The sequence below is a fragment of the Lepisma saccharinum genome, chromosome 11, assembly GCF_977018435.1.
Source record: "Lepisma saccharinum chromosome 11, izLepSacc3.1, whole genome shotgun sequence".
NCBI lineage: Eukaryota > Metazoa > Arthropoda > Insecta > Zygentoma > Lepismatidae > Lepisma > Lepisma saccharinum.
In genome coordinates, this window is record NC_139239.1 from 51,057,513 (window position 1) to 51,201,691 (window position 144,179).

General features: G+C 37.7%; 1 protein-coding gene across 1 annotated transcript; it reads left to right on the forward strand.

Moving 5' to 3' along the window:
- Positions 1 to 67,725: 67,725 nt before the first annotated feature.
- On the forward strand, positions 67,726 to 119,928 carry LOC145995027 (uncharacterized). Its single transcript, XM_083131560.1, has 11 exons — positions 67,726 to 67,847; positions 90,338 to 90,487; positions 95,795 to 96,036; positions 104,709 to 104,884; positions 110,435 to 110,567; positions 111,515 to 111,741; positions 113,848 to 114,008; positions 114,816 to 115,054; positions 115,733 to 115,908; positions 116,929 to 117,016; positions 118,950 to 119,928. Exons 2-11 carry the CDS (start codon positions 90,372 to 90,374, stop codon positions 119,180 to 119,182), a joined length of 1,791 nt encoding a protein of 596 aa, XP_082987686.1. The 5' UTR covers positions 67,726 to 67,847; positions 90,338 to 90,371; the 3' UTR covers positions 119,183 to 119,928.
- Positions 119,929 to 144,179: the final 24,251 nt, after the last annotated feature.

Consider the following 144,179-nt stretch of genomic DNA (forward strand, 5'->3'; position numbering starts at 1 on the left):
ACAGTTTTGATATTTTTACCTAATTCACTAATAGCATCAATAGTAGGCTGTTCTGTTTGTTTGTGTTGTTCATAAATTCCTCGGTTCTCTGATTTCCATCCCTTAAATCTTTTTACAAGATAATCTCTTAATTTAAGATCATCAATAATTGGCCTTTTCATGGTTATTTATATATGTTTCAATGTCTAGAAAATTGTTAATTTTATTTCTGTATTTGCCACTATTAGGTTTTCTTGTCATATCAATTGTGACAAACCCATAACTGTCCTGGTTCCAGCACCTACTGCAAAACTTGGAAAAATCATTGTAGCTCAAGTCCCCACCTACATATTCATCATGTATGTGTTTGAGGTTGGTATGATCTTGATGAAACACACATATAAAATTGCTGTTGTCTCGGATCAGCTGCTTCGGTATTTTAGAAAAAGTCTGTGCCAGGTAGAAGCAATCAATGTTTTTGTGTCGGCCCTGTGTAAAGAAATTCCTAACCTTGTTTTGATTATCCAGTATAACGTCATCAAACACAACTACAGAATTATCGAGACATTCGTGAAGTGGCTTAACATCTGATTCAAAAGTGGCTATATCCAATTCATCATATAGCTTCATCAGCTGCTGATATTTTAATTGTTCCAAGCTCTTAGAGAAGATATACAAGTGCCTGTTTTTCCATTCTAACCAGTTGGGTGCCAATAAAAAATTATCAACCATTAGTGTAGTTTTACCACAAGCAGATGGCCCAACAATAAGACACCTAATATTTTCAGGCAGCAATTTTCCATTTCTCTTATTCTGTTGTTCAGGTTCTGGCAGCCTCTTTATAACATCCCAGGTGCTCATATTATTATTTTGTTTGCATCGATCCAGCTGTGTTCTGGGAGTCCTAGCCATTTGACAAGTAACTTGTTGCCTTTTCTGCGGATGATTTTTTCTATGAGATATGTGTCAGGCTGTTTAGTTTTGCTGAGCTCTTGTTCATAGAATCTGCCTTTGAGAATTTCTCCTCGGTGATCTTTTATTATATATGTGTTAAGGGTCCCGGGTTTAACTTGAACCACTGTAAATAATTCAGTGCTCCAGTTTCTTGTAAAGCCTCTTTTGAATAAGTGCTTATATTTGCTGATTCTTACTTGATCACCCACCCTGTATTTGGCCTTTCTTGTTGTTGGCTGGTATCTAGGATAATAAACAGTCCTGATCAATTTTTGCTCATCAGATGAAGTTACTTCAGAGGGTTTCATGTTGATTGTGGAATGGACCGAGTTGTTATATTTATGTAGAAGTTCTGGAAGAATATTAATCCATTTATAATTACCTTGGAGGGTAAATTGTTTATACATAAGATTTTTTAGGGTTCTGTTGAATCTCTCTACAATTGAGGCTTTGAGATCACTGTAACTCGAATAATGTTTTATTGACTGGCTTTTAATAAATTGTTGGAACACAGAATTATAAAATTCTTTGCCATTATCTGTTTGCAAATAGCGCGGTGATCTTCCACTCTGATTGATGATTGTCCTGAAGGCTTCTGTAACACATTTTCCAGTCTTGGATTTGAGTGGAACAGCCCAGGCAAATTTTGAAAATGTATCTATTACAGTGAGTAGATACTTGTAGCCCTTGTTGATTTTGTCTAAGTTTTTCAACTGTCCACTTGACAACTCAATCAAGTCGCTCTGCCATAAATCATCTATGCCCTTTGTGACTACTGGGAGTCTCTTAAAATGATGTCTGGCTTGTCTGTGTAATTCATCAACAATAATTTGTCTAGACATAATATGAGAACAAGAATATTGCAACTATGGGGTGTTCAGCAGCTGAGACTGCAGGATTTTCTAAATATAATTTGTCCCCTATTTGTATTTTAAATTCCAAAGTGCCATCATCTTCAGTATAGGCTGTTTCTAATGTATTGGGGTCTGTAAAATCCTCTAACTCTACACTGGTGATTTTTGGTTTGTTGTCAGCATTTGTTATTGATAAGGTAGGGTAGTGGTGTGCCTGTGGCTGATGCCAATATTTGATCTTGATTGGTCTCAGTGTGCCCCCAACAAAAAACTGGTAATAAAATTGTGCAGGGGACAGCATATATATTTTGCCACCTGGTGTAAATGGTGAATCATATTCTTTGTTGGGGATGCTGTACAATTCAAGAATTACTGTATGTTTTGGATTCTCAATTATGCCGGTTATTTCTTTTTCTGCTGTAAGCAATCTGCTTGTTACAGATTCAAGGTGCTCATTGATGGTCCTAACAACATCATCATGGCCTGGCTTGATTTTTATGTCCACAACAAGTTTCTTGTATTGTTGCACAATCTCTTGAAGCTGGGTGGCAAAAACAGACAAAGCATTTGCTTGATTGGATTCCATGGTCCCTAGCTGTTGCTTGATATTAGCTACAATTTGTTTCAAATTTTCAATAACTGCCAATTTTGAATTTTGAGCAGTAAGATCATGGACCTGTCTTCTGATATCCTCAAACAGGGCATGCAGTTCATTAATATGTTGATTAGTTGGTAGAGTGGCCACTGTCTGAGTGAGTTGTTTGATCTCTGTCTGGATATTCTTGATATCTTCTGATTTCAATATCCTATTCACTGCCCTCTTAATATTTTTAAGTTCCTGTGATGTAGGCAGATTTGATACTGTATTTTGCAAAGATTCAAGTGCCAATTTTACATTGTTTAATTCAGAAGCATCAGCCACATTTTGCATAGCATTTTGGAGCAGGGCTATGTCTGCCTGAGTAGGTGTTGATTGTTGTAAAATTTCAAGTTTTGTTTGGATATCATCAATCAAATGATGAAAATGAGATAGCTCAGATTCAGTGTTGAGGTTTTCAAGCTTTGTGATCTGTTGCTGGACACTAACAAGAGTATCTACAATACCAGGCAGGCGGGATTCTTGTACATTTGCCAAATCACTTTGCACTGCTGCTATTGTACCTTCAAGATGGGTTATGGTACTTTGAATTTTTCCAAAATCTTCATATGTTTCAAGTTGCAGCTTAATGTTGGCAACACTCCGAGTTATTGCATTCAAAGCATCAGAAGATGGCAAATTGTTCATAAAATTTTCAAGTGTCTCAATTTTTTCTTTAACCTCGGCTATGGCATTGTGCAGAGGATCCAGATTAGGTATCTGGAGTGATTGAATCTGTTCTCTTAGAGTGGAAATCACTAGATCAAAATCTTCTTGTGATTTTATGCTTTTGACAATTGTTTGGAGCTGTGCCTGGACATTATTTATCTGCTCTTCCAATTGCTGTTTCAATTGCTCAGAATTGGTGGCCTGGGTCTTAAATTTGGCTTGAAGAGCTGCTACAGCTTCTTCCAAACTTTGAAAATTATCTAATGTGGCCAGATCAGTATATTTCTGAAGCAGAACTTTGAGTTCAGAATCAATTTTAAGAAGAGGGTCCATGCATTGTGATTGTAAATTTGTAATTTCTAATTGAAGACTGGCATTGAGTGTGGTTTGTAAAGCTTGTAAATCACTTCTTAATTTCTTGACTCTGACATCAAGCATAAGAATCTCATCACTGTGATCTTCATGCCTTGTATGGCCAAATATATCATTAGGCATTTTTGTTTTAATGGTTATTTATTATAGAGTATCTGATTCTTAATTCTATAAAAAGGGGTATAAGCTTGTCATAAGATCCAGGGACCTCAATATATAAGCAGTCACCAGCAGAAACAGTATATACAGTGCCAGAAATCATGTTTGAGTGCTTAATTCTATAAATATTTCTCCCTATTGAAATCTTGACATCACCCTCAGGGGTTGTAATAAATTGCAATTGCCCACCTACAGGTAATTGGTAATGATTTAAATTATTGTTAAATATGTACAATGTTTTGCCTGTTTCATCATCATTATCTGTAAGTATGCTGTTCAGATGAATAATTAACAAGCCACTCAGTTTAGACAGCATATCAGAAGAGGGTTGTGGTGTTGGCAGCTCCATAATAGCCTGTTTTTTGAACCCAAATAAGTTCATAGGCATGTTTATTTATTTCAAATCATGCTCTGTAATTGGGCATTGATTCCCATTTTTCAAATCACAATGCCCCCAAGGTAAAGTATGTATGTCACATGATAAAATGTATCTCTTATCATCATGTGGGTCCAGGGCCACTTTTGTTACAATATTTGAAGTCAAGAAGTGATCCTCACTCTGAATTCTATTTTCTGATGTTCTGATTGAACTCTGGGATTTGATGCAATTTTCATAATCTTCAAATTGGAGATCTTTGTCAACAGTCACTTTGCCAATGCCCTTGGCTTTTTTGGCAACAGCGCCACTACATGTTTCAAAAGTGTACATCTTGGCACTTAACCCAGCAAATTTCACAATAACATCACCAAGTGTCTCATCTTTTAACTTGCCAGGCACCTTTTTGTTGTGGTGGTGTTGAATTATTGTATGTTCACTGGTATCAAAGTATTGAAACAATTCAGGCTGTGATATATCTTGATAAACATCTTCTGTTTGAATATCAAGAATAAAACTATCCGTGTCCATGTACAATAATTTTACACGATCACCATAAAAAGGTTTCAGCACATCATAATACAATATTAACATATGTAATTTGGACAATTCCAATATCACAGCCCCTACATAAATAGGTTTATCAAATTTGATCTTTGTTTTTTTCATGTTGAAAAGTGCCATGTGCTCATCATAAATTCTTCTGTAATTGAAGTTGGGCTTTGCAATCAATTTTTTGCTCCGGCTGGGGTCAGTAATTATTTTAACATCGGTATGTTTTCTGACATTTTCAATAGTTTTGCCATACACTGAATTCACCATCAATTTAAACAAGCCCTTATCAAATTGGCTCTTTGCAGATGTTCGAAGCTCTGTGTTTGTATCAATATATGGCTTCAACCATTCTGAGTGCCTGAACCTCAAGACTTTTCTAACTTTGGTCACTTGAACACCATGTTTCATCAGGAACTGGAGGTTTTTGTAATATGTGACATATCCCTGTTTCGGCTCCAGAGTCATCATGAGCTTCTTCTGTTTAGAGCCAGGTGAGCACTGAACCTCGGGAATTGGGGGCAGATCAGAAAATTTTTTGTGCAAATGATCTGGAATTGTCAGATCAACCTCTAAGAAGATGCCATAGTCACTGTCATCAAAATCCTTAAGATCTTTAATATTGAAATCTTCAACCCACTCAAGCCCTGCATATGGCAGTTTTTGCATCATGGCATGACCATAGAGGCTGTTTGCATCTACATACACTATATAATTTGATGGCAGTGCTGGATCATAATCAGGCATATATTTGTTATTTGCTCTGGCATATCTCTGAGAACATTGCACCATCCCTCCTCTTATACATTGCTCCATAAACAGATACATATCTTGATCGTGGATCAGATCCAATAGCTTTTTGGTGTTGAAAAACATTGCGGCCCATGCTAGACCCGGGGCACTGTAAAAATACACTGGGTCCAGTTTATAATTTTGCATAGAAGATTTTCTGAATGCCTGCAATATATCAGCTAAGAGGGTGACATCAAGTTTCAAATATGCCATGTGATAATCACCAAATGTCTTGCATTTTAAATTGTTCCACATCAACTGAGCATGGTGATAATCTTCATCAGTGATTCCAGATCCTCTGATTTTGCTGTAAAAATCTTCTTGTGGTGGCAGGGAACACTCATCAAATTTAGAAAAATCTGTAACATAGTCATATGGATATACACCCTTCCGCCTAATTAATTTCAGGTCCTGATTTGGAAACGAGGCACGTGTGATTTTGAATTGATCATCAGATAATTGAGTGGCCAGTGTAGCCAGGCTAGCAGATAAAAATCTGTAAGAATCAAGAAATCTTATGTGAATAGGAACACCATCAACTTTAATTATTTTGCTAATAGATATATATTTCTCATCATTTTCAGCTAAAATATTTAAATTCTGCTTGTCAAACCCCTCGTACCTGATCAGATGATGGAAATCATAATTGGATGCTCCATGGCAAAATATGGGGATAAATCTTGGTCTCTTGATCTTAATATTGCAGCTATTACACAGGGCCATTAAGAATTTACCATCTGTATGAGAATGGTGATGAACCTTGATATTTGTATCTGAAAATTCAGAATCACATACCGGGCATTTTTCTGCATTGTTGAAATCTTCAATCTGTTTCTCTGTTAAAGGCAACATAGGCTTTGATTTTAATAACATATTAGATGCTATGTCACGGCACTCATTTTCTATTCTATGTGCAAATATTTTGATGGCATCTGGTCCCATGTATGAATCTTTTTTAGTAACAACACCATCCCGTATAACTACATAACAAAAGCTGGAAGGTTCATGTACCTGGTATGGTGTATTTGAAGATTCATCAGGATCTGGATTGCAGAATGCAAGAGGTTTGACGTTCGATTCAAAATCACAGACAATATATGCTGGGTGTTCCAACAAGGCTTCAAACTTTTTGAATTTGCAATTTTCACTTGGATTGGGCATCACCATATGAACAGGTTTATGGTTCCCACAGTATTTCAGATGCTCAATTAACTTGTTTTTGGCAATTTCTGTATTACATTCAGGAACCCTATTTACCATTTTTTGACCATCAAATACAGTTAAACATCTTCTGCACAACTTAAATATTCTATTAGATTTGTCTAGTTGTGTTCTGACTATAGCTTCAAGATTATGTATCAGAGTGTAATGATATGTGCTATCCCCTTCAATTAAGAGCAGATCAATCGGAACAGCAGATTCATCATCAAGTGTACTGATTCTGAGAGGTGCTATCGGGCAATTGCCAGTGGAACAAGTAAATACATTAATAGATAATTGTTTGCCATTGATGTGCCTGGCCTTTTTTTCAAATTTATCAATATTCTGAACAAGCATTGGATATTCTAAACTCTCCATTGCATCGTCAAAATCATGTTCATGCTGTTTGTAATAACTTATTCTCTGAGGATTCCTTGAAACTGGATACAAAGCAGCTAATATACACCACAAAAAGCATTTCGCGTCATTATTTTTTATATTGACCACGGCTCTTTTGTTTTTGATATTAGCAGGTAATGGCACATATGTAGATCCTTGTAATGGTCTGAATTCAGAAATATTAACATATAACTTGTGTGATGAGCCGCATAGGGTCCATCCAGACTCTTTTGCAGCAAATTCAGAGTGTTTAATATTCAATTGATTTATCAACCTGCTTATTATTTTGTCTGAATTTGAATTTGAATATACAGGTATAGTTTCTGTTATGTGGGGCTGTGTAAATTTTATGCCATTTGGTTTCTTATATTGTACAAACAATTTGAGGGAGAGCTTATAAGAGCCATTTTGTGCATTTAGAATTGCCTGCAGATCAGAATTTATACTGTTCAAGAAATTCTCAATGCCACATCTTGGCTCTGATACAAACCGGTAATCCCTTAATTGGCCGTTAAAACTGCTAAGGATAGGTAGTGCATAGCGTGGCTGCTTTGCTGCTCTGGCATTAAGAGGTGGTTCGTGCCTTCTTTTCAGACCAGATGTAGATGGTTGAGGGGGCAATGTTGATGACTGTGCAGAGCAAGTATCTTTATGTGTATATGTGAAGTATTGCATGCTGTATTTTCTATTGCATTTGGGGCAAATTTTTGTGGGAGTTCTGTATTTGTCTGGGTTACAAATTTTTTGGTGTCTGGCCCAATTGGGGCTGGATATATTTTTATTGCATTGATTACAATATTTTTGATTCGGCATTTTTGTTGTTGTTTATTATATACAATTTCCTGGGTTTCAATTCAAAACTTTATACTGAATAAAAAATATCAGTTGGGTTCAGCACTGTGCTTTGTATGTGTGTGTATGTATGTATGTGTGTATACACTTAATATTTTTGGCTTTGGTATTTATATACAATTTCTTGGGATTCAAATCAAAACTCTATGCTGGATCAGTTGAGTTCAGTGCAGACAAAAAAAACTGCATAGCTCTATGTCAATTAGTTCTTGAGATTTTGTATTTAGGAACCACTTTGGCCCCCCTGCCAAAAATTGGCTTTTATTGCATCAGTGTATATTGTCTCTATGACCTTACTTGGGTTATTCCGCCAAATTATATGCTTCAAGTCTCCTATACTTTGGTGGAGCCTGTTCAGGTTCTGCCCCCCACTTGTGGGTTCCACTGCCGATCCAGCAATGGTGAAGAATCTGCACTGTGCCCTGGCTTTTATAGTTTTACAGAGCCAATAGAAACACTGCTTATTTAAACCAATCAGAAAACACCACATTAGCACATTATGTCATAACTATTTAATCAATTAATGCAATAGAAGTGGACCGGGAAGTAAATATGTATGGATGTGGGTAGGTGTGTATGGGGGTGGGTTGGAGGTGTATTCAGAAACATGAGCTATTCTTTAACATTTTTGCCGAAGTACTTTCTTCTGAGTGTATCCCGTTTTTCTGCTGAGCGTACATGCAATCCATACCGCAGCGCCATGCCTCACCGCGGCGGTGGAATTGTCTGGAACTAATCGATGTCAATAGGGAGAACCGCGCTGCGGCGATCAGTTGATAGGGAGAAATTACAGGCAATAGGACTCCCGTGCCAAGTATCGATCCCACCGCTTTGGGGCCGTCATGCGCACATATTGTTCAAGTATTGATCTTATACCCTCTCGGTGCTTGATTTTATATATGAATAGATTACAACAAATAAACTGAATGTAACAAATGCAAAATATCCCAGTTTCAATTCAATCCATTTATCTGAATCGAAGAAACCAACAATTCACATATCCCCATATCATTGTATGCTTGCCCTATTGGTACCTCTTTTGCTGTTGTGCAATTTTCTTGAAGAGGCAATTTTATTGAAAAAACCTAATAGAACAAGATACAGCGGTATGAGAAATATGTGAATTAAAGATATTTTAGTAATATACGACGTCTTAAGAAAGGCATATTCAGCTCCAAAGTACTTTGTCTAATGCTTGCTACCATTTCCCTATTACTGGCAAAAAGAGTTAAAAATATTGACATAATGAAAAAAATTGACTTGTTCCCAAGTGTTCACCGAGTTCAGACATTTGCACATAGATGGCCCTGTTGTTGTTGCTTATTTTTTTGGAATATCTCTAAAACAGGCAAATTTTGTTTACTGTTTTCTACAATTGGCAGTACTAACATGTATTATACACCATATGCAGTGTTATTCTCATAGGTGAAAAATCATATGTTTATGATGTAAGAAATGAGAGAGTCACGGAGCAATTCTAGAAGAATTACATTGTTTTAATATTAGATATGCAAATTGAGGCTGGTGTCCAATTGAACTTAAACCAGAAGTAAATATGTATGTGTGTGTGTGTGTGTGTATGTGTGTGTGTATATAGGTAGCTCTTATGAGCATTTTTGGCCTAGTTTTAAGTGTGGCCAAAAAAAATATCAAGAGGGGCATATTTTTGACAGGTTTATGGACATCAATCTCACAGAAGTGCCTTTTGTAAGTATAGACAAATCAATCTGAGGGGGTTCATACTTTCCGAGAAATTCCCGAGGGCATTTTCACAAAAATCTTGGATTATACGGGGTTCCACACTTGAGCAAAAAGCTCATGTGGGCATGTTGAGCTTGTTTTAAGTATAAGCAAATCTGCTTGAGGGGGGTTCATACTTTCCGGCACTGTCCCTATCATAAATACCACTACTTTCGTCATAACGTTTATTTATATACGTCGTTTCTCACAACGTTGCAACGTTTAGAAAGTCGTTGATTTTGTTTCTGTATTTTCCGTCGTTGGGTTTCCTCGTCATGTCGATCGTCGCGAATCCGAAATCGTCACCGTTCCAGCAAGTAGAGCAGCAGCCTTCCGAAAATTGATTGTAGTTCATGTCTCCGCCTACGTAGTCATCGTACGCGTGCTTGAGGTTGGTGTGATCTTGACGAAACAAACATATAAAATTAGCGTTGTCGCGTACTAACTGTTTTGGAATTTTGGAAAACGTTTGAGCTAGGTAAAAGCAATCCATTCCTTTGTGACGACCTTGCGTGAAAAAGTTGCGAATTTCATTTTGATTTTCCAGGATGGCGTCGTCGAACACGACGACTGAATTTTCACGACAATCGTCGAGTGGTTTTATTTCCGAGGCGAACGTTGCAATGTCCAGACCATCGTACAGTTTCATCAGTTGCTGGTATTTGGATTGCTCCAAACTTTTCGAGAACACGTACAGGTGCCTGTTCTTCCAATCTAACCAATTCGGTGCGAGGAGAAAATTGTCCACGAGCAGTGTCGTTTTCCCACACCCCGAAGGACCTACGATCAGACAGCGGATGCTGTCGGGAAGCAACTCACCGTTCTTTTTCTTCGTTTGACTTTCCGGATCCGGTAGACGCTTCACCACGTTCCACGTACTCACAAGATCACTTCGTTCGCGTCGATCCAACTCTTTTCCGGAAGTCCCAGCCATTTGACAAACAGTTTGTCACCTTTCCTACGCAATACTTTCTCGATGAGGTACGTGTCGGGGTGTTTCGTTTTAGAGAGTTCCTCTTCGTAAAATCTTCCTTTCAAAATCTCGCCGCTACTATCTTTTATTATATACGTGTGTCGGTTTCCGGGGAAAACTCGAACCACCGTAAAGAGTTCCGTGCTCCAGTTTCGTGTGAAACCCCTGTCGAACGTTCGCTTCAATTTACTGACCCTCACCTGGTCTCCAATTTTGTATTTAGCTTTCTTTGTCGTGGGTGTGTACTTTGGACAGTAAACGGTAGAAATTAAACGCTGCTCGTCAGATTTCGTAACGTCGGCTGGCTTCATGCCTATCGTTCTGTGTACCGTATCATTATAGGTGTCGACGAGTTCCGGCAGGATGTCGACCCATTTGTAATTTCCCCGAAGCGTGAATCGCTTCCACATGTGTGTTTTCAAGGTTCGATTGAATCTTTCCACGATGCTGGCTTTGATGTGACTGAAGGTCGAATAATGTCGAATGCCATGTTTTTGAATAAACTTTTGGAATACGGAGTTGTAAAATTCTTTACCGTTGTCCGTTTGCAGAAACCGAGGTCGTCTGCCGCCGCTTTCGCGAAAAATTAATTTGAATGCTTCCGTGACGCACGTTCCCGTTTTCGCCTTCAAAGGTAGAGCCCATGCGAATTTCGAAAACGTGTCTATGACGGTGAGAAGGTACTTGTTGCCCTTGTTCAATTTATGTACGTTTTTCAAATTACCGCTGCTCATCTCCACGAGGTCACTTTGCCAGAGGTCGTCGATGCCCTTGGTTACCACAGCCAAACGTTCGTAGTTACGGCGTGCAGGTTTATGCAATTCTTCGACGATGGCTTGCCTAGACATTTTTTAGAGATTACGTTTCAAGAGAAGCACAAGCGTGATGGGATTCAAAGAGGGTGGCACTTTGCTCGTGTTTTGAATGATCAGCTTATCGCCGGCACTCACGTCGAAAACGGTGAGATCTTCGTCTTCGTGTATTTCATATATGTTGCGCGTTTCGTTCCAACGTGCCAGAGGAATGTTTCCTGCTTTCTGGACACCACGATTCGATATCAAAGTCATGGTGGGAACGCTAGCTTTTCTACCGTGAGACCAGTACGAAAATTCGTTTATCTGAATCGTGCCATCGAGGAGAAACTTGTAGTACGGATGATAAGGATGTAACATGTACAGTTTGTTACCTTCGACGAACGTGGAGATTCTCTGTTGATTGGGTACGCTGTTGATTTCGATGGCTTGCAAGGTGAACAATTTAGCGAATTTAGTGTCGACGCTAACGAGGTTGCTGTGAAGCTGTCCCAGTGTATTTTGTACGGGCAACAAATATTCGACTATGGTATCCGTTACTGTAGAAAATGACGGTTTGATTTTCACTTCCACGTTCAACTGCTTGTAGTTTTCGTTGAGTTCTTGCAGCTTGGCACCGAAAGAGGCCAGCGTCGATTCCTGCGTGGATTCCAGCACTCCAACTTGATTTTTGATGTTGACGACAATACTCTGAAGGTTCTCGACTTGATTCAATTTCGAACTTTTCTCGGTAAGATCGTTCACGATGCTTCGCATCTCGGTAAACTGCATGTGAAGATCGGCGACGCTCTGCGAAGTGGGCAGCGTCGACACCAGCGAAGCAAGTTCGTCTCGAATCTGTTCCACGTTCGCCGTTTCCGTTTCCAATCGTTTCAGCATACGTGATATGTTCCTTTTCAAAGCATGTAATTCTTTGGAGGTGGGGAGATTGGCCACCCTACTCTCGAGATCGCTCAACGAACTTTTGATGTCGCTCGATTCGGATAGTGCCGTCACGGCCGTTTTCAATTTTTCCAAATCTTCGCTCGAAGGTACGCTCGTCCGTAACGATTCCAAATCACCCTGTATGTTGTCGAGTACGTGATGAAAATGAGCAAGATTGGATTCAACGTTCAAATTTTCTAAATATTCGATCTTCTGCTGAACCGTGATTAACGTGTCCTGAATGCTCGTCAACGCGCTCGCTTCAGCGTGAATATTTTTAATTTCTTCGTTGATCAACTCCAGAGACGCCTGAAGCGTAGCGATGGTGGTTTGAATGTGTTCGAAATCTTGATAAGCCTCCAATTGAATTTTTATGTTCGCAACGCTCTTGCCGATGACCTGCAGTTCGTCTGACGATGGTAGGTTCGTCATGGTATCTTCCAAAGTCTGTAACTTGGATTTAATTTCTTCCAACGTGCTGGCGAATTCTTCTTGTAATTTGGAAACGACGACGTGCAAGCGTTCTACATCAATATCCTTCACGAGGGTTTGAAGTTCAGAGAAATTTTTTTCGATTGCGGAAGTTCGTTCTTCGATTTCGAGTTTCAATTTTTCCAAATCTTCATTTTTCGATTGAAATTGCTGTAATTTGGCCAAATCATTTTGAAGCGAATCCACGCTCAACTGTATATTTTGAACGCTGTCGTAAGAAGGTACGTCGACATAATTTTTTATGAGCGTTTTCAGTTCGGAATCGATTTTCAGAATGGGGTCGAGACATTGCGTTTGGAGCGTAGCGATTTCCGACTCTAAACTTTTGTTTAAGGTCTCCTGCAAAGCGATTAAATCGCTCCTCAACTTTTTAATTCGGACGTCCAACATGAGAATCTCTTCTGCGTGGTCTACACGCTTGGTGTTGCCGGAAATGTCGTTAGGCATTTTTGGTTAACGGTTATTTATAATAGGATAGACGATACGTAATTCTACGAAGAGAGGAATGAGTTTATCGTAATCTCCGAGGAGTTCCATGTAAAGGTAATCTCCTGCAGAAACATCGTATGCCATGTTAGAAAGCATTTTGTCGTGCTTGATTCGAAAAATGTTCTTGCCGCTAGATATTTTGATTTCGCCTACGTTCTCCGGATTCACGGTGATTTGAAGTTTCCCACCGATCGGAATTTCGTAGAAATGTAAATTGTTATTAAAAACATAAAATATCTTGCCCACGTCCTCATCCAATTTCGTCCAAATGCTGTTGAGGTGAATGATCAACAGACCGTTGAGTTTAGTTAATACGGAAGGTAGAAATTCATGATCTGTCGTCGTGCGGTGTACAGTCTCCATTGTTTGCTTTCGGAAACCAAAGAGATTCATGTTGGTTATTTAAGAAAAAATTGAGAACGTATCTAATATAAATAACACCACAAAAAATGTGCAATTTTTAGTAACCATCTTTTTTTTTCTTAGCAAAAAATGGAGAAGAAGGAAGCGAAACGTGCATGCGACCAATGTGGGATATATATATCTATTTCTAACTTGAGTAGACATCGGAAGAATGTGCATGGCGAAGGATCAAGTAAGAGAGAGCTCGATGTTGACGATCAAGCGCCACGAAAAAAGCAGAAAAGTGCCGGCGAAAATATTAGAAATATTTTAACCAAGGAGACTTTCCAATCTGAAGAAACATCTGATCTAAACAACTTTTTTCATTCGGTCAAAACCAAGTTAATTTCGTCTATCACCGAAGCTTTGTTGCAATGCTCGTTGAAAATCCACCTCATCGTTTCCGTCATTTACGAAAACGTAAAAAAAGAACGAGAAACTTTCCATCATTACACTGGTGTAAAGAGTCTCCACGCCGCCAACGTCGATGAGGTGGATGCCATTTGCAACCAGATGTTTGACGCTTTGTTGAACAAGCACGAGACTTTCCAAGAACGCGGATCGGGTTGGACACTTTGCGGTTCGTCTCACACTTTAACTTTGAAGGTGGCACGATACAACCCGATGGGAGCATCCAGCTACATCAATTTGCCCCCGGAAATAGCCAGTAAGAAAGCCATCATCAACATTCAAAATGAAGATAACAGATGCTTTTTGTGGTGCATCATTGCCGATCATCACCCAGCCGATAATAAGAAACATCGTTTATACCACTACAACAAGCCAGAATATCTCTCAGAATTTGAAAAACCTATGGCTGGCATTAATTACCCTGTAAATCTACGAGACATTAGTAAATTTGAGGCACAGTACAAGACAGATAAAAACGAAAATATAGCAGTACACATCTTCGGATTAGACAAAAACAACACCATCTACGTTCTCAGACACAGCAACATTAAAAGTAATCGCGTCATCAGATTACTCCTGATCGAAGATGATGATAATTATCATTACTGTCTAATCCAGAATCTTCCAAAATTAACAAGAAGTCAAATTACCACAGATCACCATAAAATTGGAGTATGCGACAGATGCCTGAGTATATTCTACGGTCAAGGAAAAAAAAATGCTGATGAAGAACTCCGAGATCATCATGAAATGTGCAGTAAACATTCGGCTACGACTATCAAAATGCCCTCTCGAGACATGACATTTTCCAACTACAAGGCGTTACTCTGGCATCCCGTGGTGATATGCGCCGACTTTGAAAGTTTCCAACTTCCACTCGCCACATGCGAACCGAATCCCAGCGTATCGAGCACCACCGAAATTCTACATCACGAAGCCTGCGCTTTTGGATTGATGGTCAACAACACAGGCAATGTTATTTTATATCACGGCAATGATGCTCCACAAAAATTTGTTCAAACCTTGAAACGGATGGCCATACAATTCGCTCCTCTACTAAGAGAAAACAAAGCAATGGAGCCTCTTACCCAGGAAGAGAAGGAAGCATACGACCTTGCCTCTCAGTGTGATGTGTGCGAAAGTAACTTCACCCTCGAAAATGTCAAAGTTCGCCACCACAATCATCACACGGGAAAATATGTGGCCGCCCTGTGTAACAACTGTAATCTTCAAGTCAAGAAAGCGAATTTTATTCCAGTATTCATTCACAATTTGGAGGGCTACGACGCCAAAATCTTCATAAAGGAGATGGGATGCGACGCTCAACCCATTAGCGTCATAGCTCGCACCAACGAGAAATTCATTTCATTCAGCAAGAAGGTGGACGTTGGAAATAGCAATCACATAGAAATTCGCTTCTTGGACTCCTACAATTTTCTGTCTTCGAGTTTGGCGACACTGGCATCTCAACTCACCGACGATGATTTGGTCGCCACCAGGAAATGTTTTGGCGACCAACATTTAGCACTGTTGAGACGCAAGGGTGTTTACCCCTACGAATATATGACGGATGCTTCCAAATTCTCAGAAACATCGTTACCACCGAGAGAAGCATTCTACAGTCGTCTTAGCGACACCTGTTGCAGCGAAGAGGACTACCATCATGCTCAGCTCGTGTGGTCTACATTATCTTGTCAAACCATGGCCGACTATCACGATCTGTATCTGAAACTGGATGTTACGCTATTGAGCGACCGTTTTCATCTCCATCGCTCGAGAGGAATGGCAGCATATGGTTTGGACCCCGCTTTCAGCTACACCACACCGGGTTATTCTTGGCAGGCGATGTTAAAATCCACGAAGGTGAAGATAGAGCTCATCAAAAACATCAATCAATTTTTGTTCGTCGAAGAGGCAAAACGCGGTGGAATCGTCCAGTGTCCCCTTCGATACGTCAAGGCCAACAATCTATATGTTGGCGATTTCGATGCAGGGAAACCGACAAACTTCTTGGCATACTGGGACATGAACAACCTGTATGGTTATGCCATGTCCGAGCCTCTGCCCATCGGAGAATACGAATGGATGAGCGAGCAGGAACTTCAAGATTGTTTGGAATGGAGCGAAGATCATGAAAATGGATGTTTCCTGAAAGTAGATTTGGAATATCCTGCATCGCTTCATCGAGAACACCATGGATTTGCGATGGCACCTGTAATGGAAACGGCTCCGGAGAAAAAGCTGATGCTCACCTTCAAGAGCAAAAAGAATTACGTGGTGCATTATCGTCTCCTACAATTCTACCTCCAGCATGGATTGGTTTTGAAGCGCGTGCACTCGGGATTGAAGTTTAGACAGACCAGGTGGCTAGCACCCTATATCGACGGCAACACTCAACGTCGAGCATCAGCTTCTTCTTCCGCAGACAAAGACCTATACAAATTAATGAACAACAGCATCTACGGCAAGAGCATGGAAGATTCGAGGAAAAGAAGAAATATCAACTTGGTCTCCGACCCGAAGAAAATAAACAAGCTCGTCGCTCAGCCCACGTACAAGAACTTCACGATACTGAGCGACACGTTGGTATTGATCGAACGTGCTCTCCGCCACATAACATTCGACAAACCAATCGCCGTGGGAGTCGCGATCCTCGAGTTGTCGAAGCTGGCCATGTACAAGTTTCACTACGACATCATGAAACCACGCTATGGAGAGGCGATCGAGGTGGCGTACACCGACACGGACAGCTTCGTGTACAACATCCACACCGATGATCTATACGAAGATCTAAAAAGCATGAGCCACCATTTCGACTTCTCTAATTATCCAAAAGATCACGCTCTCTTCGACAACAGCCAGAAAATGACGATCGGGAAGATGAAGGATGAAGTCAACGGCCGCATCATCACAGAGTTTGCGGGTCTTCGAGCGAAAATGTATGCCGTGAAAATCCAGGACGAGACCGAAATAAAAAAAGCAAAAGGGGTGGGGCGTTCGAGCACAAACAAACTGACCGTAGAAGATTACAAGTCGTGCTTGTTCGACAAAAAAATCAAACGCATGACCGAACATCGGATCACGAGCACCATCGACCAGTTGCGTACATCCACGATCAACAAAGTGGCGCTTGATCCCCACGACACCAAATTGAGGCTACTCGACTGCAACATCCACACCCGAGAATGGGGATGCCATGACGAGGAAGAAACCTGCTCGCACCATTAGACTTCTCAATCAAAAAAGTATGTATTATTTCTTGCACCACTTTTTTTTTAAAAAAAAAACAATCATTCACACTAATTTTTGCATTCACACTTTTTTTTTATATTTTTCTATCATTTTTTTTAAAGAAAAACAATCATTCACACTTTTTTTTTATATTTTTCTATCGTTTTTTTTTTAAAAAAAACAATCATTCACACTAATTTTTGCATTCACATTTTTTTTATATTTTTCTATCATATTATGTACACTATTTTGAGGATATTTTTTTTCTTTCAGATGCAGCACCCTACGGAAACTTTTTTACTTCTTACACTTTCTATTCTTAACCAAAATTTTTTCTTCTCTTCATTCATAAAACACACACATTACACACGGAGGTCCTCTGTAGGGAGTTATGGGGGGGTTAAAAAAAAACACGTGAAACTCTACAGAGGCATGACTTTGTTAGCCGTGGCCATTAGAACTGTGTTGGGCACCACGCACCCTCGCGAGGTTATAGGGGCCAGGTATCCTAAAAAAACAACAATTATTATTTGTTTGTTTGCGTCACAATACAGGCGCGCGCGCGTGTGTGTGTGGCACATCGTTCCCCCGAGAGAGGTTTACAAAGGTCACGATATACGGAGTTGGAAAATTACGATATGGCGCATTCGCTCACCACTGTTGCCAGCCACGGGTCTCTCTCTCTCTCTCTTCATCTTACACCAACGTTGGCATCTCTATTTTTTTTAGTTGTAAGTGGGTTTCCAACACACTCTAGTTAATAATGCTACATATTATACACACACACGCACACACATACTGCGTTGCCATCCACCCATCTCTCTCTCTTTTACAGCAGTGCCGGCTCTCCTTGCCCAGTGTGTGCAGGTTGGCAAAAATTGCTTTATGCGCTGTAAGGCAAGCCTCAAGCAAAGTTGCCACCTCCTTGCTTTAGGTTAGGTTAGACCAAAAAAAAACCTTGGTGATTTTTTTTCGAGTGAGGAGTTGGCAACGCTGATCTCCACTTGAGGGCGGTCAACCGGGTTGATTGCACAAGCAAAATTGCCAGCTCCTTGCTTTAGGTTAGGTTAGACCAAAAAAAAATCTTGGTGATTTTTTTTTCGAGTGAGGAGTTGGCAACGCTGATCTCCACTTGAGGGCGGTCAACCGGGTTGATTGCACAAGCAAAGTTGCCAGCTCCTTGCTTTAGGTTAGGTTAGAGCAAAAAAGGCTGTGGGTAAGCTGTCGGTTGTTTAACTCTTCCCTTTCTCTTTTTTTTTCTTGTAAAAGGCTATGGCAAAAGTACCAGTGGGTTGGCAACCTTGCTTTATGCACTGTAAGGCAAGCCTCAAGCAAGGTTGTCAGCTCCTTGCTTTAGGCTAGGTTAGACCCAAAAAAAAAACCTTGGTGATTTTTTCGAGTGAGGAGTTGGCAACACTGCGAGAAAATACCTCAAGCAAGGTTGCCACCTCCTTGCTTTAGGTTAGGTTAGACCCAAAAACAAAAACCTTGGTGATTTTTTCGAGTGAGGAGCTGGCAACACTGCGCGCGAAAAGTAGGTCAAAGGACGTCGCCAGAACGTACCCTTCCACCTACTACGCCTTACAGAAAAATATCGTAAGGGGAGACAGCCTTATAGTAAAATGTCGTAAGGCAAAAAAAAAGTAGGTCAAAGGACGTGTCCAGAACGTTGGGTTCCACCTACTAATTCCATGCTGCTCTGACTTTGTACTGGCTTTCAGTTCAACTGAAGGTAGGTTACGTTGCGTACATTTGAATCTGATTATATTTATGGTTGGAAAGAGCCTGAGAATTTTAACCACTGACATTTATTAATTAACTGAAACTAAATGTATTAAAATATAACTGCGTCAATGGAATTAGAATTGATAACAATATATTCGTTCTATGCTCCATTATTCTTGTTTCTTTACCAATTTTGGTAAAACTTCGATAGCGTCCCAACGGATTTCTTCATTTTTACACAAGAAACTACTTACCGAAATGAGTTTCTGTAGCATTTAGAAGATCTTGTTGGTATTTTCTTTCATCGAGAAAAACCGATGTGGTCCGTATATGCTAAATTGAACGAAATGAGTGCTAATGGAACCTAACCTAATCTCGTAGGCATACCTCGTCCCCGTGATGGTTCGTGGGGCTATCGTGAATTTTTGGGGCTAACGTCACTGGTTTGTGGGGCTACCCGTGGATGGTTTTTAGGGCTAACGTCAATGGTTTGTGGGGCTAACGTCAATGTTTTTTTTGGGCTAACGTCAATGGTTTAATAATTACTCTTTATGTCAAAAATTGAACTTTTTTCGTGAAAAAAGCAAAATAGCACCTTGAAGAATATTTCGCAATGTAGAATAGGTAAGTACGAATGTTAAAAATGACGAAATAAACGAGTGAGAGGTGTTGGGATGCTATCGAAGTTTTACCGCATTTTTATCTGCCAGTTTATCATAATATAATCCTGAATTTAATAGTACATATCCATCTCTATCAAGATAACTTACTACATAATCTTATTATGTAATGTACCACTGCGAATGCTTTATATAACTTTTTGTATGAAGATTGTACACTGTAGGAAAAACTCCGGAGAGAACATACTTTGAGAAAGGTCTAAAAATGAAAAAAGATATACTTGAAATGTGATGAAAATATAAAAGATACACTAACTCTCATATAGCCTAAGGAAATCTGTATAGTTGGTCTCGCAATGATTTTAGCGCAGGGTTGGCATATTTACTCGTTACGTTTTTTACGTTTATGCCTAATTATGATTACATTTTAATTTTCTTACATATATCAGCACAAAGTCATTATTTTCTGAAGAATTTTTATGCAGCCACCTCACGCCCTCACTTCACTAACAGATTTTTAAAAATTGAGAAACCTGTCTTGCACTAGTAGTACTGTACTTGTGTTTATAGCATAACATAACGATTAAAGAAAATTTATTTGATTGGATTTCAAAGTTTTAGTGACATCTTCAAATTCCTTTATCATGCGTATTATACACTTGCACAGGTCACTTATGATCTGAATGTGAATATGACATTTTGTAAAATTCCAATATAAGAGCACATACAAATTCGGAAGGAAAGTTTTTCAAAGCCTTTTTTTTTTCTTTTTTGTAATCTACCACTACCAACTGCCATACATAACAATAACCATCGAAAAAACCATGCTTGCTTTTAATATTTATAGGTACTTAATTCTAGTGTTTACGTACTTTCCGTTATATACGTATTTCACGCATAATTTACGTGTCACGTAGAAAACCTTTTTTACGCGTAATTACACAACCCTGACCACATGCATAAATGCGGGTCTAAGAATTGGACTGGGACTGGACCTACAAATTTAAGTACAATTGGAACCATCGTGTCTGTTCAGTGTCAATTTCAAGAAGAAACGAGCACAGAATTACGAGGGACAATGTTAGTTAGCCACTATACTGTTGAGGAAGGTCCGTGTAGTTTCTGATTTCCTTTCTGTATTTAATAACTTTCACATTTCTTCCAGGTTTTCAATCCTTCCGGGAAGAAGCAGATGGAGGCTGGTTTATAAGCAAACTCTGCGATGAGCTGAAGAATATTAATAAAACCAGAATCGACCTCCTGAGTTTGTTGACACGAGTAGCCAGAAGAGTCGCTCTTGACTGCAAGGCCGAGGATGAAGAGAAGAAACGTCAAAATGCTAAGAGTAGCCATGTTCAAGAAACTCTCATAAAGCAGGTCCCTTCGACAGTCAGCATGTTGACCAAGGATGTGTACTTCCATACAAATTAAGGGTGCCCGCAGGTGGGGGGCAGAGGGGGAACTTGCCCCCCGAGATATTTGGAAAGTGTAATTCGAGTGGAGAAATTGTAGCGATATTTTATAACAAAAAAAAATGTTTCCTGCGACAGGCTGTAAGTTACAGCAACTATTATTAATAATAATATTCATTGACGGCGATTAGAAGGGGCGTGGGGGATTCACCCCCACTCTTTGCCATTTTTTCCCCGCACTATCCTAAACCTTATATTCCAATGGAAAGTAAATTGTCTTTGTCCCCTTTCACTTTTGGAACCCAATCGCCGCCACTGTTATTATTATTTGAAATTTGGTTTCATTTAAACTTAGTTTAGTCTATTGATTATCTAATTATAAAAAAACAGCTTTTTCTCCTACATGAATTAATATGTTAAATATACAGTTATGCAAATTGTATATAGACAGACATACAGAATATGGAAATTACAAATGTGTGTAATTTAAAAAAAAACATAAGATGTAGTAGTAGTAATAAAAATGAAATAACAAAACAGCAATAATAATAGCACTACTACTACTACTAGTACTACTACTACTACTACTACTACTAATAATAATAATAATAATAAAAGTTTATATGACTCTCCCCCCACCCCATTGAGAAAAAAATCCTGCGGGCGCCCTTGATCCCAAGGTTGCCTCTTCGTCAACAGATGCACTCATTAATGACAAAAAAGGTTGTTAGTTTATTCTACTCCTTGCACACACACACACATTCTACAGGATAAGAATTCCAGTAATGCTTTCCTGGAGTTACAAATAATTATACACCCCCCCTCCACACACGTATATCTTTTCCTTTAATCTTGCTTTAACCTTACAATTAGGTACTAGCCCATCATATTTTACAGCTGGTAGCAGCGTTATTTTCTAGCATTCATAATGACGCTCCATCCGAGGGCCACGATGGATGATAGCAGTAATCCCTCTGATCCTCCAAGTTCTTCGGAAATATCAAATTTCTATTCCAGCCTCCATTCGAAGGTTACCATTCTGAACATGAAAAGATTCTCTCGGAATGTCGACCAGGTGAGTTGTGGATAGGATTCCACCACTCCACGTATGCTTTCCACAACTCATCTTTACCTCATTCGTCGCCAGGAAAGTTTCAAGATTTACTTCATTCTGAACATCTTTGGCCTGTTTCTCACATCAAGAAAAGCAGGGAGTAGAAATCGACCTCCTCATATTCTACAGACGAAGGTTCTTACAACATAGTTTTTCCCAAAACTTCGAAAGGTAGCGAAATTAATTTAGTTCGATACCATTTCTTACCGTAACTTGAGCAGCGATATTTCCAGTAATTTCTGCAGATAATCTAAACTCAAACTTCTTAATTTTCCATTTGTTACGTTGTTTAATTGGACTAATACTTCCTCCTCTTTCGGGAATCTAACCTTCATGTCTTCATTCTCTGAATAATATCTGCGTATCTAGTTCTAGTATTAACCAAGTTCAGTTCTCTTCTAGGTTTCAAACTCATAGGTAGGAGTTTTCAAAAAACAGCAAACAAACATTGACTACCAAGCAGAGAACATCAAAAGAGTCGATTCCTTTTACATGTTTTGAATATGGAGCAAACGTTTGTAATAGTTGTAACTTACAATTAATCAGTGACGTGCGGTGACGTCGACACTTGGGGTAGCAATCAGTGGTGTGCTCAAGGGGGGTGGGTTGGTGTAGCTCATACCCCTCCCCCCTTTAGGGCCCAGTATTCCTAAAAATAGTACGTCAATAACAGGAAAAGATTGCAAAATGATGAATGAGTACTAAAAAAAAGTACACGTAACCCCCACCCCCATTTGAAAATAAAAAAAAGATTTGATTTGTCTACTAAGCCAGAGATCCTGGGTTCGAATCTCGGCTTGGCCATGGGTATTATTTGAGTGTGTCCCTTCATCAAATATATTGTATCATCTTCGCGATTAGCTAAAAGTGTCGGAAAAGCGAAGTAAAATAAACCAAATCAAGCAACCAATCAATGATTTGACTTGATTTTTGTTACTTAGCGTCGCTTGTTTCTCACATTTGGTTAATTGCGAAGATGATACGATAAATTAATGAAGGGACAAACACAAAGAACACCCATGCCCAGGTCGGAGTTCGAACCCGGAACTCCTGGTGTCCTAGCGCGCTGTGATAACCACTCCCCCACGGTTGGTTGATTTGGTGATTTAAGTCCACTTTATGCACAGAAACAAAAGAGGTCACAGAAACAAAAGAAGTAACAAAACACACTTTTTTGTAGTTTCTTCAATAATATTCATTTGGCTTCTTGAGTTTATTTTCATTTCAAATTATATCATTATTCACTGCAGAGTACAACACAGGAACAAGAATGCACGCTCATCACGGGTTCGAATCCTGGCCTGGATTGTTCGAGGTCCCTTCATTAATTTCATCACATCATCACATCATCCTCATTTTCACGATAACCAAATGTGGCAGAAAAGCGACGTAAAATAAACCAAACCAACAACAATATGAATGTGCGATCTCTTGCCCAAATAAATACATCCGTTGGAGGCCAAGAGATTAGTATATTAAAAAAAACACTACTAAAACGAGAGCGAGAGAGAGCCTGAGCAAATATTTGTAATTTAATCATTATATATTCCATATTTGAAAAACAAGAAAATAAAGAAACCATAACATTATTGTCTGCACATATCACGTTCCCATTTCATAAATAATAAAACTACATCCCATATTATACATACATATTGTACAACGTGTAAAAGGTTGTGTAAATACAGAGAACATAAGTACTGCAGAAAATTTTCCCTTGAGTTCTTAGAGGATTTACAAAGGAATCGAATGGAAACCAATCGCCTATCTGTCCTATAGGAGATAGACTGAGGGACCTGAAAGCACGGGCTTTCAACCATTGCAGCGGGGCGAGGGTGTAAGGGAGGTAGATGCAGAAATCTTCCCTTTCCCTTCGCAAACCCGTTTCTACCTGGAACTGCTAAGGCGGAAGAAGAGCGAGCTAGGCCAGTTTTGTCTGCGGATCACACCGAGGGACGAGAAGCGCGTGAAAAAGAAAGTGTTGCATGAACTGTGGCTTTAACAAGACAATAAATATTGTGATTTGAAAATAATTAGAGATGTGAGATTGATTGATCCATCTCTGCTAGACTAGCTACTCCTCAGTGCACGTCACTGCAATTGATCCGACCAAATGTGACCTCAACTGACGTTATAACCGCATCAATATCACCGCTTATTAAGGAACTAACTTTAGTACAAGATAATCATCTTTGGAGGGGCATAATTATTTTGTTTTGTATCTCGATATTATAGTCATTCATATGAGCTGATTATCCATAATTAGTGTTAAATGTAACACAATCGTTGCTCTCAATGCTAGAATAATCATTTATTCTATCATTTGAACGCCTATATGATAAAACATACTTATAAAATGATTTAATTTATGGCAAACTCTACATCCTTTTTTTATGGATCGGACGTCAACGATCAGCAAGTTTAGAACCACAATTGCTACATACATTACTTTTTTCTACACTCGATTGTGTAAGAGAAATTTTCTGATTTAGGTGAACTTCTCTGGCTTCATACTGAATTATATATTGAAATTGAAAATATTATTATTCTTTCTACTAGGGACAGAATTCGAGGTTAACGTGCCTGATTATTGCTACCACAATTATTCGTATATAATATCCGAGCTTTGTTCTATGTCTGTCAGCTGTTTCTAACGCATTCTTAAAAGTTATATTTGCATCAGCTAAGAAATGAATTTTATTCTAGTGAAATTCAAACCCATAACAAATATATTTCGACACAGACCTATGAGTTTCCAACATCGATACAAACTCACATTTTAGGAAAGCTCTATTGTTTCTATCTCAAACTGTATTCATTCGTGATGAAAATGTAGTGCTTAGTTTATCATACTACTATTTTCCTCTATGTTGTATTTCCGTTTCTAGTTTCGTTTGTTAGTTTTCTACTCCGTCAGGACATTGAGGATCAACACAGAGATATAGCCTGACGTGGTTCACAGGAACAGTGAACTCTAAATTGTAAATGCGGAAAACAAAATTACAAAACATATTTGCACATAATCACATGAACACATATTCAGTAATCCTTCTGAGATATTAAAGGGAAAATGCATACATACTGCTACTGCATATATCATTCTTATAGGAACCATAAGACGTTTAAGTTAGTATAGATATACCCATATTGCACTATTCCAGTAGTCCATTAAGAATGACCATTGGAACTTATTAAGTACTTTTTCTGATTAAATATAATATACAGGGTGTTTCTAAAGGTCGTTTACAACGCTTGGGAGGTGATTCCTCACACGAAAACAAGCAAAAACTCTAAGTTCCATTTTTACGACTGAGGCTTCGTTTCCGAGATAGGAGCCTCGCAAAAGGTGACAAAGTGAACGTCACACCTAACTGGGACGAATACTATCACAGATAGAGAGGCGGTTCCAAGGGAATCATAAAGGAATCGTATGTGCTCAGTCCGGAAGTCACTATGAAAAGTTCACTGCACGCATGCGCAATGGAGTCCTCAAAGGAATTGGGGATTTCCAGCAACAACAATGCATGGAAAAGGTATGTAACGCAGCAAGAAGGACCGTGACAATGAGAAATGCGTTCAAGACAACACATCCCGACCTCAAACATCAAAACATGACCACCGAACACAAAATCCGAAAAGTTGAGCACGGTTGCATACCCCAGTTACACGCGAGGAATGAACGAATCATGTCATGTGGCATACGAGAGACAGGAGGAGGGAAAGAAAAACACAATATCAGATGATTGCGACAACGTGTATTTTTACACGCGACAACTACGTAATATCCCCCCCCCCCACACACACACAACAAACAACAAATGCTACAATATCTTACGCACAGACAGTCCGTGTCACTGTACACCAACTGAAGATGTCACTTTCACCACACAAAGGGGGTGCGGAGCAATACCAAAAGTGTTCGCACGCGATAATTGTGACGTAAAAGAGACCAGTTTTGGAAGCGCTGCACAGGCAAGTCTGGCTCTCGTAGTCTACGTTTGACCTTCATGACTGCTGTTCCCGCGAGAGGAGCTCGAAGGGTTGGTTCTCTCCGGCAGTCGTCCCAATCGTGTTGCAGGTGCTGGGATATGATCAGCAGTTCGCTCTAGGTTGTCATACGCATTGAAGAGTACTAGTATGTTGCATTGAAAGAAGTTGACGTGGTGGAGTGGGCAAGTCAAGTATCGCAACAATTGGTCTGTGGTGTTCGTACGGTGATACGGCCAATTTGTGCAGTGTGCCAGTGTTAAACAAAAACAATACTTTGCAGTTCCAGCTCCCTATTACACAGATGGCTGCGTATACGACCCAGCAGCTAGCAGACATGCATCTCATGTATGGGGAGGCACGTGGTAATAGCCGTGAGGCAAGGCGTCTTTATGGAGAACGCTTTCCACATAGACGTTTACCGTCTCACACCTTCTTTCAGGTAGTGGACAGTCGACTGCGTGAAACAGGGTCAGTGTTACCACCGCGACAAGAAGTTGGAAGACCCCGAAGTGTACGCACACATCAGTTTGCAGAAGATGTGTTAACAGCGGTCGCAGAACATCCTGGCACCAGTACGCGAGTGCTCGCTCGGGCACGAAACACGTCTCATGTGAATGTTTGGCGAGTGTTGTCAGATGAAGGAATGCACCCTTTAAAACTGCAGAAAGTACAAGAACTGTTACCTCGTGACTTTCGCCCTCGTATGGAGTTTTGCCAATGGTTGTTGCATCAGCTGGACACAAACCCTCACTTCGGGGCAAACGTATTGTGGACAGATGAAGCCATTTTCACCAGGATGGATGTCTTCAATAGTAGAAACAGTCATGTATGGGACTTTGACAACCCACATGCACTTTTTGTGGCCCATCACCAGCACAGGTTTTCAGTGAATGTGTGGTGCGGGATAGTACATGATCATTTAATTGGACCATACATTCTCCCTGTTCGCCTGAATGGTCGCACGTATCATGCATTTCTTAGTGAGGTTCTGCCTGAACTGTTGGAGACCGTACCTTTGGCACTGCGGCAAGAAATGTGGTACCAACACGATGGTGTACCAGCTCATTTCGATCGTAATGTACGACATTTCCTGCATGACGTGTTTCGCAATAGGTTCATTGGTAGGGATGAGCCTGTGCCTTGGCCACTGAGGTTGCCAGATCTCAACCCTCTCGATTTTTTCTTCTGGGGAGAAATGAAAACCCTCGTATACGACACACCTGTCACATCAGCTGAGGACCTCGTTGCTCGCATCAACGTCGCCGCCGCGACGGTAGCAGATACACCTGGCTTGTTTGCTCGTACTCGACAATCCTTGATTCGTCGCTGTCATCTCTGCGTAGAAGTAAACGGCAGACATTTTGAAAACCGTCTGTGATTATTGCCCTCGGCAAATACCAGTGAGAACACTTTTGGTATTGCTCCCCACCCCCTTTGTGTGGTGAAAGTGACATCTTCAGTTGGTGTACAGTGACACGGACTGTCTGTGCGTAAGATATTGTAGCATTTGTTGTTTGTTGTGTGTGTGTGGGGGGGGGGATATTACGCAGTTGTCGCGTGTAAAAATACACGTTGTCGCAATCATCTGATATTGTGTTTTTCTTTCCCTCCTCCTGTCTCTCGTATGCCACATGACATGATTCGTTCATTCCTCGCGTGTAACTGGGGTATGCAACCGTGCTCAACTTTTCGGATTTTGTGTTCGGTGGTCATGTTTTGATGTTTGAGGTCGGGATGTGTTGTCTTGAACGCATTTCTCATTGTCACGGTCCTTCTTGCTGCGTTACATACCTTTTCCATGCATTGTTGTTGCTGGAAATCCCCAATTCCTTTGAGGACTCCATTGCGCATGCGTGCAGTGAACTTTTCATAGTGACTTCCGGACTGAGCACATACGATTCCTTTATGATTCCCTTGGAACCGCCTCTCTATCTGTGATAGTATTCGTCCCAGTTAGGTGTGACGTTCACTTTGTCACCTTTTGCGAGGCTCCTATCTTGGAAACGAAGCCTCAGTCGTAAAAATGGAACTTAGACTTTTTGCTTGTTTTCGTGTGAGGAATCACCTCCCAAGCGTTGTAAACGACCTTTAGAAACACCCTGTATATAAACATATATATGTAACCAAATTGAATATCATGTATTACCTGTATTCAATAAAGATGCTTGGAGCGTTTTCTTTTGACTGTGCAATAAAATATTTCATTTTCATTCATCCATAAAGTCCCCATCATTTCCAGATTTATTTGCAGGAAAGTGCACCAGAGCGTGAATGGACGTTTTGAGGAGTGGAGGGTTGTCACCCCTCTGCAAAATAATAATAATAAAATTTAACAATGGCACATTCTTCAGAGTTTGAAGAGAGAAACGGGAAATCGGCTCTCTGTTCACCCAAGTCAACATGGTGGTAGTGTGTTTCCAGTTATGGAAAACAACACAGCCTGGCTGAGAGCTGACAAAATCTTACCTCACTTGCATTGGACAACGTTCAAGACCAAGGACGTGAAGTGAGTAAAAATGTGTGTGGGTGTACTAGAGTACTTCATGGGACCACTTTCATTCGCTAGTAATCGTTGGAGTCTACCATATAAAATGGAATATCATTTTAATGTGACAATGATCGAAGATGCATATATGTAAAACTCGCGTACATTCGACGTGGCCTTTGGCCACGTCTTATACGCTAGCATGCGTAACCTTCGGCCATGTTGTGGGCATAATCATATTATAGATGGGGTTCTTCATAGATCTTAATGACTTTGAAAAAGTCTGCATGTTGTATTGGATGAAGGGGAACATGTGTATAAGTTCGCTTATTTGAAAAGCTTAGAAAGTAACTTTATGTGTGTACGTGCTCTCATATTGTACAAATATTCAACATATTACTGTCTGTTTTCATAATAATAAGCTGGGTAAATATTGTCCGTTTCAAAATAGTTAGATATTTCATATAAACGAATTGATTAGCTACACTATATTGGAATAGCAGTATTTACGTCAGTTATCATTTTCACATTTAACTTTTTTCCGTCATTTCGTGCGCTCGCCGATGTGGTTCGTAGATTTGGCATTCATTCTCCGTATAGAAGTATGTAAACCATGTTTGTTGTCATAAACAATTGACGATCGCAATCGGTTACGCTGTCTACAGCGTTGCAAGACAGTTGACTTGAAACTTGGAAATCATGGATCGGGCAGGAATGGCGGAAGATCAGAGTAAGAAAGTTGTTAATGTATCACAGATCGTGAAATTGAGTATGGAGGAGGATGGAGGAGGACTAATTATGATTCAACGTAAATATATATGCGAATTTCAAATAGAATTCAACTTTTTTAAATCATGTTTTGATTCTCATTTTTCAATGTTTTCATTAAAAGGGAGTCCATATAAGTAGTATAAAAGTATATACAACCAGGACCGGAAAGTATGAACCCCTCTCATGCAGATTTGCTACACTTAAAACTTGCTCAACATGCCCATATGAGCTTTTTGCTCAAGTGTGGAACCCTGCCTAATCAAAGATTTTTGTAAAAATGCCCTCGGGAATTTCTCGGAAAGTATGAACCCCCTCAGATTGATTTGTCTACACTTACAAAAGGCACTTCTGTGAGATTGTTGTCCATAAACCTGTCAAAAATATGCCCCTCTTGATATTGTATGATATCTTAAGTATAGTAACTGTTATAGTGCCCTAGCATGTATAGATTTCAAAATATTAACAATTTTGTTAATATTGCACTTTTCAGAAAATTCTATTTATAAAAAATATGCATTTACAGCTTAAGTATTGCATATATCAGAAAAATTATAGAGACATAAAATGTAGAGAATCTCGAGTAGAATATGTATACAAAATTTCAAGTCTCCAGTAGTGATAGTTTTTGAAAAATCTTAAATTTAAAGAAATTATCGATTTTTTCAAAAAACTTCTAAATCTCATCCAGAATTGAAATAAACAACTCCCATGCCTCTATCTTGAAAAATAGGTAAGTTATTCACGATCTAGAGAACAACAAGATATTTTGAAAAATTTATAGAGACCAAAAAGTTGCATCTTGCCATGCCGAGTCCAAAGCAACAAACCCCATGTCTCTAGGATTCATGGTTCTCAAGATATAAGAGAAATAAAATTATCCCAAAATTTCAGTATGTTGTTCAGGGGACCCAGTAGGTCGTGTATATGATGTCCCAGAGCTCATATTCTTACAAGGTACCCCCGCGGCAAGTTGAGAACTGCCTGCCCGCCGGGGGAATCAATATCCTCTGACCCAAATTCTCAACAGCTCCTAGGAAATCAATATATTGATTCTCAACTCCCACCTTGCTGGGGGAAAACAAACAGTTTTATTACCTTCAGCAATTCTTATTAGCAACTCCGGCATTCTTATTAGCAGTTTTATTGCCGGATCAATACTTGTTGGAGCAGTTCCTCAGATTCCCGCGGCGCGGCGCTGGCAGCACCGAGGTGGGATTAATACTTGAGCAAGTTCCTCAGATTCCCGCAGCGCGGCGCTGTAGGATGGGGCGGTGGGATCAATACTTGAAGCAGTTCTATTGCCTTCAGCAATTCTTATTAGCAAAGCTCCTGCAGTTTTATTAGCAGTCTTATTGACTGATCGATTAGTTCCAGAGAGTCCCGCGCTGGGGCATGGCGCTGTAGGATGGGGCGGTGGGATCAATACTTGAAGCAGTTCTATTGCCTTCAGCAATTCTTATTAGCAAGGCTCCTGCAGTTTTATTAGCAGTCTTATTGACTGATCGATTAGTTCCAGAGAGTCCCGCGCCGGGGCATGGCGCTGCGGTATGGATTGCGTGTACGCTCAGCAGAAAAACGGGATGTACGCCCAGAAGAAAATACTTCAGCAAAAAATATTAGAGAAGAGCTCATGTTTCTGAATGCACCCCCAACCCACCCCCACCCACCCCTACCCACCCACACCCACCCCTACCCACCCACCCCCACCCCCAACCCACCCACCCACATCCATACATATTTACTTCCCGGTCCACTTCTATTGCATCATGTTGTGCAATATTAATTGATTAAATGGTTATGACATAATGTGATGATGTGGTGTTTTCTGATTGGTTTAAATAAGCAGTGTTTCTATTGGCTCTGTAAATCTATATAAGCCAGGGCACAGTGCAGATTCTTCACCATTGCTGGATCGGCAGTGGAACCCACAAGTGGGGGGCAGAACCTGAACAGGCTCCACCAAAGTATAGGAGACTTGAAGCATATAATTTGGCGGAATAACCCAAGTAAGGTCATAGAGACAATATACACTGATGTAGTAAAAGCCAATTTTTGGCAGGGGGGCCAAAGTGGTTCCTAAATACAAAATAATTAATATCTCAAGAACTAATTCACATAGAGCTATGCAGTTTTTTTTGTCTGCACCGGAATAACCCAAGTAAGGTCATAGAGACAATATACACTGATGCAATAAAAGCCAATTTTTGGCAGGGGGGCCAAAGTGGTTCCTAAATACAAAATCTCAAGAACTAATTGACATAGAGCTATGCAGTTTTTTTTGTCTGCACTGAACCCAACTGATATTTTTTATTAAGCATAGAATTTTGATTTGATTCCCAAGAAATTTTATATAAATACCAAAGCCAAAAATATTCACACACATACACACACACACACACACACACACACATATATACATACACACACACAAAGCACAGTGCTGAACCCAACTGATATTTTTATCCAGCATAGAATTTTGATTTGAATCCCAGGAAATTGTATATAATAAACAACAACAAAAATGCCAAGTCAAAAATATTGTAATCAATGCAATAAGAATATATCCAGCCCTAATTGGGCCAAGCACCAAAAGATTTGTAACCCGGACAAATACAGAACTCCCACAAAAATATGCCCTAAATGCCATAGAAAATACAGCATGCAATACTTCACATATACACATAAAGATACTTGCTCTGTACAGTCATCAACACAACCATCCACATCTGGTCTGAAAAGGAAGCATGAAGCACCTGTTAATGCTGGACCTGCAAAGCAGCCACGCTATGCACCACCCATCCATAGCAGTTTTAATGGCCAATTAAGAGATCACCGGTTTGTATCAGAGCCAAGATGTGGTATTAAGAATTTTTTGAACAGTATAAATTCTGATCTGCAGGCAATTCTAAATGCACAAAATGGCTCTTATAAGCTGTCCCTCAAATTGTTTGCACAATATAAGAAGCCAAATGGCACAAAATTTACACAGCCCCACATAACAGAAACTGTACCTGTATATTCAAATACAAATTCAGACAAAATAATAAGCAGTTTGATAGATCAATTGAATATTAAACACTCTGAATTTGCAGCAAAAGAGTCTGGATGGAGCCTATGCGGTTCATCACACAAGTTATATGTTAATATTTCTGAATTCAGCTCATTACAAGGATCTACATATGTGCCATTACCTGCCAATATCAAAAACAAAACAGCCGTGGTTAATATAAAAAATAATGACCAGAAATGCTTTTTGTGGTGTATTTTAGCTGCTTTGTATCCAGTTTCAAGCCATCCTGAGAGAATAACTTATTATAAACAACATGAACATGATTTTGATGAGGCAATGGAGGGTTTAGAATATCCAATGTCTGTTCAGAATATTGATAAATTTGAAAAAAGGGCCAGGCATATCAATGGCAAACAATTATCTATTAATGTATTTATTTGTTCCACTGGCAATTGCCCGATAGAACCTCTCAGAATTAGTATAATTGATGATGCTTCTGCTGTTCCGATTGATCTGCTCTTAATTGAAGGGGATGGCACATATCATTACACTCTGATACACAGTCTTGAAGCTTTAGTGAGAACACAACTAGACAAATCCAATACAATATTCAAGTTGTGCAGAAGATGTTTATGTGTATTTGATGGTAAAAAAATAATAAAAGGGGTTTGTAAAGTGAATGCAGAAATTGCCAAAAACAAGTTAATTGAGCATCTGAAATACTGTGGCAACCATAAACCTGTTCATATGGTGATGCCCAATCCAAGTGAAAATTGCAAATTCAAAAAATTTGAAGCCTTGTTGGAACACCCAGCATATATTGTCTGTGATTTTGAATCAAATCTCAAACCTCTTGCATTCTGCAATCCAGATCCTGAAGAATCTTCAATTACACCATACCAGCTACATGAACCTTCCAGTTTTTGTTATATAGTTATACGGGATGGTGTAGCTAGTGAGCCACACTTATACATGGGACCAGATGCCATCAAAATATTTGCACATAGAATAGAAAATGAGTGCCGTGACATAGCATCTAATATTTTATTAAAATCAAAGCCTATGTTGCCTTTAACAGAGAAACAGATTGAAGATTTCAACAATGCAGAAAAATGCCCGGTATGTGATTCTGAATTTTCAGATGCAAATATCAAGGTGAAACACCATTCTCATACAGATGGTAAATTCTTAATGGCCTTGTGTAATAGCTGTAATATTAAGATCAAGAGACCAAAATTTGTCCCCATATTTTGCCATGGAGCATCCAATTATGATTTCCATCATCTGATCAGATATGAGGGGTTTGACAAGCAGAATTTAAATATTTTAGCTGAAAATGATGAGAAATATATATCTATTAGCAAGATAATTAAAGTTAATGGTGTTCCTATTCACATAAGATTTCTTGATTCTTACAGAATTTTATCTGCTAGCCTGGCTACACTGGTCACTCAATTATCTGATGATCAATTCAAAATCACAAGTGCCTTGTTTCCAAATCAGGACCTGAAATTAATTAGGCGGAAGGGTGTATATCCATATGACTATGTTACAGATTTTTCTAAATTTGATGAGTGTTCCCTGCCACCACAAGAAGAGTTTTACAGCAGAATCAGAGAATCTGGAATCACTGATGAAGATTATCACCATGCCCAATTGATGTGGAACAATTTAAATTGCCAGACATTTGGTGATTATCACATGGCATATTTAAAACTTGATGTCACCCTCTTAGCTGATATATTGCAGGCATTCAGAAAATCTTCTATGCAAAATTATAAACTGGATCCAATATATTTTTTCAGTGCCCCGGGCCTAGCATGGGCCGCAATGTTTTTCAACACCAAAAAGCCATTGGATCTGATCCAAGATCAAGATACGTATCTGTTTATGGAGAAATGTATAAGAGGAGGGATGGTGCAATGTTCTCAGAGATATGCCAGAGCAAATAACAAGCATATTCCCAATTATGATCCAGCACGGCCATCAAATTATATAGTGTATGTAGATGCAAACAGCCTCTATGGTCATGCCATGATGCAAAAACTGCCATATGCAGGGCTTGAATGGGTTGAAGATTTCAATATTGAAGATCTTCAGGACTTTGATGACAGTAATTATGGCCTATTCTTAGAGGTTGATCTGACAATTCCTGATGATTTGCACAATAAATTTTCTGATCTGCCCCCAATTCCCGAGGTTCAGTGCTCACCTGGCTCTAAACAGAAGAAGCTCATGATGACTCTAGAGCCGAAACAAGGCTATGTCATATATTACAAAAACCTCCAGTTCCTGATGAAACATGGTGTCCAAGTGACCAAAATTGGAAAAGTTTTGAGGTTCAGGCACTCAGAATGGTTGAAACCATACATTGATACAAATACAGAGCTTCGAACATCTGCAAAGAGCCAATTTGATAAGGGCTTGTTTAAATTGATGGTTAATTCTGTGTATGGCAAAACTATTGAAAATGTCAGAAAACATACCGATGTTAAAATAATTACTGACCCCAGCCTGAGCAAAAAATTGGTTGCAAAGCCTAATTTCAATTACAGAAGAATTTATGATGAAAATATGGCACTTTTCAACATGAAAAAAACAAAGATTAAGTTTGATAAACCTATTTATGTAGGGGCTGTGATATTGGAATTGGCCAAATTACATATGTTAACATTGTATTATGATGTGTTGAAACCTTTTTATGGTGATAATATAAAAATGATGTACATGGACACGGATAGTTTTATTCTTGATATTAAAACAGAAGATGTTTATCAAGATATGTCACAGCCTGAATTGTTTAAATATTTTGATACCAGTGAACATACAAAGATTCAACCCCACAACAAAAAGGTGCCTGGCAAGTTAAAAGATGAGACACTTGGTGATGTTATTGTGGAATTTGCTGGGTTAAGTGCCAAGATGTATAGTTTTAAAACATGTAGTGGTGTTGCTGCCAAAAAGGCCAAGGGTATTGGCAAAGTAACTGTTGAAAAAGAGCTTGAATTTGAGGATTATAAAAATTGCCTCAAATCCCAGAATTTAATCAAAACATCAGAATCCAGAATTCAGAGTGTGGATCACTTATTGACTTCAAATATTGTAAGAAAAGTGGCCCTGGACCCACATGATGATAAGAGATGCATTTTATCATGTGGCATACATACTTTACCATTGGGGCATTGTGATTTGAAAAATGGGAATCAATGCCCAATTACAGAGCATGATTTGAAATAAATAAACATGCCTATGAACTTATTTGGGTTCAAAAAACAGGCTATTATGGAGCTGCCAACACCACAACCCTCTTCTGATATGCTGTCTAAACTGAGTGGCTTGTTAATTATTCATCTGAACAGCATACTTACAGATGTTGATGATGAAACAGGCAAAATATTGTACGTATTTAACAATAATTTAAATCATTACCAATTACCTGTAGGTGGGCAATTACAATTTATTACAACCCCTGAGGGTGATGTCAAGATTTCAGTAGGGAGAAATATTTATAGAATTAAGCACTCAAACATGATTTCTGGCACTGTATATACTGTTTCTGCTGGTGACTGCTTATATATTGAGGTCCCTGGATCATATGACAAGCTTATACCCTTTTTTATAGAATTAAGAATCAGATACTCTATAATAAATAACCACTAAAACAAAAATGCCTAATGATATATTTGGCCATACAAGACATGAAGATCACAGTGATGAGATTCTGATGCTTGATGTCAGAGTCAAGAAATTAAGAAGTGATTTACAAGCTTTACAAACCACACTCAATGCCAGTCTTCAATTAGAAATTACAAATTTACAATCACAATGCATGGACCCTCTTCTTAAAATTGATTCTGAACTCAAATTGTTGCTTCAAAAATATACTGATCTGGCAACATTAGATAATTTTCAAAGTTTGGAAGAAGCTGTAGCAGCTCTTCAAGCCAAATTTAAGACACAGGCCACTAACTCTGAGCAATTGAAACAGCAATTGGAAGAGCAGATAAATAATGTCCAGACACAGCTCCAAACAATTGTCAAAAGCATAAAATCACAAGAAGATTTTGATCTAGTCATTTCCACTCTAAAAGAACAGATTCAATCACTCCAAATACCTAATCTGGACCCCTTGAACAATGCCATAGCCGAGGTTAAAGAAAAAATTGAGACACTTGAAAATTTTATGAACAATTTGCCATCTTCTGATGCTTTGAGTGCAATAACTCGGAGTGTAGCAAATATTAAGCTGCAACTTGAAACATATGAAGATTTTGGAAAAATTCAAAGCACCATAACCCATCTTGAAGGTACAATAGCAGCAGTGCAAAATGATTTGGCAAATGTACTAGAATCCCGATTGCCTGGGATTGTAGATACTCTTGTCAGTGTCCAGCACCAAATCACAAAGCTTGAAAACCTCAACACTGAATCTGAGCTATCTTATTTTCATCACTTGATTGATGATATTCAAACAAAACTTGAAATTTTACAACAATCCACACCCACTCAGGCAGATATAGCCCTGCTCCAAAATGCTATGCAAAATGTGGCTGATGCTTCTGAATTAAACAATGTGAAATTGGCACTTGAATTTTTGCAAAATACAGTATCAAATCTTCCCACATCACAGGAACTTAAAAATATTAAGAGAGCAGTGAATCGCATATTGAAATCAGAAGATATCAAGAATATCCAGGCAGAGATCAAACATCTCACACAGACAGTGGCCACTCTACCAACCAATCAACATATTAATGAATTGCATGCCCTGTTTGAGGATATCAGAAGACAGGTCCATGATCTTACTGCTCAAAATTCAAAATTGGCAATTGCTGAAAATTTGCAACAAATTGTAGCTAATATCAAGCAACAGCTAGGGACCATGGAATCCAATCAAGCAAATGCTCTGTCTGTTTTTGCCACCCAGCTTCAAGAAATTGTGCAACAATACAAGAAACTTATTGTGGACATAAAAATCAAGCCAGGCCATGATGATGTTGTTAGGACCATCAATGAGCACCTTGAATCTGTAACAAGCAGATTGCTTACAGCAGAAAAAGAAATAACAGGCATAATTGAGAATCCAAAACATACAGTAATTCTTGAATTGTACAGCATCCCCAACAAAGAATATGATTCTCCATTTACACCAGGTGGCAAAATATATATGCTGTCCCCTGCACAATTTTATTACCAGTTTTTTGTTGGGGGCACATTGAGACCAATCAAGATCAAATATTGGCTTCAACCACAGGCACACCACTACCCCACCTTATCAATAACAAATGCTGATAACAAAATGAAAATCACCAGTGTAGAGTTAGAGGATTTTACAGATCCCAATACATTAGAAACAGCATATGTTGAAGATGATGGATCTCTGGAATTTAAAATACAAATAGGGGACAAATTATATTTAGAAAATCCTGCAGTATCAGCTGCTGAACACCCCATAGTTGCAATATTCTTGTTTACATATTATGTCTAGAAAAATTATTGTTGATGAATTACACAGACAGGCCAGACATAATTTTAAGAGACTCCCAGTAGTCACAAAGGGCATAGATGATTTATGGCAGAGCGACTTGATTGAAATGGCAAGTGGACAGTTGAAAAACTTAGACAAAATCAACAAGGGCTACAAGTATCTACTCACTGTCATAGATACATTTTCAAAATTTGCCTGGGCTGTGCCACTCAAATCCAAGACTGGAAAATGTGTTACAGAAGCCATCAGAACAATCATCAATCAGAGTGGAAGATCCCCGCGCTATTTGCAAACAGATAATGGCAAAGAATTTTATAATTCAGTGTTTCAACAATTTATTAAAAGCCAGGCAATAAAACATTACTCGAGTTACAGTGACCTCAAGGCCTCAATTGTAGAGAGATTCAACAGAACCTTAAAAAATCTTATGTATAAACAATTTACCCTCCAAGGTAATTATAAATGGATTAATATTCTTCCAGAACTTCTACATAAATATAACAACTCGGTCCATTCCACAATCAACATGAAACCCTCTGAAGTAACTTCATCTGATGAGCAAAAATTGATCAGTACTGTTTATTATCCTAGATATCAGCCAACAATAAGAAAGGCCAAATACAGGGTGGGGGATCAAGTAAGAATCAGCAAATATAAGCACTTATTCAAAAGAGGCTTTACAAGAAACTGGAGCACTGAATTATTTACAGTGGTTCAAATTAAACCTGGGACCCTTAACACATATATAATAAAAGATCACCGAGGAGAAATTCTCAAAGGCAGGTTCTATGAACAAGAGCTCAGCAAAACTAAACAGCCTGACACATATCTCATAGAAAAAATCATCCGCAGAAAAGGCAACAAGTTACTTGTCAAATGGCTAGGACTTCCAGAACACAGCTGGATCGATGCAAACAAAATAATAATATGAACACCTGGGATGTTATAAAAAGGCTGCCAGAACCTGAACAGCAGAATAAAAAAAATGGCAAATTGCTACCTGATAATATTAGGTGTCTTATTGTTGGGCCATCTGCTTGTGGTAAAACTACACTAATGGTTGATAATTTTTTATTGGCACCCAACTGGTTAGACTGGAAAAACAGGCACTTGTATATCTTCTCTAAGAGCTTGGAACAATTAAAATATCAGCAGCTGATGAAGCTATATGATGGATTGGATATTGCCACTTTTGAACCAGATGTTAAGCCACTTGATGAATGTCTCGATAATTCTGTTGTTGTGTTTGATGACATTATACTGGATAATCAAAACAAGGTTAGAAATTTCTTTACACAGGGCCGACACAAAAACATTGATTGCTTCTACCTGGCACAGACTTTTTCTAAAATACCGAAGCAACTGATCCGAGACAACAGCAATTTTATATGTGTGTTTCATCAAGATCATACCAACCTCAAACACATACATGATGAATATGTAGGTGGGGACTTGAGCTACAATGATTTTTCTAAATTTTGCAGCAGGTGCTGGAACCAGGACAGTTATGGGTTTGTCACTATTGATATGACAAGAACACCCAATAGTGGCAAATACAGAAATAAAATCAACAATTTTCTAGACATTGAAACATAAATAAATAACCATGAAAAGGCCAATAATTGATGATCTTAAGTTAAGAGATTATCTTGTAAAAAGATTTAAGGGATGGAAATCAGAGAACCGGGGAATTTATGAAAAACACAAACAAGCAGAACAGCCTGTAATTGATGCTATTAGTGAATTAGGTAAGAATATCAAAACTGTTACAGAGCAAAATCAAAATTTGATCACAGAGCTTGTACCTGTAGCTGCAAGAAACATATTAGATTATCCATTCACCCCACTTTCCAGTATTCATAGACCTAGTCCTATTGCTCCTAGAAGAATTGAAGCTACTCAGGATCCTATTGAATTGGGTCTTCTTGCTCAAAAATATTTAAGCACACCTAAAGACAACAAAGATGAGGTCTTTGGCTTATATGCTGACACAGAGCTTGATGGTAGCATCATACATAGAATTGGCAATTTCAGAGTAACATTTATGGGAGATGATATAATTGTATATTCAGGATCTCGTCTCGGAGAAAAAGGTGCTTTTGTTAAGTACCCCGGAACACCTGGATTGTGGGAATTGATGACTCGGAAAAGGCCTGGCAGCTATACAGATCAAGATTATGATTATTACAAAGAAATATTAATAAAATCAGATGCTCTATACCAGAACAATGATCCCACACAAAAAAGAGTCAAGTCTAGCAGTGGGGCAAAATACAATAATTTAATCAAGCCCATATGGTCACAGATCAAGACAGGTAGTGGAATCAAACAATACAACACCCTGCCCAAAGAATTTGTCTGGGTTGATGATGTGAGGAAACTTGTAGATAGGTTGCTGGTGATAGCTGGGGAGGAAAATGCTGGCAACCACAATTTTTACAATGAAAAGGTTGGAATTATGGACATGATAAGCACCAAATTATCTAATTTTATAGTGAATGACCCTAAGGGGATTGGATATCTCATAAAAATTATTAATACTCTACCCCCCAAATTTTGGAATATTTCTGAGGGTCGGGGCCTGGTTAATGACATTATAAACAAGCTGCCATTTGAACTACACATTCCAGGCTATCAGTATTGTGGTCCAGGCACAAAATTGGATCATAGATTAAACAGAGGGGATCCTGGTGTAAATCCCCTAGATGCTGCTTGTAGAGACCATGACATAGCATACAACACACATTCTGATCTTGACAAGAGACATGTTGCAGACAAGAAATTAGAAGAGGCTGCATTTGGTAGATTTGTAAGCAAAGATGCTTCTTTAAGTGAAAAAATAGCAGCATTGGGAACCACCATAGCTATGAGCACCAAACAAAAACTGGGGTGGGGGCTGTGAATATGTATATAATAAACCTACAATGAAGGCCAAGGGTGTTATGTATCAAATACCTTATGCAGGTCTCAAATCTCTTGGGCCTATTGATAGCCTTTTGACCAAAAAGCAGCGCAAGAAAAAAAAATCTTGTATTGCAAAGGGACATGGTATGAAATTGTTGCTTAGTACCCCCCAATTAAAAAAATTACAACAATCTAGAAAAAAATCACATGTAGGTGGTTTCATATTTACTATCCCTGCCATATTAGCAGCACTGGGGGCTGTTGGGAGCTTGGCTGGGGGATCAGCTGCCATAGCAAAAACAGTAATAGATGCCAAGAAAAATAGGGCAGAATTAGATGAGCAGAGGCGCCATAACCTGGCCATGGAGAAAAAAGGCAAAGGTGTTAAGAGAGCCATGAATAAGTTTAAAAAAAACAAGAGCCGCTTACAAACCAAGATATTGAAGCTTTAATCAAGCCACTGGTCATCAAAAATTTTAGAGGTGTATACATGTCTGATTCTTTACCAGAACAACCACTCAACAAAGAGTGTGGCATTGTTAATTTGGATAAGTACAAAAATCAGGGCACTCACTGGATTTGTTATCTTAAATATTTAAACAATGAGGCATTTGTGTTTGATTCATTTGGAGGTGTTCCACCTGAAAATTTAATAAAATATTTAAAATCACCTAATCTTTATTACAATAATGCCCGTGTTCAAAACTTCAAAGATGTTAATTGTGGACATTTGTGTTTATCAGTTCTTAGATATATGTCTCAAATAAATAAACCATCAATTGAAAATTTTCAAAAAGCCTTGTGGTATTTAAAACATCATGGGGGTATTCCATCTCACCAGCCAAAATTCAATATTGAAACTCAAATTACATGATGATATAGTGTATCCCAAAACAATAGCTCTCAGAGCATTTTATGGCATGTACTTGATCCCTAATATTACACACCACAACAACAAAATTGCAGTTGGGGATCAAAAAATTGTCATCACTCCAGGGCAATATAATCTATCCACTCTAAATGCTCAATTACCCAGAGGTGTAGTGTTAAGTCAAAATTCTGTCACTCACAGAGTAGAGATTGTATCTGCTACAGAAACAGTGGATCTGGGTACTATAGGAGAGCTGTTAGGCTTTGAGAACAACACAAAACTTGAAGCGGCCATCAAACACACTGCTATTAATATACCTAAATTCTTAGCCATAGAGACTCTGAATATTCACTGTAATGTGGCTGAGGGTATGATCACCAAATCAAATGGCATAGGCACTCACAAACAAACTGGCATTATTGCAACATTTAAACCTAATTCTGAATTTATGGAGCCAATCATCTACACTCCATCCCCAACATTATATTTTCCTGTGTGCCATAATAGAATAGATAACATTGAATTGATGGTCACTAATGAAAAAGAAGAATTAGTTGATTTTGCTGGAGCCACAACAACTGCTATCATAGAGATTAATATTTAAATAAAAATACATACAATGGAAAATATTGAGAGTTATGAGCTACAATCATTCCCTCCAAACAGGAGGACATTTGCAAATTTAAATCAACCCAACACAGAGATTGAGGTTGATCTTGATGTAGGGGATGGATTTATACACCCTCACAGAGCAGATCTATACATCAAATTTGATGTTGTAAAGCTCGATGGTACAGATTATCCTGCAAATTCAAATATACGATTGGTGGACAATTTTGTGCCGCATCTGTTCTCTGAAATTGAGATCAGAAAGCATGGTGTTGTTATAAACAGAGTGGATTATCCCGGCATTACCTCCACAGCTTTGGCCACATTAAAATTATCCAAAACCGAGGCTTCTTACTGCAATATTATCTAAAAATCACACAGTGCTGTTCCCCATGCGCCTGTTGCCAGGATTCTTCTCAGATTACAAAGATATTATGTGGAAGGGTGGTTTAAGAATTACATTTAGAAGAGCTGCCAATGATAATAATGCTTTGATGAGGTACAGCACATTAAACTCTACAGGGGAAGCTCTGCCCAATACCCTACCTGATGAAGGCAAATGCATTATTCAAACTTTGGAGCTAAGAATCCCAGTTGTTGAATATGAGGCCAGTTATGCTCTTAAATACAAAGCTGATATAATAAAAAATCCACAGATTCCTCTGCAATTTTATACATATCAATGTGTACAGAAGCCCGCAACTGGTTCTTATTATGAGTTTGATGCTACAAATTCATTCTCCAGTATTCAATATGACATGCCTGATTTTGTGGTGGTATTGTTTCAGAATAGAAGACACAATAATCAGGAAAAAAATTCAAGTAGATTTGATAACTGCAACATCAAGAACATATATCTTAAAAATGGCAGAAATGAGGTCTTTCCTAGAGAAAATTATAATTTAGACATGTCCAAGGATGATTTCCTCAAATTATATGAGGCATTTACGGCATTCAAAAGGGTCACTACTGGCAATACTGACATGTATTACACACCAGATGAATTCAAAGCACAGAGACCCATGTTTGTAATTAACACTTCAAAAAGAAAACAAGTTGTGGTGAATGACAGGACAAATATTAAAATTATCTGTGAATTCCATGAGGCATTACCTGATGACACCATATGTAGTGTTATTCTCATAGGTGAAAAATCATATGTTTATGATGTAAGAAATGAGAGAGTCACGGAGCAATTCTAGAGGGTCTCTGCATATTGCATTTTTTTTAATAAACAAATTGAAGCTGGTATCCAATTGAACTTAAACCAGAAGTAAATATGTATGGGTGTGTGTGTAGGTGGCTCTTATAAGCAGCTTGGCCTAGTTTTAAGTATGGCTAAAAAAATATCAAGAGGGGCATATTTTTGACAGGTTTATGGACAACAATCTCACAGAAGTGCCTTTTGTAAGTGTAGACAAATCAATCTGAGGGGGTTCATACTTTCCGAGAAATTCCCGAGGGCATTTTTACAAAAATCTTTGATTAGGCAGGGTTCCACACTTGAGCAAAAAGCTCATATGGGCATGTTGAGCAAGTTTTAAGTGTAGCAAATCTGCATGAGAGGGGTTCATACTTTCCGGTCCTGGTTGTATATACTTTTATACTACTCATATAAAAAGCGGGGCCGCGGTAGCTGTAGGGGGCGGTAAGTCAATTACCCCAGGGGCGGAGCCCTCGAATCGGGAGGCAATTAATACTACTTTTTTCCAATTCCGATTCTTTCCTTACCCTAAATTTTAGATTTATGGGATCCTTGATTCATAAACTTTCCAACGATGTATCAAACATATTTTAAGAGGAATCGATTTGACATCCTTAAATCTTTGATTAAAAGTAGATTTGGCAACAGTGCATCGAGCATACAAATTTGATAGTTACGAAAATGGCGTCTTCCTTGAAGATATAGTACTACTAAATTAAGATTTTTCAATCGGTAAGTGATCGAAAATTAGCAAATTCACGGTAAGGTTAGGTTAGTTTAGGTTAGGTTATGTCGTGGTAATATCAAGAACAAATATTTTTCGTTCTGAAACGTAAAATATTGCGATAAACATTGTTTTCGTGGAAAAATCCAGAGTTTGTGTTCGGATCAGGGAGAGCTAAATTTCACTTATTTCGCAATTTCCTAACGTGACCCCCAAATTTTAACATCATATTCGTGATTACAAGGTCTCATTTAGTTTGTACGCGAAATATTAACAAAATCGGAGAGGCTTCCGGTATTGTCAATTCGCTCCAAATCGGAAAAACAATATTTTATGTTTCTTGTCATTTTCACATTTTTGAACGTAAATGAAAAATAATTATTTTCCGTCATTCCCCTTAAATTCCTACCTCTCCTCTGCAATAAATTCTGATGCTCATATTTTGAAATCCGTAAAGTGTAGCATAATACACTTACAGTAGTTTCCGGGGTGAAAATAAACCTTATTTAAGTTCAATAGTATCCATTTTAAGATAATACACTAAATATATACTGCACAAAACTTGAAACCTATTCATTCATTCATTCATTCCTTTATTTGGAACCTAACAGCTTTTATGCCGTTTTTTGTCCATAACAATACACACACAATTGTTTTACAATAAAATTATCAGTCCATCCCCCCTATTTTACAGATATTAGATTTTTTTTTTTAAGAACATTTTGCCTTTTACAATTGTATGTTACACTTCCTTAAAAATGATAACAAACTATAACCAATTCTCACATCTGGATTAACAACTAAACTTAACAAATTTGTTGGAAACTGAACCTTTAGATTATTTAAAGTTTTATACAAGATATTTCTCTCTCTATTATATTTTGAGCATTCCAGTATTATATGTTGTGCATCTGCACTTTCCCAGCCACATTCACATTTCTTATTGTTTGTTATTCCAATTTTGGATAAATGTTGCCTAGCACACAAATGGCCCGTTCTCAGTCTATTAATTAATACAATTACATTTCTTGTAGCACTTACATGATGAAACCTGGTTTTTGTGTTTTGAATTCAGCAAATGGTCTGTATGATTCTCCAGCTGTTGTAAGTTTATTTCGACACCAATCAAACCATTCATTCAGAATTTTCTTCTTTACTCTAGGGAGAAGATCCGTATAGTATAATGATAAGTTCGTAATATTTGAAAGGCGCACTGCTTTCTTTGCACATTCATCTACATGAGAATTACCTGTAATATTGCTATGAGCTTTAACCCAAGAAAACTCAATGGTTTTTCCAGATTTTTGTATTGTTTGAATTAATTGTATACAATTTATAATATAAGGGGATAATTTGTAAAGACTCTTGTAAGAAGATTTAAGAGCCTGTAATACACTTTGCGAGTCAGTAAGTATTAAAAACTTTCGTAAATTTAATTTTTGGACATATATTAAAGCTTGGTAAATTGCGTAAGATTCTGCTGTAAATATTGAACAGTCTTGTGGAAGCCGAAATAATAGGTCTGTTTTATGTTGTGGATCGTACACTGCACATCCAACTCCTGACTCACTTTTAGATCCATCTGTGTATATGAAATAAAAACTTGGCCATTGAGTAAAATATTCCGATATGTGCGAATAACGAGGGAAATGAATATTATCCAGAGACTGTTGAGGATAATCTAATGAAAAAACAGGCCGTGAACGCATCTGTAGAACATCCTGATATTCTTGACAAAACGAATTATACAATTCTATCCACATAGCAGATTTTCTGTTTGTTATTTTTCCTGTTTCATGTAAGTGTATCATATTTGTTAGTACATTGTTGAAAGGATGCTCACGATATGATTTCACTTTGAAGAGCATATTTGCTGCTAACATCTTCTGTCTACATGAAATGGAACATTCACCCGCTTCCATGTATACTACTACATTTGGAGTGCTGTTCATAACGCCTAAACATCTTCTTCTCAAGAATTTCCTCTGTATGACATCAATGGCATTCAATATTCCTTCTGTCAAGTTACACATTGCCAATAGAGAATAATCTATCATAGTCCGAAAATAATTCTTGTAAAATAAAAGCATAACTCGAGGATGACATCCCCACTGAGTATTTGCTATTGCTTTGAACAAATTAAACACTTTTTCTGATTTGACTTGTATTGCTTTAATTTGGTCCTTCCAAGTTAGTTTTTCATCCAAGATGACACCTAAATATTTTACTCTGGATGTAATGGGAATTCTTGTTTTTCGGGACATTGAGTGAACTATTGGAGGTGTTCCCTTTTTACTAAAAATTGTAATATTAGATTTTTCCATTGAAATGGAGAGTTTTTTACATTCAAGCCACTTTTGCACTTCCAATATTTGTTCCTCTAAAACAGGAAAATCCGTATGAATTTGTGTCGTGGACATATAGATACAGATATCATCTGCATATTGAAGATAATTGACTGTTGGAATTAATTTCCTTTTCATCCCGATCATATAAAATGTTGAATAACAAAGGACTTAAAGGACTTCCTTGAGGTAACCCTTTGCAGGCTGAATACGGTCCTCTACTTTCACTGAAAAAGTGGAAATATACAGATCTTTTACTGAGTAATTTCCATAATATCAAAACATAGTTGTGAGGTATTTTTAGCTGTTGTATTGTTTGGATTAGGATATTAATATCTACATTATCATAAGCTGCGCTTACATCTAAGAATGCAGCTAATACAATTCTGTTTCTTTTCAGTGAATCGAAAATATACGAGGAAAGAGTGATTAATCCGTCTTGACATCCTAATCCCTTTCGAAATCCTATTTGTTCGAACTGAAATATATTTTGGCTTTCTAAGAACCATTCTATTCTTTTTTGGATCAGTTTCTCAAATATCTTTCCTATAACTGACGTCAAAGCTATAGGTCTATATGATTTACCTACTTGAGGGTCCTTGCCTGTTTTAAAAATTGGAATAATCAACTGTTTGGGCCAATCTTCTGGTACTTTTCCATTATTTAAGAATTTATTAAAAATTGTGCACATCGCCGTTAACGCTACATCAGGAAGGTGATTAATCATAGAATAAGTAATTCCATCCATCCCTGGAGCAGACTCTTTACTGTTGCCGATGATTTCATAGATTTCCTCTTTTGAAATTGGAGTTGCAAAACCTTTAGCCGAACGTAGTTTTGATGTGAAACTACATAATTCATTTGGTGTTTCAATTACTCCTTCTGGCACTGTAGGTATGAGTTTCTAAATAAATTCAGTCTTCCAATTTGATTTCAAAGGGACCACATTTGCTGTACGAGGATTTTTGAGCGACCTAAACTTATTCCACACATATCCTAATTTCATGCTTGGGTGTAAATTTTCACAAAATAATTTCCATGATTTTCTTTTTGCTTTTATGCATAATCTCTTTGATTTGGCCACAGAGCGTCTGAATGCTATCCAGTTCTCCGGATTTGGTTGACGTGTGTATATTCTTGCTAATTCGACTCTATGTAGTTTTGCTTCAGCACACTCTTCTGTCCACCAGTATATCTTTGGGAAGTGTTGCTGACTACTTTTTATCACCCTGGGACAGCTCCAGTCCATCGCAGCCGAAATGATTTTTACAAACTCCTCGTATGTAATATTATCAGGTTTTAATCCATCATCCTCTGAGAAATAAATATTTAAAAGTTTAGTATAATTAGACCAATGAGCTTTGAATACTTTCCATTTACGAATAGTTAATATTCTTTCATTTGTTGCATGGCAATAAGCCAGGTAAAAATAACATGGATAATGATCGCTTGTTCTCAAGTCCACATCAGCTTCCCATGTAAAATCTGCACAATACTTTTCTGAAATTAATGTTAAGTCTATAGATGACGGATTACTTCCATTTCTAGGCATATGAGTAGGTGAACCATCATTTATTATAGTTAACTGTTCCGCCTCCATCCATTCAACAAGAGTTCGACCCAACTTATCTGCTGCCTGTCGACCCCACAATGGGTGGTGGCAATTGAAATCTCCAGTTATGATTAATGGAGTCTTGAATGAACTAATAATAGACCTTAAATGTTTCACTGCAATTTTTTGCGATGTATAGGAAGATGGTATATAGATCGAGATAACAGTAAATATTTTATTCAAAATTTTCACTTGTATTCCCACTACTTCCACCCGATATTCTCGAAGAATCACTAAATTGGGATTAAATGATATGGGTTGGAATGCCAGACTTTCATGTACAAATATACCCACTCCTTTTCCGCCTTTTTGATTAATTACTGCGTGATAATTTTTTTTATTTCAATTGAAACTCTTCCATCCCCCCATACTTCACACACACATATAATGAGAGGATGATGCTCTTCTATCAGTTTCATGAGTTCAAGTTTTCTTGAAGGAAACGAGCATAAATTCCATTGCACAAACAAAAACATATTTTGCATGTGATAACTTACTGATTATTATATTTAATGTTGAGCATCTTCATATGATTCAAGCTCTTCAATAAGTTTCAATAACTGTGAAGTAACATTTGCACAATCGACTAGAATATTTTTAATTCTCTGAAGATTATCATCCACAGTTATGTTCGACGTTAGTTTTGCCATAACTTGTAACAAACTAATCATTATTTGCTTTTGAGAGTCATATTGTGGGATGCTAGTTCTTAATTTTCGTTTTTCCGTTGTTGTCACTGACGTTGGACTGCTTTGGGAATTTAGTAATACATAATCTGGTCTTTCTTGTTCGTTTTGGGTTTGAGGATTGTCACACGACTTTAGATTTTGCATACCTTTATTTTTCATAACTTCTTTACTTTTAAATATCTTCCCAAGTCTTCGATCAGCATAACTATTGTTCATGTTGTAAAGATGAGGTTGAGAAGATTTCCTCGAATATAAGTTTCTTGATGTCCCTGATTCCTCATCTCTTAGAGTGGCCAGCACCTCATATCTGTTACCTGTTGTAATTGCTGAACTTGGAGCTTGTACAAAGGAAGACTCTGCTTTAGTTGTTTTTAACTCTGGGAAATCTTGTAATATGTTTGCATAAGAATAATCGTCTCTTTCGGTCATAAATGAACTACTAGAACTAACTTTTCTCTTTGCTTCTTGATATGAACAGCCCTCATATGCTATCACCTTCTGAATTTCTCTTTCCTCTTCCCACTTACTGCACGACCTCTCAGTTGCAAGATGATTTCCTGAGCAATTTATGCATTTAGATACTGCAGCACATATATCATCATGTTCATAATCACCGCACCTTGGACATATCGCTTTGGACTTACAAACATCCTTTGTGTGAGAGAAACGGAAACAATTCCTGCACTGCATCACAGATTTTATTTTAGGTTGTACCTGAAATATGTTACTGAGTAGCTTTACATGCGAGGGCAACCTTTGTGATTGAAACGTTACGCTGATCAATTTGGTCGGTTTGAACACAAATTCCCCATTTTCTTGATAAATCTTCTTCTTCATTCTTTCCATTTTGATTATTGGAATATTTCTCTCAGCCTCTGCTTCATCTTGTACTTCTTCTAAATTTATATGTAACGGTAACCCATATATTAGTCCCATTCTGTGTAAAAGACTCTTCGGGATCTTGACATTTACCTTATACTTCTTCTGAAACTCTTTGTTCAAGTAAAAGTCATTTGCATCATTGGATGTTAAAAAGTAAACCTTTGCACGATTAGGACCCGATGCCTTAACATAATTCACCTTAATTCTAGCTTCTCTTAAGTGACTACCTAACATAATAGCACTAAAGCTACCAACGTTGTGTTCCGCTCCTTCAACAAGCACAATATATGGGCCATCGTGCCCAGGATAGAATAAGTCATTTTTATTCACAAATTCCTTTGATTGCATTGTACGCTCTAATACGTTTGCTTTGAAAATTTTTGGAGCATTTATAGATTCCTCCTTTCCACTAACTTTTGCTCGATTTCGTTTTGTGTTCTGACTTTTTGGTTGCTTAGCAACCAATTCAACATCCATATTTTCTCCGTCTTTATTTGAAGACGTGTCCTTTTTTACTTCCACTACTTCATTAATCTCCATTTGGACGTCCTCTCTGCTTTGATTAATAATTTCCTCGCTAGACATTTTCCCTCACTTGAATGAAATTTGTTGAATTTCTTACAAGCAGGAAACTTTATCTGGATGGCCCAGAGCCTTCCATGCTATCTAGATTTAACACTGATTTATCTTCTAAATCACAAGATTATTTAATATTAACTTACGTTTCAATAAATGTACTGTCTTGTAATAACACAGAACACTTTTACAATAAGAACGATGATTAAATCCACAATTTAAGCTTGAATTTGTCTGTAACTATATATTACGCAACTAGCTAATATTTCACCACAGACTATTCTCCCAAACTTGAAACCTAACTTACGGTGAAGGTAAATCTAGTTATATCTAACTTACTATCCATCAATGTTCATTTGTTTTTTCAAGAAGAACATGAAGGAAATATGTTACCTTCACCTGACAGATTCAGCCCATAATTTTCTACCGTATATTGTTAGAATCTCTTATTGTGCACCGAATAATTTCTAAACAACATGAGCCATACTCTTAGTTTTCTTCTGGTAGTCAACTCCCCTAACAAAATTTATTTTCCGTAAGGTATGGACAGTTGATACGAGTCATATTTTACGTGACGTAACTACTTGAAAAATATGACATTAAGGTATAATTTTCAACGTCTGTTTCCAAGTTCAATTACAGGCATGGCTAGCATGACAGTATTACCTGTCTAAAACATTTCATTAAAATAACCATGATGTATCGAATTTTGAGTACTAATTAAGTAAGTTATGCATGACTGTTTATGTTATCTCTGGACTAAATCATCATATATAGATGTCACACTTGTCTGATACATGTTTTCTAACTAGGAATTTAATCATAGGGGTGATGGTGATTATCTCGAGGATAATAAAAAAAGTTTTCGAAGACACTAAAAACTCTCAACTAAGCACCGAAAGATACAAAGTGCAAGTTATTTTAATTGTTATTATTTTCTTGGGCACCATGTATCGCCTCGGTTGAATATGACCGTGTACATTTTTAATCTAGCATTGCAACATCTGCGCTTACATTAACCAGTGTGATTCATAAAAATCGAAACATATGCTGGAGATTTGTTGTTATTTTAGATATCAAGATTAACTATTTTCAAATTTCGTTTGCAATTAGAAAAATATATTTAAAGAAAAAATGTCAATTTAAAATTTAATTATTGTATGTAGAAGTTGTAAAAGTCATGAGGGAAAAATGGCGGATTTGTAGCCACTGGACGGAAACAGACATTGCTAGGGAGTATGAAACGGGCACTTGAACCCTTTGAAAAAGGCTAAGCGAGCGTCTCGTGCTCTCGTCCAAGGAAACTTTGCTCTCGCCGACGTGGTTCGCTTATTTGAAAAGTTTTCAACGTAATGTTATGTGTGTTTGGGCTCTAATATGTTACAAATATTGTCTATTTTCTTAATAATAAACTAAGTAAGTAATATCCATTTCAAGATAGTTAGTAGGATGTTTTGTATAAAAGAATTCAATAGCGACACTAAATCGGATAAGCAATATTTTACGTCTCTTGTCATTTTCGCATTTTTAAACATAATTGAAAAATTATTGTTTTCCGTCATTCCCCTCGAATGCCTACCTCTCCTCTGTAATAAATTCTGATGCTCATATTTTGAAATTCGAAAAGTCTAGCATAATTCCCTTACAGTAGTTTTCGGTATGAGAATAAACTTTCTTTAAGTTCATTACCAACGTCCGTTTCCATGGTCAACAACAAGCACGGCAAGCTCTAAAGAATTGTTTGTTATTATACCTCTAAAACATTAAGTTGAAACAAGCATGATGTAGATATTTTCGCATTGATTATACCAATATATACGTAATTGTATCTGGCTGGACTGAATCTACTTCTTACGTAGATGTCACCCTTGTTTGAGGCCCCTTTTGAAAACCGGGAGTTCACTCATCTGTGTGTGATCTGTGAGAAATATAATGTATCTCGACAATTAAGAATTGAAGGAAACAATGTGTGCAAAAGAAATGCCCGTGGCAACGGTTGCTAACGACGTGAAAAATGGGCATTTTCACCCTTAAGGAAGGGCCGATTGAGCGATTTTTTAATTTTCTCTGCCTTTTGGGACGATTTCATGGAGGGTCGTAATCGGGCATTTTTCGCCTCCAGGGCTTTCTTCATGGAGAACATTTATGTCAGTGAGTGGTGGGATTGGGGCTATATATATATATATATATATACTCGCGTACTTTCGACGTGGCCTTTGGCCACGTCTTGTACGCTCGCATGGGTGACCTTCGGCCACGTTGTGGGCGTAATCATGTTATAGATGGGGTAAAATGTCTGCATGTTTTATTGGATGAAGCCAAACAAGTGCATAAGTTCGCTAATTTGAAAAGTTTAGAAAGTAACGTTATGTCTGTATGGGCTCTAATAAGGTACAAATATTCAAAATATTATTGCCTATTTTCCTAATAAGGAACTGAGTAACTAATAACAGTTTCAAGATAATTAGTTGGATGTGTTGCATAAACGAATTCAATAGCGACATTAAATTGGAAATGAAATATTTACGTCTTTTGTCATTTTCACATTTTTAAACATAATTGGATAATAATTGTTTTCTGCCATTCTCCTCAAATTCCTACCTTGCCTCTGTAATAAATTCTGACGCTCGTATTTTGAAATTCGAAAAGTCTAGCATAATTCCCTTACAGTAGTTCTCGGGGTGAAAATAAACGTTCTTTAAGTTCCCTAGCAACGTCAGTTTCCATGGACAAAAACAAGCACGGCAAACTCTAAGTAAGTAATTGTTTGTTATTATACCTCTAAACATTTAGTTAAAACAAGCACGATGTAGATAATATTTTCGCATTGAGTATAACGTAATTGTATCTGGGCTGAAACTCCTTATTAGGTAGATGTCACCCTTGTTTCAGGCACCTTTTCAAAGCCAGGAGTTCATTCATCTGTGTGCTATTGATCTGTGAGAAATATAATGTATCTCGACAATTAAGATCTGAAGGGAACAATGCAAGGTACCTTTATAAGGTATGCCATTCCCGAGGTTCCGAGATTTATTCCCATGATGCTGTGCGCGCTATGACGTCATTAAGCGGACAGAATGGAATTTACTTCGTTATCGTATACGGAAGCTTGAGATAAATGGGTCGATTATTTACTTATACACACTTTTTCTTGAATGCCGGTAGAATGAGAACAAATCAACATGTTTGTGCTCCTGCCACGTGCAATAATAATAGAAGAAAATCGCCTGGAATAAAGTGATCATCGCTTCCCAAAAAGTTGCTGCAGCAGGATTGATTCAATTTGTTCCTCCAAATTTCGGACTTACTCAGTGGTGCAACCACAGGGGAGGGCAGGGGCATTGTCCCCCAACCTTCGACGGAAGTCAATTCTAGGGGGGGCAAACATTGATGGCCAAAGGCACCTGCAGGGGGCACAGAGGAGAAATTGCCCCCTTCTATTTCAAATTTTATACAAATAAAAATACATTTCCTAAAATTTTCTTGCTCGCTTTGCTTGCAGTGCCAGCTTTTCTCAGTCTCGTCAAGTTCAGAGACGTAGCTAGGGGGCGTCGGGAGTCGGTCATGGGCGCCAAATAATCTAATTTTTAAAAAATGTGAAAGAGAGAATGCCTTGGCGCCATGTGCTATTATTTGTTCCTTATTAAATCAATATTGTTTTAAATTGCAAAAATTGGATCAAAAAATTTACTTTCTCGCTTCGCTCGCAATATAATTGTTTTTTTTTTAATGTGATGTATTTAAATAATATGTCTTGTATATGTGTAATCAAAAAACTTTGAATACGTACATAATTTAGTGTTAGCATCTTGCATATGTATTTTCTTATTTTATGTCGCTCCATGTTGCTTATGTGTAAAACATATGAAAGTTATACATGTTATATGTACCAAAAAAATATCTTCGGCACGCATTTATCATTCATTTTCTGACATTCAAAAATACAGTTTGTGTGCTTGTTTTCAATTATTAGCTAATGTAAAATTTCTGGTGTTGAAAAAATATTTCAAATCGTTTGTTCCAATTAAATGCTTTAGCACAGACATCTACCTACCTTTTGCGTAATTTATGAGGATAATAACGTCTTTGATACTACCACTACTACCACTAGTAATAATAATGACATTATTAATGTTATTATTATTACTATTATTATTATTGGTACGTTTATCCTGGTACTTTCTCCCTCCAGACAAAAATTCGTGGTTGCGCCTCTGGCCTTTTCTTCCACACTCGCCTTCCGTATCATCACGTATGCAACTTTCAAAAACCTTTACACAATCGGAACTCAGTTTCTAAGTATTGCTTCATTGAATATTGAGTGCAAGATAAGATTTATTAGCTTTGAAGTTGAAACATCGTCCGCGACAATAATACTTTGAACATCTCGTAGGTAGCGAACACTAATTAACAATTACACTATTACTTTACTTTATGTGCGTTTGTTGAGAAATTGTGCTGAAAATATAATGTACGACTAACAGGACAGGCGTTTCTCCCCTGCACATCCTTTCAATCTTCTCGTCAATCAATGAGAAGAGCTGCCATGTAAATAATGACCAAAGAAGCTATTCTATCAGGCCCGTAGCCAGGAATTTTTTGTAGGGGGGGGGGCGAAGTCAATCCTAGAGGGGGCAATATTTTAATATATTGTGTCGCATTGGCACATGTTATGGTAGAGTACACAGAGGCACTTGCCCCCCTCCCCCAAAAGCTATAAGTAACAGAAAAGGGATGGTATCTTGAAACTGCAACGAACAAAAAAAAAAAAAAAAAAAACTTCGAGCAACATCAAATAGCAATATTTCGATAATGACCTTTCCAGGTTGCCAAAGAATATAAAGTTTAACATAAATAGGCTAATAGAGACTGTACCTACTTGATATTGTAATTGATTGATTTGGTGTTTAAGGTCCACTTTATGCACACTTAATAAATAAATAAATAAATAAATTTGGACTGGACCTACAGTTTAAACTGGGATCCGAACCATTATGTGCCTTCACCCTACTTGATATTTACAGGTCGATAATGTTAATTGATGACTAACAACAGCTTTGGGCCTCTCTGCAGAACTGATTAAGGGAGCCCTTTATAAATCATGCTTCATAATGATTCCCTCTAGTTTCCAGTACGCAAGATTTTTTACGCACAAAGGAATCTATCGAGAATCCAACAACACCATTGTGTTGTGTTGTACAAGCAAAATCGGATTAATTACATAATAATGGTTAGGATCTGCACTTTGATGAATTGTGGAAAAAATTGTAATACTTTTTTTGACCTTGCTAAAACATTAAAACATGGGTCCCTTAGTCCACCACGGACTCTATTTCCTTCAAAGGGGAGACTCTTGTATCACTACATACAATGTTTGCCTACTGGTTACGTTAACCATTTTGCAAAATATTGTGTGAATTGTATTATATTATAGTTGAAATACATGTTTCGACACCTGACAAAAATAGGAATCCCTTGATTGACCAATGACTTCTTGGATTACAGTGTCATCATTAATATTTGATATTAAGTTTCATAGAAAGAAATTGTTTTAATAGGGCGCAAATAATTTTACGGGGGCTCCCAGGGCCAACTCCCGCCGCCCCATATAGCTATGGCTCTGAACTTGGACTATAAGAATAGGAGAAATTGTGAGCGAAGCGAGCAAGATAATTTTACGAAATGTACCTAGTATTACCATAAATACTGTCCCAAAGTTGTAAGTAAATAGACACAAAATGGTGAGAGATATTGTAATATCAGAATAACATGAGGTGCATGGATGCATTATGAACCAAAATCACAAATAATTATTCGAAATGGCCACCTTTAGCACTGACACACTTCTGAAGTATTCATGGCCACTCATCAATGGAATTACGCAACACATCAAGTGGAAACTCCGCAGCTGCCTTCTGAACAGACCGCTTTAAACTGTCAATATTGGGATGTCTCTTCTTGCAAGCCATCTCCTGAAGCTTGGACCACAATTTGTAGTCCAAAGAGTTTAAGTCTGGACTGGAAGAGGGCCAATCTGAAGTAGAAATGAAATCTGGAACATTTGCTATGAGGGCACGCTCCATTTCTGTGAAAATGGGTAAAAACATCAGCCAAAGTACCAGCAGACAGTGCTTGAGAAACTATGCAAGAATCTTACCGACACCATCTTCCATGGAGAGAATTGGAGCTTCCAGCAGGACTCAGCCCCAGCACACAAAGCACGCACCACCCAGCAGTGGTTGGAGGCAAATGTTCCTGACTTCATTTCCACGTCAGATTGGCCCTCTTCCAGTCCAGACTTAAACCCTTTGGACTACAAATTGTGGTCCAAGCTTCAGGAGATGGCTTGCAAGAAGAGACATCCCAATATTGACAGTTTAAAGCGGTCTGTTCAGAAGGCAGCTGCGGAGTTTCCACTTGATGTGTTGCGTAATTCCATTGATGAGTGGCCATGAATACTTCAGAAGTGTGTCAGTGCTAAAGGTGGCCATTTCGAATAATTATTTGTGATTTTGGTTCATAATGCATCCATGCACCTCATGTTATTCTGATATTACAATATCTCTCACCATTTTGTGTCTATTTACTTACAACTTTGGGACAGTATTTATGGTAAGACTAGGTATTTTTATTTGTATAAAATTTTAAATCGAAGGGTGCAAGTGCCCCTTTGTGCCCCTTGCAAGTACCCTTGGCCGTCTGGAAGAAAAATGCAAGGAACACGTCCTCCCCGATGGCGCAGTGGTAGCGTCATCGCCTTGAAATCAAGGGGTCCCGGGTTCGATACCCGGTGGAGGCACAAAGTGGTTCGGATCCCACTTTAAACTGTGGGTCCAGTCCCAATTAGCCTTACTGTGCATAAAGTAGACTTAAGAAACCAACTCAAACCAAACCTACCTGTATTATTAGTAAAACACATTTTATGTGTGTGTTGGATATGGTATGAGATTTAATTAGGAAAAGCGATGGATAATGTAATATTTATACAAAGTAAATTAATGTATTATGTCCTTACAACAAATGTAACTATTATAGAATAGGAAGCCAGTGGCGAAATTAGCCGTAAGTTTTTTTTTAATTCCTCGCAGTAGTAAATATTGTTACAAATAAAATCCAAAAAATTAGATCCTCAACTCAGGTGGATAAGAGATCAAATTATAATTCTCAGCTTGCATTTACCTCCGATTATTAGAAGTATCATTCGACCGAAAAGCAATCTCCGACTGTTGGCTGATAAATGCGACGTGCCTAAAATACAGGAAAACGTAACAGCATAATCGTTCCATTATTTTTGTTTTGTATTTGTATTGCTTTTGTTTTATTTCAAGTATAATTTACCCCTTGGCTAATCGCAAAGATGAAAATGAATGGTGAGTAGATGAAATGGATGATCACAAATCCATGTGGATCACAAACAGTACAGAGTACTACACAGATTGTTGGCCAACATGCCAGAACCTAGTAAGCCCGCAAGAATGAAGTTCCTAGGATATATTACCTGAAAGAAATATTGCTATTTGAATGTTTCCCGAAAAGACACCATTTATACAATAACCATCATCTAATTCATTCGCCGGCCCGGTTCAAGTCCCAGCATAGGCATAGGTGTTCTCTGCGAGTCAGGCACGTATCCAGGAATTCCCTTCGTGGGGGGCTGAACACCATATTTTTAAGGTGTATAGATAGAACCTCACAACTGTATGTTTAAGGCCAGTGGTGGCAATTGGGTTCAAAAGGGGAGTGAGGGTGCAAGAAAAGTTTACTTTCTCTTCCCTTGGTATACAAGGGTTAGCATAAAGAGGTCATAGTGTGAAGGCAAAAGAATGGGGAGCAACTATCCCCAAAATCGTCGCCACTGTTCAAGGCTGCCAAATTATTCAGAACGTGAAATCGGAACATTTTTTACCACTCAACTCCTCTGTTTCCATGCATTAACATCGTGTGCCGGAACCATCTCAGTATGTGTGTTTGTCCATTTCTTATCATCAGACATCAAAACATCTATGGCGTCTTCGAGTGTTTTTACGAAGCTGTTACACACGCACGGTATGGACAATCCACTCGACAACGCGAGACTCAAACTGTTGGCTGCGAACTGGACGCAGAAATTTCTCGAATATTTCTCTCTGATTCGAGCCTCAACACCACTACTGTGTCTTGTCCTCCCATGTTTACAGTTCTTATAAAAGCCGAAACCCACCAAATTATTCATATTGAGGCCTAAGCACTCGCAAGTGTTCACAATTTCTGTCACAACTTCCGCAGTCTTGTCATATATTGGCACGAAACAAAGTAAGTCTTCTCGAATACAGTTCGAAACAATTAATTCACAATGAAAACCCTTCCGATCCCAACACATCTAGTGTTTCTTCTCCCAATATGATTAAATGCTTATTCATTTATCTCCAGTGACGTGCCCAGGGGAGGGTTGGTGAGGTCATAACCCAATTTGACAAAGTATTCCTTAAAAACATGAACGTCAAAGAGAGGAAAAGATGGCAAAATGAGGACTGACCACCGAAAATAGTATGCATAACCCTCCTCTTCTAAAATTCTGGGAAAATTTGGTCCGGGCACAACTAACTCATCACTCAAAACTTTGATTTTCAGTTGATCTGTGCAGCTTATTTCTTTTTTAATTAACCGCTCCAATACCCGTTACTGCTTAAATATTCACTTTAGAGAGAGACCTTCGATCTCTTCGCCCCTCGACCCGAACTAGCACTACACTGAGGCTGCGGAAATTCCGCTGTCGTTAATGCCTTCTGCTTTGGACCCGAACTGGAACTAGTAGTAGACTTCGTTACTTTATGGTATTTAGTCCTTTTCATTTTCGAATCACTAGATCTTATAAAGCCACCAATAGACACTGACTGATCACTAATCGACTGTATGAACTATCACACTTATCTTTGAATACTCATTAAGCGATTCTGTTGTACAGATCAACCTGGAAATTGAAGCCGCGTATTTTAACCTCATTATATTCTAGAACGTTCCACAGATAAAACGATTCGTTAATGTTGCCAGTAGTTCGACTCCTTCTCTTATTCAAGAACGTTCCCTCTCGCGCTTTCCAGAGATTAAAAAATTACAATAAATCGTCCTACGTGTGGCGCTACGTTTGCAGCTTCCAAATGCTGACAAGTCTTTGCATAGTGTTGCGACAACACCGAAAGCGCAAGAAAAGTTTTAATGCAATATTATCAACAACAGGGTTATAGAACATTCTCCGTGTTGCCTTGGTAAGTATTTCTCTCCTTATATATTATCGGCACACTATTCAAGAAAACAAAAACCTAATTTTCCCGGACCCTGTGGCTGAGTGGTTAGTACATCGCGCTGCGACCCCAAGGGTCCCGGGTTCGAATCCCGCTCGGCCATGCTTGTGTGTGAATGTCAATTTATCATTTTCATAATTTCATCACTCATTCCCATCTTCGTAAATTAGCTAAGAGAAACAAAACGCGAAGTAAAATGAAATAAATCAAATAAAAAAAAAACTAATTTTATGTAGTGTAAACTGAAAAAATTAAGGGGGGCTCCAGCCCCCTGATCCCACCTTGGGTGCGCGCTATTAACAATAACAGGGTTATAGAACATTCTGTGTCTTGGCTAGAAAATTATTTATCTGAAATTATCATCACATTATTTAAGAAACCATGAACCTAATTTTATGTAGCGTAATTTCCTGAATGGGGTGCTGGAGCCCCCTGATTCCCACCTTGCATACGTGCTTGACTCGATAATTATTTCTCTCCTTAAATTATCGTCACGTTATTTTATTTCACACCACAAGAAACCAAAAACCTCATTTTAACTATTGTAAACCGCAAACTTTCGGGGTGGCTCGAGCCCCCTAAGCTCCCCCTTGGATACGTGCCTGCTACGAGTGTCCCTTCATCAATTTAAACTAATCATCACTCATCCTGTTCGTCGCGATTAGCCAAAAGTGGAAGAAGACGATAAATAACAAAAACAAATTTATCCTCATCGTGGCGATCAACTGGAGAATGTTAAAAGTAGCGTAAAAATATTAAAGGGAAATTCCAGGACATTCAGTAAAAAGACATATCAGAATATGCCCGGACAAGAACTTTCCTTAGAATGAGACATTTAAAATAAATGCAATAGGTTAGCTGGAAAGAAAAGCCGGCAGTGGACTACAGCCTGCAGGGACAAGATATCACGCAAAAAATAAACTATGCATTGTTTTGGAATAAATGTATTCTTCTATCGCGTATTTGATCTCTTGCTGTCAAATCAAATTAACAGCTTTGGTGTATAATATCAAAAGATGCATGAAAACACAGCGTTTCATGGGCCATCTGCTACATTCTACGCATAGCTTTCAACCGCTCGTGTCCGCTTGGTGACGTCACAAGCTCTAGCCAATAACGTGCAAGTCGCGGAGTGGCCCCCCCTGGGAACAATGTGTGCTGCAAAAAAAATGTCCGTGGCAACGGTTGCTAAGGACCTGAGAAAAGGACATTTTCACCCTTAAGGAAGGGCCAACTGAGCGATTTTTTAATTTTCTCGGTCTTTTGGGACGATTTCATGGGGGTCGTAATCGGACATTTTTCGCCTCCGGAGCTTCCTTCATGGAGAACATTTATGTCAGTGAGTCAGTGAGTGGTGGGATTGGGGCTTTATATATATTGGATTGGAAATGAGCCACACTCTTAGTTTTCTTCTGGTAGTCAATTCCCCTCACAAAATTTATCTTCCGTAAGGTATGGACAGTTGATACGAGTCATATTATACGTGACGTCACTACTTGACAAATATGACATTAAGGTACCATTTTGAACGTCTGTTTCCAAGTTCAATTACAGGCATGGCTAACACAACAGTATTACATGTATAAACATTTCATTAAAATATTCATGATGTATCGAATTTTGAGTACTAATTAAGTAAGTTATACATGACTGTTTATGTTATATCTGGACAAAATCTTCTTATGTAGATGTATGTCACTCTTGTCTGATGCATATTTTCTAACTAGGAATTTAATCATAGGGGTGATGGTGATTATCTCGAGGATAATAAAAATGTACGAAGGCACTAAAACTCTCAACTAAGCACCGAAAGATTCAAAGTTCAAGTCATTTTAATTGTTATTATTTTCTTGGGCACCATGTGTTGGCTCGTTCGAATATGACAGTGTAATTTTTAATCTAGCATTGCAACATCTGCGCTTACATTAACCAGTGCGATTCATAAAAATCGAAACATATGCAGAAGATTTGTTGTTATTTTAGATATCAAGATTAACTATTTTCAAATTTAGTTTGCAATTAGAAAAATATTTAAAGAAGGTATGTGAATTTCAAATTTAATTATTGTATGTATGTAGAAGTTGTAAAAGCCATGAGGGAAAATTAGCGGATTTCTAGCTCCTGGACGGAAACAGACGTTTCTAGGGAGTATGAAACGGGCATTTTCACCCTTTGAAAAAGGCTAAATGAGCGTCTCGTGCTCTCGCCGACGTGGTTCGCTTATTTGAAAAGTTTTCAACGTAATGTTATGTGTGTTTGGGCTCTAATATGTTACAAATATTGTATATTTCCTTAATAATAAACTAAGTAAGTAATAACCGTTTCAAGCTTAGTTAGTTGGATGTTCTGTATAAACGAATTCAATTCAATCGGAATAGCAATATTTTACGTCTCTTGTCATTTTCGCATTTTTAAACGTAATCGAATTCCTACCTCTCCTTAGTAATAAATTCTGACGCTCATATTTTGAAATTCGAAAAGTCTAGCATAATTCACTTACACTAGTTTTCGAGGTTAAAATAAACTTTCATTAAGTTCCCTAGCAACGTCCGTTTCCATGGCCAACAAGCAGCACGGCAAGCTCTAAAGAATTGCTTGTCATTATACCCATAAACATTTAGTTGAAACGAGCACGATGTAGATATTCTCGCATTGAGTATAACAATGTAGTACATATACGTAATTGTATCTGGACTGAATCTTCTTCTTATGTAGATGTCACCCTTGTTTGAGGCACCTTTTCAAAACCAGGAGTTCATTCATCTCTGTGTTATCTGTGAGAAATATAATGTAGCTAGACAAAATATGAATTAAAGGAAGCAATGTGAGCAAAAAGAAAAGCCATGGAAACGGTTGCTAACGACATGAAAAAAGTGCATTTTCACCCTTAAGAAAGGTGAGGGATTTTTTAAATTTTCTCTGCCTTTTTGGACAATTTCATGGGGGGTCGTAATCGGACGTTTTTCGCCTACGGGGCTTCCTTCATGGAGAACATTTATTTCAGTGAGTGGTGGGATTGGGGCTATATATATATATATATATATACAGGGTGTCATTTTAATGGCGCCCACGGACCACGGAAACGTATAGAGGACATCAAAACAAACAACTTTTCTCAGTAACATTTTTCTCGTTGGAGCGTCGTTTTGGCGCTACAGTCGTTCAAAAAAGCCCGTTTTGCCGCCTGAATGCTGGCAACCACACACAACATTTGATTGCATTTGTGACGTCATATCCCGTCGTGAAGCGATGCGTTACAGGGTTGCCAGGAACACACATATTCTGTGAAAAATGACATAGCTACAATCAGCCACATTATGTACCGTAAAACAAAACGAGAAAACACGTTCTGTAAACTAACAGGAAGTAAACAAACGATACGAAAAATGGTAGAAAGAAAATAGAATTCAAGTGGAAGTGGTCATATCGAATTCTGTCTCAGCTTACATGTCAAATATTTGGAAATCTAGTTACAAAGTTGGCATCTACAATTTAATCTATCAACTTCGTCCTTCTGATACTAGTTGTCTGTGACCCACTGAACAGATGACAAAATAGAAATGAAAGAACTCAAAATTCCAAAGGTAAGCAACACATAATATAATGTATATTCAAGGCATTATGAGGCAAGTGGCAAAAATGGTTGACAATACAGGGATATAAGTAGTAGTAAAACAAACTCTCAGATGACTGTGTTTATCTACGCATCGGATACACATGTAATAGTTTGCAACTCTGAACAGGGCAGTATATTCGCTACTGATTCATCATTAGATTGTTACTGTGGTTGTACGTGTTTTAGTCGTAATGTAAAAACGTGAACCTCAGATACTTTCGTTATCAGAACAAAGTACCACAAGGCATCTGGACACAAACCTGTAGATATCAACCTTGTAACGAGATTTGCAAATATAATTGACATGTAGCTGGGCGTAAACAGCCACATGTAAGTTGTAAGTACAATAAAAGTTATTGTTGTTGATATTTGACATGTAGGCTGAGACAAAATCCGATATTGACTCTTCATTTTGAATACATTTTTACCATTTCTCATATCGTTGGTTCACTTCCCCCTTCCCCTGAGATGACTGCTGATCTTCTGGCTGGTAGACTTTGGTGTTCGGTTTACTGGACGCGTTTCTCGCTTCGTTTTACAGCTAATAATGTGGTTGGTAGTTTATCATTTTTCACAAAATTTGTGTGTTACTTGCAACCCTACCGTGCGTTGTTTCACCGCAGGAAATGACGTCACCGATACGATCAAATGTTGTGTTGGGTTGCCAGCATCCAGGCGGCAAAACGGTCTTTTTTGAACGGCTGTAGCGTCGAATTGACGCACCAACGTGAAAAATGTTACTGAGAAAAGTTGTTTGTTTTGATGTCCTCTACACGAATCTGTGGTCCGTGGGCGCCATTAAAATGACACCCTGTATATATATATTGGATTGGATATCCGTCTTGGTAGTTTCAGCCCACAATCATCTATTTCATTTTCATATATCGCCGTGTATTGGTAAGATAGACTTAACCTCGAAGTAATTCTTGAAGCTTTCCTGGAGGCGATTTATCAAGAAGTTCTCTCAGGATATCAGCCAGGTAATCTCTGGATAGGCTTCCGAGCTTTCGAGAGCTAACGTCACTCTCATCTTCAGGGATTGAAGTGCAGAGAAAAGTTAGGGTATGGTTTCATGTATTGCTGTGGGAGGGGTACGATGCAGGTGGCGGGCCAATGAGGTGCCTCTCTACGACGTCCTCGTTTTAACATATAGATGACGACTATGTTCACTTAAGTTTCAACATCAATGTCTCTTTCACTTCACAATACATATTTGAGAGAGACAGACAAATTAGACAAATTACGGTTATACATGTACTACTGGGCTTCGAACGTACGCTGTTCTTTTTGCCTAGAGCGTTATTCGCTAGAGCGAAGATGCTCTAAATTTCGTACGCTATATGGTGTCGTCCATGCGAACTATTTGACGCTTGTGTGTAAACAAATCATCAAGATTTGATTTATAACATTCGCGATTAGTAATTAAAGCACTGTTCACCTAAACACAAATAAATATTTTGCAGTGTCCTTTACTTTAACTAAAAACACAATTAGAACAGAAGTGAATTTTGTGGTGCAACAGGCCTTGAAGGAGCAAGAACTGCCAAGCGACTTTTTGTTAGGTGACGTGTGGTCAGCACATCGCCTGTTTTCTGGCTAAGAAGACCCGGATCAACTATTACTGCTCCCCAGTTGTCCTCACGATGAAGGATCGAACCGAATTTAATTTTTAAGCATCTACAGGGGTATCATATAATCACAGGAAGCTGAGTGTCTCTTCAGTTGTAGCAGGCCGAGTCGAAAGGATCCATGAGAAAATCGGCTAGATCCCTGTAGACATATTACGTCGAGCTATGTAGGATGTCCCTCCATGACTGCATGATGTTTACGCAGAAATGGTCATCTACTGGAAATGATGTTCAAAACTTAAACCTACCCACCTCTTCAGCTGTATGTAATGGCATCCTCTGCACTATTCATTCCTATGATTAAATCTTTGCAACTATTTTTCTTTTCTCTGTAGCTCCGTTTGAAAATGCCCCGTCTCTCTGAGATACTCTTCATATTATTATGTATATATCACACACCACAGATACACACATATTATATATGCAGTTCTTTTATCTGAGAGGAAAGAAAAGCTCCGGTACTCTTCAAGTTTGTTATTGTGATAAACAATACGCAAAATTTATCATAACAGGTACTAAAAATATGATGGCATGTTCATTAACGATCGTGCATCCATGCTATAAAAAAGGTGCTGGTACGGCAAAAAAGCATATTATATGAGTATCTGTCTGTCTGTGTGTGTGCGTGTGTGTGTGTACACACACATACGTACAACATTCATACATACATATGGCGGCTTCTGTGGCGGAGTGGTCAGCGTACCGCGCTAAGACGCCAGGAGTCCCGGGTTCGAGTCAATATATCAATTAATCAATCAATATACAATGCTGATACAAGTTAGGAAGTCCGGGCCACACTTGCAGGATCACCCAGTTGTGGAATATCTTGACAAATCTTGACGGGATTTGCAGAACACCCGGTACGCACTGGGAAGCACACTAAAATACACTGGCAAGACCTAGATACCCTGCATACGTTGTCAAATTCTTAATGCTGAAACACACACTGAAAAGCATTGATACTAGATCCTTCTTCATATTCACGTTTTCCAAATTTTGCGTTCTCTATCTTTACTATTTTAATTCTCTAATTTTTGCCGGCCCCCGTGGCGGAGTGGTTAGCACAGCGGCAAAGATATAGTACAAGCAATGCTATCACTGCTTGCACTATTAAAATATTATTTAATGTACTTAATGTTTTAGCCTTATTTAGTTTCCATCGCAATCGATTTCACAAGATTTTACGGGCTCAAACTCCTTCAGCAGCCCGTTGCAAGCAGCAGACTCTCTGCTTGCGGCCGCCGACAAGGGGATCCAATGCACCCAAAGGATCATATGGCGACGCGTGAATTCTTGTTGTAGAAACTGGCCTCAACTTTCACAGAAAAGCTGAGCTTCTTTGTGCTTCTCGGAAAGCAGAAGGAAACATTGTCAGCAGACCAATAACCAATGTGTGTCTTCATGAGCACATAAAGATGATCACAAGGATACTGATAATTAATAATCATAAAATAACTGAAATAAACCATTATCATTACTCTAAATTCCATGTAGGTCACTTAAATTACAAATTATTTTTTGTTTCGCGAATTTTAAAAAGCGTCAAAAATTTGACATTAAGAGTTGAGGCAAAGGTGGAAAGGGCGAGCGCTTGTGTATCCGGGAAGAGGAATGTCTGCACCCTGCGTCCAGCTCGAATTACGTCACCAGAGTTGAGAGCTACAGTGTTGGCAACTGTCAAATTATTAACACGGTAATTCAAGCGAACTGTTTAACAAATTTTACAAGTTAATTCAATAAATTGATGGCTTTTGAATAGAAATTGGGGTGGAAAAAGTATCTGAAAAAGGGACTATCTTCTGATATTTGTAAACATCACAATCTAAGTAATCTTGTTTGGATGCTTTGTAGTAGGGGAAAGAATTTGTGAGGAAGTGAGTGTTTGTTGCTGGTGTTTGTGTTCTGAATTAATCGAAACTAACATGAATTTGGGAGCGGTTGATGCGGCAAAGTGCGGGTGCTTTACTGTTTGAGTTGGGTTATTAAGTTCACTTTTTGCACAGATAGGTTAATCAGGACTGGGCCTACAGTTTAATATGGGATCCGAACTACCGTTAAATGTGCCTCAACCGGGTATTGAACCCGGGACCCCATGACTACAAGGCGACATTACCACTACGCCAAGTGGGTATGTATTATTTAGCAATTTATATCTGGTTCGTTTAGCTCGAGGGAGAGAAGTGTAGAAATAAAAATCGTGGAAGCGAAGCGACCAACATCCGATTTACCTGACTTTAAACAATTATCTCATGGAGGCTTTGTGCGACACTTAGAGGAGTTTGGAATTTATTGTAGTGAGTACATCGTCCATGCACGTGTTTCTCTTGGATGGAGATTTTAATGTTTATGTCAGAAGCGCCACAGAGCGAAAACAACCGCACTGTATTTTCGTAATCGGTAATGTGAGAGTATAGTTGAATAAATTATATCTTCTCGCTGTGCTTTTAAGAGAGCTGTCGAGCAAAAAGATGTGTAAAATCTTTTGTGAAATCTTAAAATGTCTTCTTTTGTAAAGTTTATCATCTAGTAACCCTAATTTTAGCGCACTGTGTGTTACTTTACTAATTGTTCATTATTCTTGCTCTACTTATCATCTTCTATTATTAACCCTTCAATATAATACATTAAGATGAATAAATTTTCCCTGTAGTAATCAATTCCAGTCCCTTTATCGTGTACTAACTCCACCTCAAAGTTTTTCGTACGGCGGTGCTGCTATCTATTTTTTGTTTCTGTAAGTTGGTTGCTTTCTGGCTCGTGGGAATTTAAGGCCGGAAAGGGATTTTCTTTTGTATATGGTAGGAAAATTGCGGTCTGAGCTGTAAACAGTACTGCGTAACACTTCACGCTATCTTATCTTTCGTGGCCCGACAAACCGAGCAAAGTCATATGTGATGACAAATACGAAGCCTGGAATAATTCCAGAGGAAAATAAAGTGCAACTGTCTGTAAGGAACTATTGCTTCTCACATTTATGTGTAAAGGAATATCGTGAGTGGATTTGTGACAATTTATTTAGATTGTAAGTACCTAGATATTTTTTACTACTTTCCATGTACATCACACCAATGACTCCTCTACTGATATCATCAATTAAAGTTTGTTCTCTGTTCATTTGTGATAATCACTGGCGCCAACTTATATGAACCTGTGGGGCTCGGGCCCACCTAATAATGTGATGGTTATTATATTTTATTTTAGAAAAAAAATACCTGTGCTTAAGAAAACAAATGTTTCATCATTATACGTACATTGAAAGAATTCTCACCACTTAATTACTGACTGAGTGTTATCAAACTATTTCATAAAAAAGTGTTAAATCTCTAATATGATACTTTTCAGTGTCCTGTAATACTCACTATGGCCACTTTTGGCTCACCTACCTTACACAAAATCATAAATTTATAATGTGGGAGTTAACGATGTTAATGTCTAAAAACAGCCCTGTCCAGATTAACAAAATCTACACATGTTTAACTATTGCTCTTCAGTGCATCCAAAGAAAGTTACACATGTCTGAATGGCCTTTGGACACATTTATCCAGATAAATCTGGGAAGTTATTTTTTTTAAAATCTCTCGCCACAGAACACTGAAACTAGCCAGATGAGTAATTCATAGATATTTTTCTTTGTCTATGACGGGTATTACAAATTCGCCACATTTAGTAATTTCTCCCTACAGTTGGCAACTATATGCTACGAAAACTCCAGCTTTATGGGAGATTCCCGAACTCCATGTGTGTTGCAGAGTTCAGTGCTTCAAGGTTGTACAAGGAACTGCTCAATGTTTCTACACTAACATTGTACACATCTCGCACTGAAAATAGAAACGTAGAAAGAGAAACAAAAAAAAATAGTTCACTGAGCACTATACCTTTTTGAAATAACGCGAAGATGTATCTTAATAACTTAGTTCAAGGCTTATACAGGGTGCGAAATCAATCATTGAAGACTGGTGGGGGGAGATTGATCTTAATCTATGCACACGAGTACGCAACTATATATATATATATATATACACACACACACACACAGGGTGTCTCATATAATATTGCGACCTGAAATATTTCGTGAACAACAACAACTATTAAAAAACGGCTTTCGCAGATATATAGGTATGAGAGGGGCTCATGAAATTAGTGGACACAATACGTTCAACTACGTAAGGAAGTACGGTTTTCAACACAAAGTTAGTTTTCTTTTAATGGAAACCCCATTTTATTTTCAGCTCATTTGAAAGTATGGAAAAAAATTATTAAGAATGGCGTTTGTTACATTGTAATACGTCAAGTAGTTCTCAAGTAAATGTAACCTGAAGTTGAGCGTGAAGGCGAATTCCTCACTATGCCGGTAGGCAGAGCCGAGCGCAAATGTCGTCACGCATACAGCCTGCACGCATGTGCTGCATTTTTCCTACACTCGCCATAGATAAGTATCATCCTGCCCTTTTCAGAGTCTGAAAATACTATTTTCTCAGCAACAGTCCTGACGTACGTACACTATCACAAATGTCTGGTTAATCAGTGTACTTTGTTACGCCCTTGCTTTATTTCATAAATTTGATTAATCAATTTGAAGGAAAAATGTATAAGCTGCAAAGTTGAAAACTTAAAGATTTGTCATGACCAAACGAGAAGAGTTGATTGTTCCAATGTACTAAAAATTATGACGTAAATAAATGAACGCCAATTAAAAATTAGAAAGATGTTAATGTACTAAAATTTATGTATGTAACTGATGGCGTAATGTTTAAAATTTATACTTTTTAATTAACCCTTATTTGATAACTCAGAAAGATGTATCAGAACCTTTTAGATAAATTGTCAGAGTTTACTTATGTGCAACCCGCAGTTGTTGGAACGTAACAACTTTCCTAAGCACAACGCCTAGTATGCAGAAGACTAACATGTTTGTTACGATACACGAATGGCGTCAAAAGGGGGATATGCATGTTACGACACACGAATCAACTTGTGAGAATGTTTGTTTCAAGCGTCAACTTCAGGTTACATTTACTTCAGAACTACTTGACGTATTACAATGTAACAAACGCCATTCTTAATGATTTTTCCATACTTTCAAATGAGCTGAAAATAAAATGGGGTTTCCATTAAAAGAAAACTAACTTTGTGTTGAAAATCGTACTTCCTTACGTAGTTGAACGTATTGTGTCCACTAATTTCATGAGCCCCTCTCATACCTATATATCTGCGAAAGCAGTTTTTCAATATTTGTTGTTGTTCACGAAATATTTCAGGTCGCAATGTTAGATGAGACACCCTGTATATATATGGCATTCCATGAGAAAGTAACCCTGAATCTCAATTTTTAAAATAAAATGCAGTGTTGCAATTTTATTTTTTCCTGCAAGTCAACAATCTAAAATCACTTTATTTAGCAAAGAAGTAAAATTTTACACAATTTTATTTTACTTTAATTAAATTTTAATTAGGTGTTGTTAGTAGCCTGAGTCAACGAACTTTTTTTTACTAGGAGTTGCATCACTGTAGATCATCAACTGCTAGCTTTGAGATGTTGTGTGAAGTTTTAAAAGTTCCTCAGTGTTTTTTCTTTAAAATTCAATTGGTGCTTGTCTTGAAAAGGTAAGGATGTTTCTGTAAACTTTCAAAATAATGATGTCTCATCCGTGACATAAAACATAATTAAGTTAAGATAGTGAAATATCTACTGCGAGGTTATGCATGAAACAACAGAGAAGTTGGGACATTCTCAACTTGTTTTCATATTAAATGTTTCCTTGCAGTAAAATGGCAGGTAATTATTGATTTTAAGGTTTTTATATGTGTCCCACTCGTGACACTTTGGGAGACGTACATATTTGTCCATCTTCATTGTAAAAATTCTATTGTGTTTCCATTAGAACAAAGAGTAATTGAATCCTCTTTGAGCTTACAACTCTGTACTTTTATTTTCTAAAAGTAGCAAGACTTTTTTGTTATTATTTAAATGCAATTTAAATTCAAGATAGGCCAAGGCTCTTCCAGGGCTATAGAGCCACGGGTTATGTTATGTTAAATGCAGTTCTCAATTGGTGTTATCCTGTGATATAAAATATCTAGAAACTTAAGGTGGTGAATTACCTGTTATGAGGGCGTGAACGTACACAATTATGAGCGATGTTCAGTACTTTTTAATTTGTGCAACAGACAGGTAATAAAATTATTTTATATTTTCAAGGTGTTCCACCCGTGACACTATGTGAGTGTGCTGAAAGATAAAAGCAGGCTTGCCTATCTTACTTTATTGTAGGGGTGGGCCGATATGAAGTTTTGGCCGATATCGATCCACATAAAACTGATCCAATAAAAAATTCCAAATTGTTCATTGTATTGATAGATATATATGGGATCAATGTCTATATCAGCCAATACCGATAGAGTACTGATTAATGTGTTTTGTCCCTCCTTTACTGCAACATTTTCTATTTGGTCTTGACAATGGTTAAATTTTTTACAGCTGAACTGATTTCTCAAAATGAAGAAAAATAAATGTAAAAATTAATTAAAATTTGTTAACTTACTAATTTTATTTTTTTCTGAGGGGTCACTAGAAGATGCAATTAGTTTACTGAGTTTGCAGCTGCGTCGTTTCAAAGATACATGGGTATATTAAAAGAGTTCATCATGAAGAATGAAAGAAACAGTGAATGAACAGGAAGCTGTGCTACAGCTTCAACAAGTAGACTTTGTTGAAAATTTTGCTTCAGTTCCCCAGAGTGGAATGCAGTCATCACATGGAATCACAATCAGATAACAATATTCGTGGCCTGCGCTTGGTTTCCTAATGAACAAAAACATAGTTTTGCTTTAATAAGTGACTGTTCGAGTCATCACAAACGTACTGTTTTTGCATTTTCAAAAATAATCGTAACTTTCTTGAAACATGAATATAACCTACAAGCACTTAAAACATTTTCTGATGGTGCAGTTCCTCAATTCAAAAACAGATTCAAAATTTTCAATATATGCTGCATGAAATAATATCGTGACGTTAATGGGCAATGGCACTTTTTTTGCAACTAACCATGACAAATGGGTTGTTGACGGCATTGGAGCGATTGTGTAAAGGACTGTCTGGAATAGAATCAAGAAGCTCAATTTCCAGTAGAGAATGCTAAAGATTTTGTTGAAGCTTCACAGTCCACAGTATTTGCCATACTAATGATTCACGTAAGTGAATTAGAGATAAACAAGCACAAGAAAATGCTGAATAAGATACGGAAACGTCTTCCAGCGATTGAGGGACTGCATTCTTTGCATTTTGTACAGTGTCTCTCAAAAGTTTTAGGACAACGACATTTTAAACTAGGCAACCCAATTTACACAAGGCGTTGGTGGGTTGAGTGTAGAGTTAGGCTCAATTTCAGGGTTGCCACATGCACAATAAATATTTATAAAATACGCGAAAGAAATAAAAACAAGTATTAGTGTATAAAAAGTATTAAAAATATCAATATTATATCGCAAGTGACAAAATTCTTTCTGAAAGAAAAATAATAGGTTTTCTAGCATTTCATCGCTGATGAGTCTACAGAAAGGAGAAGAGGTAAGAGAAAACGAGAGGTGACAAAGGACAGGAGAAAGAGAAAGCGAGAGGAGAAGAGGAAAAGTAGAGGAGAGAAGGAAGAGAGGATAGACGAGGAGAGGAGATGTAGTGAGGAGAATGGACAAATATTCTAGGAGAGATGAGGAAAATGGAGCAAAGAAGAGAAAAGAGAAGGAAAACGAGATGAGAGAAGAGTAAAGGAGACAAAAAGAGAAGAACGAAAAGAAGAGGAGAAAAGTGCGTGGAGTCGGAAATCTAAGACAGGAAAGGAGATACGAGGAGTGGGATGGAGATAAGATGCGAGAAAAGTAGGGAAGGCGATATGAGATAAAAGCAGAGCAGAAGGAGGGGAGAGAAGAAGGAGAAGGAGAAGAGAAGAACAGAAGGGACTGAAGAAAAGAGGTAGTTGCAGAAAATATCGTCTCAGCGTCAAGAATTGATGCATTGGTCAAATTATCGACATGAAACATTCAATAACATTTTGAAATGTATTGGAGAATGTATTAAATCGGTGCGAAATGCCTTTTGACTTAGTTCAGAGCAAGGTAAAATCTTCCATGTAAGATCTTTGATTTTACCTGCGATTATACCACTAAAAACATGAATATAATTTTAATATTTATAAGAATTATCCAATTTTTGTCCACTTCTCGGTTCGTTGAAATGGAGATTTTGTAATTTAATATTTCCCGTCACCCCATCGTTAATTCCAAACTGAATCATTCCGTTTCACACGGGGTGAACAATGAACACAATGGGATAGGTCTAAAACTTACGAAAATTTTCTGCCACCGGAAGGGTTTGAACCTACGACCATCAGATTGACAGTCCTGAACGTTAAACACTACCCTACAAGCTTTCGCTCCTGAAAGTAAGTAGAAGGAGCTAACCAATGTGAAATGTAGATGCAACTCTCCTCCTGCATGTAATGTGCAAACAATACTTGTTTGTAACAAAGAAAACGAAGGTAGTACGACTCGGCGAAAACATTTAATGGAGAATTGCACATGATGAGAACTTTTCATTCGATATTTGCGGAGGTTTCCTTGCATTGAACTCGAGTGGGAAAAGGGGTAAAATTAGTATGTCCTGAATTGCCACAAATATAAATAGTTCTTTCATTAATATTTGTCAATGTCTTTGAAGCAGTACACAATTATCGTTAAAGTATTATAATTCACGATCTTATACATGAAAATATCCCTTTGAACGTGTGTCAATTCATTTATTTGTTTATTTTTTTTATAAATTCCATTTGCAGAACAATGTAGCTACTATACACTGCTATTACAATTAATGTTACCATGCTCTTGTTTGTAATAGAAGGAGAATTAATAAAATAACACCTCCTAAGGAGGATCGAACCTGGGACCACAATCAATGCTTTCAAGAACTCTAACCAATACACTACGCCCTTTGCTTCCCTTGGAGCAACAGTTCTTAATTATTCTGTCGGGTCAATATTGTAAACGTTATCCTGCAAAAAGAAGTTCAATACTCTGATATAAGTTAGCTCTGTACTTCTAGAATTACTCTATACACATGCATTTGAAAATTAACTCTGAATTTATTTCTTCGTTGTTACGAGGGTCACTATTTATATTTTGAGCCTAACAATGAAAAAACAGGAATTTGGCATTGAAAACTGCTTTATTGTTTTTCGAAATATTCTCCTTTATGGTCAATACACTTTTGCATTCGTTCGAACCATTCGTAACGCAACTCCCATGCTGCGTTTGGGATCGAACCTAGAACCTCTAGATTTAATTGGGTGATGTAGTTATTTGTTATTCATCTCTCAGATGGTTATCACTCGCTTGGCTTAAATGTGACAAATGCAAGAGGTTACCTTTTAAAGGAATGGCGATAGAAATTAACTTAACTCTCCGTGACTGAACCGATATGGATTGGTTAAGGAAAGGATATTACTTGCCTTAAAAATATATGGAGATTGTTCCTAGCTTGTCCTCTCAACTATCACTTGTCTCTTGTCACACACCATCGTCCAATAGTCGTTCCCCACTTTGCTCCTCTCTCACAATCCGTAGTCCTTACTCTCTCTCCTATTCTCGCCAACTGCCCACACTACCTGACAATCCCAACACTCACCTCACGTTTGCCTAATCGCTTATTCTGCATTCCTTTCTCTGCTTCCTGCTATCCTAAGACTTTATACTTCTTACCCAATACCTTGGGTACGATACGCTCCTCTACCCCCTAATGAAAATCTTTTGATTTTCACCTAAAGATGAAAAATTTAAAGCTGTATTCCATATCGATCCTTTCTATGGAGAGATTTTTTTTTTTATTACAAAATATAGTCCCAAAATTATTGAATTAACATACCATAACCGAAAATGTGAAATTTGAGTAATATTGTTCTTGAAAAAAGGAAAAGGAATGGAGAAAAATAAACAATAAATAAACAAAATAAATAAACAATACTTGTCAGCGTATGAAAGGTGAACACTGACATGTGAGTTTGTTATGCTGACTCATGTATGCAATGATTGAGAGTTTTACGTCACACACGTTGACGTTATGATTGTCTATGCATAAAATATGTAAACACACAACACGTAACACAATTATAAGGTTATTGTTCCATCCGTGTTGACCTAGTTAAAAGGTGTGTGGCACAGTAACACACTAATGAGGTAATATGTCATCAATCCTGTAAACACTGACACTGCACAACACTATTAAATATTTTGAAGTTAATTATTTACAAAATCGGCAAAGTTTGTGATACTCATCCGAGTTACACTTGCACACATATGTCATATTATCGATGTAAATTTCACCGTCTCTTACTTTAGTGTATCATGTAAATATCGCTGTCGTTTTTATTTATAATATATGTCAATTATCACAGTAAATATTTAATTAAAAAACTTGAAGTTAATCAAAATATATACACTGTCTCAGTAACTGTCCTTGAGTAATAATATATGTACATGAATTTATGTATTTGAAGATAAGAATATAATAGTGTTCGATAGATAAAATCACAGCACTAACATTTGTCCATAAAATAATCCTTGAGTTATCCTGATTCTCACAAAGAGTTCAAGTAAAATACCATAATTTTACTCTTGTTATCATCACTTAATAGTCTCTGCGTATAGCAATGAAGTTTCTTCTTGAACCAAACCATGTGTATATATATGTATATAGTCAATTCCTTGTGGCCGTGAAAAATGTTTTTCACTGTGATGCATTAACTTTGCAGCTACAAATATTGTCATTGAAGAAAAACGTACAGTAGAGAACTGCATATCGTCGAATTGTGAATGTGAAGTATTTAGTTGTATGTAAATATTCCTTCAAATCGATGTATGTATTATCAGCGTTGAAGATTAGCTTATCAACTGATTTCGCTGAACTGCGTAATTAAAATTGATGAAAGGTCTAATTGTAATTCCTGTTTCCACGTGTCGAAAAAATAAAAGAAAAATCTCAGAAATAAAAATCTTGAGAAATTCTCAAAAAAAATCGTAGGACAAATAATTCCTCTGCGTCCTTCAGGTGTAATTCGTGTTGATTTCTTATTTCTCCAAGGTTTTAGCTGGTGACCATCTCTAGACATTGACATCTGTGAAAAAGTTGAACTGAGGACTGTTAATATGGTTTCATAATATTGTTAAAATGTTCATTTCACCGTTAAAATTTGAATTATCTGTGAGGCAATTCAGGTAGGTTTTGGAAAGGAAATTTGCTTCATATACCGAACAGGTATTTCCTCCTGATCGTTAGTGTAATGTGTGTGTGAGAGAACTTAATATGTCGGTATGTGTAGAGGTTTTGTTGAGACAAGGGCGCCTCTAAGTCACCCTTATTTTAAGAAAGTAGTACTTGTAAATATTACAAGTATGAAAAATCTTGTAGTTGAGGGTTGTTATATTTGAGGAAATGGAATTTGAAAAGGAGTACCGATTCAGTCATAACATTTACTCTTACTATAAATTACCCAAATTCTGATTAATGCCATCCTTTACACACCAAATATAATTACAATCTGGAGAAGAGAAAATAAATAAATATAACTACTAATAATTACTAAAAGCAAATTGAACTTTACATATGAATGTAATGTAATGCTGTAAATACTCTTGAAGATTTAATGAGTGTATACTGTATACTACTGCAAAATTTAAATTATAATTGGTTTCTGAAAATATATGAATGCTTAAATTGACTGAAAATATTTATAAATAACAATTGAATGAAATGAAATACTTTAAATATTACTAAAAATACTGTGTCGAACGATCGCCCTTCTGTTAGTATAATTGTTAAAAATAACGTCATTAATAAAGATTTATTGTAAAATACACAACTTGGTGATAGTGTCCATGACAATTCGAATACGTAAAATAATATTCTAAAAATCGGAAATTTCGTTGTCCATTATAGATTCTTTCTCCCTTAATGATATTGCAATCAGCCTAAGAATACAAAAAAAAATATGGAGAGAGAAAAAAAATGAAAGTTGACAATTGGTAGTGTGTAACTATATGCATATGCATCTAACATTAAATAACATAAAAATAAAAACTTAATTGCAATTTATATTCCAAATGTTGCCAGATGAAGAAATATCGTTCTGAACAGACATACAATTCCATGTTCCCTTGTATCTTTCGATCTGATAACCTGAGTTGAAAGAATGCTCTGTCGCAGTTTATTCAGTTCCCCGGCTAATGTGGAATGTAAGATATCTGCTGTTTAATTTGCAACGTGTTGGTTACTTCATGTTAAGAGAGAATTTTGCTTCTGTCGATGTAAATAGATATCGTTGCCGGAAGGAACGAATAGAATGCCTCACTTGCATATTTCTTCAGTTGTTCTGTCTTCCTGAATGTCACTCCAGTTTCTCCATTGCTTAAAGAGGAAGGAATTTTCCCGGTGCATCCGAGTTGAACTTTATCCTTTTGCTGACGAAACATATTTTACCATGAAGGCAGTTGAAATTGACTTTGGATATCGCTTCGAGAAGTATGAAATACATGTGAGGGAAATTTTAAGTGGGAATTGTACAAGATGGGAAATTTCTACCATGCGGAAAATTTTTTTTAGGAAGTACTCTAAGTAACTTGATTATAACATTCAATAAACTAATTGAGTCGTATTTGGAATGAAGTATCCCAAATTAGATGGATCAAAGTACATGTTTAATGATATTTTACTCCTTCAAGACTGTCGTAATTCATCTCATGACTGTGTCGTTAAATTGTTAATAAAATCTGACAAGTGGCTGCTGATAACTCACGATCGTAGCTGTAACTTCTCCTATGCTCTTAATTGACTTATTAATCTTCGTATTAGATTTCAAATCTAGCTTTTATGTAAAGTTATGTAAGAAAAATATACAAAATAATTAAATCTCAATGTAAAATGCGTATAATTATAAAGGTAATCTTAATATTTATATTATTTCCATGTGATACATTTTATTATAAATATCAAAGAACTCAATATGTTCACTATTCTCTTCGTTATTATAATTATCTATATTATAATTCTTATTATCGCTCTTATTTAGTTATTATTGATCTGTAGCTCGTTTAATTGAATAATTTACTGGCTGTATGCCTAGTCAGCTCTTATTATAACTGTTCTCTTTATTTAACGTTATTTAAAACTTATAAAACTGATAATCTCATATTTCTGTCATTTATTTAGTTATTAAAATTATAAATGTAATTAACTTAAATTTAACAATTGAAATATTAAAATGTGTACTTGTTTAAACCCTATTTTGACTAACCACGCTAAATCATAGAGAATTTTCATTCTCATTTTTCCTTACCGAATGTGTTTAACACATTTTATTCATAAAAAGATACTAAAGTCTATTATCGACTTACACTATTTATCTTTTGTAGTTCACAAAAGATTATTTCCATCAGTTCTCTGCAGGCCTACAGAAATCTGAGGAAAATTCCTTGCGCGCAATTTATATTCATCAACATTGCCTTTGTTCACTATCCGTGAATACAATAATATTAATTATTATTATTTTTGCGCGTTACTGTACTTGTTGTTCATTATTATGAAACCTCGATGTCTACGTGTTATAACTAATGATTTTAGTGTGGTAATAACTAGTTTTACACTTCCGTGCAATTATTAAGGGCTAAACAATAATATTTCACATAATTTTAGTGTTTGTTCGTTTAAAAAAAAATATTTGCAAGATGTAAAATTTATTTAGTGCATCAGAGTACTGAAAAGGAAGTTACGTCAGGGTAAAAGGGTATGTTCTCACTCATTCACTCCTGACTGTTCCTGTTCTTCAGTCTCATCACCATTTACATTCTCATCGCCGCTACCGTATTCCGAAGCATAGTATTTCTTCAATCTCTGGACCGAAATTGAGTCTACGACTGTCTGTCCTCGTCTTGTCTTATATTCCACATTGTAAACATTGGGATTTTCTTTTGCTATAATTTTACAAGGTCCTTTATATATTCCCGAGAAGCATTTAGCGGTGTGTACACGATGACTGCCATCGTATACTAGAACCAATTCTCCTGGCGTAAATTCAATGGACTGGTGACGTTTATCGTAGTACTTCTTTGCTTGTCGGTGGCGTTTCTGTAGAGACTCATAAGCTGCTTCTCGTGCTTTTTCGAGAATCTTGAATCTCATCTCGTTGTTTACATTCACACTGGGCGTTAAATGTAGTCCGCTCTCCCAGACTAATCTAGGCGTAAATCCATGAAGAAGAAAAAATGGACTGTTCTTCAAATTCTCCTGGTAATTAACATTGTACGACCACACTGCCGATTGCAAGTATAAAAGCCAGTCTGTGTGTTTTGAGTTCACGAAGTTTTTCATAAGTCCCTGTAAAATAGCATGTGATCGTTCCAATAATCCAATTAAATTGTGATTAGCTGCTGGAGCGAATTTCAGATGGATTCCACATTTCTCCGATAGTTCTTTAAATAAACTAGCTGTGAATGAAGTACCTCTGTCTGTATCTAAATGAGAAGGACATCCATAGCGTAAAATTACATTTTCAAAAAGGAAGTTAGCTGCTGTCTCACTTGAAGTATCTGCTACTGATTGAGCAATTAAAAATCGAGTACCATGATCGATTGCACTAAGTATATATTTATGGCGAAGCAAACCACTTGGTGGATACGGTCCGCTAAAATCTAAAGCGATTCTATCGAATGGTTTCTGTGAGTTGAACGTTAAAAGTTCTCCATATGGCGCTCCTTTTATGCGCTTATTCTGCTGACAAATTACACACTCCTTGACCATTTTCTGAATATGGTTCTTCATAAATGGAAAGTAAATCCTATCCAGTGCATTTTTGTATGTTTTTGTGCAGCCGTAATGCGCTCCTCCAGCTGGTAAACTATGCAATGTCTCAATGACAGTGTTGCGAAGTGACTTCGGTATACATAATAATTTTTTAGCCGTAGCTCCCAGTTTATGTTGTCTATAAAGAAGTCCATTTTCCATAACATAATAGCAAGCTTGCCTCTGCAGGGAGGGGTTGGGTGGGTTGTTGCCCCCCTCGTCTTCTTTTCCTTCCAAAATATTAATGATATTTCCAAAAAAAGAATCCTCTCGTTGGTGTATAGCAACATCAATTGTCTCATCTAACAATAACAATGTACGTGGCTCTGGAAGCTCCTCGTCTTCATCCTTTGGATCATGTTCTGTTTCCCTGCTGATAGCATCCGCCATATTTTGTGTAGTTTTACAGTGAATTGGCGTAAAATCGAACTCGGCCATCAACGTGTACCATCTAAATAATTTGTTTGAAAGTTGCGTTGAGGAGCGAATGAATGTGATTGCTTGGTTGTCGGTAAATAATTCGAAATGTCTCCCAAGTAAAAAGAATCTGAATGACTTAAATGCGTATATGATTGCCAACAATTCTTGCTCGATGGTTGAAAGTCGAGTTTCATGGTCTTTTAAAACTCTACTGCAGTAGGAAATAGGCTGAAAATCACAGTTCGCATTCAGTTGTAAAATCACCGCGCCAATAGCCTTACTGCTTGCATCCGTATATACCCTTACTTCTTTGGATGGATCATATGCCATCAATACAGGAGCTTTAAGTAAAGCCTCTTTCAACCTCTCAAACGCAGTTTGCTGTTCTTCCCCCCAGAGAAATTTCTTCTTTTTTCCTATCAATTTTTGCAAGGGAAGTGCCATCTCGGAATATGATTTTAAAAACTTCCTGACATAAGATGTTAATCCGAGAAATGTGCGAACTTGTTTCACAGTTGTCGGTGTCTTATATTTCTTGATAGAATCAATGATTTTGTCATTGATCCGATAGCCAAATTTTGAAATTTTATGTCCTAAAGCAATGATCTCAGTGTAGCCGAAGTGACATTTTTCTATTGCAAGTTTCAATCCCGCGGCCTGTAAACATTGTAACATTTTCTCCAGAGTTACGAGCATTTCTTCAAAGGTATTTCCGAAGCAAAATAAATCGTCCACATAATGGGCAAAGTGATTGGGATCCAAATTTGAGCACGCTAGGTGAATGCAACGAGTCATTGCACTTGATGAACTGACGTGGCCCTGTGGCACGACGTTCATTTGATACTGTGACATTCCTGGTATTGTAAATGCTGTATATTTCTTACTGTCCTCGGTGAGAGGAATATTAAAGAATCCGCTCTTCAAGTCTGCCGTACAGTAGTATTTCTTGCCCCCCATATTGTATAATATTTCATTGATGTTATTCACACCCAGAGCGTCAAATACAGACGAAACATTCAATCTGCGATAATCCTGGCATAATCTATAACCCCCCTTTGCCTTCTTTACAAGGATAACTGGAGAGTTAAAGGGTGATTTTGTAGGAGAAATAACACCTTGCTTTAATAAAGTCTCAATCTGATCTTTAATTTCATCACGAAGGTGAACTGGAATCGGGTAGGATTTTAAGTGAAATTCTGTGTCATCTTTTAGTTGAATTCTATGTTTATAATTCGTGGCTCTACCTATATCATCCTTTGACCACGCAAAAACATGTGGATATTTCATTAAAACAGCCAAAAGTTGCTCCTTTTGCTGGGGTTCTAAATTCGGATTCACATCAAACCGACTAGGGTCCGCCCGTGCGTCACTGACGTTCCCTAACTCTTCCGTCGCAAAAACCTGTGCCTGTTCACCAATCTCATCCTTATTCTCATCATTAGTGTTACTCATGATTGGCCTATCCCATGTTTCAGCTTTCCCGATAATAGTGCCTTTCTTAATTGTAACATTATAATTTAAAGGATTTGTGATCCAAATGAGATTCGAATCCGGATTAATAATTGCTCTGGCAACCATCAATCCCGTTTTCTCTTGAAACTGTAGGTCCGGTTCCAAGAGTGTTCTATCCTTGTCATATGAATTAGCCAATTTCAATGGAATGCACAAATGCGTCCTGGGTTTCACTTTTATCTTTTTAGCAGCTACAAATTCTGGTTGCAAAACATGCTGTAATAAATGGGAAACTTTGATTGACACGTCAAAAGCTTTCTTATTCTCATTTTTAATTTGATTTCTTGGAGGTGTGCCGAATCTATGCAATGTAAGCTTATTTTCCTCAAAATCTAACTTAGCCTTTTGTCCCTTCAAGAAATCATTTCCTAATATGGTAACTTGATTAAAATCCTTAACGATTCTAAATGGATGAACAAATGTTTGGTTATGTATAGAAAATGGTAGTAACACAATTTCCTTAACCGTCAGTTGACTATTGGTGACCCCTCTAATCGCAGTATTTATATTAAATCGCTTGGCATTGACTGGTATGTTCTTATCTCCCGTTACCGAAATTTGACTTCCACTATCCAGGATAAACTGTCGAATTTCCCCATCTACTTTCACATTGATGTAAATCAGATCTTCAGAAGGAAAAGTAGAGACCGTTAGAGTTTTTCCCGAAGGCCCTGCACCTAGGTCCCCGTCATATGCAGGTCTTACTCGTTTAAAATTGCTTCTGTTCTGACGAAAAGTAGAATGATTTGTATTTACAACCTGATTAGTAGGGTTATTTGGATCTTCGCGTCCCTGTTGTTGCTCCAAAAATGTTCGCGGCGATGAAGATGAAAAATGCGAAAGCTGAAATCGAGGGTTACCGCCATTGCGGCATCGCCCCCTATGCGAGCTTTGCGTCTGTGTGTCGAGATTATCATTGTGGTTATTATGCCATGTATTTCTATTCTGAGCTCTATGATTACTATTATGATAATAGGTTCTTCTATTGTTTCTATCTCTATGTTCATATTCTCTAACTGGATATGAGAATGATGACTCAGTGAATGAATGTTTTTTCCGATGTTCTGCAAGTGCATTTACTTTAGCCTCAAGATTCTGAAATTGCAAAACTAAATCTGACTCATGAGACTGGAGTCCCGCGTTCGACTGTAATTGATCAAGGTCTTGTTGTAGTGCATTTAATCTTTCCTCGATCTCCCGATTAGCCTGAAAATAACTTATGTCAACATGATCATTGACCGTGCGCTGCAACGTGATAGCTTGCTGAGTCGGCATGTAGGCTCGACTCGATTCAGAACATGACAGAGCTTTCATTGTCTCACATTCAGTTTCTAGAATTTTACGTTTTTGCACAAGATATTTGAATTGTTCAACATGTTTCAGGTCTCGTAACATTTCATGCACTGAATCATATTCCCTGTTATAAACTTCTTTCATAAAGTTAGGTTGTAAACCCCCGCTTATTTGCTTAATTTGCTCACTAATGTCCATGGCAGGATCTAATTTTAATAACAATAACTGTTTTTCTCTCACATATTTTGAAACAGGTTCATTTTCCTGATGGAAGCGTAATCTGATTTGTTCCTCTAATTGAAAAGTGTCCCCCGGTTCCGTAAATTCTTCCACAATTTTAGTTTTTAAAGTTACAAAATCTATATCCTGTGCTTCCTGAGTTCGACTCCAAGTATTGAACCATTCCAATGCTGAATCACTCAAAAATACCGGTAGCATTTGCCTTTTCTTTAAGTCATTCCACTCATTAAGAATAGCTAAACTTTCAAATTTGTCAATGAATTTTAATACATCCTCGTGAATGTTACCTTGAAACTGGATAGTTTTGAAAATGTCGGGGTGGATAAATCTAGATTGCGCCATAATTCTATGATTAGCCTATGCGCAGGAAAAATGCTTGATTAGCTTAAAATTAGCACTAAGTTGCTTGTTTTCTTTTCTCATCCCCCCGTGGCTTTGACAGGACATTATCAGCAATTCAATTGTTTACTCTCCCGGAAATTTGATAGGTTAGGTTCAACAATCGCGTAACAGAGTGACGACAGTACCGAACACATCTTTAAAATATTTAACCAACCTTTATGCAACATCGTAATGTTAATTCTCATCTTTTCACAAGCCAATCGCCGAATAACCTAGTTAAAACTCTACTCTTATTTATTTGCGCCTTACCGCGTAGCATATTGCTAGGCCTACCTTTTGCTTTCTTTTCTTGATCTTTGGTAACAATTGATAATTAACACAACGTGAAGCGCTAACAAGTGAAAATTCCGGCGCCATATCTCACGTAAGTAATTTGAAAAGCTAGAAGGCTCTATTATTTTCATCATATTTCGGGATGAAATATATGAAAATCGCAGTATTTCACGTACTGCAGTGTTTTCTCATCACATTTGCAAAAATGGATGAGAAGCCCTAAGCAGCCTCCACCACGTAACGCAACTCCCATGCTGCGTTTGGGATCGAACCTAGAACCTCTAGATTTAATTGGGTGATGTAGTTATTTGTTATTCATCTCTCAGATGGTTATCACTCGCTTGGCTTAAATGTGACAAATGCAAGAGGTTACCTTTTAAAGGAATGGCGATAGAAATTAACTTAGATTAGATATGGGTTTTATACTCTCCGTGACTGAACCGATATGGATTGGTTAAGGAAAGGATATTACTTGCCTTAAAAATATATGGAGATTGTTCCTAGCTTGTCCTCTCAACTATCACTTGTCTCTTGTCACACACCATCGTCCAATAGTCGTTCCCCACTTTGCTCCTCTCTCACAATCCGTAGTCCTTACTCTCTCTCCTATTCTCGCCAACTGCCCACACTACCTGACAATCCCAACACTCACCTCACGTTTGCCTAATTGCTTATTCTGCATTCCTTTCTCTGCTTCCTGCTATCCTAAGACTTTATACTTCTTACCCAATACCTTGGGTACGATACGCATTTGTCAAAGCAGTTTTTCCAATCTTCTTGAGACACCTCCATAATATGGTTTTTGAACGCATCAACGGCGTCTTCCGCCGACGAAAATCGTTGTCCACGCAATTTATTCTTGACATTCGGGAACAAGAAGAAGTCATTGGGTGCCAAATCAGGACTGTACGGCGGATGATCCATCAATTCGATTTTTTGACTGTTCATAAAGTCGGTTGTTAGACGAGATGTGTGACAGCTGGCATTGTCTTGATGAAGAATGATCCGACGGCGTTTGTTTGTTTTCCGTATTTGACCGAAGACCTCTGGCAAACAAATTGTTCTGTACCATTCAGAGTTGACCGTTCTACGTTCCTCTAAAGGCACAGTTGCCACATGACCAGTTTTCCCGAAAAAACAGGCGACCATTTGTTTCGATGTGCTTCGAGCGCGAACAACTTTTGTTGGATTGGGTTCATCTTGAAACACCCATACAGTCGACTGCTGTTTACGTTCCGGCTCATATGCATATATCCATGATTCGTCAACTGTTAAAATCTTATATCCGTCTTTTGAAGCACCACGATTGTATTTATTGAGCATTTGTTTGCACCAATTGACGCGAGCGTCTTTTTGAGTTTTTGTCAAATTGTGTGGGATCCAACGAGAACATACCTTTCTCACAGCTAAATGATCATGTAATATTTTATATATGCTGGTGGAACTAATGTCTGTGGTTGCCTCAATCTCTCAGTATGTCACATGACGATCTTGCAGTATTGGGTTTTGCACAGCATCAATGATTTCTTGAACAACAACTGATTTTGGACGACCTTCGCGAATGGCGGCCACGATTAAATTCGTTATACCAGCGTTTCACAGTGGCAAAGGATGGGGCTTCATCGCCAAATGTGGAAGTAAGTTGATCGATGCACTCTTGTCTTGATAATCCACGTCGAAAATCGTAAAAAATCATCGCACGAAAACGTTCACGAGTTAATTCCATTTTATTGTTGTCGCGCAATCTCCAAGGCAACATAAATAACACAAATGAAGCTATTGACAAAACATTTGAAGTACGTTATGGTCAATAATGCCAGAAGATTCCGTGCAAACGTCAAATCGCGCCTAACTTCAATCAGTGTTGCCAAGACTCAAAATATAAATAGTGACTCTCGTAGTATATCTAAGCTTGTGAATATATTTTATTTGTAATTTTATAACGGTTACATGAACATCTAAGAAATAGTTCCTTATAATAACCTCAGGTTGACCAAGTTTTTGCCAATACAAACAAATGGAATACAGATTGTCTTCAAGCTTACATTGTTAAAAAGGAGCGGGTACGCGTATTACTATCCCAATACTTATTCAATAAGGTTTCTTGGTTGTCTGAAATTATCACTTAAACTATTGCATGTTGAGCTAGTGCCCACCTAGCCGCCTCTGATGAAATCTATCATTCTTCAGATTCTCTTTAAAATTCGACTCTGGTCACTCGTAACTTGCTGGGTGCATCGACGGACAATGTTTTGCGATAAGAAGCGGCCTTGAATAGCGTGAGTGAGTCACTTTGAACGCGAGCAAGCTACGCTACCAAGGCTGTCTGCCTTTGAAAACCAAGTCATTTTTTTTCCACCGTTTCCGAACGCGATTGCTATTGTAGAAGTATATATTCTCACAAAAGAGCAAGAAAGAAAATTAGACCAATGTTCTCCTGTCGTTTAAAACCAAATATTATCTCGTATTAAACGAAAAGTTCACGATTGTCAATAAACCTATCTGAGCATAAGGTGGATGTAAATAATAAATTTAATACAAAGATTCTCCAAAATTTCTCTCCCACTGTCTACGTCACTAACGTCAGGCCAGTATCCAGGGGGGGCATGGGGCCATGCCCCCCTCGAACCCTGAAATATTTAAATGTGAACCTATCAATAACTACGAAAATAACATCGTCGATTTTAGAAATGTGTAAACATTTCAATTTTGTTCTTACATAAATGAATCTGTTTCTTGCGCAAAAGTCTTCAGGCTGCATATTGGATGGTTTTAGTTTTATAATGCAAGGCTAGCAGACGCCCGATTCACCGATTTAGTCAGGACAGTGCGCTACTTTCAATCCCTGTCCCGACTTTTTCGAACTGCAATCGTGATGCGAGAATGTCTCTTTGTTATTGTTGTTTTCTTAACTCACAATTAGACATGTTCTTTATTGTAATAATAATTCCCAGTACGCAACATTTAATTTATAAATATTTGAAATATTTTGTAATATATTTCTCTCTCTCTCTCATACACACACACACACACACACACACACACACACACCCCCCCACACACACACACACACAGACACACACATTTGGGTCTGGCCACTCCCTAAAAAAATCCTGCGTACTGGCCTGGTCTACGTCAATGACAGAAATGCAAGCAATACTTTTATTTATATTTAACCCAATGAAAGGAATGTAGAAGAATTTAAAAGAAATAAGAAAGAGCGGAACGACTGTTGCTCTACTTTAAAAATTGTTGTTCTTCGAGGAAGAAAAATAAGAAGGATTTACTCCAGCACCTTAACACAGTGTCCCACGAGACTCTCTTGACTAATACTGTCAAGTGTGAAGAATAAAATTTTCCGCCAGCTTACGTCTAACGTTGCGCAGATTTGGTAGTTCGCAAACGGTGTAATTATTTCGTGTTACCTTACGCAACAGCAAATACATTTCATAAGACTGTTCTGAACACCAGACTTGCGTCAGTAAACAAGCATTTCGTCTGTTGCAGTATCACAGGAAAAGAACATCGTCCTGCAATGTTCAAGCCTCTAGATATTTTTCATTAATAATGTCTAATCACAATAATAAGTTAGAAGAAATAGCTCGCATTTTCACAACTACCAATATTCTCATTTTTCTTCATCACTTCGAAAATTATTTCTCGAAAATATATTCTATACTACAAGAAAGCAATCCACAATTAAAGTAAAAGTTCAATCACATGTATACCCAACTTCATTTACAATATTGAAGAGACAGAATACTTAAAAATTGTTGTTTCAATCGAAAGTAAGGGCGCGGTGTAGTGGTTAGAGTTCTTGAAAGCATTGATTGTGGTCCCAGGTTCGATCCTCCTTAGGAGGTGTTCTTTTATTAATTCTCCTTCTATTACAAACAAGAGCATGGTAACATTAATTGTAATAGCAGTGTATAGTAGCTACATTGTTCTGCAAATGGAATTTATAAAAAAAATAAACAAATAAATGAATTGACACACGTTCAAAGGGATATTTTCATGTATAAGATCGTGAATTATAATACTTTAACGATAATTGTGTACTGCTTCAAAGACATTGACAAATATTAATGAAAGAACTATTTATATTTGTGGCAATTCAGGACATACTAATTTTACCCCTTTTCCCACTCGAGTTCAATGCAAGGAAACCTCCGCAAATATCGAATGAAAAGTTCTCATCATGTGCAATTCTCCATTAAATGTTTTCGCCGAGTTGTACTACCTTCGTTTTCTTTGTTACAAACAAGTATTGTTTGCACATTACATGCAGGAGGAGAGTTGCATCTACATTTCACATTGGTTAGCTCCTTCTACTTACTTTCAGGAGCGAAAGCTTGTAGGGTAGTGTTTAACCTTCAGGACTGTCAATCTGATGGTCGTAGGTTCAAACCCTTCCGGTGGCAGAAAATTTTCGTAAGTTTTAGACCTATCCCATTGTGTTCATTGTTCACCCCGTGTGAAACGGAATGATTCAGTTTGGAATTAACGATGGGGTGACGGGAAATATTAAATTACAAAATCTCCATTTCAACGAACCGAGAAGTGGACAAAAATTGGATAATTCTTATAAATATTAAAATTATATTCATGTTTTTAGTGGTATAATCGCAGGTAAAATCAAAGATCTTACATGGAAGATTTTACCTTGCTCTGAACTAAGTCAAAAGGCATTTCGCACCGATTTAATACATTCTCCAATACATTTCAAAATGTTATTGAATGTTCCATGTCGATAATTTGACCAATGCATCAATTCTTGACGCTGAGACGATATTTTCTGCAACTACCTCTTTTCTTCAGTTCCTTCTGTTCTTCTCTTCTCCTTCTCCTTCTTCTCTCCCCTCCTTCTGCTCTGCTTTTATCTCATATCGCCTTCCCTACTTTTCTCGCATCTTATCTCCATCCCACTCCTCGTATCTCCTTTCCTGTCTTAGATTTCCGACTCCACGCACTTTTCTCCTCTTCTTTTCGTTCTTCTCTTTTTGTCTCCTTTACTCTTCTCTCATCTCGTTTTCCTTCTCTTTTCTCTTCTTTGCTCCATTTTCCTCATCTCTCCTAGAATATTTGTCCATTCTCCTCACTACATCTCCTCTCCTCGTCTATCCTCTCTTCCTTCTCTCCTCTACTTTTCCTCTTCTCCTCTCGCTTTCTCTTTCTCCTGTCCTTTGTCACCTCTCGTTTTCTCTTACCTCTTCTCCTTTCTGTAGACTCATCAGCGATGAAATGCTAGAAAACCTATTATTTTTCTTTCAGAAAGAATTTTGTCACTTGCGATATAATATTGATATTTTTAATACTTTTTATACACTAATACTTGTTTTTATTTCTTTCGCGTATTTTATAAATATTTATTGTGCATGTGGCAACCCTGAAATTGAGCCTAACTCTACACTCAACCCACCAACGCCTTGTGTAAATTGGGTTGCCTAGTTTATAATGTCGTTGTCCTAAAACTTTTGAGAGACACTGTACAAAGTCATGACAGGTAAAATGTGGTGGTTCTACAAACTTGTCAATCATAGCTTATGAAGAGAAGAGTTTGAAATTAAAAGTCTCCGATGTGTAATCAGTTTCTTCAGATGTGGACAATGAACCATCAATGAACAAGTACAAAAACAGTTATCAAATAAAATCACACCTGGGGTGCGTTGCTTTGAGAATCTGAAATTTCAAGAAAGAAGAGGCAGCCAACACAACTCTATAGTATTACCAGGAGCTTCCTTCAAGAAGATGGTGAAGTTAAAAGTGATTTTCCTCAGGAATATAGAGGCATCTGGGGATTAAAGAAAATATGCAAAATAAAGAGACTTGGTATACCCAGTTGCGGGTATTGGGTTCCAAAACTAGGGGACAAGGACAGTTTACATTTTCTTGTTAGATAAGGTCTAGCATAGTGCGGGGTCAAAAAGTGGCAAAAAGTGGGGATGCAAATGCAAATAATTTTTAACCTTGAAGGGGGGGACGGGGTTCTGATTGTTAACTCCATGTTCAATCATTTATTGGTGTAGGAATATAAATATTTAAAGATTTACATTATGTACCAGGAACGAAGAAAGTACATTTAACTCTTCATATATTTATTTTTTTCAGCTAATGATCACTCATACTATGTAATTTGTTTGCTAAAAAATCCGGCAGAAAGTAACTGCAAAAGTACCTTAAAGTTCTAGTAACTGCAACTGAGTTTATTTTAAAAATGAGTAACTGTCAGTTAATTTTTTAAACAAGTAACTTTTAAATCACACTATTTAGGAAGAAACCCAAGGATCCTTGGCAAGCTCAGATTTTTCATACATTATGCTAATAACGACCTGATTGCGGGAACCTTATAACCTGCGGTAGATTTCTCATGTAAAGCTGTTAGAAGCATGAACAATAGGATATCTGATTTAAACTTTTAAAGAAAGTCGAGATTTATTCATTTTAAAAGAAGTTTTGTGTCGTATTATTATTTTCTTTACTTAATTTTCTAGTGTGCACAATTTGATTGTGAACTTCGGAGGAACAATGGACATGGATGACTCCAAATTGACTTCGGAAAACTCTGCATCGACAAAAAAACGAAGTGGTGGTACTGTCCCCTCTGGCCATGGTCCTTTTAAGAGACCAACTTCAACAGTTCAGTAAGTTCATTTATAGTTGTAGACTATTTCTTTTCTGCCACTAATTCGTAACGTTCTACCCTGTACAACTGGGGATAGAACCAATAGGGTTGTAGCTCATCCATAAATTACAACACTCGCTGGCTGCGATGGCCCTAAAAGGGCCAGATGTGAGGTAACTAAACTAAGAAGCAAGTAAATGACATGACAGATGTTTAAGTCCCCAACCTTCTGACTGAGAATGGCAGATTACAGGAAAAGGCATAACTTACCCGCTCGGTACGAAGAGACTCTCCCCTAGCAGTGTTAAGGCTGGTTTACATTGGTCGAGTAAGCGGGAGAGTTACTGGGACGAGTTACTGGCTTGTCTGCTTGACTCGACCATTATGTGGCGAGTAGCTGTTTACACACTTTCTATCAAAGTGGGGTAGTGGCTGGATCTGTTTGGTGCTCTCTTGATAATATGAACACGTCGACGTCGTTGGCGAGATTTTTCATATACAAAAACATTATAAAACATTTCACACACTTTTCCTTTACAATAAATGAATACAATGATGCACGAGAACAAGACTAGAAAGAAAACTAACTTCCTTGATTTTTCAATTTTCAATTGTTCTTGGTTGTACGTAGAACGTAAATTCTTTACTTTCAATTTTACTTCTCCTACGCCTCTATAAACTTTATGTTGTCGGACTTGGATCACAACCCATTCATGGTTGAATTTTTTATAAATACAATTACATTTAATATGCAAAATCAGAACACTCTACCACCGCACAGACTCCATACTCTCATCAGAAAGCGTTTATATTGATCGAGTGGTCTGTCGAGTTTAAGCGCGAGTGAAAAAATAGATGGGAGAGGAAGCTACCGTACTCGGTCGAGTTGCTGTCCTCCGTGGACAGCAACTCGACTGTCCTAACTACTGGAGCGAGTATTGGCTCCAGTGCTCTCCCCAGTTGTTTACACGGGGAGAGTAGCTTGCTTTACCCTACTCGCTCCAGCTACTCTCCCGTCTACTCGACAAATGTAAACCAGGCTTAAATCCTCTCAGCGATGGCAATCAACGCATCCCTCGCTTCCTAGATTTCCTGGTTTTGTTCATGTTGGCCGGACCTTCATTCACCTTCCACAAGGTGAGCCATGGACGCTTCCTGTGTAAAAACCTCTTTCTCAACAAAATCTAGAAGCAAGTTCTGACACGTCTGGACAAGATTCTACTCGTACCAATGGGGTATGTTACCAACTGTCACAAAGATTAGATGAAATGTATGATGTGAGCGGCATGCCTCTCTCGAGTTTCGAAATTGGAACCTTTGGAAAGTCAATTTATAAAAATATTTTATTTCCTTTGTAAAGTGCCGGCCCCCGTGGTAGAGTGGTTAGTACTTCGCGCTACGACGCCAGGTGTCCTGGGTTGAAATCCCGGCCTGGGCAAGGATGTTTGTGAGTGTCTATTCATCAATTTCATCATATCATCACTCATCCTCATCTTCGAAATTAGCCAAAAGTTGCACAAAATCGAAGTAAATTAATCAATCCTTTGTAAAGTGATCAAAACAGTATATATTACAATGTGACGAAGCAATGGCAAAGATGATTTTGTAAATACCATTGTGGGGAGTATTTAAAGCCATCCCTAACAAATTCTAAATCAGGGTGGGCCATTCTAGGAAAATGATAAAATTCCTCGGCTTTAAAGATGAAATTTTCAAAAATTCAAGGGTACAAGCAGTTGTCTTCTCTATTTCAATCTTAGGTATTACCGCCTCTTACTCACTCCCACCCCACACAAATATATTGGGTTGGTGTGAATGAAATGTCCGTCCCAGATGCATCATTGCCAAACGCCAAACAAAATCAAAACTACAATACCTGGTTAATCAAAATAGTCGCCGTCTGCAGCCACACACTTTTGTCATCGCTCAGCCAACAATTGGATTCCATGGCGAGAGAAGTCTGGAGTCTGCGACGCAAATAACTCCTCAACGGCATGTTGCACCGCCCGATCATCAGTGAAGGTCTTCCCTGTCAGGAAGTGATCGAGATGCCGGAAGAGATGGTAGTCAGTAGGAGAGAGGTCGGGAGAATATGCTGGATGAGGGAGGGTTTCATATTGCAACTCATGGAGAGCCTGCACCGTCCTTTGCGCGACATGTGGGCGAGCATTGTCGTGCAACATGAGGACACCATGTCTGTGGACCATTGCTGGATGCTTGCGGAGAAGTTTGCGGTGCATTTCATGGAGTTCACACTGTAACGATCTGCATTGATGGTTTCACTTCGCCTGAGAAAGACATGATGGATCACACCCACCATAGACCACCATACCAGCAACAACACCTTCCGTGGGTGGAGAGGTGGTTTCGGAAACCGCTCTGGACGTTGATCACGATCCAACCATTGTCCTGATCATTTACGATTGTCATAGCAGATCCATTTTTCATCTGAAGTGACAATCCGATGCAGGAAACCATCCCAGTTATTCCTTACACTCAGAGAACTGCACACCTCCAGTCGGCGAGTCTTGTTGACCGGTGTCAAATCATGTGGTACCCATGAGTCCAACTTTTTCACTTTACCGATCGAACGGAGCCGCCAAACGACAGTGGTATGGTGTATGCCTAACTCGTGGGCAATGGCACGAACACTTTTCCGAGGGTCCGCTTCCACGGCGTTCCTAAGGAGCTCATCCGAATATGATGTTGGTCGATGGCCACGGGGTTCATTTTGCAATGCTGTGTCACCGGAACACAGTTTGAATTCGTAAAGACAAATCAATCGCAATTGTGTGTTATCCATGGTGCACTTTCAGACGACCCTGTTCAGCAACACACTGCCTTCTGACTGTCTGGGTGCTCCAGCCTGTTTGCTGGACGTATACAGAGTTTATGACGTTAGACCCGTGACCTCAGTCAATCCCGGTGTTGTGTTGTTGATGTGAGTTTCCCACTCGCACCAACCAAATATTAACAATATAAAGGATCTGCGTGATTTCAATCCTATCCAAAAATTCTAATTCAATTAATTTAAGCGACACATACAGCATATATTTCAAATGTTTAATTTAAGGTGTGAAGTTTACATTTACCAATTCACATATTCAGGCTCGAAAAATGTTACAGGTTATACCAATCTACAAAAAATTGTTAATTGTAAGGATATCAAACTAAAATTTACCTAATCAACTTCAAGATATCTTATCTTGCGATATTCTTCAGTTTGTCCAATAAACTGTTCTGCAAAGGACACTTACAAAGTAAACGCAGCTTTCTTTTCCTTCCTCCATACAAATAAAAGCTAAACTGTGAAAAAAATGCCTCAGAGCTTATATAAATATGTACAATGGGATTTGGATTAATAGAAGTTGCAATTTTTCACGTCTACAGATAAAAATTCACTTTGAATGCACGCATAATTTCCGCAATTCAAGTAATTCCCTGTGAGTACCCACCCTGTAAATGTTTATTTACTAAACAATGCTATTTTGAGCTGATTTTCGCCTCTTTTCTTGAAATTCCAAAGTTCTGAAGAAATTCTGCAAATGGCGCTTTACTCGTGCCTTCCATATTTGGCAAAAAAAAAACAAAAAGCTGCCTCAAATTTATTCGTCCTATGCATAATTGTCAATCAACCATCATCCAACATTTTCCAGCCAATCAGAGCACCCGCTGCTTCCACGGCCAGAGTGCCCGAAGTTTCCTGTTCAGCCGTCCAAGGTTCAAGACGAAGGGCCATTTATTTATTTATTAGGCAAAGAATTTGATTGCTTACAGTTGCAGATATTTGTACTAGTCACATGTCCTCGTCGCAGCTACAGTCCTGCCCCGAAATCAACCCACGAGAGAACCAGATTTTTGAAACGTGCGGAGGTATTTTTTTCGAAGTGATTCTACACTAAGAATCGATCCCCTATGATCTAACAGCAACAATTCGAAAACATACCAGCAGCGGGACTCGGCTTGTTTCGCGAAGCTTCAAGTTCTTCACAAGCAAGAATAGTCTGTGTCCTGAAACGTGTAAATGTCAAATATCTCGAAAACGGAGAGAGACAGAGCAAAAACATCAAGGGGAAAAGAAAATGTATCATCAAATTATCCGCATAGAAATAGCTATTTCATGTGAGTGAGGTAGAGCATTTAGATGAAGTATTCGAGGTTCTATTTTTTAAAAAAAACACATCAAAAAAGTGTATTTTATTCAAAGGAAGATTAAATTGATAAAATGTTGGCGCAAGTTATCGTGAAAATTTGCATAAATGTTGAACATGAGAAATACGAGAATACCTAGTATTCTATTTCCGGCCCTCGTACACTACGGGCACGCCACGCAGCGGGCCTGTATGTTACGCCCCTGATCCCACCTATATTTCATCGCCTTTGTAAATTGATTTCCATAACAGTGTTTTGAAGTATGTGTTGCTGTGAAAATTAAAAATCAAAATATGTACTTTTATGGCAGATGGTGTAATCAAAATATTGGTAATTTGACGCCTCACGTTTGACATACGAGTACATACACAAATATGATTTTTGTGAAATAATATTTTAGTTATGAATTTCTTTTTTTTTTTGTAGAAACACAATAGTCTTTCGATAAAATGTTTCTATTTTTTCATAAATTTGAGGGAAGCAGTTGCGCTGTCTTCCCATAATAGCTTCCACAAATATTGTACAGTGCGATCCATGAGTATTACCGTGCAAATTGTCCATGACTATTTTCATTATTTTTCTCTTGCATTCTATGTATTTTTAAGCGATATATTTTTATATATGCTGGTGCAGAAGTGTCAACAGCTTGTTTTGAGTTTTCCTTTAATTCTTGAAGCCCTTATTGGGTAAATAAAGTGGTAATGGACAATTTACAAGGTAATACTCATGGATTCCACTGTACGTTTATAGGCTATACTCTGCATCGACAAAAAACGAAGTGGTGGTACTTTCCCCTCTGGACCTTGTCCTTTTAAGAGACCAACTTCAACAGTTCAGTAAGTCCATTTATAGTTGTAGACTATTTTTTTCTGCCACTAATTCATAATTAAATAATTTAAATTAAAGATTGCTACCACTGCGCCATCCGGGAGTTTATATACTTGTTATTGTAATAGTTGTTGCATTGTAATCAAGGGGTCCGTGCTTCCATACCCGGTGGAGGCACATAGTGGTCCGGATCCCACCTTAAACTGTAGGTCCAGTTCCAATTAGCCTTTATGTGCATAAAGTGTACTTAAAAACAAAATTAAATAATCAATCTTGAAGGCACATAGCACATGGACACATTGCATATACGCAGCATAAAAATGACTCTCTTTGTATACTTCTGCAGACAACCACCTATTGTTGCCACTCTAAGACTAGACAAAGACGCCGATGATTACGACATGAACCATCCTCGAAGAGGAAAAGCAGTCATTTTCAACAATGAGCGTTTCGATGCGGACCTGATAGAAGATAGAAGTACTTCAGTCGATGTAAGTGAACTCTGTTCGGAATTATCGAGACTTGGATTCCATGTGACCGTTCACAATGATTATACGTATAGCAAACTGCAACATACAATACGCGAAGGTAAGATCCGTCGAAATATTTTTTGCATGCGTTTCAAAACTAATATCTAATTTGACCGATTTATACAAACTAGAGTTTTGAGGAAGAAATTTTCGTGAAAATGTTTCTAATTATAATTTAATATAATCCATTTAATATAACAAATTGTACCTCTCTTTATAATGCTTCTACAGTTAAACTTTACCTCTGTATTTATTAAAGAGAGGTAAAATATTCCGCCTTAATGGTTTAATATAGGCTCCCCCGAAATCTTGAAATTACCGCAGTTTGCGCTAAAGTCAAGGCGATCAGCTGTTTTGATAACTTTTTGATCGTTGGGGCTTCGTTTCGCAGCTATGAGTCGTTGAATAAATGGGATATTCTCTCCTGCATAGCCTAGATATAGTGCAGTGCCTTTCGCAGCCTATGTGTCCGCCTAACTGGAGTCGCTAGCTATGTAATGAAATAATGTCGTACAATTACATTGACAGTTACAATTAAATTGAGAACGTACCTTGTTTTAAGAGATGTCGAAATGATGTCCTCCTGAATCCACACATTTACGGACTATTTATAGGAAATTTTCACTAACACGTATCAGTTCATCTTCCGAAATTGCTTCAACTTCTCCTCCTGATATTTCCTATCAATTCTTCTAATGTATGGCTTCAGGTTTAAAACTTTGGAGCTCGCCACGAAGACGTCATGAAAATGTATGTTTCTTGTGTAAGGCGCCGGAGGGATTTTTGACGAGTATGTTCCAATCGTGCTCCAAAATCGTCTACTTTCTCCTCAGTAAGCACAAGCCGCTTTACCATTCGCTTTTTTTAAATCAGGAAGAGACCCTGATTCCCAAAATTTGTTCACAAGTATCCGAACACTCTCTTTGTGTAAAAGAGGTTCATTTGGGAATTCTGCTGCAATACGCATTCTAACTTCTCTACCGGAATTGTACGGATATCCTGGCATTATTAGACTGCTAAAAGCGCTCGCCAGTAATACGTAATCTAAAACAAAAAAAATTAAAACATTTGTTAACACCTTATCGCTTCACAAACACGTGCAAACTGGACACCAGCCACCTGGATACTGAAGCACTGACGCGTCCAGTGCCAATGTCAAAGTACAGCTGTGGGTCTAAATGCCGGCAGATGCTTTCTTTCTTTCTTTCCGCAGCAACCTAGGCTGCAAAAGGCATTGTATAATCCAGTCCCTGGCCATAAGACCCGCAGAAATTTTAACGTGGACGATTTTTTCTTTTGATCCTGTTAGGGCATGCCTAAAGAAAGGAAAAAAACTTGGGTAGACATCTGGCATACAGGTGCCAAGTTTTCTAGGGGCCTATAAATTCAAGATGGCCGCTTATACACGCACCAACAATAGAAATCGATCATAACTCTTTTAAAATTGGTTTTTGACAATTTTGCATAGAGACATATTTTGTTCAGAATTGCAAACGGAACAAAAAATATTCTTATTTTTTCATATCTTGCACTGTTATGGAGATATATCCAGTGAAAGAATTTCCTGCCCTTTTCTGCAAGGATTCTAACAATATTTTACACTTTACTTGACATTCCGGCATATAAAGAGACTAAAAATACTGCCTGTGCAACTTTGTTGATGCCTACTATTGTGGTGCATGGCCTGTGTGACGTTATACATCAAAGTTGGCTGCCTCTGAAGACATTGACAAAGAAAATCGACCATGTCTCCTTATCTCCTTCAGAAGTCATTTTGACCAGTCGTAGGTTCGTTGGGTTTTTGAATGAAGGGAAGACATGTGTATGGAGGATGCCTTCATTTTGAGGCATGCAATCATAAGTATAATACTAGGTGTTTTGCTGAACAATGTGTCAAAGAAGGTATATGGCGTCGGGAATCCTAGATGGCCGTCACGGAGGTTTTGAGCATAAAATACTGTCCATATCCAGATTTAGAGTTCGGTTATCAGATTTTTCAAGAGGAATTTTCATCTGGGTCCGGTATGCCAGATGTCTAACCAACATTTTTTTCCTTTTTTTAGGCATGCCCTAATAGAATCAAAAGAGAAAACTCGTCCACCTCAAAATTTCTGCGGGTCTTATGGCCAGGGACTGGACTACGTACAGTTCTGTTCAGATAATCTGGCACACTCGTTTGAGTTAAAGATTAGATTCGGAGCCGATTGAGTGTGGAAGTACAGCCGAAGTAAAGGTTCTGGAAAACAGCACTCTGCAGTGTTGCTTACCACGAAAGTTTTACACCGGATGCAGGGAATTTTCTGACTTGCCGAGTGAAAAGAAACGGTTACAGGAAATCTTTGCATTAGAATTATTAATGCAATGCAGTGTCCAATTTGAAAAGAGAATGGCGAAAAAAATTCAGGAAAATGTGTTCGAGATAATCAGTATACCATAACTAATAAAAAAAAAAATGCCTCAATCCGTTCGCTTGCGTTCATTTGAAAGCAGAGGGGAGTGGATGGTGGTTCCATTACCTCTTTCCCTAGAATAAAGTAACAGCAAAGTCGGCTTTCACCAAGAGGACCCAGGTTCGAATTCCGACCTGAGCGTGGGTGTTCTTTGTTTTGCTTGTTGTTTTTATTAAAAATAAATACAAATTCAACTACTATTATTCGACGAAAAGCATTGATGCTATGTTTAGAAAACAAACGTAAATTTATTTTATTGATAATTAGATATATGAATTATTTTAAGCATATTTGTCATATTTTTCATGATGCATTTTCACATCCCTCTTACATTTGGTAGCCACTCCTTCCTCCAATAAGAATAAATTTACAATTTTTCTAATCTTCTCCATTTTTTTTATTTCCAACCCAATTTTCCTTGCGTCCTATATTTTGTGTTTACATACAAGCGGAGGCACGCCACCCTAGCTCCCCTTCCGGACTAACATTTCTGTTTGTGATTGAATCATTCAACTTATCACCATTCATCCTCATCTTCTCGATTAGCCGAAAGTAACAGAAAATCGAAGTAAAATAAATGAAAGTAAATCAGCCAACAAATTATGTTATTGTAAAAGCGCTAGTCAAAGATAAGGAATCACGTTTTTCCCTCGCCCCTGGCTCCTCACCACTCACCAGGAAGCAAGAGTGAGGTTCCATGCAGAAACCTTCGCACACAATGAGTGCATAGAGCGCATGCGTCGTGGGGCTGACACGTCTTGTTTTACTCCTTAAATTAGAAGTCTCAAACTTCATGACATGAGTTCGAACCCTGGCGAGACCAATATTTTTCTTATTTTTTTTCAAGGTGAAAAGTTATATGTGACATGTTTCGAAATTAGACTAAATTATTTCGGCTCAATCTGGCATTTACGAATATGATTAATGCATATCATAATTCCGAAAGCCACCAACTTTCAATTCAATAGCAAACATTCAGATCGCAAAAAGTAGTGCCAAAAAGAAACCTGTATTTTTCGTTTTTAGAGGAAAATACACAAAAAAGAACAAAATAATGACTATTTTTTAAAAAAAATATTTAATTTGCAAAGTGACATGCTTCTGGCAAACTTTTTTTGCCTGCATAATGTCTCGCAAATCTGTCGGCATGTCACACTTCACTGTTGGAGAGTTTAAGTCACTAGATGTTACAAAGTTAGAATCTTCAATACAGATCTAGGCTGATATTTTTTATAGTTGTTTCATCATGAGCTTGACTTTTGATTTAAGCCCGCTCATGCAAAGACAGTTTAATCGGGGCTAGGCCTACAGTTTGAGGTGTATCCGCATTCCTTCACTGGGTATCGAACCCGGACCAACCGATTGCAAGGTGACGACTTTACCACTATGCCATCGGGGAGGCCTTTGATTATATAATGTTTGTAGGCACGGTTAAGCTAGGGAAGTATAAAATTGATTCTCTAAATAAATTCATGATTCATGAAAAACATAGTTCAATAATGAAAAAGTTAAATAGCCCATGTTGCTGCATAGAAAGGAGGCAAGAAAGTATGCAAATTTATATCATGGCTTTAATGGTCTGAATTAAATGCTCACCAAATATTGCAAACTTGATGAGTTCAGATAGGCGCCAAACTCAAAATTGCAGTCGCATTTTGAAAGTAGTGACAACTAAATTGCGACTGCATCATTAAGAAAAATATTATTTAAGCGTTTCCATCATTGTGTAAAAATTTTACTTTCCTGATTGGGTTGTCCCAAGTCTCTTTCCCTTATAGCCTAATATTTAAAATGGAGTTAAGAAATAAAGTTTATCCAATATTCTAATCTCTGTTGCAGACAACAGCACACAGCACCAAAGTATACATATTGAGATGAGATCCAACTTGGTAGCAATAAATGCATAATTTTCAACACGGGTAGGTTGGTGTATTTCCCTCAATAGCGGTGAAACCTCGAATTACAGTCTTGTGCATGCGTACGAAATTTTCTATTGTGAGCATTTAGCTACTATATATGCGGTAAATTCTGCTACATCTCAATGAAACTTGCTTTCTTGTCTCATAATACTAAATGTAGTACAGAAAATCTCATTAGAGAATACAAACAAAACACTGTAAAACTCACAATTCTATCATTTTTAAAATTTAATTATCGATTTCTCAAACAAGAAGACATTTTAACCTGTTCTTCAAGCAAACGCAAAATGACTATCATTTCGGTCAATTTAAAGTAAATTTCGAATATTTATAATAATAACACCTTCAACCAGACATAAAAAATCCTCTTTTACAATTTTCACCAACATATCTCACCTTCCATCCCGAAATTACTGATATAAAATCCATCGTGCAACCAGTCTGTCAGTGTGTGTGTGTGTGTGTGTGTGTGAAGGGGTGGGGTGAAACGAGGGAAGTGGCAAATGAATGACGGAAAACATTAATATTCACTTATCGATTTAACCCAAAGTTTCGAACTCAAATTCTGTGATTTTTCTTTCACAGAAGAATAACGTTTGACCTTACGATGGGAAGTGGTTGTTATATACAAAGACTTTCAGTAGAAACGCAATAGAGAAAAATTCGTTCCAAATAAAAATGATGCCACACGCATAGTCCTTTCAATAATTATTTTCTCCTTGCCACAATAACTACAACAAAATATAAAGCTGTGACTCGGTGAAATACTTTTCGTGGTACCCATTTGGCAGAAAAAGGAAAACAAAAACTTTAACCAGACGGAGAATCGAACCTAGGATTTCAGCTGTCGTTTTACCGACATGGACACAAGCCGCTGTGCGAGAAAGCATGCTATTAGGGAGATTTCTCCTGAAGATTGCACTCTTACCTGTCCGTCTCCAAACCTTCAATGTCCCTTCTCTCTAATTACATTAATTTGAATTCAATGCGCTTCATGGTATAGCGTCTCTAAGCTGTGCACACATTGCTCACAGACTATAAGTTAATGTTGTGTGTGTATATTAATGAAGACGATCGAAGACATTCGAAGACGTGCTTTTGTGCAAGGTTAGTGTTTCCAACCCCTAACTATTTGAAGAAGAACAGTGACTTCTCAGGAAAATATGAAGACATTCATCCAGCCTGTATTGATTTTGGGAGCTTTTTTATCCTACTTTCGTGTTCAAATTACAAGCTAGAAAAGCAGTTTGGATATGTAGGAGAAAGTAACGAAAGTGATCCTGAAGTCACATCATTTGATCCGTGATAGATATTCTTATTGCCTTGGATTGTTTTTTTCTCCCGTCCGCATCTAGAACGTCAATTCGATTTATTTTTTGTTAACTTCACTTTCCTTCCACTTTTAGTTAATCGAGACGAAGAAGATAAATGATGATATGGGAAAATTGATGAAGGGACACTCGCAAAGAACACCCACGCTCAGGTCGGAATTCGAACCCGGGTCCTCTTGCTGAACGTCGACTTTGCTGTTAGGTTAATCTAGGGAAAGAGGTAACGGAACCACCATCCACTCCCCTCTGCTTTCAAATGAACATCAACTTTTCGCAAGCGAAGGGATTGAAGCAGTTCTTTTTTATTATTTTTTTATTAGTTATGGCATACTGATTATCTCGAACATATTTTCCTGATTTTTTTTTTCTTTTCAAATTGGACACTGCATTGCATTAATAATGAAAATGCAAAGCTTTTCTGTAACTGTTTCTTTTCACTCGGCAAGTCAGAAAATTCCCTGCATCCGGTGAAAAGCTTTCGTGGTAAGCAACATTGCAGAGTGCTGTTTTCCCGAACCTTTATTACGGCTGTACTGCCACACTCGATCGGCTCCGAAGCTGATCTTCAACTCAAACGAATGTGCCAGATTCTCTGAACAGAACTGTACAAGTACGAGCATAACTACTCTGCAGAGGTACACAGATTCACGGTTGCCACTCACATTTTCTTTTTTGACGGAAAAAGGAAATAGGACAAACCCAAAATTTCTTATGAATATTAAGTATTAAGTAAAGGCTTTCCCATGGAGCCTGAATACCTTTGGACATAACTTATGAATTCTCTCTGTGTTGCAAACAAATTAAATACGACAAGCAACGGGTGCGCACGCGATTATGTGCTTGTGTACGGATAACTTCAGAGCAAAGGGAAATTCCATTGACTTCACCTTAGCTATGCTTTAGTATCTTATTTGAACAGAAAAAAGTAAACAAGTTTGGATTGTGCTTACTGTGCAACCATGATATCTTTCATGGGTATTTATCACCTGGGGGACGCCAATCTCCGTAGCCGAGTGGTTAGCACAGCGCCAGGGTTCCCGGGTTCTTATCCCGGTATGGGTGTTTATTGTGAGTGGTCCTTCATCAGTTTGATCACATAGAAACGTATTCTCATTTATTTATTATTACCATCAACAGAGGTATATCCTCCAATGACAGAAGGGGAACATAACGATGATGATAATAATAATAATAGAATGAGTATTAATTACAAAATAACAATACAATTACAATAGATGTCATAATTAATTCATTCACCAATTGTATTCATTACATAAGTATAGACAAAGACATACATAATAGCTCATCTTCACGATTAGCCAAAAGTGGCAGAAAAGCGAAGTAAAATACGCCAAATCAACGACCCAATCAGACCCTGGAATATCTATATTCTGAATAATAAAATTATGATTTTAATTATGACAGTTTCTCAAGCATATGTAAACATACTTTGATTTATCTTGGAAAAGTCATCGTTAAGAAAAACACTCCAGTCTTGTTATTTTTGTGTATATGTTTATGCAAATGGAGATTTTCAAGGAACCCACGAAACGAGGTTTCAGTGAACAAAAGATAAGGAACGTTATTCACCAATAAGTTCTCTACAAAGATTGAATTTGTACGGTGTGTGTGTTTGGGGTGGTGGTTTATTAGGAACATAAAATATTTCATGTATTTTTTCCATGTTCAATATACGAAAGTGAAATAAAACAAAAAAGAAACATCATCGCAAAGTGGGATACATCATGCAGAAAGCATACTCTGATTTTCCTTACTTAAAATTAAATGAGGTTTCCTACCACATTAGTTTACTTTCGACGGCGAATATAAATCATAGATACGATGAAACTAAACTTGAAATAAATATAAAGACACCTCATGCCCAGGCCGAATCCTCATGGTGAAATAGTGGGACGAACATCCAATACACTCGGTCACAAAGCTAACTAACCTTCTTAAACCCGAAGGTTTATGGCTGCAGCAACGCAAGCCTTCCAACTGCTATCCTGGGCAAGATCACTCCACTTTTTCCAATCCTTGCAGATTTCCTTGTGGTCCATCTCAACGTTATCCCTCTATCTTCGTCTTGGCCTTCCTACAGGTCTCTTACCATCAGGTTTCCGAACAAGAATCCCGTAAACTCTTCTTTTCTCTCCCATTCGTGTCACATGGCCTGCCCACCAAAGTCTTCTTCATTTAAATATTCTAATAATATCTGGACAGGAATACAAATTGTGCAGTTCTACATTATGTAACATTCTCCACTCACCAGCCTCCTCATCCCTTTTATGTCCAAACATTTTATTCAATATGCGAGTAACCGAACGCTTCGGATTAAATTTTCTGCAAAAGCGCTAGAGTCACATGCAAAAACAGAATTGATGGAAAGTTGGCAGAAACTATGGACATTTACTGGGAACACTCATGGGTAAAAGTACTATTTAATTCAACCACATATACCCAAAGAACCATGGTATCAATATATTAATCTTTCAAGAAATTCTTTAACAACGCTTATTAGATATTGGTTAAATTACACCCTTGCTCCTGAAGACTTGTACACTGGGAAAATTGTGCAATCACCAATCTGTCAGTGTGGTGCAACTGAAGGAACATCTGATCATGTTATATTTGAATGTCTTCTCAACAAAACTACACGTGATTGTTTCTTAAAAGAACCAAAACAAGCAGGATATAATGTGGCATATGCCTTGTCAACACTTTTGAGGAATCCGACTAAGAAAATAATATATATATTTTTACCAACTATATTAGAAGAGAAAATATTGTGTTATAAAATGACGACATTGTAAAATTATGAAATTGTAAAATCATGAAATTGTAAAACAAATGTAACTGGTGCACAACTGAAAATCTAAAACCAAATATATATATATATATATATATATATATATATATATATATATATATATATATATATATATATATATATATATATATATATATATACACAAAAAATGCAAGTACGGGAGTCACGTAAGATAAGTATCAATGCTTATGTCTTTGCAGTCGAGCATGAAGACCATACGGATGCCGACTGCCTAGTGGTTGCAGTTTTCACCCGTGGCGACGAAGAGTGGCTTTTAGCACGAGACAGCGATTATCGTGTTCGATACCTTCTGGAACCTTTCACAGCACACAGGTGCCCGTCGCTTGCTGGGAAACCAAAAATTTTCTTCATACAGGTAAGATCTCAATCTCATGTAAGCTTCAAAATAAGCACTTGTACAATTATATAAAGGTATAGCAATCTTATATCGTAGGAGAATAATTGTGCAATCCCTTCTATACTATAACATTACAGTAATAGTTTCCATAATATGTATGTGTTTTTACTACAGAAAGTTCATAAAATAATTTTTCAATCTTTTTCCAAGTAACATGTATCTCAAAAGTAATGCAACTACAACTTTTGGTTGCTTACAACATGAAAACATGAGATATTCAAACTACAAATTTAAATTATAAAACCTCGTGTGCTATTTACATATTGTTTATTTTACTTGGAAACGCTACAAAAAGCGTTTTAACGGATTATGTTAATTAAAGCCTCAATCCAGAGGCTATTACTCCCAAGAATGTCCAAATCGACAAAAATGATACACAAAAACTGTTTAGTTTACAATCAACAGAGCATCTGGTTCGTACATGCGTGTGTGTGTGTGGAAACTATGTCCATGCACACAACTCCTGTAATAAAAGTATACGAATTTCCAAATGGTTGGAAATGCTCGCAAATTTGTCTCATGTCAAAAACATCTGATAACGTGCAAATTACAACTACACACCAATTGAGAGAATTTATGCTCTAGTTAATCTATTAAGACGTCTCCAATACGGATGTAGATCAGTTGTTGATGTGGGGAGTGCACGGGGGATGCTATCCCTCCAGTTAAGGAAAATTTCATAAAGCATCCTCCAGTTGGCATAATTTACATACACATACCCCACCTACTTCATCATTTAAATGTTGATTCATACAAGAATCCCTCCACCTATCATTTAACTCGGTCAAGCATTCCGCCGGCTTCCATTTCGAGCAATAATACAGAAATGTTTTTACATATTCATCAACGGAACAGGATATCGAAGGTCAGGTATCACGGCTACCGTTAAGGGGGTTCTAGAGCCATGCTAAAGCATAGGTCCAAATTTCTTTGTTGGATAACCGTACAACTAATATAGATTCGGTAAGGAAAAAAAATTCCGATATAAAATAATAATCCTATAGCGCAACAGCCCAATATTGGGCCAAGGCTTACCTACCGACTGCAGGCCTTCCTCCCACGCGAGCCACCAAGGGGGCTTGGAGATCTGCAGCCAGACTAGGGGGACGCCGTCCCGTTTCCGATATAAAAGATTGTTTTATTCACTAGAACCTGTTATCATTATAATTTTGTTATGATTGAAGGTATTTAAGTAAATAACACATAGTTTCGTGAGTAACGCTTGCTGGCTAATGAAATTGTTGGTGTGTGTCACGGAGTTATGTTTGCTGCAACATTTCAGCACACAATCGAAACATACGTAAATTCTATACACAGAAAACATGGGTTTTCTGCACATAATTACTTTTCTCTGGGTTCAAAAAAATCCAACAAGAGTCCAAACTTACTGCTAGTTTACCCAGTTATGCAAAACGTGCAGGGACTACACGGAACATGCGCCTTGTCAGGGGTGCGAAGGAACCTTGCAAAGTTACCGAAGGTTCTCTGCGGTACTGACGGTTGACCCCGGAGTCACGTGGTATCTGCTTATCAGTCGAAGATGACCTTGTGCATGCAGAACTGAAGCAAGCAAAGGTATTTTATGTGGTTTGACTAGAAAACAATATTACATACCTCTTCACTGATGGAAAAGAATAAAAATGTTTGCCCTTGGCGGGGATCGAACCTAGGTCTCGCTGATGAAAGCTCTGTTCTATAACCAACACTCTATCAATAACACTTCACTTTCTTTTTTCAAGTCAGTCTGTTTCCTTCCTCAGCACATGAAGAAGAAGATGCATCTTAATTTCTCTCATAATTGTTTCATTGTATATTAATAGAAACCAGGAATGTCAAAAATAGGCGCATTCTTTCCCTTCAAAATCCCGTTTCGCACATCTTGCTTCTCCAATTACTGTTATTTGGACATTCAATTGGAAGTCAAAACTAGCTTTGTGTGTGTGTTTTCAAGTACATTTGTGTGAGGAGAGTGGCGTGAGCGTGTGGTGGATGTTGTTCTAGGTATTATTTTCGTTCAAAGCATTAATATAATTGTAAAATATAGAATTTTACTGTAATGCAATTAGTGAAAATATAAACTAAGTTCGTCAGGTTCGTTCCCAAACAACATTAAATGAAGGAACGTAACGTGGACCGAGTATTATTCCATGTTGAGAACACGAGACATTACGTCCCACAATCTTGATCTCGTATTTTTCTTTGGCATCACTGTTCAATTTACAGAGATATATACCCGTGATTGGTATACAACCCGCAGAATTGCAATGTTGGTTGGGTTATCTACTCACAAGGCGCTTGGTGGTCAGACAACGAGGGCTTGCTTCAGTGCTTTTTCAATAGGATCGTTACAACCCAGAAGTGTTCGTGACTGTACACAATGCTTAAAATTACACAATTTTTCAAGGTGTAAAACAACATAATAACAATAATAATAATAATAATAACACATGGCGCGACAGCCCTCGAAGGGGCTTGGCCTATCTCTCGACTAGTCACCCTCCCACAATCCTATCTAAAGGTGTGGATTTCTTCAACCGGTAATAGGGTGACGTGTGGTCAACACGTCGAACCCCCAGCCTTTATAGGAGATATCCGCGACCGGGTTACGCTACTCACTCGTAGCTCCTAAATTTCGTCACGATGGTGGGTTGCCACCAGCCCCATACACAGGCCGAGAACCCAGAGACTGAACCCTAGTGGACTCGAACCCATGCCATCCCGCAGTCGGAGCCCAAAGTACAGCACCTTAGACAGCACGGCCACGGAGGAGGACCTAGACAAATAGTGCCTACCCTTGATTCATGCATAGATCTGGCAACATGGCACTCGGTTGCCATGACAATCGATGGTGCCATCTGTTATCGAAAGTTACTGAAAAATTGTGTTTAGTTCCCCCTTAAGGCCGCGACACGTACCACAGCACAGAGCCTCGCTTTGCGATCTACGAGTATGTCTTGGAAACGGAAAGTTGAATTAGAATTCTAACCTTTAACTAACATTCAACAATGCTTGTTTTCTAGCATGATCCCGTTTCTGTAGAGTACTGCAGTCTTTAGTACCTATGTTATCTGACAGAGAAAATAGCTTCGAAATCGCCCTTTTGACCCCATATTGGATTTTAACGCATTTTGCTGTATGTTTAATAGAAACTGACTGATTTTATGCTAGAAAAATTTAGGTTCTTTGTGAATTTTGTTAGTTTCGAGAAAAAAAGATTTACAAGGGCAAGTCGTCTTCAAAAAGAGGGAGGGTTGTTTCTAAACCCTGTTTTTATAGCCCACAATGGATTTTAAGGCATTTAGGGTTTTGTTAATAGAATGTGATTGATTTCATGCTAAGAAAATGGGATCCTTTGTGAAATTTCTTAGTTTCCAAAAAGATGAGTTGTCTTTTGGGGAATGGACACCAAAAGTCTCTAAGTACGGTGATCTTATAATTTGGCCGTCGTTTTTTATTCAAGATGGCGTTTTGTTCACAAAACGCATCACTGTCACCCAAGTTAGAACATGTCGAATATTTTTTCCCCCTGAGCGCCTCACACGTTGCCATACACATTCCTACACAGAGATTCCAATCTGTAACTTCCGGCTTCGTAGGGCAGTACGTTGATCACTCCGTCAAGGTGGACGGCAGCAGTTGCCTGATGCAGGCTAACATAATATTTTATATTAATACGGGCTAGATAACAATTTTGCCATTTTAGCTTCAATTAATACAGCAAAGGCTAAAAACACAAAGTATAAATATGTTCACGAGCAAGTAAAACGCATACTGTCACTATAGTTGAAAACATTACAATCTTAAATTGTGTAAATTATAGGAGAGATACAGTATGTAATTTGTTTCCAGTTATAATTCATGATCACTGTCTGTGTAAATGTATAATTTCAGATGATAGAACGCTAACTCGAAATACTTTGTTCTACTCACCACGTCCTGGGCCATGTTCTGTAGCAGTTGTAGTGATCCATAATATCCTACGGAGAAAAGAAAGTATTAAAATATTGCAATTAGCACAAAGAGTACATAAAATGTATGAATTTTTACTTGAATCAGAATAGTAAAATTGAAGGATATCGATTTATGTCTTTTAATAATAAGATCTGATACCTTCAATCCCTTGAAACGATTACGGCCTGTTTCGCTTTACTGCGTTTTCACCCCCCCCCCAATACAATTTCGCGTGATTTATGTGACACTAACTTTCTAAGGGCAAACGGGACATCCCATTTCGCCTTTCGCCTTATCCTGTTTCGCCTTACGCACAAAACATTTCCCAGCAGATATCGACATGAAGGGTCAGGTCCTGCTCTGATTTTATTAATTCAACAAAGGCAAAAACCTAACCTAACCTATAGTGCAGGAGGCCTTAGAAAGATCGTTTTGCGGGCTTGCAGCAGACGACAATATGGGGGTGTGCCTGCGAGAACCAATCAGGTCCGCGAATGAGCGAGCCCGGTTGCCACAGCTAGCTCGCTGCACCCTTCTGGAAGGGTGAGTGACCTCTGCCTCTTGCTACCTCGGCCTGTTTGTTCGGCTGAGGAGCAGACGACACGAGAGTATCGGCAATAGTGTGCGAGCGACATCTGCTGTTAGCCCGCGAAACGCTCTTTCTAAGGCCTCCTGCACTATAACGCTGGTGGTCCTTAGAAGGGCGCTTGGTCCGACTGAGAACCGCACGGAGGGAGATTGGCCGAGGTCGGTGCTCCTGGGGGTCGTAGTGAGGAGCCAAGGTAGGCAACATCACAAGCTCTGCGCTCCCATTATGAATTACCCTTCAAGTCCATAATATTCCCAGGTGGGAATTTTTTTGTGTGTAAGGCGAAATGGGATGTCCCGTTTCGCCTTAGAAAGTTCGTGTCACATAAATCATTTGAATTTGTATTGGGGAAAACGCATTAAGGCGAAATGGGATAAGGCGAAACGGGAGGACACGCTTGAAACAAATTTCTCTCGGAATCCTGTCTCCATGTTTTTCTTTATAATAATAAAATAACTTCGTTTTTCGACATATACATATGTGGATCATCTTGAGTGTGCACCTTATTGGAGGAACTCGGCGAATGTGAGTTTAGTGCAGTCAGGTTTTTTTCCATGTTTTTTCTGATTGTTAGCACTTATATTTTTGGTGATAATTTCTCCATGAAGATATTTCCCACAATTCGCTTCTTATTTTTTCTACCCAGTTAATTGCTTTTGCAATATAATACTGATCATTAGAGCAACCAGTTTTATCTTCAGTTCTCAACAAGTATCTCCCAGAATGTAGTTACTGAAACATGCATTTCTTTTCAGGCATGCCGGCCCCTGTGGTGGAATGGTTAGCATATTGCGCTACGACGCCACGGGTCCCGTTTTCGAATCCTGGCCTGGCCATTGGATGTTTGTGAGTGTCCAGTCATCAATTTCATCATATCATCACTCAACCCCATCCTCGCAAATTAGCCAAACATGGCACAAGAAACGAAGTAAAATAAAACAAATCAATCAATCAATCTATCTTTTCAGGCATGTCATGGGAAGGAGGCTGTTGGCGTCACACTGACAGCAGATGCACAGAGAACAAAAACATATTCTCCGACAACAACCTGCACCATTCCGTGCCACGCGGATTTCCTCATAGTCTACAACACCACTGAAGGTAACAGTTTCGCATAAGTTGCTTACCGAAACGTTCAGTTTATTGATAGTGGATACATAAGGATCTTAAAAACACTAAAAATACGAATATATAGAAAATATACACTAGAAGACGAAGAGTTAAAATGGAAAATATACATACTGGAGGACATAAAATGGGCAAAACATGAGTGGAAACTGGCACTAAAAGAAGGCTGAAATAGCTACTAAAAGATAAAAATATTATCTAAAATACGGGGAATACGCACTACAGTAGCGCAAATTGTAGCGAAAGTTGAGTATATATGTACTAAAGTAGGAGAAAATCACTACAGTAGTAGAAATAGGCACTCAAACAGAAGGAATTTGCACTAAAGTAGACTAATAGGAGGAGTTCAACGGACTCTTTTGGCGAGTTTTTATCTCTTGTAGAAATGTGCTATTTTTCTTCCTCTGTATGAGTAATCCTCATTACACCACGCGAGAACGTGAACGATCCGTGTTCCAGAATTTTAAAAGACATAATAACCCGCTTAATAAGAGCCACACATCTTACCGAAATATTAAAAACTCCCCAAAAGAGTCCAATGAACTGTCTCCATGAGTCTACTCAATCAAGAAGCAGCAAATAGGTATTAAAGGAGGAGATATTGACAAAAAAAAGTGGACGAAATAAACGGCACAAAAATTGCAATGGTTAGACGAACTCTTTAAATGTACAGTGATGCTGAAATGTCAAATAAGCACTAAAAATGAGAATTGGATATAAAAATATATAGAAGATGACTATACTGAAAAAAAATTTTGAATTGTTATTTGAACGCCAATGTAAGTTTGTTTTCTCATATACTAAATAGCAACCTGCTTTAAGTTTAAGTTAATTCAGTATTTTACATAGTTTCACATTTATGGTAAACTTATATATGTTCGGTAATACATATTTTGTCACATTTTTTCTATTAATTTCAGATTGTGTATCTTCCCAAAACGAAAAGAGGAGTTTGTTCATCCAGAGTCTTTGCCATGAGTTGCGGAGCGGGGGAACTTCTACAGATTTGTTAACTCTGATGACCCGTGTATCTCATGATGTTGCTATGAAGTATAAGAGTTACAATAAGGCATCAGAACTCAACATGGAAAAGCAATTTCCTTTCATTATCAGCATGCTGATTCGCAAGGTCTACTTTACCAATAAGGTATCCACTTTTACCTCCAATTTTTTTAAAAAATAGATATATTATATATTGAAAGTCTGTGTAGACGTCTACGAGCGAGCTATACATACTTGTCCTTCTCAAAATATTTCATGAAGGGGTGGGTGACTGTTTAATACGTAATCAAATCCCAACCTCTCTCTCCCTGCTATCAGTACACTCTCGAAACTGCATTGTTTGCATCAACGTCACCAGAAACTTTTGTTTTTGCTCATGGAAATCCCTAAGAAGGTGAATCAGGCATAACAGCAGATAAAAAGGTATTTTAGAACAAAAAAATTAAGAAAAGTACTATTTTAAGAGTATTTATTGATTAACGTTTTCAGAAACGTACGTTGATTTTACTTCCTATAATAACCAAAGAATAATTGCGAAATTCTGGGCTTCAGTCACAATACTTTCAAGAATCATATTTGACGTTCACATTTGTTGGGAAATTACTGTTCAGATGTAGCAATATAAAGAGAATATTACGCAATGTATGATGGCAAATTCCATACCCGTCGATCAAAATTGTCAGTATTCCTGTCGTATAAGTTTTCGTTAAAAGAAAAGTGTCTTATTTATTTTTAATACTCCTATTATTCCAGCTTTTGCGTTAATATCATCCACGAAGGCTAAACATTTGTAACCAGACAAGGGAAATGTTCCCTTATACCCACATACAAATACAAGACAAATATTGCATAAACAGCTTTAGGAAGATTCCATATCAAAGCTAATAAACAAATAATGTCGCTTCTGCCACTCCTGGAAAGTGACTCATGCGCCACTAATTGGTGTGGTTGCTTTTGACACTAAGACGAAAAAGACAGCGTAAGCAAAAGCAAACTTCAAGCTGACGACTGTATTAAAATTACTTCCGGTATATGCACTTGTATTCACGTGAGGTTCAAATATTCACTACCATCTTAAATGTGCATTTATATGCACTACAAAACTTCACTATAGTAATTCAAATAAAGTGAACGAGTTAATTCGTTAAAAGCACATGAATTTTTCTGAAGTAAAAAGAACAAAAACACGCAAAAATCCACCACTAAACGCACGGCCATGAAAATAGGCGGCTAGGCAGAATTGCGCTGGTGCCACATGTGGAAAAAGCAAAGCGAGAGGTGGACAAAAGTCGCTAGTTCCTGCGCACTGTGTGGTAACGTCAACAGGACTGCGTTGCCTAGTTCGAGCGTCAGACCGACCTCTATCTGGGGCACTTTCGAGTCCCATTCGATACAGAACTGGTGATCCTGTGAATTGAAAATTCGTTACAGGTCCCAGAAATTGAGTCCTAAATCTGCACTTTGGGCTGCTCTTAAACTTTCGAACACACGGTGTTGTGCTCCAACTTGGCAACACCGCGAACCAGAGGTGCCCATCTCCCCCAACGTCGTGGACGCATCCCCCCAAAGTCGTTCATCAAAATCCCCCCAAAAGAATTGTTCATCATAACCCCCCCCCCACACACACACACACACATATAGTTTGGACAAACACACACTAACTGATTTTTGTTTGAATGTCGATAATTTGATTTCATTTTAAAAGTAATAAATTTTCGGAATACATAAGCGTTAGACAACGAAAACTTACAGTATTTTAAAATTATCCAGTCAGTCGTATCACAGGAACACATACAAGCGAAACAAATCGTGCCTGAAATCATTCAATACTAAAACTGAAGTCCGTATGTCGGAAGTTCCGAGCCGACTCGGAATTTGAACAACTAAAACAACAGACATTGTTTACCACTGGCCGAGATGCCAAAAATCGACAGGCTCGTGACATGGGTAACCTTTCATTGCAGTTGAAATTAAAAGACTAAATAAGGGGAAAAAACACGGCAAGTCAATCAAACGAAACGATCCCCCTTTTTTGTGTCAAGGTATGTAGAATACCTTAACTACAAAAGTATGTCCCCCCAAAAAAATCCCATGACGCAGGCGCGTCATGAATCTCCCCTGTGAGCACCCCTGCCGCGAACTTCTGCCACCCGCCTAAGTTCATGGCCTAGCATCTAGTAATCAGAATATATGTTAATTTCTGCAGCACAAAATTCAATCAATATATTATAAAGTTTTCTGATTTTTTTAGGAATATGAGAGAGAAAGGAGAAAAGAAATAATTGAAATGGACTGGTCTAATTCCGAACAAAAGATAGATCCATCACAGATAACAAGTTCTACGGTTGATCCAAGAGTTTCTTGTATATCTGCGCACAGCAGAGATGCTATATCGCGAATTTCATCAGCAAGGTATGTCTATGAAAATTTAAGTATCATCCAGCACCGATTTTGGAAATGAGAGGTCTATGGGTTAAGATGAGTTATTCAAATCACTTTTTATTATAACATTGTTTTGATAGAAAATGCTTTACTAAAGTTCTACTTTAAAGATTCTAAGCACAACGGTAACAATTGTATCACATCATATAAAACTGTAAGCGTAATGTGCTGTCCGACGTTTTGAATCTACCATATGTGATTGACGCGTGGGATTTTGCGAACTTTAGTATGCAATGTAGGTATCCAGCAATTTTTAACTTTGCAATATTGTTTCAAGGTAAACAACATAAAATGACCGGTGGGTGAAGCATTAAATTGGAATGAGCTAAAATGAGGCATAATATGGCTACAGCCCTTCTCCTAATAATTCCATTCTAGCGCCCTCTATTACATGTATTTACAGAATAGTTAATTATTAAGCAAATAGCCTAAGCAATTTTACTAACATCAAGCCAATACATTCAAGTTTATTATTTTAGCCTATTTCGAGCCCTGGTGATGGGTAAAAATGGGTTTCATTTTTGGAATCATCATGCCGAAATAATTCAGACAATAATCATCTGCGAGACAACCAAATCCATGTCGACCAGTGTTCATTTCTTCCCTTCATTCAGAAACCCATAGCCTAAGGAATATTGACAAATGTCACTGCTCTAGGAGTGAACAGTGATATTTTGAACACTGCGCGTTTATGAATTCAACGAAAGTGTTCTATTTTTTAACAAGCCTTTCATTTTTTTTACTTTATTTTATTTATTTTTATTTTGCTCGTTTCAGAACTATGGTGGAAATGTCTGTTCCAAAGGGTTCAAAGGTCTACAACATGAACCACTCACGTAGGGGAAAAGCAATAATATTTAATCACATGAAATTTGCAAACCACTTACATTACAAAAAGTATACTGGCAGGTTTCTGGACAGGAACAGACTGGAGGAGCAGTTCCAGAATCTTGGCTTTGAGGTCATTTGTTACGAAAATTTCCAATATGTTCTCCTGATGAAGAAATTAATGGAAGGTAAGACATGTGGACAAATTAATACCATAGGTACTAAGGGAAAAGGGGTATTTTTACGGTCAGATAATTCTTGGAGATGTGTATATCCGAAAAACATCTGCTCGGTTCTTCCGTTCTTCTTTTGTCCCTACTCCAGAATCTTTGCATTCTTCTCTTTTGTTGACAATGCCAGTCCTGGGTCCGCTATACATTATTTTTCCTATTGCATACACACACAAAACATAAACGCCTACATTATCTTGCCAAGGAACAAGAAAAGGCATTTTATGGCAAATCGTTAGCCTATTATTGCATAAAATTTAAAACAAATCTCCGGGATCAGACCACAAATTTCCTAAAACCGTGCCAAAAACGAGTGGATGCACGAGGACAACAATTTCAACATCCCCCGTGACAATTAACGTGCTTATTTTGAATGTAATTGTAACTATAATTCTGAGAACTTGAAGTCATTTGGAAGCTTCCATAGCGGAGATATCGCACGCGATTTGACGGGAGTTGGCGTCCGGGCGGTCGCCAAGCATGCCGCCGTCAGGCGCACAAAGCGAGAAAGAAAGACCCTGTAGAACAGTGACCTTCAACGTTTGCCATTTTCACAATCTGTAAGGGATGTGTGTGTGTGTGTGTGTAAAACCTTCAATAATTTTCACTAGCCGTGTGTCTATGTCTTTGTTCCAGTGCAGAGAGAAGATCACTCAGACGCCGATTGTCTTGTGATAGTTGTCCTCACACATGGAGTCGAGTCTCTCCTCTACTCATACGACGTAGCTTACCCTGTAGACATCCTCTGGTCGTCCTTCACTGCAGAAAATTGCCCATCTCTTGCAGGAAAGCCAAAGATTTTCTTTATTCAGGTTAGTCTCTCAGCTTCTGTCTTCATCCAGACTCTTCAGATCTACTTTTTGTGCAAACTGCTTAAAAAGTTCATTATTTGGGGAAAAATCTTCAAATATAGTAACTAATATTTAGGTTGAAGAAGAAATATTATGCGGTAAACATTAGTGTCGAGTCTAAAGAAGGGTACTGCGAATGCATTTTAATACCATAGCGTTTTTCATCCGCTAAGAAAGTTAAAGATTAACTTTCGTAATTTAAGAAATATAAGTAGGCTTAATTTTGAAACATGCTTTTTTTAGAACACAGAACGTAAAACCTGGGTGGTAATTAAAGGGGGTGTGTGGGGGTATTCCTCTTGTAGTTTTAGCGTTCCCCTCTGGCTGCTAATTTTTGATGCGGGGGTGGTTAAACTGCACATACATATACATGTACATACATGTTTTACATATGTATATTACATACATACATACATACAAACATGTATATTATATATAATATGATATTCCGATATTTAATTGTCAAAAGTTATAGAAGCCATGTAAAATATGAAAAACAGAAATGACTAATTGTCAGTATCATCACTGTGGAGTCACCATCATCATCTCGTAACTTCCAATCGTAGGCAATTAGACTATCTCTACTCCTCTTCGACAATGTCAATGTCCCTTTATGTGGATAAGGAAAGTATATATTATTTGTTTATTAAATCGGTTTTCTTCATAAGGTCTGTTAGTTACCTGGGCTTGCCCACTGTTAACAGCTTCATTTAGCATACGTTCTCCTCTGGCAGGATGATGATGATCATGATGATAATATCACATCAGTACTTAATAGAAAATGTATTAGACTCTGGGAGCAAACAAATTATTCTTTCTCTGTTCATATTTCTTGGTATAATACTCGCTTGTATAATGTTTACTTATATTTCGCATTAATCTTGAACCTAACTATTAAAAGTATGTTATTTGTAAAATAACAAAAAAAAACTTAAACACTCCTTGTATGCATGTGTAACATGATAGTCTTCTTAATTCCAGAACGGACTTATGAGAAAAGATGCTGTAAACACGTGCTATACAATTCCATGCTACCCTGATATTCTACTAGTTTACAGTTCAGATCAAGGTAGGTTACGCTGCGTACATTCGAATGCGATTATATTTATGGTTGAATGGAGAAAGTTAATGTTTTAAATGTATTGAAATGTAATTGTGGCAGAGGCCGAACCATGAATTTTTGTCCGGGGGAAGGGGCAAGTATCAGAATAAACGTACCAATAATAACAATAACATTAATAATGGCATTATTATTACTGCTACTAGTAGTGGTAATAGTATTGTATCAAATACGTTATTATCCTCATAAATTACGCAAAAAGGGGCATTTGTTTGGAACAAACTATTTGAAATACTTTTTCAACACCGTCAATTACACATTAGCTAATAATGAAAAACAAGCATACAAACTGTATTCTTGAATGGCAGTAAATGAATGATAAATGCATATACATATAACATGTATAACTTTCATGTAGAATGTATGTTTTACACATATGCAACATGGAACGACATAAAATAAGAAAATACATATGCAACATGCTAACACTAAATTGTGTACACATTCCAAGTTAATTCAATGCATACATTACATTACAAAAAACTAATATTTTGCGAGCGAAGCGAACAAGATAATTTTTTAGATCCAATTTTTGTAATTGAAAACAATATTGATTTAATAGGATGCAAATAATTTTACTGGACGCCATGGTATGCTCTCTTTCACAACTTCTTTTTCATTTAGTTAGAAGATCATTCGGCGCCCATGGAAGACTCCCACCGCTCCCTAACTACGGCTCTGAACTTGACGAAAATGAGAAAAGCAGTATTGGGAGCGAAGCGGGCAAGAATATTTTACGAAATGTATTTTTATTTGCATAAAATACAGAATGCAAAACAGAGCCGTCTACTTCGTTGATTTGGTGCCACGTAGTGTATTTGGTGTCTGCACCGTTTGCACTACGTTCTGGAGAGGTGTACAGTGTTGTTCATGGTCACGTGGTACATGTTAACCAATCACTTATCGGACAAGACTCAACAACTCAACAAGCCCCGCCCTGCGTCTTCTGGCGTCAGTATAAATGTTCTCGTTGTTAGTTTAGATTTGTTGAGTTTCGGTTTCTTGGCAATAATACCTTTTTGGTCAAGCTTCGAAAATTTGCAGGTATTTATGTTAAGAGACATTCTGCTGCGTTCAAGAAGACGAACAGCGGGACCTGAGAAAAAAGTTGCGTGAGTATTGTGCCATCAGCTACACTCTCAACCAGATAGGCATTTGTAGAATTTTTTGAAGTCGAACACCACATTTCTTGCGTTCAGCGTCTACTTGGTTGAACACAATTTCCTTGCATCAAGATGACACGGAGACACATTCTTATGCATTAACGACTACACATTGGTATCGCTGTAGGAAATACGAACATAGATTAAAACAAACGAAGACAGAAAATGATAACAGTGGCGGGCAGTAAAAGTAGAAAGGAAGTACTGTAAGGCTATGTCGCACTGAATTTCGGCCGAAATCCAATGCGACTGCCCGGCAAGTCTATGGTAGTAATGGATCCGGTTTCGGACGAACTTTCACACTGGCGTTCTCGGCCGAAAACGGCAAAAACAGGCAAATTAGCTAAATAAGCATGGGCGACCGCACTGGAATGAGTTTCAGTAGCAATCCCAGAACACAGGCCCAACAGAGGTACATAGTGCTTGTGAGTCCAAAGTCTCTTTTTCTGGAGAGAAAAACACGAAATTGGCCGACTTCACCAAAATGGATCGAGACTTTATCATAACCCTGTACATAAATTCGGGCTTGTAGATAGGCTACTCGGGACTGGACTACACATCCAAGGAGAATCCGAAACACCGTGCCTATGCAACGTGCCTTTCAACGAGAAACTAAACCGGGACGCCTTGCTTACAAGTGACAAAGTAAGACATTACATTGTCGAGGAGTTATTTTGCATTTTTCCGTTCCGGTATTAATAACTTTCATATTCTTCCAGGTTTTCTGTCCTTCGGGGAAGAAGTAAAAGGAAGCTTGTTCATATGGGAACTCTGCGAGGAGCTGAAGGAAAGGGGAACCAGCATCGACCTCCTGAGTTTGTTGACTCGAGTAACCAGAAGAGTCGCCGTTGACTGGCCAATGGTGCAGTCACACAGCCTTATGAAGCAGGTCCCTTACACAGTCAGCATGTTGACCGGGGATGTGTACTTCCATCCAAAGATACGTGCATAGTCTCTTAAAAACGGATGAGCTTATTCATGATAAAAATGTTGTTCTTAGTTCATCCTTTTTGCTTCCCTTTCTGTTTCTAGTTTGGGTATTTTTTAGCATTTTTCTACTCGGTAACAATCATGAGGACGAATGCAGAAGCGTCACCTGATGGGGTTTACAGAAACACGCAAAATGCAAAATATTTCCTTTTACTTGCACAATAAAATATTTCATTTTCATTTATTCATGAAACAGTGGCTAATCTTCCGCAAAGGGTATGGAACATGTCAGTACATTAGGTTACAGTTAAAGGTTGTCTCTACAAATATCCTAGAAAGAAGAACACATATGAATGAAAATAATATATAACATTGAAATGCATAGATTTTTGCAATAATTAATTCTACATTTGTCTTCATTTCTATTATACCTTTAACGCTAGTTACAAGGCATATTTGCACCTATTCACATACATATTCAGTAATCCCACTAGATGAGATGAGATACGAATGGTCCAAACCAATACATCTTTACATGTCATTTTGATAGGAACTATAAGATTTTAAAGTTACAAACGTGCGAATATTTCACTTTTCAGTAGTTCATTACTAGTGGCTATTTATCACTTATTGCCTTGGGTACGATACGGAACTTGCTTTACTAGCTAAAATCAATATTTATTTATATGTGTTTGGATGTTTGTGTGTGTGTATGCAACAAAAACTGAATATCATGTATTACTTATATTCAATAAAGATGCTTGGAACGTTTAATTTTCACTGCAAAATAAAATATTTCCCTTTCATTCATACACAAAGTAATCCAAATTTGGTGATCATTCGCACCAGTGTGTGCTTGACCGTCCGGAAATGGGGGTAGTAAAGTGGCGCCGCCCCCACTGAGAGTCAATGGAAATCTAAAATTCTATATTTCACACATAATATAATTTCAGACTACTGTCCGACTGATAGTAAGACTGGTCCATACAGATTTTCGCAGGAACCTCACTTCTTTAAGTTTAAAAGTAGTTATAAAACAGAAAATTGGGCTTGGATTGCACTTGAAACACGATGGTATGGTTAATTTCAACGTGAGTTGAACTCGTACTATGCTAATGGCCGGTCCACACGCTTCCTTTTCAACTACGATTCCGTGTGGACGAAACGTAAGCGTGTGGACCGAAAGACGGTGCAGATTTCTGAACTGCGCGTATGTGGACAACGTATGGCCGCTTCGTCCAAATTTCGTTATAACGTTCTTAACGACCTGATTGTGAACGCTTCACTAAAAAATTAGTAGCCCGTTAAACTTTTAATGTTCGCTGAAGCTATTTTATAGACTCGTTAACTTACGACATATTAAAGGCGTTTTGTATCGATTCTTGCTATTCTCATATCTCCATACGAGAAATGCAACGTTTTGATTGGTTGTGGCTAATGGACAGTAGAAAGTTCCTAAACGCCTTCTTCCGAAACGTCTTTGCAAAACATTTGTTTTGGGTTTTGTGCGAAATTCCAGGAACGGCAGTAAATAAAGTAACGCCTATAAATATGTGTACGCGTATATGAATGTTAGTTGGGTATTTACGTCCGTATACTGAAAATGTTATGTATTAGCAAATACTTTGTAATTTCGTAAGTTGGATTGAAACATATTGCCGATACAACAAGTATATTAATACAAACTCCGGTTCTAGGTTAAGGTAATTCGTTTGAAGCTTGCAAAATTAAATTATATCAAAATGGCATTCCAAAGTAAAGATGTCAAGTTTGTAAGTCTATGTTTAGATAGGCAAACCTAGACTAATTTTCAGTTTAAAGCATAATCCAAGTCACTGTGCTAAGTACCTTCATCGAAAGGAAGTTTGTCAAAGGTTTAAGTCCACTTTATTCACAAATAGACTGTCCGGGGCTGGAACTACAGTCATTTACCTCATTGCCTCCTTCACGTATGTTAGTTTGCAAAACTGTATGTACTTACTTTACTTACTTAATTTTATTTATGTGGCCGCGGTGGCTCAGTCGGCGTAGTTCGCTGCCAGCACTGGCACGCGGTGCTTCGTCTCTACGTGCGGTCCGTGTTGAGCATTTACGTGCAAGCGAGTGAAATTCCGGTTAAGTCTACCTTCCGTGTTCTGAACCATGTCTGTACGGCGAGTGAATACTGTGAAATTGGTCTTCACGAATGTGCGACAAAAACCGACATCGATACAACTGCATCGGTGGATACAGCAGAATTTGTCACTAACAGAAGATCAAGTGCTTAATATTGAAATCGATCAATATCGTAAGTATCTGTTTATAAAGTTAATATCGCGAGTGTTAGGCGAGCAGATAATATTAAGATCGGGAGGCACATTAGTATACACTGATGACAATGGAGAGCATGAAGTAAAACTGGAATGGGCGGATCAAAATAGTGTCATTGTGAATGTACATGCAGTTCCTGTGGAACTTCCAATGGATGTTCTACAACAGACACTGACAACATATGGTGATGTGAAATATGTTGACGATGAAAAATACACGGATGAACATATACGTATACCCTACGCGTACCGGTACAGAGCGAATTCGCATGACGCTTAAAAAACCAATTCCATCGTACATCACTATCAAAGGTGATCGATATTGGGTAACGTACTATGGTCAAAAGATTACGTGCAGGATACGTGAATATACAGAACATCTCTCAAATTGTTGTGATAAGCGTAGAAAACCAGGAAGAAGGACAGCCTCAACATATGCGGAAGCCATCCACCGATCACCAATCAATATTGATGCAGCCGAACAACCACTGCCATACCAGCCTACAAGTTTTCAAGTACCCAAGACAACCCTGGACATAGAAATGAAAGAATCCCCAAAGAAACCAGATGTAAAAGAACCCGAAGATGCCGCACAGACGCCACTGGATCCTCCGACAAACAAAGTTTCATCAGAGAGAGCAGCAAAGGAAACTTCCCATTTGTTAACAACGGAAGGTCAAAATTTGACATGGGTCGCAGAAGTTGAACGCGAGGAACTTTCGAGTAACTACCAGGTCACGCCTGAAGCCTCGATTAGTGATAAGATGGCCCCTCTCCTCCCCGCGAACAGCTGTGTATCGGAAGGTGAAAAGAGCCAGGCAGGTCATGAGCTTTCCCTGCCAGACGCTTCCTCGCCCACAATGACCTTCAAAACTAGCAGAAGGAAACGTGAGTGAACAACATGACCAACCTAAAATTGCTCCTCCCCTTCCCTCGTCACAATCGCAAGAAATGGTATCAGGAGAAGACTCCCAAACCGAAGAGGAATCCACAGATGATAAGCAAGTTATGGACAAAGGTCAACGAAATAGAAAAAAACGCACCAGTTCACGACCGAAAGCGGTAACAGAAGGTAAGAAAAAGAAATGTACAAGGATGTTTCTAAGCCAGCAGTCCGTCATACACAGCAAGAAGACTCAACAAAAGTGAAATGTTAATTAGATGTGGGATCAGATCGCCGTTCCCTCCCCCTCCATTAGGTAGTTAGTGTAAGGAGAAATGTTTGTTTATGTTTTGAGATGAGAGTGATTTATGGGTGTAGTACGTGACATAAATTTGTTTACTTTCCTAGTGTATATAGTGTAATGTTATATATTACATGTTAGTGAGTTACAAGATGAATATCGATATAATAACAGGTAGAAAAATAGTGTAAATTGTGTCATGCACATGAACGATTATCATCATTCTGCAACCATTTAGGACTAATACTTACTTTAGTGTAATTGAACATCAAAAATGCACATTTTCGTGGTATTCTTATATACAGTTTTTTATAACATCTTATTGTGCATGAATTACAGCACTCGTCTTTGTACCCTTAATATCAATGGGATCTTGACACCAGTGAAATGCAAAATGCTTGCGGACTTTGTTCGAATCCACTCGATTGACATTTTATACTTGCAGGAAGTTTGTATTGTAGATTTTAACTTCCTGTATGGGTATAAGGCTATTGTAAACTTGGGGACAAGCGGGAGAGGGACGGCAATTTTAATCAAAAGTGGTATAGAAATACAAAATGTAAAGAAATTAGTCGATGGGAGGGGAATTAGTTTTGAAAGTCAACGCTATACTTTTGTTAATATCTACGCCCCCTAACTAACTAACTAACTCCCTAGCCTTCTTAAACCCGAAGGTTCATGGCTGCAGCAACACAGGCCTTCCATCTTTCCCTATCTTGAGCAAGTTCTATATACTCTTTTCCATCCCTACCGATTTCCCTTAGGTCCATCTCAACGTTGTCCCTCCATCTTCGTCTTGGTCTTCCTACAGGTCTCTTACCATCAGGTTTCCCAACAAGAATCCTGTAAACTCCTCTTTCCTCTCCCATTCGTGCCACATGGCCTGCCCACCTAAGTCTTCTTGATTTAATTATTCTAATAATATGTGGACATGAATACAAATTATGTAGTTCTAAATTATGTAACCTTCTCCACTCACCTGTCTCCTGATCCCTTTTAGGTCCAAAGATTTTCCTAAGGATCTTATTTTCAAATACTCTCAATTTATGTTCCTCTTTCAATGTAAGGGACCAAGTTTCACATCCATATAATACTACAGGCAAAATTACTGTTTTGTATATTTTAACTTTTAGTTTCTTAGATATTAAACGAGAAGACAAAAGTTTATGAAGAGAGAAGTAACATGCATTTCCTGAATTAAGCCTACTTTTTATTTCCTCTTTAATATAATTTCCATTTGTTAATATAACTCCTAAGTATTTGAATTTGGAAACTGGTTCAAATGAGTTGTTATCAATAATTAGATTTTGATTATTACCTAACACTTGGTTTCGGCCTGTAAGCATATATTTAGTTTTCTCTTTGTTAACTTCCAAACCTATCTCTTTAGCAGTTTTGAAAAATATTTTAGCATTATTCTTAATTGTATTCACATCATCCCCCAGTAAGTCTACATCATCTGCATATGCTAACAACTGAGTCACACCATTTAATTTTAGTCCTTCTTTAGTTTCGTTTACCTTCCTAACAGCATATTCTAAGGCAAAATTAAAGAGCAATGGAGATAATGCATCTCCTTGTTTTAACCCATCATGAATTGTAAATTTGTCAGACATATTAATACCCACACGAATTTTACTTTTTGTTTCACTGGTGCATAGTTTTATCATACTAACAAGCTTCTTAGGTATTCCAAACTCTACTAATATATTATATAATTTATCTCTTTTGACCGAATCATATGCTTTTTTGAAATCAATGAATAGATGATGGACATTTTGATTATATTCCCACTTTTTTTCAAGTGTCTGTCTGATGTGAAAAATTTGATCTGTAGTTGATCTGTTACGTTTAAATCCACATTGATAATCACCTATAATTTCATTAGCACATGGGGTTAGTCTTGTTAAAAGAATGTTAGATAATATTTTATATGTTGTTGAGAGTAGAGAAATTCCACGGTAATTATTGCAGTTCATTTTATCACCTTTTTTAAACACAGGAACAATTATGGATTCTTTCCACTGTTGAGGGATTTCTTCTTTATTCCATATTAAACAAATTAATTTATGAATTTGACATATTAATGAATTTCCACCATATTTAATTAACTCAGCTGGTATTAAATCAATGCCAGGTGCTTTGTTATTCTTTAGCCTTTTAATAGCATCCTCAACTTCAGTCAAGTTAGGTTCTGGAACTAAAGGTTCTGCTGTGTGGACTTCATTTACTTCTGATTTATCTCCTACATGAACATTTAAAAGGTCATTAAAGTAGTTCTTCCATCTATTTAGAATATCGCTTGGGTCAGCTAGAAAATCACCGTCTTTATCTTTTATCAAGTTTACTTTAGGTTGCCACCCCTTTCTAAACTCATTTACACCTTTATATAAATCTCTGATATTTTTGTTTTTGCTGTTTGTTTCTATTTCGTTAATTTTGCTTTTCAAGTAATCTCTTTTTTTACTTCTAAACGTGCGGTTAACTTCTCGCTTTATTCTATTATAATTGTTTAAATTTGTATCATCAGAGTTATTTAACCACCTAAGTCTAGCCTGATTTCTTATTTCTATTAGATTATGACATTCATTATCAAACCGTGGCTTACTTTTTCTCGGTTTATGGTATCCTATACTTTCTTTAGCTGCTGATTCTATTGCATTACGTATGTGCTCCCAATTCTTATTTACGTCTGTTTCATTTATATTTTCATCATCATTTAAATCCTGCAAAACATGAAATCTATTTGACAGTTTAATTTGGTAATCTTTCTTAATTCTTTCATCAGTAAACTTTCCTGTATCAAATTTTAGAACTTTTAGATTTTGTTGCTTATGATTTATCACTGAGAGTCTTTCTCTTAATTTAGCAGTTACTAAATAATGGTCACTGGCACAGTCAGCACCTCTATGTGTACGAACGTCAATTATACTAGTATGCCTTCTCTTATCAATGAGAATATGATCTATCTGATTATGAGTTTTACCATCTGGAGAAGACCAGGTATATTTATGGATATCTTTATGTTTAAAAGTGGTACTTTTCACAATTAAATTCTTTGAGGTTGCAAAAGTAATCAATCTTATACCATTATCATTGCTTAATTCATGAAGACTTTCTTTACCAATCGTGGGTTTAAATGTCTCTTCTTTGCCAATCTGTGCATTACAGTCACCTAACAGAATTTTCATATCATACTGAGAAAATTTATCAAAGACCTGTTCTAACTCTGTATAAAAATCATCTTTAGTATTATCATCTTTATCTTCCGTTGGTGCATGTATGTTTATTAAAATAATTTTACACCACCTACCCTGTAAAACTGCATATGATATCCTATCATTAATAAATTCTACTGTTTTAAGAGCCGAGATAATTCTATTATTTATGAATTATCTACGCCCCCTCCGGCAGCAAAATAGGTGGAAAAGAGAACAATTTTACCAGGCTGAGATAGTATACTTACTTCCAAATAATGATTCCTGTATAATCCTAGGTGGTGATTTTAACCAAGTGCTGCGACCATGTGATTGCTTAGGAAAGTTTCAAAATAGTTTAGCATTAACGACCTTGATCAGCGATTTACAGCTGAAGGACATCTGGACCGAAAAACGAAAGGACATAGTGTTTACCTATTTCAATAAAAAAGCAGGTTCTAGACTCGACAGATTCTATACACTTGGTCATACTATAAAATATGTGACGACAATAGATGCTTTGCCGGTACCTTTTTCAGATCATATAGCAATCAGAATGAGTATTAATCTACAAGAATCTAAATTAGTTTGGGGTCCGTCCTATTGGAAAATGAACTCTGCCCTACTTCAACAGCCTAATGTTAATGATATGTTTGAAGAAAAATGGAAGTATTGGTGCCGGCAACAAAAACACTATACTGATTACAATACGTGGTGGGTAAAATACGTAAAACCTCGAATTAAATCCTACTTTCAATGGCTAGGGAAAGAGAGTGCAAATGACCGGAACTTAATGTTGAACTTCTATTACAAATGTTTACATGAGTTATGTATGCGACCTGATGTCACCGAACATTATCCACAGATACAAAAATACAAAGCACAAATCCTTACGTTGCAACGGCATCACTTGGAGGGTATAAAGATAAGAGCTACTCATGAGTCATCCTTGCAAGATGAACGAACCTCTCTATTTCACTATGTACAAACACAAAAACAAAAGAGATCTCTTTTGATAAACAATATTGTCGATTCCGGCGGAGATACACATAGAACTCAACAAGGTATATCACAAGCGTTTTACAAGTATTATAATAATTTGTATACTGGTAAAGAAGTAGATCAATTGGCTGTACAACAATTGCTCACCTTGGTAAATAATTTTTTAACGGACGAAGACAGAACTTTGTTAGACAGTAACGTCACCGTCGATGAGGTGTATGAAGCACTGCGTACTTGTAACGTTAAGCGCACTCCTGGGAACGTTGGCATAGGCTACCAATTTTATATACGTTTTTTTTTTTTTGATATTATGAAACATGAATTGGTCAAGATAATACAAGATGCATTTCGAAACAAATGCGTGCTTCAAAATGAAGGAATAATTGTGCTGATTGCCAAAAAACGCGCCCGAGTGCAGTGACTGCCTTTAGGCCCATTACTTTGTTAAACTGTGACTATAAGATTATGGCCAAAGTCTTGGCTAATAGACTGAAACCTATATTATCTTCCTTACTCAGTTCACAGCAAACATGTGTCAGTAAAACGCAAAATATATTTTCAACGGTGGCGGGTATACGTGATATCATGTCTTATTTGAAATGCAACAAACATCAGCTTGTATACTATCATTTGATTTTACAAAAGCTTTTGATCTTGTAATTCACCAATATTTGTTTGAAGTACTTCGAGCCTATCGCTTCAGTGAAGCCTTTATATCTGTTTTGCAAAGTTTCTATAGAAAGGCAACCTCCCATCTTCTTATCAATGGATTCGTGACTCCTGCAATACACGTGACGAGATCCATTCGCCAGGGGTGCCCCTTGAGTATGCTTCTCTTCGCTTTGACCTTGGACCCACTACTTCGATATATTCAGTGCCGAGCCCCACCGGCAGCGAGTGCTTTCCTTGAAACGCAAGTGTTTACATTCGCAGACGATTTATCAGCTTGTGTAACAACAACGAACCAGCTCCAAAATATACTAAATGCAATGTGTTTGTATTGTTCTGCCAGCGGAGCAGAAGTAAACATGACAAAATCAAAGGCATTACCTGTTGGCAACTGGAAGCAAGACAATCCGGACATAGGGATACAATATGTGAACGGACTCAAAATATTGGGCATCACTTTTCATACTCACGAATCCAGAATGCTGGATAAAAACTGGACGAAAATTGTAAGCGAAATCAGGTTACAGTGCTATCAAATGAGAGGAAGACAACTTAATTTAATTGAGCGTGTTTGGTTCCTACACACTTTTATTTTTAGTAAATTAAATTATGTCGCTCAAGTGTTGCCAATCACACAGCAATATCTCCGACAAATAAAGTCTGCTGTGGGATGGTTCATGTGGTACGGACATTTTTTTCGGGTACCTTTCCCGATCATGTGCCAAACACAAATGACAGGTGGTCAAGAACTATGGAATATTGAAAATAAGTGTAAGTCGCTATTTTTAGCTAGAAATTATAAATTGTACTTAATTGAAGGGTCGAATACATCAATGTTGTTGCGTATATTTACCGATACGTTTCCACCGCAAAATCCACCCAACTTGTCTCGACTAACAAAGAACCTTATGTATGTACGAATCTTTGTACAAGAATGGAGTTATGTGGAGTTTCCCATGGTTTTGAAGGAGAAAACTGTCAAAATATTTGTATGAACATTTTCAACGACAACTTATATTGCAGCAGAGTCGAATAGAGAAAAAAATTCCTAATCTTATTTGGTCAAATGTATGGCAAAATCTCCACAAGCCGTTCCTTGACACGGACATACGAAATTTGTGGTATACCCTGGTGCATGATCTACAGGGTGTCCCACGAACGGCGCAACTGGGAATTAAGAGTGGCGTTACTTTGTAACCGAAACCTGTACATACATAAGCCATACACCAAATGTTAGCCCTGTCCAAGTAGATATTTTTAAACATAGAAACAACAAACGGGGTGCAGTGTTGTTCATGCAGTGTTGCCAAATGTAAGTGAAAGTGTAAATTTATTTTTCCACAAAGCATGGAAAATTGCATGTTAAACATTCGTACGGAAATTTGGACGTCAATTTCCACCTTGGGTAGGTGGACTATTTCGCCATCTATAGTTCAGAGAAGAAAACCGATCGTTTTCGCGTATAGCCAATGCTGAAATGCCTCGTAAAGGCGTACCGGTCCAAATGGGTGTTTTAAAAAAATTATGAGGTACAGTGGCAACACTGTTGATGTTTGAAGGCAACAAAAGGTGTGTTTAGTGATGGTCTATGACATGGAAATACTGGAAACAGGAAAAAAAAGAAAATGAAAATTATGGTGAAAAAAGTGTTACTTACCTACTCCTGGAAACCATGCAATGCGATAAGAGCGCCCACCGAACGAGAACAAAAGAATCAGTTAGTTGTGTACTCAGAACTGTTTGAGCCGTGCATTTCGCATTGTTCATAGGTGAAGATTAGAATTGTTCTGTGAAATGAAGTACTCTTTGGAAGAGAGGGTAGGGTGTTCATTGTGGAACATTATTTTTGTTCAAAATCGTACGCTAGTGTAAAAACTGTGTTTCGCGAGAAATATCCGAATAACAGTGTTCCAGAAAATTCGACGATATATCGACTTGTTTCCAGATTTCGTGAAACAGGATCAGTTAATGACAAACCCTACCACAGACAACCACCAGTTTTGACACAAGGTGTGCTGCAGGATGTGGAGCAGAGAATATCACAATCTCCCAGGAAATCTGTTCGTAAACTTGCTGCACAGTCAGGTGTATCAAAAACAACAACTCACCGAGCGTTAAAACAATTGCACCTACGTGCATATAAGGTACAGGCTGTGCAAGAACTGAAGGAAGCAGACAAAGGTGCACGTGTAAGATACTGCCAGTGGTTTAGAAATTTTATTCGAGACAATGGTGTGAATATTTTGGATAAGGTTTTTTTCACGGATGAAGCATGGTTCCACTTAAATGGATATGTCAACAGTCAAAATTCTCGACACTGGTCAAGTAACAATCCCCATTTGTTACATGAACAATCACTTCATCCACAAAAGATCGGTGTGTGGTGAGCGATTTCGCGGAGAAAAATAATCGTTAAGGCTAACAGACCTCTAATGTCGTCGTTAAATCTAAAGGCACTCTTTTGCTTCATTAAAGTGCTTAACAGCGCGTTGTGTTGTGTCGGAAATAAGATGGCGAAATTGCGTATGCCAGCTGTTGTGTTGAAAGGTTATCCCAAACCGATTTGAACACATTATTTGCATACCATCGCAAAACATACACTAGTTCGATTTCTTTCTGCAGCAAAAATAATTTTCCCATTTCGTATTTCATATTATAAATTTGTACTGCAAATCAGAAATCACATGTAATTACAAGTTAAATGAGAAATATTGTATCAATGTACATTTTAAAGTTTTGTCAATAATAGCATCCTGATCATCACACATTATTCAAATTTTATTAATTTTGCCTGTCGAGCCAAAAATATATGCTTATAGTTAATTATACGAACTTGATGTTTTTAAAATGCATATTGGGCTTCCACTTTCAATGCACTGTAACCATAAATACAAAATATCGCATGACTTTTTAAAATAATGTAACCTCCTTTTACATATTTCAATTTGTATAAGGTGAAGTTATTCACCAAAATATTCGGTGTCGTCGTCCACGCCGTTTTCCAGTGGATCACATAGAAAGTGGAGAAAGTCGTGGTTTCTTGTGTTTATGCTTATGTCTGCTTATAACTACCATTCCAATTTTATGTTGTTTTTTAAACTGAAAAATGTCAGAAAACGTAAGAGATAAAATTAAAATGAAGCAACTTTCTTAGAAATAGGCAATACACGTCCTGTACTCTCATTTAATGTAAAATAAATTTGTGACATTACACAATGTAGCCTGCAATCTTTCAAAGTAGTAGGGAATTGTTCTTTCGAACTTTTCAAATTATTATCCACCTACTCCAATTAACATAATGGAAGAAAATGATTTTGCAGTGACGAGAATGCTCGACACAAATGTTCATCATTTTATATTCTGAATCACAAGCGGCAAGGGACAGCTGTAGCAAACTGGAGATGCTAAAAGCACCAAACCTGACCTGCCTAACCTAACCAAGTACAGAAATAAGGAAAACCTGCCTAACCTATTTACTTATTTAGCTCGTAGCTGTACGTAAGTACTGTAGAATAAAACATGTTATTTAATATAACGTGAGTCTTAATATAATCACAAAATCAAAACAATTATTATGCAGTATATTGAAAATGGGCTGTCATATAACTGTACAAATGGAAATTAAATCGTATTCGTAACAAACTGAAAGAGCACTTAAAAATTGAAAGAAATAATCAACCGTTACATGTACAAGGTACATTTACGAATGACTACCATCTCATCACGTAATATAGATTACATATGTTGTTTCATTAAGAAAAAATGCTTGAGGTCCTAAATAGTTTCAGGTATATAGTTTCGTTCATGGACATTGTAACATTTTGACATTGTACAGTGACATAAAACACACTACCATCCATTCGGAAATTATTCCTTGTACATACGTACAATTGGTAATGATATTGTCTGAGTGCACTTGTTATATTTTTACCAGTTATGATAAATTAAATGCAAAATATCATATTAATCAAACGTTCCACGTACAAGGTACATTTTCTGAATGACTACAATTTCATCACATAATGAATAACCAAACATATTGTAAAGAACCGTACTACACATGTACGTTTCATTAAGGAAAAAAGCTTCAGGTCCTAAGCAGTTTAAAGGTGTCGTCGTTTCGTGCATGGAAATTGTAAGAGTATACATATTTGTTTGAAAAACACACTACCATCCATTCGGAAATTTTTCCTTGTACATACGTACAAGTGGTAATGGTACTGTCTAACAGTGCACTTTTTTTTTACCAGTTATGATAAATCAAATGTAAAATATCATATTAATCAACCGTTCCATGTACAAGGTACATTTTCTGAATTACTACAATTTCATCACATAATGAATAACCAAACATAATGTAAAGTACCGTACTACACATGTATGTTTCATTAAGAAAAAAGCTTAATCCTAAGCTGTTTCTGGTAATGTAATTTCGTGCATGGACATTGTAAAAGTATGCATATTTGTTTGTAAAACACACTACCACGCATTCGGAAATTATTCTTTGCACGGTACGTTTGTACAAGTGGTGAGGATACTGTCTAACAGTGTACTTGTCCTTTTTACTATTTATGATAAATCAAATATAAAATATCGTATTGTATTATATATATTTTTTCTTCGAAAAATATTTGTACGAAACAAAAACACAACCATTCAGAAACGTCCCTTGTACATACGTATGCATGAACGGTAATCATACAGTAGATTTCTTTTTTGCAATGCCACATTCACATCAATGACAATAGAAGTGATTTGCAATATTTACATATTATTTAATTGCCATGGCACAGTAATTTAAGTTATGAATGGTGTACATTTCGTGAATGTTCTCTTTTGTTGAGGAAAATTATTGTAGCAAACATACAATCATTTCCACCTTTAGACCTCTTTTGCAATGCCATTTTAATATAATTAAATTTATCAAACTTCAAACAGATTACCCTAACCTAGAACAGTAGTTTTTATTTATATATTTATGATCTTGTATTGGCAGTCGGTAGGCACTCATTTAAATCTAACTTACGAAATTACAATGTAACTGTTAATCCTAATACATAACATTTTCGGTGTGCGGACGTAAATACCTAACTAACATTCATTTCTTAAACATATATTTATGTGTTACACATCACTTTCTTTATTTTTGATCCTGGGATTTCATACAAAAAAGCTCAAATCCGCTTACGCACACGGTGCAACCAATGAAAACGTTGCATTTCTCGTATCAAAGTATGAGAATAGCAAGGCATCAAAGCAAAACGTCTCTAACATGTCGTTAGTTAACGGGCCTATAAAATCGCTTGAGCGAACATTAAAAGTTTAACAGGCTGCTAAGATTTTAGTGATGCGTTAACTATCAACTCGTTAAGAACGTTTTAAAGATGGTTGAGCGAACCGGGCATTGATGATCTAAAAATAAACATTTGCACAGCCATTAACAATATAAACCAATCAACCTTGCATAAAGTTGCTTCCAACATGATAAAACTTGTTGATGAATGCCTCAGGGAAAATGGTTGTCTTTTTCAACATCTTTTGTAAAGCTACACTGCCTGTTACGCGCATTGCATGGTTGCCAGGAGTAGGTAAGTAACACTTCTTTCACCATAATTTTCATTTTCTTTTTTCCCTGTTTCCAGTATTTCCATGTCATAGACCATCACTAAACACACCTTTTGTTGCCTTCAAACATCAACAGTGTTGCCACTGTACCTCATAATTTTTTTAAAACACCCATTTGGACCGGTACGCCTTTACGAGGCATTTCAGCATTGACTATACGCGAAAACGATCGGTTTTCTTCTCTGAACTATAGATGGCGAAATAGTCCACCTACCCAAGGTGGAAATTGACGTCCAAATTTCCGTACGAATGTTTAACATGCAATTTTCCATGCTTTGTGGAAAAATAAATTTACACTTTCACTTACATTTGGCAACACTGCATGAACAACACTGCACCCCGTTTGTTGTTTCTATGTTTAAAAATATCTACTTGGACAGGGCTAACATTTGGTGTATGACTTATGTGTGTACAGGTTTCGGTTACAAAGTAACGCCACTCTTAATTCCCAGTTGCGCCGTTCGTGGGACACCCTGTACTTCCAACAAATGTTCGACTAAATGAAATAAAAAGATTACCAACAAATGAGTGTAAACAATGTGGTGAGGTGGATACAAATGAACATCGTCTCACTACATGTAAAGGCATTTCAGAAATTTGGGCCTTTCTCATTATGTGCCTTGCCAAAATATGTCGCATATCGACACAATGCTTTCAAGAAAAAATATGTATATTACCAGACTTCAAACATTTCCCTGTGAAGAAACAAAATGCCATTGTGTGGCTAATAGCACATACAATATACTATATATATAGCAAAATGTTTGAACCAAACATCACCCTATATACAATGTATCTTAAAAGATCTAGATGGAAACAATCAAAAAAACAAAATGTCCGATTGTCACAATATTTTGGTAAATATCTGGATGTAATGTAATTGTATGTATACATGTAGGAAAAAATCCATAGATGTAAACAGAATAGTGAAATTTTTTAAAAAAAAAAGTCGGTAACGCGTCTGACTACCATGCTCAAGGAGCCGGGTTCGATCCCCGGCCGGTTCAAATCCGGGAAATTTTTCTAACGTTGGAAGCGGCCCCGGCGCCCACCCAGCGGAGTAAAGGCGGTCAGAGGCGTGATGCTGATCACACCACCCCCACTCATGACCGGATCAAGAAAGTGTGGGGCGTTACCCCCACACCCCCTATACGCCTTCATGGCGTGGTGCTATGCACAGGGGAGCACTTTACTTTTTTGTTTATGTTTCAAAATTACATGCATTTGTAATTTTCACATTATATATTTGTACACAATTAGCGTAACCATGTAGCTTAACACATTAATTCATGTAAGGCAAAAATCTTGTTTTTTATAGTTAAGTAAACTGTAAGCCCTACTTCAAATAATAAATAATAATAATAACAATAATAAAAATAAGATCCGAACTACTATTTGTCTCCAGCGATGAGTGGACCCGGAAAACCTTGATTGCAAGGCGGGAGATATGCCGTTGATGAAGTAATCGGTAATCCAATTCAGTAACCCCTTGACACGATAAATAAGGTAAACTTTTAAAAAAAATCCCATGTCATTACTCGAATATGTCACTTTGATGTCGAGATCGTGAGCCGACCACTCAACGCGCTCGGCCACCTAGGATTCAAAACACGCCCGTATTATATTGCTACAAACGGATTGATCTTCTGTGGAACAGGTTTAGACACCTTGTAATGAAAGAAAATATGTATTCGATACGGAGTTTTCCCCGGCCTTCATTTAAATAAATGAAGCTGTAAATGTGGCATTTCCTGGCACTAAAATAGCTAAATGTTTCTTTCTCCTTGGAGGAGACAGCTCCTCCTAGCACTTCGTGATTTAGGAGCTACATAAGTAGGTAACATTGACTACAGCTGTCCACGTGATGAAGAAACACCCGAATATTTAAATATTTAATTCAAGGTGCGGAGTTTACATTTGCCATTTCACATATTCAGGCTCGAAATGCATCTTCAAACCAGGGGTGGCATTTTGACCGGTTTTTTCAGGTTATGTTAATAAATACATATATTTTAAAAATGATACACATTTTTCCCTGATAGTAATATATGGGAACATTCAATTTGTATTGTTTTAATTCACTGAATCAAAAACTATTTAATATTTTCTGTTAACATAGTTAAGAATTGACAATCAAGGTCTCACACCTTGAAATGACTAAACTAAAAACATACATAACCCATGCCGCAACAGACTATTTAGGGCCCAGGTCTACCTACCGATCGCCGGCCGCACTCCCCCCTGATCCTACTCTTATGGGGTGACGTGTTGTCAGCACGACGAACCCCCAGTCGTCGTTGTAGGTTTTCATAACCGGGTTATGCTTTTCATTCGTAGCTCCCCAATTTAATCATGATTGTGAGTGTTCACCAGTCTCATACGCAGGCCGAAATCTCAGGATAAAAGCTGTTACGTTTCCCCAAGGAGACTCAAACCTGCACACGTCCCATAGCCATAGCATGACCTCACAGCCACAGTGTGGGAAAAATGATTAAATTATCTAAAATACTATGTTCTGAAAAAAGTGACCAACAGTTTGATTCTACTCTTGCTGGATGGTGTAACAGTTAATAGATCTATGATCAGTTCTCAGGGTTTCGCATTGCAATACTATACTAATACTTGATAGCTGTGGTGGTTTAGTCAAACTCCGCAGCGGAATGGTTAGCACAGCATGCTGCAATGCCAGGAGTCTCGGGTTCAAATCCTGGTTCGGACATGGATGTTTGTGTATGTTCCAATGATAATAGAGAGAGCCGGCCTCTGTAGTGGAATGGTAAGCACATCGAGCTACGACGGCAGGGGTCCCGGGTTCAAATCCTGGCCTGGATGCTTGTGAGTGTTCATTCATCAAGTTCATCATATCATCACTTATCCCCATCTTCGCAAATTAGCCAAAATTGGCACAAGAAGCGAAGTAAAATAAAGCAAATCAATCAATCAATAGATAATACTGTGAAAATTGAGAGAAGAAGGGAGATACTACGGCTTAAGGGTATAACTTTTATTACACGTGTAAAATAAAGAAGTAGGCTGGCTGACTGTCATGCAGAACACCCGGGTTCGAAGCTTGGGGTGGGTGATCTAAGGTCGGATTTTCCTGGTCTTGTCTCTGCACAAAACAGCTCTGGAACTCACCCAGCCTCAAATCAATGGTTCCTGGGGGGTTAAAGGCAGCCAGAGTTTGGTTGTGATCACATCACCTCCAAAGTCGCCGAGATTAAGAATATGTCGGGTCCTACCCTCATATCCCCTGAATGTGCCTTCACGCCGCGGTGCTATATGTACGGGGAACTTTACCTTTACCTACTATACAACATATGGTAGCTGCAGACACACACACACTTTTAAATCTGCTTCAATACAGTTTGTTCCCAGTTGTGATTTTCTTATTTTTGTGGATGTTTCAAGTTTAAATATCTCCTCCGTGTATTAACTATGCCAAAATATAAGGCTGACATATTTGATTGTCTTCACTGATTTCATCCAAATGAAATACCATATCCATCCTCCAAAATATCTGGTTGCTATGAAACAAACTGTTCCCTTGGACAAAACATTAGTGGCCCCCATTTGGATCCCAACATACATATGCACTCTATTGTTCAAAGAATTAATTTGTCAAGCCATAGCTTTAAAAATGCCCTAAAATGTTTGTCTCCATTCTTTATGTCAAAAAATGTAGTTTAGGCAGATATTTGAAAGTGGCATCAGAATTTGGAGCCACCTCAGAATATGAAAAATATTTTTTTCATCCACCATCTAGAAATGCTTTTAATAATGCAAATGCAAAATAAAATCATTCCCTAGGTGTATCTATTTGCGGTCTCAAGATTGGTGCCTTTTCCCCACCCTTCGTAAACCACACACTATATTACAGAGTAACGCTCAAGTAATGTCCTAACGTAGCTGAGACTTGGTTTTCTTAATCTACGAAAATCAAACCTCAGATATTTGCATAACTTAAAGCTCTCGCAAGGCATGTTAAATCAGTCTGTCGTCTACCATATTTAAACATGGTGACAATTTTTTTTTCAAATACAATCCTTTAAGTTATTTTATAATAATAATTTTATAATTTTATAACTCTAAAAATTGCAACTCAAAAGTTTTACATTTATGGCAAAATGTATGTTTGCGATTTTATCAACACTCCTCTCCTAAACTATGAAATATAATTTTAAAAGTTTTACTGCAAATTGCGGACCGACGAATTATCTACAATGACTGAGTTTTGTTCCTTATACTCCGAAAATGCATTGTAGACAGCTTTGGGGAAAAAGAGAGCATGTATAGTGTATGAGAGAGCATGTATAGTGTGTGAGTGCAACATGAGGAAAATCAGTTTTTCCTTCACCATCTTGAAACACATTGTTCAATTTCAGTCACATGTAATACCATTGCAGTCTGTCCAAGTTTTCTAGTTGCACTAAGTAGATGACTTGTCTTGCTTTGCCCATCCATCCCACCCATGCTCCTCCTAAATCGTGCATTATGTTTCGATTTTTATTGTGAATTTACAGTGCAAGTGATGTCACAATGCTCCTGAAAGTTTTATGCACAAAGCTCGGAATTGTAGTCTTTAAAATAGGTTTGAAAATGTCAAAAATTGTCAAAATATGAAAGTATACGTATGCATTGTATTTATTTGAGTACCCCACACCCCCTATTTTAAAGGAAAAAGTAATTGTTGTAGATTATGAGAGTGCTAGACTTCTTGGGTATAGAGCTCCTAACCACAAATAATATTTATCCTACATGGGCAAGCAACCCATTACGTTCAATCAATGCACTGAACTGGAGGGAGGGAGGGGTCACTGTCTCAGTGCAAGGCATTGGAAAGAAAACAGAACATTTGCACACATAGCCTACTAAATTTTGAGAAATGAAATGAATCATTCGAAAAGTGTTTGGTTTAATTATAGCACAGATAACTTTATTCTACTTTCACATTTCAATAAAATGTATTCAATTCTCCTTTGTAATGTTTTATACATGGAAAAATGTATTATAAAAGTTGATCGTCGCAGGTGAAACTATGTGGCTTACCCACATATGGAAGTGACTGATATCTAAAGTGCTACCACATTTCAAAATTATAAGCTTTGTTCGCTCAATATTTTATCCAAATATTTCAGACCCTTTTGATTTTTGTTTCTTGGATATAAGTTCGCATTATTTCTGTTAAAAGTCCATTTCTAACATGATTTGAGAAAAATATCCTGAAAAAACCCAGTCACATTAATTATTTTGAGTATTATAAGCTTGGCTGAGCCTTTATTTTACAAGTTTTCTCAAACTGTTGACAATTCTAGAATCTCTCGATTATTTAAAGCAATAATTTACAACATTTTCGGAAAAACCCACATTTTGAGTGGTTTTTTTAGTGGGTTTTTCAAGGTGGGTTTTTCTGAGAGAAAAAAACGCGTGGGGAAAACTGGGCTGGGCCTACCCGGGCCAACCCTGCTTCAAACACAAGTCACAAATGTTACTCGATATACTAATCTACGGAAAAATGTTAATACTCTTAACAATTTCAAACTCAAATTTACCTAATCAACTTTATATGATATCTTGCAATAATTTGCCGTCTGTCTGTTCTGCAAAGGACACTAAGACAGTAAATGGATTGAATTTTGTTTTATTTTCAATGAGGCTTCCTTTTCCTTCCTCGATACAAATAAAAGCTACACTGTGAAAAACTTGCCTGAGGGCATTTATAAATATGAATAACTTCAATGGGAATTGGATTAATGAAAGTTGCATTTTTTCACGAGAAAAATTCACGCATAATTCCCGAAGCCAATAATTCATGCATAATTCCCGGAATTCAAGGAATTCCCGGTGAGTAGTCTGGTCGCTGGCTTTCTACATTGTGCTGGCCTGACTGCTTGCCTTCTCCTCCACCATGCATCACGGGGCAGACGCTCGCCCATCATCCTTCACGCCGCGATATCCGAAGGAGCTTCGAGAGCCGATTACCGCCTGAGAAGCAGGGATCGCGACTGAAACTAAACCGAAATAATAAAAAAAAAACTGATTCCGATGTACGTACTTTCAGTCTTCCTGAACTAAAACGGCAGAGACAAGCTTCTGTCTCGCGGAAGTGACCACGGAGGTTTGGTTCAATTTCGGTTCGGACTGGATTTGGCTTCTACATAATTTCAGTTTCGGTACCCCGGACTGGTTTACTGCAAGGCCCATTAACAGTTCACCGAATGAAATTTTTGAGAGGAAGATTCAGTTTGAGAGTACCGAAATGTTTAGGTTCGGGTTATAGTTTCAGTCTTCGTGTAATTAAACACAGCACATTTAATTCGGGTTTGATCGGTGTGGAATGGAATGCAAACCAGTTCAAGAAATCAGTTTTCCTGCGTGACGAGGATGGCCGTTTTCATACCTCCCCCACAGGATCGCTGTTTTGTTTCGTGATCTGTTGCTTGTAGTTACTGACGTCAGTGCAGCTTGGTTTATATATATATATATATATATATATATATATATATATATAATTGTCCTGAAATATATGTCAATTATTAAATTATTTATTTATTTATATATATATATATTAATAAACATATATAAACAAATTAATTAGCTACATTTATAAATTAGAAAAATTAATTCCTTTAACGACTGGTTCAAAATGTCAAGAAATTAGAAGATAGGTGAAATGTTTTTAATAAGTGTTAGATATTATTTAATTATTGCATTTTATTAAGTATTTTTTATTGTTCACATCTGCAAAATTGATTGCAAATTATAGAAAATTAGGTGTAGGGACAAAAAATGAGAAACTTTAAGGAGAAATTAGTTTCCTGTTAAATTAACATGCAAGTGCTATGTTTTATTCCCGACGAAAGGAGGTGAGAAATGGAGGAGAAATGACAGGTCGGTCTAATTTCTATGTTCTAGGGGTGTTTAGGGTGACAATGACAACCACCTTCGCAGCTACGGCTCCATTTCTTACTAGTCTAATTTGATATAATTTTAAAATCTTATCTGTGACTGTAGAAATACGTTTTTACCCCATGCTGTTACTAGCCCTAAAGAGAGAGAGAGAGAGAGAGAGAGAACAAAAGATGTATGCAACATTCACACACAGGCAGACATCATTCTTTGCTATTTCTTCTTTGAATGTGTTTATGATGTTATTCTTAGTAAAGTATGTTTGAAGTCCAAACTAATATCTCATCTTTGTTGTTATAACACAAACTCCTACCCTCGGAAATTTTTTAATAGAACAAAGATCGTTGGTGGGAAGGTGGAAGATCTCCCTTCCACCATGGGAATTCGTACCCTGAATGTGACCACCAACGATATGGAATAATCCTTATAATGAAGAACCACATTTTTCTCATCAAGACTACAGTTCGAAAAAAGTCAAAATAGGGAGTAAATATGGTGAACTGTCCCGACCAAATTGGAACATTTAGTAGCTTCGCATAAATGGCTATAAAACTAAAATTACTAAATATAGTAGACTGCAGACTTCTGGAGTCTAACTCTCTCCAGAGACAACCCATTCATTTATCCAAAAAGAAAATCTAAATTCTTACAAAATCTTAAAAATTATACGCGTTATTTTGTAGGTTTGCATCAAAATATTTCATGGCTCGAGGGGGCATGTTCTTTCGTTTTTATTAAAGTTTGTGGGGAAACAAACGGTTGTAAAAAGAATACCATACGTGTTATAATTACATGTAGGGAGAATATCTAATGTACTAAGGCTTATTGTAATTTTTGCTTTCGTATACTTGTCACACTTCATCTGTACGAACAACATTGTGAGTAACTGTATATTCGTATTGTGCGTGCCTGTGAGCTGCGACATATGAGAATTCATAGATTTGAAAAAAGTAAAACGAATGGAGAAATAATTTCGAATCACTCTTGGTTAATCTTAATTACAAAATGTCCAGAATTATTGCAATCAATATACAAGAACAAAAACTCCTTATCGTTAGTTCCATGTATCAAATGCGTTTGAAATTATGGGAGGCTTGTAGTAGAAATAATTAAACGAAGGAAATCATACCAAGTTTTCATTTAAACATCTTCAATTAGAGAATTGAGAAGTACAGAAAAAAGAATTACAAAAAAACATATGTAAAACAAAACCAAGTATTTCGTTTCTGCGTGTAATTGTAATTAACATTGTTGTCCGTTCAACTAAGTAAAACTTTCATTTTCACTTTTCTTGTTCATGTTTGAAGATTTGTTAAAAGTCCACTTTATGCACAGCCTAGCTAATCCGGACTGGACCTACAGTTTTAAGTGGAATCCAAACCACTGTGCCTCGACCGGGTGTCAAACCTGTGACCTCTTGATTACAAGGCGGCGACCTTACCACCTCGCTATTGGGGAGGCCATATTCTCGCAGAACACATATTTCAGCTTTCTACTTCTCAAGTCACCATATCATTTTGCTTTTTAACATTTCACAATTTGGTTAGATTTCTGATAGCTAAGCAGTACACCGTTTTAAGTTTCCTGGATTCAGAAAGTTAAACATACAGTAACACTTTATTTGTCTGTTTTCCAAATTGCCCCAATTTTCTTAAAACCACATTACCATAAGTAACCAGCATATCGATTTCCAGGTTCCTGCTTCAAAAAATAAAATGTTAAATATGCCAACCCGGCATTTCTGTATTTTTAGCTTCGCTATTTCGTTGCTTTCGTCTCCGTTGCGGAGTCGATATCACAACGTGCTACGACGTTAGGGGTCGCGGGTTCGAATCCTGGCCTGGGCATGGATATTCTTTGTAAGTGTTCCTTCATCATAACATTAAGCATCCTCATAGTCGCGATTAGCCAAATCGGAAGAAGAGCGACGCAAAATAACAACAATCAATGAATCAAATCAAAAATAGTTTCCGCAGTTGCATAAATAACCATTAAATACTGATTTTACTTCATAGCTTTAAAAATATAAAAATAACATTATATATCATTTAATATTTTCAAAATCGGCTGTGTTGATTGATTTATTTGATTTTCCTTCACTTTTTGTGCCACTTTTGGCTAATTTGCGAAAATGGGCATGAGTGATGATATGTTGAAATTGATGAATGGACACTCACAAACATCCATGCCCAGGCAAGGATTCGACCCGGGACCCCTGGCGTAGTAGCGCAATGTGCTAACCACTCGGCCACGGGGGCCGCATCAGCTGTATTCAAAGAGGGACATAGGCCTATAACCAGCATATCGCTTTTCAAATTTATACCATCAAAAATTCAAACAAAATTTAGCAGCCCTGCATTTTTGGTGTTGTAAAACATCCCTATTTAGTTATATATGCAGTAGTATTAATATCCAGCATAAATATTTTAAACTTACTTGTTTAAAAGAAAAATAAGGTTAAAAATGATAACCCAGCATTTCCAATTATTAAAAACTTTCCTATTTCGCTGTACTCGCGGTAGCATAAATAACCAGCATTCCAATCTTCAACTTTGTTCCTTCAAAAATTGAAAGGTTAAAATTAGCACCCTGCATTTCCAATTACTTTAAACTCTCTCAAATAAACTATATTCAAATTAGCACATATGGGTATAAACAGCATATTGATTTTCAACTTTTTATCTTCCAAATAAAAAAAATAGATATGGCAACCATGGCACAAGCGAGTGTTTCAAATGAAACGGCTTGGTCTTTTGTCCTCTGTACACATTGAATCACTTTTCCTCTGCGCGCCTCACCTATTTCTGGCATTCCGAAGGTCGGAACGATTCTCTGCAGTAGTTTGGCCAATTTCAGTCGCTCGAACCATTATTCCGGACCAAAACTCACCTCCGTCGTGGCGTGGACTATAATCTCAAACCGATATGTCGTTCTGTTTTCCCCGAAACTGGTTTCTGAAGTGGTGCGAACCAGAATGTTCTTGCATGAGGAGCTTTGAGTTTCAGTTCGTCTGGGCCGGAGTAGAAATTGCCAGCGTCAATTCCAGTTCGAGTCCGAATTACCTATCCGATTTCGGTCTGTAGCGCCGCACCAGAACTGATAAAGCGAGGAGTGATTTCAGTCGCGATCCCTGTTGAGAAGCACACCAGCTGCTCATCGACGAGGTTGTTCCCGTTCACCTGCCGACGGGCCGAAGTCCATTGCCCTGCCAGGTCGTAAACACAGGCCGCTCCAGACGACCCACGACGTCCGATCGCCAACGCACGGTTAACCCTGCGCCTCGCAATCTTATATTATATATTGTATTAGATTTGTCCCCCGTCACTTCCTTTCCTAATTTCATCGTGATAATGAGAATTGATGAAACAGATCAGATCTTAATCTATTCTTTACCTTGAAATTTATCATAAGATAAAATGTAAAGATTTTAAACAATTGTTCGCTAGAAGGTGCGTTGGGTTGCATTCGTGCAGATGTGTTTATTAGAAGCTCTTTGACGATGAGAGATTGTATTCGTCAGTGTTTTCCTTGTGGGGTAATTATGATAGCATATTTATCTATATTCTTGTTTGTAATTGTGAGAAATAACTCTGTACGCGAACATATTTCATGTGGACACGTGTTTCTTCAGCAAAAATTGGACTTTACTCCGACGGTGATGTCTGCCTGTCTATCCTTCCAACTATCGGTATCAGAAACTACCAGCGTTGAAAAGACAAAATTTGGTAGACTGGTAGGTAGACCTGCCACAAAATAGCTCAACGCAGCATAAATCTACTACAGTCTGTCCCAGGAGTATGTGGAGCAACACCGCGAATAATGGTAGAGAAGGGGAGAAAGGGAGTGGGCGAAGCAAAGCCATGTTGCAAGCGTCTGTTAGCTGCAGTCGCGTTTACCCCTCCACGCAACCCCTTTCCCTCTCAAGCGTTCATTGTTTGAGCCCTTTCGAGTTGGTGAAGAGGACTTCTTTTCATTCGCTTGCTCCACAGACTCAAAGGACACATTATAGTTATGCCCGTCTGTCTGACCGTGAGAGGCAACAATCAATCAAAAAGTACCCACCCGTCAATATCTTGGAAACTAGGATACATAAAATTTTCTACAATTAAGAGCCTGACAAATGC

Coding starts and splice junctions, on each gene's coding strand:
- LOC145995027 (XM_083131560.1), top strand. CDS start 90,372: ATGGACATGGATGACTCCAAATTGACTTCGGAAAACTCTGCATCGACA. Junction 111,742..113,847: donor AGGTCTACTTTACCAATAAG/GTATCCACTTTT, acceptor TGATTTTTTTAG/GAATATGAGAGAGAAAGGAG. Junction 117,017..118,949: donor AGTTTACAGTTCAGATCAAG/GTAGGTTACGCT, acceptor ATATTCTTCCAG/GTTTTCTGTCCTTCGGGGAA.